The following is a 144179-nucleotide window of genomic DNA, read 5'->3' on the forward strand; positions in this document are numbered from 1 at the left end:
TGAGGCAAACACTGAGTAAACACCCTCCTCCCATCCCCTGTGTGTGTGTGTGTGTGTGTGTGTGTGTGTGTGTGTGTGTGTGTGTGTGTGTGTGTGTGTGTGTGTGTGTGTGTGTGTGTGTGTGTGTGTGTGTGTGTGTGTGTGTGCGTGCGTGCGTGCGTGCGCGTGTGTGTGTGTGTGTGTGTGTGTGTGTGTGTGTGTGTGTGTGTGTGTGTGTGTGCGTGCGTGCGTGCGTGCGCGAGTGTGTGTGTGTGTGTGTGTGTGTGTGTGTGTGTGTGTGTGTGTGTGTGTGTGTGTGCGTGCGTGCGTGCGTGCGTGCGCGAGTGTGTGTGTGTGTGTGTGTGTGTGTGTGTGTGTGTGTGTGTGTGTGTGTGTGTGTGTGTGTGTGTGCGTGCGTGCGTGCGTGTGTGTGTGTGTGTGTGTGCCAATGGGGTGGATACTGGGGTGGAAGGTTAAGACACAGAGAGGAATGCCAATTAACATTGACTTGATGCGTTCACACAGACCTGCTTTGGGTTGGTTGGGTTGGGTTGGGTGGACTTGAAGCTGGAGATTGTAAGCCATGGAAGAGCAGTCTTCTTGACAGTTTTTCACCAGACTGAAACATGTCATTTCCTATTGGCGCAGGAGACTGGTTTTGAGAAAAGCCTTAGAGCGAAATCATCTGCATTAAACAGTCTTAATTATATCCCCTCGTCCTGTTGTGCTTATAGTACATAGCCCTACAGGATATATTAACTGTGTAGCACTGGCTTTCATAATTTTACACTTCCAGTACCCTTAAAATCAGATTTGTATAACTGTAATGAAGACTACTAATTCTCAGCTCTATCTGTCACCCCACCAGCTGTCTGTCTGTCTGTCTGTCTGTCTGTCTGTCTGTCTGTCTGTCTGTCTGTCTGTCTGTCTGTCTGTCTGTCTGTCTGTCTGTCTGTCTGTCTGCCTTTACACAATATCTTATTTAAATCGGCTTCATCTGCATAGAATAGAGAGCGGAGAGGAAAGGGGATTGGGAAACTGAGACGTCTGGATTAGTGCAGTGTGATGTGTGCAGATTGTCTCCGGGGGGGTCTGGTCCCAAAGTGTAATCTCCCCTGTCTGACAAACAACGTGAAAAGTACCTCAGCCCTCCATCCTTCTTAATCAGCAATTGGACCATTAATCCCCAATTTGCTGCTGCTCCCCCTGGATTAGGCTTCACCCTGAGCCAACAGGGCCTTTCAATGCAAATGGTGCTTAAACAGATGTGATTTGAAGACTCAGGTGAGGCTGCTTTTTAAGTTATTGCAAAGGTGCAAAACACACACACACACCACTAGAGGTTGGTGGCACCTTAATTTGGGAAGGATGGGCTCGTGGTAATGGCTGGATCAGAATAGGTGGAATGGTATCAAATACATCAAACACATGTTTTCCATGTGTTCGGTGCCATTCCATTCGCTCCATTCCAGCCACTATTAAAACAAATCAAATCAAATTGTTTTACAAGCTCTTAACCAACAATGCAGATTTAAGGAAAAATAAGTGTTCAGTAAAAAATAGAGAACTAAAAAAATGTAAATGAAAATAAGAAATAACTATAAAGCAGCAGTAAAATAACAATAGCGAGGCTATATACAGGGGTACCGGTTAGTCAAGATAATTCAGGTAATATGTACATGTAGGTAGAGTTATTAAAGTGACTATGCATAGATAATAACAGAGAGTAGCAGCAGCATAAAGGGGGGGGGCGGGCAATGCAAATATTCTGGGTAGCCATTTGATTAGCTGTTCAGGAGTCTTATGGCTTCGGGGTAGAAGCTGTTAGGAAGCCTTTTGGACATAGACTTGACGCTCCGGTACCGCTTGCCGTGTGGTAGCAGAGAGAACAGTCTATGACTAGGGTGGCTGGAGTCTTTGACAATTTGTAGGTCCTTCCTCTGACACCGTCTGGAATAGAAATCCTGGATGGCAGGAAGCTTGGCCCCAGTCATCTACTGGGCTGTACGCAATCCCCTCTGTAGTGCCTTGGAGGCTGAGCAGTTGCCATACCAGGTGGTGATGTAACCCGTCAGGATGATCTCAATGGTGCAGCTGTAGCAATTTTGAGGATCTGAGGACCCATGCAAAATATTTTTTCATGACTGTCTTGATGTGCTTGGACCATGTTAGTTGATTGGTGATGTGGACACCAAGGCACTTGAAGCTCTCAACCTGCTCCGCTACAGCCCCGTCGATTAGAATGGGGACGTGCTCGGCCCTCCTTTTCCTGTAGTCCACGATTATCTACTTTGTCTTGATCACATTGAGGGAGAGGTTGCTGTCCTTGCACCACACGGTCAGGTCTCTGACCTCCTCACTATAGGCTGTTTCATTGTCGTTGGTGGTCAGGCCTACCACTGTTGTGTCATCGGCAAACTTAATGATGGTGATGGTGTCGTGCCTGGCCATGCAGTCATGAGTGAACAGGGAGTACAGGAGATGGCTGAGCACTCACCCCTGAGGTGCCCCTGTGTTGAAGATCAGTGTGGCAGATGTGTTATTACCTTCCCTTACCACCTGGGGGCGGCCCATAAGGAAGTCCAGGATCCAGTTGCAGAGGGAGGTGTTTAGTCCCAGGGTCCTTAGCTTATTGATGAGCTTTGAGAGCACTATGGTGTTGAACTCTGAGCTGTAGTCAATGAATAGCATTCTCACATAGGTGTTCCTTTTGTCCAGGTGGGAAAGGGCAGTGTGGAGTGCAATAGAGACTGCATCATCTGTGGATCTGTTGGGGCGATATGCAAATTGGAGTGGGTCTAGGGTTTCTGGGATGATGGTGTTGATGTGAGCCATGACCAGCCTTTCAAAGCACTTCATGGCTACAGACTACAATACAGTGGTGTGGCTACATGGCTACAATAGAATATAATATCACTGACTAAGCTGAACTCGGGTGTAGGTGTAACATAGTAAAGGGCACTATGGTGTTGAACGCTGAGCTGTAGTCAATGAACAGCATTCTCATGTAGGTGCTCCTTTTTTATATTCTGAGTCGTCCTCCCCTCAGCAGCCGCCACTGGCACACACACAACCCACCACGTTGCCACGTAATTGATTTGGTTACATCAGACCTGTTTTAGGCGGGGAAATAGGCAGTATTATCTGTATTTTGCTTATGGGAAAACTAGGGCATGCAGAGGTCAACCTGTGGATCATCATGCAAGAACACAGTTTGTGTCATGTTGTATAAAACTTATGAGTAGCCATCAATTTAATCAAAACGAATGCTTTTCACTAATACATCTGAACAACAGACTTGAGGAAACACTATACAACACCTACAAATTCTCTCTGAAACACCCGTTTGTTTGGCAGCAACGTAATTCTTCAGAAAATGATGACATTTAAACTACACTATCCCTTTGAAGGCACTATACACTAAACCAACACAGTTATAGCCTTGAGAATAAAATCTAATTCAATGTTTTGGCCATAACTTCAGAGACTCCTTCAATCCCAAAGCAAACCCTAAATACAAGGTTAAATCACACACAAAATAAACAAATCAAGAGTGAGATGAGCTAATAATGTATATTTTGCCGATGTTTTATACAGTAGAGAGTTGTTTTGCAGCATCTGCACCTTTAGCCAAAAGAAATGCACCATGGGACGTGCTGAGCAGAACCAAAGGTGGTTCATGAAGAATAAATCCCTCAGAGGTATGTCTGTCGTTGTCCCAAATGGCACCCTATTCCCCTTGTAGTGCACAACTTTTGACCATTCCCATTGTCTGTCAGTCCCTGAACACTGAGGTACTGAGGAACTTCACACAGGTAGGAAAGAAGACTTGCTGATGGACCTGCTTTGGTGGTTTGTACAGATGGGGATGGGATATTTAATTATTATCTCAGTTTGGAGGGTTGGGGGATTATCTCTCCATTTCTCCTCTTGCTGCCTCTTCCCCTCTGTCTTCTTCCCTTATCATTTACTTCCCATTTCTCCCCCCACTCCCTCTCCTTTCTCTCCCTCTCCTTCCCTCCACTCCCTACCTCCTACATCCTAATCTCTCCCTCTCCTGCCCTCCTCTCCCTACCTCCTACATCCAAATCTCTCCCTCTCCTTCCCTCCACTCCCTACCTCCTACATCCCAATCTCTCCCTCTCCTTCCCTCCACTCCCTACCTCCTACATCCCAATCTCTCCCTCTCCTTCCCTCCACTCCCTACCTCCTACATCGTAATCTCTCCCTCTCCTGCCCTCCACTCCCTACCTCCTACATCCAAATCTCTCCCTCTCCTTCCCTCCACTCCCTACCTCCTACATCCCAATCTCTCCCTCTCCTTCCCTCCACTCCCTACCTCCTACATCCCAATCTCTCCCTCTCCTTCCCTCCACTCCCTACCTCCTACATCCTAATATCTCCCTCTCCTGCCCTCCACTCCCTACCTCCTACATCCTAATCTCTCCCTCTCCTTCCCTCCACTCCCTACCTCCTACATCCCAATCTCTCCCTCTCCTTCCCTCCACTCCCTACCTCCTACATCCCAATCTCTCCCTCTCCTTCCCTCCACTCCCTACCTCCTACATCGTAATCTCTCCCTCTCCTGCCCTCCACTCCCTACCTCCTACATCCAAATCTCTCCCTCTCCTTCCCTCCACTCCCTACCTCCTACATCCCAATCTCTCCCTCTCCTTTCCTCCACTCCCTACCTCCTACATCCCAATCTCTCCCTCTCCTTCCCTCCACTCCCTACCTCCTACATCCCAATCTCTCCCTCTCTCTTCCCTCCACTCCTTACCTCCTACATCCCAATCTCTCACTCCCCTTCCTTTGTCCCTCCTTCTTCCTACTCCCCTACTCCCCTCACTCCCGCCTCCCTGTCTTCACCCCTCCCCCTACCCTTCCCTCTCCTTCCCTCATCATCCTCTCTCCTCCCCCTGAGAGGCTGTGCCTCTGCTTTGTGCTGCTGTTCAGGGTCAGTGGGAGCCTGCCTCAGTCTGAGAGTTTGCCTGGTGGCTCGAGATGTTATTGGTTTTCCCTGACCTTTTAAGACGTCCTGGCTTCACTCCAACTGACACCCTATACCCTAAATAGTGCACTCCATTTGACCAGGTCCTATAGTGGTCTGTTCAAACCTAGTGCACTATGTAGGGAATAGGGTGCCTTTTGGGACAGAGATATCCTCTCAGCAGCTCGGCCTTGGCTAAGTAAAACCCTGAAAAGACTCTACTCTCAGCATCTCCTCACACACTGTAATTGCATTGAGACTATAACGAGAGTCCTTAACCTCGCATCTTATTAATTAATGCTGTTAAAAAACGATGCAGTTAGGCCTACTATATGACTGGCTGACTGGCTGCTGTTATGGTTGTCTATCAACTGGGCTAGCTAACCAAATATCCAACAACAGTGGGTGGCCAGCGCTCGGTTTTGATACGGACTGAAGCAAGTTGCATTAGCCAGTAGGAATTATTTGAGCAATGTACAGACTTTGTGGCTTATGCTCTCACATAGAGTGTTTCCCATTGATGAATGTGCCCAAAGACTATTCAGGTTAGTTGTATTTCTGTAGCCTACTTGTCCCAGGCTGGGCTTGGCGCTGAGCTGGAGAGAGAGCCTGTGGGTGGGTATTAGCAGTTAGCTACTGAAACCACTAATCTCCTGTCTGCTGTTAGCAGCTCTGCTCTGCGGTGCAGACCTGAGTTCAAATACTATTTGAAATCATTTAAAATACTTTAGCTGGGCTTTATTGAGCTTGCCTGGAGCACTGAACCAATAGAAGAGTCACAAACTGCAAACCATCCAACCCGCCCATCTGGCTCTCCAGGCAGGCTAAAGCAGATGCTAAGAGCATTTGAAAGATGTCAAATAGTATTTGAACCCAGGGCTGCTGCAGTGATGATGTTGCACACACGCAAACACTATGGATGGAAACCATGTTGGATCCTGCCTCAGGTGCTTCAACAGACCCAATGACCCTGGTCACATGACCCCGCCCGTCCACGGAGCAGAGGACCACACAGTGTGCTCCCTCTCTCTCAGGCAAGCTGAACTAGAAAACGGAAAGTTCTGGCAGCGACGCTCTTTTCTCTAAACACAAGGAACATATCCTCCGGTCCAAAGAAAACTGCCTCTGAGTAACTTAGATAGAAATTCCCCCACCGTTTGCAGCAGAGCATTTGGGTTTCAGAAAAGTGCTGTAGAAGATCTATGTGTTATCATTATTAACAAAAAGTTGTGTCGTTTCAGTTTCATTCAGCTGTCTTCTAGGCAATGTACACTACATGTATTCCATGTTGACAAATTTAGTAGGAGCACATCTCAACAGCAGCTGGTTGTTCACATGTTAGGGAAGCTATGCTTTCACTTAACACTGTTTGTTTTGGTGGTCTGTGGCGCAGACACTGCCTTGACCACATGGTAATTCCAACAGGAAAGTAGATAGCCGCCCTTTGTAACATAAATTCTACTCATAACCATTAGTGCAAAGTGGATGAGATAGGAATTCATCGGGAAAGCTTTGAACTACTGTAACTTTACAGACAGTCAACCTCAACATTTAGCCTACTGTTGAAGTTATAATGCATATTTTCAGTTAAAGAAGCAATCTGGGATTCAAACTACAACAAAAGGGTACACTTTTCTGGGTAAACAGATGAGTTATAGGGCTGCATAAACGTAACCACTCAAATTTACTGTTGAAGCTATTATACGGAATATTTTCCCCTTAAAAACACAAGTAAAATATTATGTTGAAGATGGAAAGTGGTGCTAAGGTTCCACAGGTCCCCAGGTAATACTGCTATGACAGATTTATATTCCACAGATATCAGGCCAGGGAAAGGAAAGGTGCACACCATGTGCTCTCTAGCTAGCCCAGGACATCAAGAAGTTTGGGAGGAACATCACCCATAACATTAATATCTTTCTGTTTTCAAAGAACATAAAAGGACAGTCTTAAAGTTACAATGGAAGATTTTTCCGGAACATTCGAATTGAACTGCTGTTTGTTGGGGAGTATTGTGCATTTGGACTGGTAAACTACCAAGAGATAAAAACAGAAGTCAGTGCGCTCTCTTTATGACCACAACTGTAAACACTAACATGACATCTATTACTGGAATACTAAAAACAACTAAACTACACATAGAGTACTACAGTGTGTGTGTGTGTGTGTGTGTGTGTGTGTGTGTGTGTGTGTGTGTGTGTGTGTGTGTGTGTGTGTGTGTGTGTGTGTGTGTGTGTGTGTGTGTGTGTGTGTGTGTGTGTGTGTGTGTGTGTGTGTGTGTGTGTGTGTAACTTCCCACACGCATACAGTAGCGAAATTCCCCAAAACTAACCCAGACCCCAGACAAACAAATCTAGTGCCAACCTAACTAGTCTCTAACAGCAAGGATAATCAGAGGGATGTGTCATCATAACAAGATTCTCGTCTGGAGCCTAGTAAAAACGTGTTATTAAAAACCATATTCGGTCTTCATTTGCACCGTTTCATTTCACCTCCCAAACTGACACTTACAAAGCTGAATAACAGTTATTCCGTGATTAATATAGTATTATGACAAATACCATCCTGCGTCCAAAACGGAACCCTATTCCATATCTAGTGCACTACTTTTGACCAGGGCCCATAGTGCAAAATATAGGGCATAGGTTGCAACCACTTTGCTTTGAAGTTATTTAAAACGGTAAAATACACAGCCAGCTCACCTGTGTTTAGTCAGGAATTCATCCTCTGCTTTGTTTTCCCTCATGCTGGCATCTTGGCAGCAGTACCACGACAGACAGACAGACAGACAGACAGACAGACAGACAGACAGACAGACAGACAGACAGACAGACAGACAGACAGACAGACAGACAAAGAGACAGACAGACAGACAAACTGCTGCCTAGCTACAGTATAGCAGAATGTCTACTAGGATGGACCGGGATCTGCCCAGACATCTATCTAGACTATGTACTCAACTGGCACCCTATTCCATATATAGTGCACTGCTTTTGACCAGGGAGCATAGGCCTCTGGTCAAAAGAAATGCAATATATAGGGGAAAGGGGAGAGTAGTGCACTATATAGGAAGTAGGGGACCACCAGAGGTAACACTGCATAGGCAAGATGTAATAGATGGTATAAAATACAGTATATACATATGAGATGAGTGATGCAAGATATGTAAACATTATTAAAGGGGCATTATTAAAGTGAATATGGATCCATTTATTAAAATGGCCAATGATTTCAAGTCTGTATGTGGCTGCTGTCTGCATCTAACACTTTCCAACCGCTCAGGAAAGTTAAGTATATGTTGTTTCCTGGGACTAGTTTCCAGCCTGGGCAAATGTACAATGGCTGGGATTTTTTAAATAAATGTTTGTTATTATTATTATTTTTTTACCTTTATTTAATTAGGCAAGTCAGTTAAGAACAAATTCTTATTTACAATGGCGGCCTACCCCTGCCAAACTCTAACCCGGACGATGCTGGGCCAATTGTGGGATCAGTAGCAGGGCAAGCCGAGACTCAGCCCTGAGGGACCACATTACATGGTGTTCTGGCTAGCATATAAGAAGCTAAGCATTAAATTGAAGCAATTTCCCTTTTAGAGTTAACTACCCCTGCTTGAACCAAATAATCCATTGTTGATCTATGGGGGTGTGTCCCGATGCTGGTGGCCGTGCAGCCAGCAGGTTTTTTCTAAATATATCTCCTGCACAAGGCATTGAATGCACCCCAAATGGAACCCTATTCCCTATGTAGTGAACAAAAGCAGTGCACTATATAGGGAATAGTGTGCCATTTGGGATGCATACATTTATTTGTGTGGAGTGGAGCCCACTGTTTACAGACTGGATACAGATGGTGGCATCATGCCCTGAGGTGAGCTGGTTACACACACTTCACTCTCCACTGACAACAACTAAGACCATGTGGCTGCTGCCGGTAGATACCAGATGAATGGTTGTACTAGTCATGGCACGCTCCTGACAACTCTGAGGGAGGTCTATCTGTCTGCTTGTGTCTGCTTATGTCTGCTTATGTCTGCATCCAAGGAGAATGTGTGTTTTTGTATCTATGTTTGTCTCAAGGCATAACCTACTGTAGACGTGTTATGGAACCATTGGCAAGGACAAGGGAAAGGAAAGCTGAAACTGAAGTACTGTTAAGGCCCATATGGTAAGTCTGTATCGAATGTCTCTTTCTCTAAACAGTAGAGTGAGTCAGCCAGCATGTCAACGTAGGTCACACTAAAAAATAATATACTTCCAGGGACTGTCCAGTCAAGGACTGCATGGGTTATTGGGTTACTGCTCGGCAGACTAACGTGCAATATCCTCTGAGTCTGTGTCTGTGTCCAAAATGACATCCTATTCACTACATAGTGCTTTATCCTTTGACCAGCACCGGTACACTATATAGGGAATAGGTTACCATTTGGGACACAACCTGTCTATCTCATTTTCATTTCCCTGTTCACCAGCAGTGTGGTTGTGTGATTAGGGAGAGGAGGTAGGCATGTAGCCAAGGGTTACCAGTTCACAGCAGACAGACAGACAGACAGACAGACAGACAGACAGACAGACAGACAGACAGACAGACAGACAGACAGACAGACAGACAGACAGACAGAGGCTGGAATACAGCTGCTGTGCAAAAAGGTAGGTAAGTAAAGTGCCAAAGTAGCTTCACTGAGGATGTGACTCAAATGGCACACTATTCCCTATATGGCTCTGGTCAAAGGTAGTGCACTATAGGGAATAGGGTGCCATTTGAGACATTACACAAGTATTTATCCAGGGATTATTGGAGGCTGTTGAATTCAATGAAACATTGCTTTGGCAGTAAATCTATTTTACATGCAGGCAGGTGCTGCATGCACCTGGATTTTCCTAATGGCAGTGTGCTAGTAGTGTGACTCTCGTGTGGGTTTTAAGAAATCCACATAAAATGATGTGAAGATTACCTGGTTAGCTTTCATTTTTGGTGTTTTGGTTTTTACCTTGGATACTCTGTCAACGTCATTAGGCCAGCGATGGGTGGAGAGACGCATGCAGCCAGGGAAAACAGTGTGTACTTCAGCCACACTGTTTAGTTGGACACACTGGGACACAGCTTGGAATGTGATCAGGGCCTACAAACTAAGCACCACACCAACAGTTTTATATGTAGCTTTCTTATGGACTAGAGTTGTACAGTTCCGGTAACCTTCCCAAAATTCCCAGGTTTTCCAGAAATCTAAGTTGGAAGATTCCTGGAATCAGGAGGAAATTTAGCAGAAAAGATGGGAATCCTGTAAGTGGGATTTCTGAAATACCTGAGAATTTGGGGGGAAAAAAAACAGAAAGTTGCATCCTATTATGGACTGATACCCTGACAAATGCCTTCACACTACACTACATTCATTATCAATTGAGAGGGTGACTGAAGAAAATAACTGTGACAAAGATTAGAATACTATACAGGACTAACCTCATCCATTCAAATGATACTCTTTTTGTGATTCACTCAAATAGGACACACCAACTTGGTAGCATGGCAACTGAAGAAAAAAAAAAGATTGAAGGGGAGATGGACTTGAGGAACAGAGCCGAGATCATAGAAGACTTCAGCTGAACCTTATCTCCAGCAGTTCTCAGTTAACTCTCATCCCTTCTCTCTATTCAGATGCTTTTACAGTGACGCTCTGGCAAAGCAGTCTTTGAAGCCACGGTCTGCAGCATCTGAATGGAGAAAAACAAAACCCCAAGTGTACTGAGCCCCCAAAGACCAACTTGAATGAAATTCTTCCCCTGACTTCTCTGCCCAGCCACACAGTGAGAAATGTCACATTTTCTGTCAGTTTGCACTAATGGATAAGACAATATTTGCCAGAGGGATGGGGTGGTGTGGTGAACTGAGGCATGGAAAGGGAGTTTAGAATCAATTTGCATTAAGGCATTGTGAATCTCTTTTTTACCAAATACATGGTTTATATTCCATTCATCAGATTGGCAGGCTAGATGGGAAGACTTTCTGTTTTGACATTTACATTTGAGTAATTTAGCAGAGGCTCTTACTCAGAGCGACAGTCTTTATGAGTCATTTCCTTTCTTAAATCACTGTAAAATAAGTATATTCCCTACTCGGTCACTTAGGCTCAATCAGACAGAGAAAACTAGAGCTATCTGAAGAAAGTATCAGCGCCAAGCAGATGCACTCTTCAGATGGAAGCCAAATGGTGTTTTATACAGTGTTGTTTACCTTTGGAATTGTGTATATCTACCGGCTACTGATAGTATGCCGCATGGCGTACTGTGTGGCCTTCCTCCATTATATAAAAAGGAAAGGTCTCTCAAACTAAGACCCTTCACATCTGCCATGTCAAGTCCTATTTTTGTTACTTACCAAAATATTTAAACATTTTTCTACTTTCTCAAAAAGCCTCGGGCTAAAATTCCTCTTGCTCATAATTAGATGTAGCTGCAGTATTGTATAAGTAGTGTGACCTGTGTGAGTGAGAGCAATGCTCAGCTGCTTTCATACAAAGAGCTTTGGGTGAAAAGTGATCACATCATGTTTGTGGAAGCCATCCTAATACAGAGTGACAGGTGTGTAATAAACATCAAATCTAATACAGACCCGACTTTCTTTACACAATGTCCTTTTCTTAAGTTAGGTTTTACAGATTCATCATGTCACAGCTAATTATCCGTGCAAATTCACCTTGGGTGCTGAATATAAACACAGGCATGTGGATGGATTGTTGCCATAGAAATCACTTAAAATGCAAACGGTATCTGTCACGACTGAATTATTGACTTTTGTATGCCTAGTCAAGGCCTCACATTAATTAAGCATGAAAGCTGCAGATTAGGATATTAAAATGAATAGAAGCTGTTGCTAGCTGAGAATATGTTCATGTTCACTTTCTAAGTCACTTCATCCCTACCTACTGTATATGTACAGTGCATTCGGGAAGTATTCAGACCCCTTTACTTTTTCCACATTTTATTACATTGCAGCCTTATTCTAAAATATATATATATATTTTAAATTCTCATCAATACACAATACACCATAATGAGAAAGCAAAAACAATTTTTTGGCAATTTTTGCAAATGTATTACAAATTAAAAATGAAAATGTGACATTTACATAACTATTCAGACTATTTACTCAGTACTTTGTTGAAGCACCTTTGGCAGCGATTACAGCCTCGAGTCTTCTTGTGTATGACGCTACAAACTTGGCACACCTGTATTTGGGGAGTTTCTCCCATTCTTCCCTGCATATCCTCTCAACCTCTGTCAGGTTGGATGGGGAGCGTTGCTGCACAGCTATTTTCAGGTCTCTCCAGAGATTGGGTTCAAGTCCAGGCTCTGGCTGGGTCACTCAAGGACATTCAGAGACTTGTCCCAAAGCCATTCCTGCATTGTCTTGGCTGTGTGCTTATGGTTGTTGTCTTGTTGGAAGGTGAACCTTTGCCCCAGTCTGGTGTCCTGAGGGCTCTGGAGCAGGTTTCCATCAAGGTTCTCTCTGTACTTTGCTCCGTTCATCTTTCCATCGAACACATTTCTCAAGGCGTCAGCTGCTGTTTTTTTACATGGATAAAAAATGAGTCACATTCAGTATGTACCTGCTTTTAATGGAATACAGGAAGCAAGTTTCTTCATGTGTGGATATGTATGCTATGGGCATTCTTCAAGAATCTGTGTGGTTGTGTTGTGTTGTGTTGGTGTGTGTGTGTGTGTGTGTGTGTGTGTGTGTGTGTGTGTGTGTGTGTGTGTGTGTGTGTGTGTGTGTGTGTGTGTGTGTGTGTGTGTGTGTGTGTGTGTGTGTGTGTGTGTGTGTGTGTGTGTGTTGTCCATTACAGTACCTACATCTATCCCATCTGTTTTACAACTGTATTCTACATCCAGTCAGTAGCTCAACTCCTCACGTAATACTTTATCACCGGAAAATTCATAAATAAATAATTTTGCAGCTGAGCTCAAGTTCCCATTTGAAAAGAGCAACCAGTCAGCCATATATTCAAAGAGCTGAGACGAGAACATTTCTGGAAAAATGTGTCAAACCTGAGTCTTGCAATGATGGAAAACACATTCACTCACAGGGGGAAAAAACACATTTTTTAAAATCAAAATAGCTACGTCCCTGTTGCGTATCCACTCTCTTCAGTGGGAGCCTGATATAATTTCACTGTAATTGTGTTACGTTCCAGAATCTTCCAGAATATAAACTTGACTGAATGGAATGTTCTCTCAGCTTCTCTATGTTCCGAGGCCACCCAGGGGTGTCTATATGTTTCAATGCTCTGTATGTTTTTGTGTTGCCCTGTATATTTTTCCTACAGATTCTGGACTGTGAGAAGTGAAACATCATACTCATCTGTCATTTTCACAGAACAGTAACTGTCCAGTATCTCATGGGCTGAAGACCCAGATGTTATGGTTTTACTATATGTTTTAAGAGATTATTCCTACGGTGTTGGCTTTTCGTTTGTCTCTCACTGTATACCATGATAACTATCAATGTATAAAACGGAGAGCGACATTCTCGTCACTCTGGCTGTCAACTCAAGAGAAGATGATGCCTTTAAATGAATTGGGACATGTAACAAAAGACACAGACCACGTGGCATTCAATGCAACAGTCACAGAGACAGAGAACGACAGAAGCCTCGTATGCATTTAATCCATATTTGCATTTTGTTGAATGGTGTATACCATGTGTACATTTGGGATCAAATAAAACATTTGGGATAAAACTTGAAATTTGAAACACACTTCACATTTCACTCCTTTAATTCTGTAATGATTTGTTTGACTCTATAATTGAGGAGGTCTTTAGATGGTCTAGTCTGGGTGACTCCCTGCAGCATGATCATTGTGTGCGTCCCAAATTGCATCCTATTCCCTATATAGTGCACTAATTTGGACCCTGGGCCCTGGTCAAAATTAGTGCACTATGTAAGGAATAGGGTGCTATTTGGCAGGCCTACATAATCACCCAGAACAGAGACCTGGGATGTGAGTCACTCCAATTAACATTCCAACCTAAAGAGCAAGTATCTGTTCTCTGAAGAACAACCATGTAACCTGCAAAACCTCTCTCATTGTCATTGTAATTATTTTCAGGTTTTTAGACAGAATCAAGTCTTTCATTTGGAACGTCTTTATATGTATAGTATATGATTGGAGCATCCTGGTCCATTTATGGCCATCCTGGTCCATTTTATGGGCATCCTGGACCATTTTATGGCCATCCTGGTCCATTTATGGCCATCCTGGTCCATTTTATGGCCACCCTGGTCCATTTATGGCCACCCTGGTCCATTTTATGTCCATGTTATGGCCATCCTGGTCCATTTATGGCCATCCTGGTCAATTCTATGGCCATCCTGGTCCATTTTAGTGAGGTTACACACGTTACAATGACTAGTATTTGTGTTTATGTCGCGGGAGAAAGAGCTAGTGAGAGGAGGACACAGGACAATGTGGACCAAATCTTGGAGGACTGATAAACATCATTACCTGCATTTTCCCCTGATACCAAACATTTATTCAAAGTGATATGACATGGTGTCAAAACTGATTTCACCCCGGTCTATCAGATAAGCCTGCCAAATAACCAACCAGCACCTTTTCCGCTGACTCCGGATATCAAGCCACTGTCAAACTGCCCATTCCCCTCACCCCTCTTCTTGTGCGGGAGATTGAGCCAGAGAAACCAGTCACAGAGTACTAAAGTGCATCCAAAATGACACCCTATTCCATAGATTGTGCACTACTTTTGACCGGAGACCTATGGGCCCTGGACAAAAGCAGTGCACTACCAAAGGGATAGGGTGCCATTTGGGATGCAACCCTAGAGCCCTTTTCTGATGGAAACAGGTCCACTCCCCTTCCCTCGCTCCCCTGGGGCTTTAGCCTGGGGCCATATTGACTCCTGCCTGGCTGCCTTGCTTTATCGCTGAAGGCGATATCCAGTCCGGCCTGTGTGGTGCCTCATGCCTGGGCCTGCCTGTACCAAGAAAGACAGACCGACAGATACACAGAGACACAGCCTGACATCTGATTGGACGTGCACAGGCCAGATAGTCAGACTACATGCCCTGGAGGGAACTGGCAGACCATACCACTCACCACACCTCACTAGCACTCTACGCCTGAACTGAATACTGATTCATGCATACTGTAATAGGGATGATATTAGAAAGTACACATGTTCTATCCATTTTGGTCACCAAAATATGTTTCAACCACTACTTGGTTGGTTGGTACTAGTTGTTGTTTATGTTTGTTAGTTAGCAGGGGCTGCTATACATATTTTGATTCAACAGCATATCAGGACATATTTTGACTACACATAAATGGAACATTTCTGCTATTCTTCCAGCTGTTGAAAGACACGTCACATTTACCAGAGTTGTGTTTAATAGGCACCAAACAGAAGAAGACAGACTGAAAACAGGGCGGGTCTACCTGAATGTGTCTAATTAAGAAAACATGTTTTTGTATTCCATTGCAAAACATTTTGTTACGGTTTGCAGTAATAAATAAGAGTACTACATTCCCTTCTGTGTTGGTTGGAGTTGCAGCTGCTTTAGAGTGAGTGGGTGGTGGGATGGGAGGGGAGGAGGGAACGGGAGATCTGGTCTGGCTTCTGACAGAGACAGAAGACAGAGACAATGTCTGCTAAACATGCTGCTCCATGCTAAGTCCTTTGTCTGACAGGGTGGGAAGCTCCAACAAATAGCTGTTGGCAGCATGATTCATCTCTTGATCATGATGTGGAATCCGTCCTCATTTGCATTATTATTGAATGCTGAAATGCAAACAGACAGCCCACAGCACGTGAGTCAAACAGAGGCGTTATCTTAACGTAACGTGACAGTTCTTCTGACTGCCATGTGAAGAGGAAAGGTGTGATCTGGAGATATTTCTGTGTCACGTAAAGTCACAGATGAAGTGAAGAAATGTAAAGACAGATTGAAACTAAGTTGATAAGTGGTGATCTATGGTGGCCCTAAGGGGAAAAAATGTCCAAAATGAAGTGATACACACACACAAAGCAAGTGTCTGATCAAATACAGTGTGAAGTCAACGTGACATTTGCAGAGACTACAGTTAGTTAGTTAGTTAGTTAGTTAGTTAGTTAGTTAGTTAGTTAGTTAGTTAGTTAGTTAGGCAATATGTAACACACATTTAAAGAAATATGTTTTGCTCTGTTCTGTCACTTACATACACATTTTCAATAATATCATTAGGCACGATGATCTATAATGGCGCTAATAAATAAACATGTCAACAAGTGTTTGTCTTTTCTTTACCAGGCCTATAATGTACTTGAATACAGCTGTTAAGAGGATGTTTTTGGACCTTCCTAAAGTGTGTCTGTTCGTTGAGGGTTTTGGAAGAACAGTATTCAGTGTGACTGAGAAGTTTGATAGAGAAAATTTGTCTGAGTGTCTGATTACATTAGGGCCAATTAACAAGACAATGGAGAGGGATTGTAAGGAATTAAATCAGGCTATTTGTCAGCTCGCATCTGTTAATGATTTGTGCAAATTAGCTCCCAAACTCTAATTATCACCCACAATTAGTGGGAGGAAATGTTATTAAGTGTGTTTAGAGTGCTGACAAAAACAATTAGCTGCTGAATTCTCCTCCAATGCCACCCAAAGACTAACAGTTCTGTCTCAAGCAGCAAAGACCTGGCCTGTGTTCCAAATGGCACCCTATTCCCTAGGTAGTGCACTACTTTTGACTAGGGTCCTCTGGGCTCCGGTCAAAAGCAGCACACTGTATATGGAATAGGTTTCCGTCCTATTGTGGTTTAAATTGAGAGGGCAGTCCATAAGGATCTGGAAATATGAACGGAGGGATGGTCAGGAACCCTCTACATGTGTTCTCCAATCTCATAAATCATTTTAGAAAAAGGCTCAGTGCCGTTATTCTAATACTATGTTGTATTACTTGTTAAACAAAGATTCTTTCTCTGAGCAATTGTATTAGTATAAAAATAATATAATTTCAATCATTTTAGGCCTGACTGTATGGGAAGAATAGGATGTGATGTGATTGAGGAGAGGTAAAGCAAGAGCTGTCATGTAATCTCTAATAGGCTACATCATGCAATTCTGTTAAAATCCATTCATGTTTAAGAGGCGAAACAACATACGGTAATGAGAGACACTTTGCTGAAGTCATCATCGGTATACAGTATCCCATGCACATAACTCAATTCCACGTTAGCCTAACCTCTCAACTTTATGTCTGCCCTATGACAGTGGACCAAAGAAATAGTCAATGGCTCTCGGGTAAGCAATCTCTTCATCAACGTCACAAGACTACCGTCAAGGCCTCTGCTTCATGAGAGGGTCTTGGCTCTGCTCTCAGTATAAACCACTGAGGAGAGCTGGGTAGAAACATCTGTGACATGGAAATGAAATGAAAGGAGATGGATGTAAACAACCTTTCCTTGCTGATGACTGCAGATCAAAATCTTCTCCAAAATAGCAATGTGGGAAAACACACATGAAAGAGTTGGTTAGAGATGGGGATAGAAAAACTGGTCTCAGTTCACTTATCTTCCCTTTAGTTGCTCTGGTGCATCATAGCAATATTTCTCCAATTCGCAAAATAAATGTTTTTTTTTAATCTCTAAATAGCAAATATCAACCCACTCTGAATGTTGATGCTTCAACAATGGCAGAATAAACAACTAGCTCTTTAAATGAAATAGTGGAGGGTAAAAGCCTAACTAAAATGAGACGAGATGATTACCCTGTCGATAGACAGACATACATACTATATAACCTAGACAGATATCTCAATACAGTCAATTCGATTTGATTTATTTACAAATGTGGTTAATTGTGTGGATTAACATGCTACTGTAGAACAAGCATATATTTTCCCCACAAAATGTTCATTTATTCACCATCATATTTGAGTATTCATAAGTTCCGGCCACAGGCACTACACCAATTTAAACCTTTGTTACATGCATATATTTAAAGGTATTTGCATAATCCACTTCATAATCCACAGCAGCCCTTTCCCCATACAAAGATAAGGAGGGGTGGACACCGTTTCTCATGGGAATGCAATGGAGATAAAACGACACGTTCTGCTCATATTATGTGATTAAAGAGGATTTTTAAAGTTTCATGTTGCAGGGTATTTCCCTTTTAGGTTTGATGTACGGAATATCCCTGTTTGGTATTTCTGTTCATTATATACATGGGATGTGAAGGTTATGTGAAGGCTACATCACCAGAAGGCATGTTGATCAAAAACAGCCATTTACTTGTTGAGATAGGATGTTACAATGACTGAATATGCTTCTACAACAACAAATGTTGAACGAAGTCCCAAGAGTATGCCAAAGACAATCGGCCAAAAGAACAACAAATGAGCAGTAACTGACGGACTGAAAGACCCTACTGTGTAACACATTGTATTAACCAGCTACTAAGGAGGGGGTCTGTGGCTTCGTTAAAGCCACATTCAAGAGACATGGTGGTGGACGGAAATGGCAGGAAGTTTGACTAAGGCAGTGAAAAGCTCTTTAAATCCACATCTCTCCATCCAATGGCCCTTAAATGGAGGCACCCACCACCCACCCCAACTGTGTCTCTATACACATTCCTTGTGTTTTTTGGACAATGGCAACACTTCCCTTTTGGCCTAATGGGCAGGAAGCCCCAGCCTCTGTGGCCTGATTAAGTTGGCCCATTCAGGGCTCAGCCTTTCTAATTGCTGTGGTCTTGTGTGGCTCTCCTTCCACTACTGTAAGAATGAATGAGACATAATTACGCACCCTACGAGTCCCGGGCCTCAGCCAATCCCTGAGTACCTACCCCCCATGAATAGCAGAGAGTGGAGGGAGAGAGCGGAGGGGAGGAGGATAGGAGAGTAGAGAGGAGGGGAGAGAAGGAGAGAAAAGGGGAGAGGAGTGGACATAGGAGGAAAGAGGAGGGGAGGGGGAGAGGAGGAGAGAGAGGAGGGGGTGGGATGGAGGAGGGGAGAGGGGAGAGGAGGAGAGAGAAGGGAGGAGATGGGAGGTGGAGAGGAGGAGAGAGAAGAGAGGATGGGATGGGATGGAAGAGGGGAGAGATGAGGGGAGACGTTGAGTGATGTGTATTCTGAGAGAGAAAGAAAGGCTGAAGTATACAGCATGTTAAAGGGACCTTTGAGACCGGCCTGTAGTCTGACTCAAGAGGGAAACGTTCCTGTGTTCTCCAGGCATGAGCACAGTGTGGGAAGCAAGCTATGTCGGTTCTGAGGAGGTGTTGGAGCTATGAGCAATAATGAAGGGAAAGTCTCTCAGAGTACATCCCAATGGCACCCTTATTCCCTAGTTAGTGCACTACTTTTGACCAGGCCCATAGAGATATGATCAAAAGTAGTGCCCTAGGGAATAGAGTGCCATTTGGGACACACTCTCACATCTTTACACAGTAGCTCTGACTAGGACAACTCACAGAATTGTTCCCCTGGCTGGAATAGTAATGGCATTATTCTCTTTCATTCAGGACTGGTGATTTTGAACAGTTCTCATGTGAAATAAACATAGCTCTTCCTCTGTCTGGAGGCAGACAGACTTCTCCTGAGAATGACACCTGCCATTGTTAGACTTTCTGTCTATCAATTCATGGGCAAAATGTCTCTGCTTGCAAACCTATCCAGTCTCACATGCGTTCTTCATCTATGTGAACAGCAAACCAAAATAATATATAGTAGGTCTTAAGTTCTTTAGGGGTAATGATGACAAATTATTCTAGTCTATGATGGGTATCAATATCAAATCAATCCAGATTCCCTACTGTCCTTTACCTCATTATTAATTACCACAGGATATAGCTAGCTATTAGATTACAATTATTTTAGAATGACTAGAAACTTCTAATGATAACTCCAAAGCCTGAGGTGAAGAGCTGAAGATTTTCAGCATTTTTGTTTTATAGATTGGCACTTGAGTAGAGTATAGTAATTTATTATTCTCTATGTTAATCCCAAGACATTCAGGAAAGTAATTTCAGTCTTCTGGCTGTTATTTTATCTCAAACCCTCTCAGTCACTTCTCTTGCCTTTGGCAGATCGCAACAGTGAACGAGACAACGATCTCAGTGAAATTTCAGTCTGTCTGCAGCTCTCTCAAAAACACACTACTCTCACACACGCACGCACACACACACACACACACACACACACACACACACACACACACACACACACACACACACACACACACACACACACACACACACACACACACACACACACACACACACACACACACACACACACACTAGGCTGCGTCCCAAATTGCACCCTATTCTTTATATACGGAATAGGTTGCCATTTGAGATGTAGTGTCTGGCCCTATGTTCTTTTAGTGTGTGCTGCCTCTCAACTCCTGACTGAACCCCCTTTGTTTCCCCCGTGACCCTATTTAGCACAGGTTGCAGCCTGCAGCCATTCCACTTTGGATTTGGACCCTATCGTGTATCATACTGCTAAGTAGACCAGGCCTGGGCCTCACTCCATTAAGCCAGCCAGGATGGCCAGTCAGTGCTGTTAGTCTGTCCAGTCCTCCACATACCTGTCCAAAGGGAAGGGAACAATGCCTTGTACTAGCTCTCTCTCCAATCAAGGTGCATGAATTGAGGAGCAAACTGAAGTGAAGAGGAAATTCAGCAACTCTTAGAGGGCAGTGGAAGATACATTTAACAGCTTCTTTATTGTTAAAAGATTTAAACGATAAAGAAGCAGTTTTATCCACTGTTCTCCAAGAGTTGCTGAATTTCCACTCTGCATACCTGTCATCTTATTACTGCCTGCCTGCCTGCCTGCCAGCCTGCCTGCCTGCCTGCCTGCCTGCCTGCAGCAGCAGCAAATGACTCTGTGTGTCTCTCTTTCCTAGTGTAGGACCGTCAACACAGCAATCTATTCACACCGGTTCCTCCTAGTTATGTTGTTTGAGTAGTACTATTGCTTTACTATAGTTGTGTGTCTCGTTGCATTTACATGGAGGACAAAGTGTTATTTGTCACATGGTCTCCCCTGTGTTATTGGCAACTACAGTATGATACAACAGCAGTGCAGTAAATATGGCCATAGAACATCATGTATTTTCTGTGTGAAATGATTACCGTTCTATGCTGCATGATGCTGTAATCATTAACTAACATAAAAACATAATCTGGCGTTCAAGTCTATGGATAACGTCATCTGTCACTTTCCCTGGCTGACAATGATGTCCCGTTTAAAAATGTCTAAACATTTACAGTTCTGTTGTTGCTTGCTGCAAACCAGGCCTGCATCCCAAATGGCACCATACTCCCTACATACTGAAGTGCACTACTTTTGACCAGAGCCTCTAAGTCCTGGTCAAAAGTAGTGCACTAAATAGAGAATAGGTTGCCATTTGGGACGCAGGCCCAGTTGGTGATAAATAGGGTCGATTTATATTATGACGCACTTGCATCAAATTCCAGCCACTCCATTGGACAGATAAAGATTTATTTCAGTGTCTGGAATTTTTATTAAAGTATTCTTAATGGTTTTATTAGCATGTATTTCATGTCTTTATATCCTTGATGAAGTGTTGCAAAAAGCTTGAAGAGCTCGACCGGTCAATCTCTATAACAAAGCGCATTGTACAAAACCTCCCTCAAAGACGATGGTGTGAATGTGTATTTGCTTGTATGTGTGTACACACTGCATACATTATGCAGTATGGAAGCAAATATATTTGCATGTGTCCGACTGGTGGAGATGCCTATGTAGTAAATCACGAATTATCTCAGCAGTAGCATGCGTGTGACACTCAGGAGTGTGACCACAGACAATCACGTGGAGGACTTTTATGGGTGTGCCTTACAGATAGACCCAGAGGGTCCACTATGTGGCTGAAAAACATGGTCGATAAGAACGGAGAACGGAGTAGATGTAACGAAATTCGTCTTCCTCTGACGAGGAGTATGACAGATTGGACCAATGTGCAGCGTGGTAAGTGTTCGTCATTCTTAATGAAAAGTCACTGAACAGGAAAATATAAATGAACAAAGGGAAAGACAGAAACGAAAAACGCAACAGTTCTGTCTGGTGAAAACACAGACACAGAAAACAATCACCCACAACTAAAATGGGGAAAACAGGCTACCTAAGTATGATTCTCAATTAGAGACATGATCGACACCTGCCTCTGATTGAGAACCATACCAGGCCAAACACATAAATACTACATAGAAAAAAGAACATAGACTACCCACCCCAACTCACGCCCTGACCAAACTAACATAAAGACATAATAAAGGAACTAAGGTCAGAATGTGACAGTAGAGTTCTTACTGCTAGCTCTACTACTACAACTATGCCCAGGGACTACAGAAAGTAGCTACAGTATTAGCTATTGCCAAATAAACTTAATACATCAAATTAAATGATTCAGCATTTTGACATGTCCCTCTGTGACCTATAGGAAGAGTTTTACCGGCTTAACCCTAAAATGTAGTTTTCACCACCATTGTCAAGGCCTAGTCATATTGTTGCTTGACAAAGTCATTTCTGAAGATTATTCTTCATTTCATGTGATTAGTGAATCATGGACATCTGTCCCTCATTTTAAGATCAACCGTGTGACATGAACTGAACTTTCATTTTATTATGGTGAAACTATTTGTTTAGGAAAAATGTACATTGAACATCTTATTGTCAAATACCTAGTGTAAAAGCAGGTGAGCTGATTCTACTTTCTTTGGCCATTTTCTTGTGTATTGTGGGTTGAGCTTAACGGGGCTAACCAAGATGCCACCGACAGACATGGTCACCCTGTTTCTAGCTCCTTGACAACTTTGCAGTATTTAGCTTTTTTTGTCATTTCGTACATTATTTGCTCAAAACAATTCTTGTGGTATTATCTGATACAGACAAAAATAACTTTTAGGCATTAGATCGGCGTTCACTCACCAGAAATTCAACTTCCCTGATCTGGACCCATTGTTTGGTCTTCCCGAGGCAGACCAATTCATCCCTGGTGCTACACCAAAACATTGACGCCGTCTAGTCAGGCGGCGAGCAAACCAGCCACAGCTCCCAAGTATATTACTAGCTAACATTCAATCCCTGGACATTAAAGTAGACGAGCCCAGGGCGAGGATATCCTTTAAGAGAGACATAAGGGACTGTAACTCTGTTTTACGGAATCATAGCTCTCTTCATATACAGTGCCTTTGCGAAATTATTCGGCCCCCTTGGACTTTGCGACCTTTTGCCACATTTCAGGCTTCAAACATAAAGATATAAAGCTGTATTTTTTTGTGAAGAATCAACAACAAGTGGGACACAATCATGAAGTGGAACGACATTTATTGGATATTTCAAACTTTTTTAACAAATCAAAAACTGAAAAATTGGGCGTGCAAAATTATTCAGTCCCCTTAAGTTAATACTTTGTAGCGCCACCTTTTGCTGTGATTACAGCTGTAAGTCGCTTGGGGTATGTCTCTATCAGTTTTGCACATCGAGAGACTGAAATTCTTTCCCATTCCTCCTTGCAAAACAGCTCGAGCTCAGTGAGGTTGGATGGAGAGCATTTGTGAACAGCAGTTTTCAGTTCTTTCCACAGATTCTCGATTGGATTCAGGTCTGGACTTTGACTTGGCCATTCTAACACCTGGATATGTTTATTTTTTAACCATTCCATTGTAGATTTTGCTTTATGTTTTGGATCATTGTCTTGTTGGAAGACAAATCTCCGTCCCAGTCTCAGGTCTTTTGCAGACTCCATCAGGTTTTCTTCCAGAATGGTCCTGTATTTGGCTCCATCCATCTTCCCATCAATTTTAACCATCTTCCCTGTCCCTGCTGAAGAAAAGCAGGCCCAAACCATGATGCTGCCACCACCATGTTTGACAGTGGAGATGGTGTGTTCAGGGTGATGAGCTGTGTTGCTTTTACGCCAAACATAATGTTTTGCATTGTTGCCAAAAAGTTCAATTTTGGTTTCATCTGACCAGAGCACCTTCTTCCACATGTTTGGTGTGTCTCCCAGGTGGCTTGTGGCAAACTTTAAACGACACTTTTTATGTATATCTTTAAGAAATGGCTTTCTTCTTGCCACTCTTCCATAAAGGCCAGATTTGTGCAATATACGACTGATTGTTGTCCTATGGACAGAGTCTCCCACCTCAGCTGTAGATCTCTGCAGTTCATCCAGAGTGATCATGGGCCTCTTGGTTGCATCTCTGATCAGTCTTCTCCTTGTATGAGCTGAAAGTTTAGAGGGACGGCCAGGTCTTGGTAGATTTGCAGTGGTCTGATACTCCTTCCATTTCAATATTATCTCTTGCACAGTGCTCCTTGGGATGTTTAAAGCTTGGGAAATCTTTTTGTATCCAAATCCGGCTTTAAACTTCTTCACAACAGTATCTCGGACCTGCCTGGTGTGTTCCTTGTTCTTCATGATGCTCTCTGCGCTTTTAACGGACCTCTGAGTCTATCACAGTGCAGGTGCATTTATACGGAGACTTGATTACACACAGGTGGATTGTATTTATCATCATTAGTCATTTAGGTCAACATTGGATCATTCAGAGATCCTCACTGAACTTCTGGAGAGAGTTTGCTGCACTGAAAGTAAAGGGGCTGAATAATTTTGCACGCCCAATGTTTCAGTTTTTGATTTATTAAAAAAGTTTGAAATATCCAATAAATGTCGTTCCACTTCATGATTGTGTCCCACTTGTTGTTGATTCTTCACAAAAAAATACAGTTTTATATCTTTATGTTTGAAGCCTGAAATGTGGCAAAAGGTCGCAAAGTTCAATGGGGCCGAATACTTTCGCAAGGCACTGTATATTGTCCCTGTCCATACAGCCAGCAGGGTTCTTCATTCATCGCATGGACAGGAAGAAAGAACTCTCCAGGAAAAACAAAGGTGGAAGGGGCTCATGATTAACAACTCATTGTGTGATTGTGGAAACGTACATGAACTCAAGTCCTTTTGTTCTCCTGGTCTGGAATACCTCACCATCAAATGCCCACCACATCCCTTCCCGAGATAATTTTCTTTGGTTATTGTCACTGCCATGTATATTCTCCCCCAAGACGACACCGCGATGGCTCATCGGGAAGTGCATAGAGGATGCTGTTCCTACTGTGATGATCCAAACTAAAAAACGCATTTAACCATGGCAAGGTGACTGGGAACATGGACTTTTACAAACAGACCAGCTATGACCTCCATAACGCAATCAAAGAGGCAAAACAACACTACAGAGACAAAGTGGAGTCACAGTTGAATTGCTCAAAGAGGCATGTGGTAGGGACTTCAGACAATTATAAAGGGAAAGAAAGCCACGTCACTGACACCAATGCCTCACTTCCGGACAAGCTAAACACCTTCCTTGCCTGCTTCGAGAAATACAACACAAGACGCCAACGTGAGCCCCCACCGCTCACGAGGACTGTGTGCTCCCAATCTCCTTGGCCGACGTAAAACATTCAAGCATGTTAACCTTCGCAAAGCCCAGACAGCATCCCAAGCCGTGCCCTCAGAGCAAGTGCAGACCAGCTGGAGTGTTTACGGACATACTCAATCTCTCCCTATCCCAGTCTGCTGTCCCCACTTGCTTCAAGATGTCCAACATTGTTCCTGTACACAAGAAAGTGAAGGTAACTGAACTAAATGACTATCGCCCGTAACCCTCACTTCTGTCATCATGAAGTGCTTTGTGAGGCTAGTTAAGGATCATATCACCTTACCCAACAACCTAGAGCCACTACCATTTGCATACAGCCCCAACAGATCCACAGATTACACAATCGCCATTGCACTGCACACTGCCCTATCCAACCTGGTCAAGAAGAATACCTATGTGAGAATGCTGTTGATCGACTACAGCTCAGCCTTCAACGCCATAGTGCTCTCCAAGCTCATCACTAAGCTCAGGGCCCTGGGTCTGAACCCCTCCATGTGCAACTGGGTCCTGGACTTCCTTGACGGACTGACCCCAGGTCGTGAAGGTAGTTAACAACATCTCTGCTACGCTGATCCTCAACCCTTGGGACCCCACTGGGGTTGGTGCTCAGCCCCCTCCTGTACTCCCTGTTCACTCATGACTGTGTGGCTACGCACGTTTCCAACTCAATCATCAAGTTTGCTGACGACACAATAGTGGTAGGCCTGATTACCAAAAATGACGAGACAGCCTACAGGGAGGAGGAGAGAGCCCTGGCGGTATGGTGCCAGGAAAATAACCTCTCCCTCAACGTCAACTAAAGGAAAGAGCTGATCAGGGACTACAGGAGAATGAAGAAATTCGGCTTGGCCTCAAAGACCCTCACTATGCACCATCAAGAGCATTCTGTCGGGCTGCATGCACCGCCTATTAGGGCAACTGCATCTCCCACAATCGCAGGGCTCTCCAGAGAGTGGGTGATCGGGCTCACGCATCACCAAGTACACACTGCCTGCCCTCCAGGACATCTACAGCACCCGGTGTCACGGGAAGGCAAAGAAGATCATCAGGGACCTCATACACCTGAGCCACAACCTGCTTAACCTGCTACATGTGCATTAAAGTTGGTACCAAGAGACTGAAAAACAGTTTCCATCTCCAGGTCATTAGACTGTTTAACAGTCGTCATTAGCCGGGCTCCGCCCGGTACCTTACCCTGAACCTTAGACACTGTCACTAGCCGGCTACCACCAGGTTCTCTACCCTGCTCCTTAGCTACTGCTGCCCTATGTACATAGAGTACTTGTACACTGGTCATAATAATATTTACATAGTGTTTACCCACTTTATATCTATATACTTCATATTATAAAACAAATCTATTCTATTCACATAATGTCCATACTGTCTACTTCTCCTTGTTTTTTTTGTGAATACTTTCTGAATGCACTGTATAATATATATATATATATATATATATATATATATATATATATATATATATATATATATATATATATATATATATATATATATATATATATATATTTATTTCATGATGCTGTAGTCATTAATTAAGATAAAAACATCTGACATTCAAGTCTATGAATAACGTCATCTGTCACTTACTTATATTGGGGTGATTTATCATACGATGCACTCCATTGGACAGATAAAGATTTATTGCAGGGTCTGGAATTTTTATTAAAGAATGTCTTCGTGGTTTTATTAGCATGTATTTCATATCTTTATATCCTTGATGCAAGAGCTCAACAGGTCAATCTCTATAACAAAGTGCATTGTACAAAACCTCCCTAAAAGACCATGTGTTTGCATGTGTTTGTACAGTATGCCAGCTAATATATTAGCATGTGTCAGACTGCAGGAGATGCATATGTTGTAAAAGATGGAGGGAGGTATCACACTTTCTCAGCTGCACACTCAGGAGTGTGGTCACAGACAGCCGTGTGAACAACATTTATGGGTGTACCTTCCAGACACAGACCCACATGTATGGACATGGGCCAGCATGGGGGAGACAATGAGTGCAAAGTTGAGTTCTTACTACTGACTGGTTCAAAGGTCCGATCAATGTCATCAACAAAGATTACGTCCACTTCAAGACAACATGGTGGTGTTAATAAGCCCTCCAATTAAAATGCACACAAAGACAAAGACATTTTGGGAATGGTTGAATATTTGGGTGTTACAAAAAGTGTGAGTGACACTAAAAATAACTAAGATGATATCTCATAAAAGATCACATGCAGGTAGTAATTGTATAGTTACCGTCCTGTACAGTAGGTTTCAACCACAGGCAGTCCAAGTCATTAGGTGTTCCTGTCAGAGGCCTGAAAAGGTATAACTACCTACATATCTCTCTCTCTCTTTTTCTCCTCTCTCTTTTCTCCTCTCTCTCTCTCTCTCTCTCTCTCTCTCTCTCTCTCTCTCTCTCTCTCTCTCTCTCTCTCTCTCTCTCTCTGCTGGAGCTAAATCACTTGCAGGAGATAACATCACAGAAGGAAATTCCGTCTGTGTTGCCAAACTGCTCAGTTTTCTCCCTGGGGCTGACAACAATGTGTGTCGTTCATAAGCACCTCTACTTCTGCTCTCCCCTCCCTGTGGGCATCACAAATGGCACCCTACATCCAGTGGAGGCTGCTGAGGGGAGGACGACTCATAATAACGTCTGGAACGGAGCAAACGGAATGGCAACAAACACATGAAAACCTTGTGTATAATGTATTTGATACCATTCCAGCTACTGTAGGGCTCTGGTCAAAAGTAGTGCACTGTATAGGGAATAGGGTACCATCTCAGACCCAGCCACGGACTCTAAAGGAAACTCAAAGAGTCAGAGGTCTGTGCATTTAATACCCATTACAGTTGAATATATATTGTACATTTATCGGAACATATGATTTATATATAAGATAAATGGATTTCCTCCATCTTCACCGTAGTGCATTATCCTGTGTATGTTCATTATGTCCTTCATTGTTCTATGTTCTGGGATCAGGTCTTATCTGGTCTGTGGTTTGTTGTTTAGATGGGTTCTGTTGTTTTATTTATCCATATATGATGTCCATTTGGTCCAGGTCTTTACAAAGGGTTCCAGTTTCAAGCAGATTGTAGCTGATATTCTTGGATGTTGTTGGTTGTGTTGGTCCAGTCCAGGATGGTTGGTATTTGAGGTGATAGCCAGTGTCTTGTTACTGCTTTCTTACTTGCGGCTAATGTGATGTTGTATGGCATTTTTTCCCCCGTATTGTTTCATTTCATTTTCAAACTATTCGTTGATATACAGTAGTTTCATGGACATCGCATAGGCTGCTGAACATACGTGGAACCAGCAATAACATCAACATGACCAGATGGATTCTCTCTCATTCACAAAGGGCAACAAGCCTCTATATCATTTTAAGAGTGCCTGTCAAACATATATCCCTGAACAGTAAACACCACTTTGCTTCCTTATGTCAAGGCTAAATATAGCACCCACTAAAGAGTAACAGAAACAAAATATCCATGGTAACTAAACATAGCATACAGACAGGGCTTCTCAGATTAGTAGGTAGCAGTCTGGACTCAGACTGGACTGTGCATCTTTGCTATATAATAGTTGCTTGAACTGTATATAGAATTGTCTCTAAAATGAGAGTGAGCACGAACTCTGACCTTTGGAACCATGCGTTGGGAGCAGCCTCCTCATACCTTATCTCAATGCCTGCATTGTCTAACGAAGTCTAAAGCCATCTCCCTCTCTCTTGGTTATCCTTTGGCAACACTATCTCATTAATGCAGGGTCTGGCAACTGCACCCCTTATTGACACTTTAACATTAACAACGTGATGGTAAAGCACTTTCTGGGGTGAGCAGTGGTGGAAAAAGTCATCAAAAGTCATACTTTGAGTAAAGGGGGAGAAACCTTAATGTAAAATTACTCAAGTAAAGTACTACTTGTGTAAAAGTCTAAAATATTTGGTTTTAAATATCAAAAGTAAATGGAATAGCTAAAATGTAAAACATTTAAATTAATTAGTAATTAGTAATTTCAAATTCCTGATATTATGCAAATCAAACAGCACAGTTTATTTTTAATTTTTTTAAATGTACAGATAGCCAGGGTCACACTACAACACTCTGACATTATTTTACAAACAAAGCCAGATCAGAGGCAGTAGGGATGAACAAGGATGTTCTCTTGATTAGTGTGTGAATTGGACCATTTTCCTGTCAAAATGTAACAAGTACTTTTGGGTGTCAGGGCAAATGTTTGGAGTAAAAAAGTATGTTATTTTTCTTTATGAATGTAGTGATATAAAAGTAGAAGTTGTCAAAAAATATAAATAGTAAAGTAAAGTACAGACACCCAAAAAAAAACACTTAAGTAGTACTTTAAAGTATTTTTACTTAAGTACTTACACCACTGGGGATGAGATAGCCTTAATGACTGAGCGAATGAGTGCTCTCTCTCTCTCAGCTATAGCCTCAGCCATGCTATCTCAGGCTGGCTAAGCAGGTGTGCGTAACAATACATTTTCCAGTTTATACTCAAGACTATTTCATGATAGGCAGTGATAACCCCCTCTCCCTCTCTTTCTCTCTCTCCCCCAGACCTGTCTATCTCCTCCATAACTCATTCTCGTCTGGGGAGGTGGTTCTGGAGCTCTCAGTTTAATGTGAAGCTATCAGTGAAGCAGTCAGTAGTTGCGTCCTAAATAACGCCCTATTCCCATATTGTGCACTACTTTTGATCAGAGCCCCATAAGGCTCTGTCACAGTAATGAACCATAGACGGAATAGGGTGCCATTTGGGACTTAACCAGTGTGTCAGGATTATTTATCCTGTGGACCAAGGGGCTTAGCCCACAGCCGGGGTTGTCCGGTGCCGTCTGGCCTGGATGGCTTGTCACGGCTGTGTGAAATGTGTCAAGCGGGTGTACTCCATAGGTCCCTGCACCGTGTACATGCTGAAGTAGGGCTGCTGTTAGGCTGCTGTTGGAGACACTGACATGGGCAAACATAGCAGGGCATTGCTGAAGGTTAAGCTGGTCGGTCAACGCAATGGTGATTGTTTGTGTGTGAACATGTGTGATTGTGTGTGTGAGAGCATGTGTGTGAGCGTGTGTGTTCCAAGATGGGTGAAATGAGGAAACATGACTATTTAAAAGTACAAGAAAATAATTTTGCCCATAGATTTACATGATTCTTATTCTAAAGGGTCAGACACATCGAGAAATCTGACTGCCGGTACTTAGCACCTCTTCTTAGAGTGTTGGCAATTCACTTTTTATTGTTCACAGAGAACCGTTTTACCTGCGATTTGCTTCAATTAAATCCTCCAGGCCACAAGGGGACAGTAGCTTGTTTGACCTGTGCCTGCTGCAGCTTATGTAAGCTAACTAGCAAGCTGCGCAAATGTTGTTTCTAGCTAGATAGAATTTGAAGTAAGCCCAGGTGGCCACAACTAGATCACAACTTAAACTAGTAGCTTTATAAATACATGACAATGAATAGCGTAGCTAGCAACATTATAATTAAATATAATTATAATATAATAATAATGTTATAATTCAATCATAATATTTTTTAATGAAGTAGCTGCCTGTTAGCTTCCAAGAGTTGCTGAAGCAGCTAGCTAGATGTCTTTTGCAGCTTTGTTGTTTAAGATAGAAAAATTCTGATGAAAAGGGGTTGGATTACACTGGGAAAAGTGCCCTCTTTTTTCCTTTTTGTTCTCATGTCCGTCGGCTCCCCCACATGGAGGCTTGTGCTCTCTGACTGGCTCAAAGTCAAAATTCTCGGCTACTGACGAGCATTGCGATTCCACAAGTAGAAACAGTAGGTTTTCTACGTATCAGGTCGGTGCGCTGTACCATTAGTGCATGTTACATGTGATCTGATAACCATCTGCATTAGTTTTCCAACCCTGCTGCATGGAAACCAGGGTTGCATCCCAAATGACACCCTATTCCAAATATATTGCAATACTTTAGGCTCTGGTCAAAAGTAGTACACTGCACTACATGGCCAATAGTATGTGGACACCCCGTCAAATTAGTGAATTTGGATATTTCAGCCACACCTGTTGCTGACATCTCCATAGACTGAAGAGCTCAGTGACTTTCAATATGGCACCATCATAGGATGCCACCTTTCCAACGGGTCAGTTTGTCAAATTTCTGCCCTACTAGAGCTGCTCCGGTCAACTGTAAGTGCTGTTATTGTGAAGTGGAAACGTCTAGGAGCAACAATGGCTCAGCCGCAAAGTGGTAGGCCACACAAGCTCACAGAACGGGCCCGCTGAGTGCTGAAGCTGTTTTTCTTGGTTCGAGTGAAGGGAAATCTTAAAGCTACAATATACAGTGACATTCTAGATGATTCTGTGCGTCCAACGTTGTGGCAACAGTTTGGGGAAGGCCCTTTCCTGTTCCAGCATGACAACGCCCCAGTGCACAAAGCGAGGTCCATACAGAAATGGTTAGTTGAGATCGGTGTGGAAGAACTTGACTGGCCTGGACAGAGCCCTGACCTCAACCCCATTGAACACCTTTGGGATTAATATTGAACGCCGACTGCGAGCCAGGCCTAATCGCCCAATATCAGTACCCAACCTCAATAACCTCATGGCTGGAAGCAAGTCCCTGCAACAATGTTCCAACATCTAGTGGAAAGCCTTCCCAGAAGAGTGGAGGCTGTTATAGCAGCAAAGGGGGGACCAACTCCATATTAATACCCATGATTTTGCAATGAGATGTTTGACAAGCAGGTGTTCACATACTTTTGGCCATGTAGCATGTATAAGGAATAGGGTTTTATTTGGGATGCAGACCAGAGGTAGAAGGGTCAACAGCTTCACTAGTGGTAAACCAAAGTCTGGCGTGTACACAGAGGGCACAATGCCAACTCCACACTCCCCTAAGAGGATGAGTACTAAAGTGTTGGAATGCTACAGATCTCAGAAGGTTTGTGTGACCACTACGCTCAGAACAGGTGTGTCGACCAAAATGCAATAGAATTCCAAAATTGTGTAGCTGATCCTCACTCAAAGGAGATTCAAGATTCATTTTTAGTATTTGTTTTATTCACGTGTAGGTAGACAAATAAACATTTCAAATTAATTAAATACTAAAAAGAAACCTTGAATCTCATTTTTGATTGCGGACCAGCAACCTGGGGTGGCAGGTAGCCTAGTGGTTAGAACGTTGGACTAGTAATCAGAAGGTTGCAAGCTTGAATCCCCGAGCTGAAAAGGTACAAATCTATTCTTCTGCCCCTGAATAAGGCGGTTAACCCACTGTTCCTAGGCTGTCTTTGAAAATAAGAATTTGTTCTTAACTGACTCGTCTAGTTATTTTTTTTTTTAAATATACACAATCTTGTGACGCTACAGAGCTGCTCTTCAAACATAAAACAAAATGGCATCTGGAGTATAAAGGTCTAAGGATTTTTCAATTGCAGTATTTACTGGTAACTAGATATGTCAGAAATCCACTTTAATACTTGAAATAAATCTGATGGGGAACATTATCTACGAGGTCACTACTGTTAAATCAGGACAAGATATAGCGGAGGACAGAAGCCCTCTATTACGGAACTGCTAGTCTCGCTTGGCCATCCTTCCAAATCTCGTCTCGTTGACCTAACTATTGGACTATTGGACAATTTCAAACAGAACGTGAGAAGTCTGGACTTTCCGAGGCTTTTATTTTTATTTTTTATTTAACCTTTATGTAACTAGGCAAGTCAGTTAAGAACAAATTCTTATTTACAATGACAGCCTAACAAAAGGCCTCCTGCGGGAACGGGGGCCTGGAATTAAATAAAATAATTGAATATAATATAAATATAGGGCAAAACACACATCACAACAAGAGAGACCTAAGACAACAACATAGCAAGGCAGCAACACATGACAACTCAGCATGGTAGCAAAAAAACATGGTAGCAGCACAAAACATGGTACAAACATTATTGGGCACAGTCAACAGCACAAAGGTCAAGAAGGTAGAGACAGCAATACATCACACAAAACAGCCACAACTGTCAGTAAGAGTGTCCATGATTGAGTCTTTGAATGAAGACATTGAGATAAAACTGTCCAGTTTGAGTGTTTGTTGCAACTCGTTCTAGTCGCGAGCTGCAGCGAACTGAAAAGAGGAGCTTTGGGGACTACTGAAATGCAAACATGTATAGACATTGTGTGACATAACTTTATTACTTTCCGAACATTTTTAATTCCATTCCAAGGTGGTTGAAGTGTGGTATTTCTGCCAGGCAGGTAAAGAGGAAAAACATCTTCACGGTACATTACAACATTTCCTCCTTTTCCACAGGGGCTTTGCCTAATTACTCAGAGAAATGATCTCTGTGAGCAGTCTGACTGCCTCCCAAATGTCACCCTATTCCCTATATAGTACACTACCTTTGACCAGGGTCTGGCCAAAAGCAGTGCACTATATAGTGAAATAGGGTGCCATTTGGGACTCATCCACTGATTAGCCTCGCCCCGGCGTTCCCTCAGATGAGAGGTTAGTAAGTGCGCTAGCTAGTTTCCAGCTTGTCATTACGGTTCTAATTAATCCGTGTTTGTGTGAAGCCGATACGGCCATGTTTCTCTTACTGAGGATGTAATAGCAGCAGAAGAAAGAACACAATTATAAAAATGCCATGAATCTTTCCAGTTGTTCCCTTTAAAATAGCCTCATCCTTCAGGGACTGATGACGTGAAGAGAACAAGTTGCAAGTTAGAAGGGAAAACATAGCACCATAGATGTGGGGCTCACATGGTACTAAATTAACTATGAATATAGAAACATATAAAATATGTATTTTGCAGAATCATGAATGTATGAAGATGATTTTAACAGCTTCAACTCTGTTCTAAAAAAACACAACCCCTTGAGTTACCTTAGCTTTCTTGAGAACAGGAACAATGGTGCCCCTCTTGAAGCATGTGGGAACATGGGATTGATTGAATATGTCCGTAAACACACCAGTCAGCTGGTCTGCACATGCTCTGAGGACACGGCTAGGGATGCCGTCTGGGCCGGCAGCCGTGAGAGGATTAACACGTTTAAATGTTTTACTCATGTTGGCTGCGGTGAAGAAGAGGTTTTGGTAGCGGTGGCACTGTATTGTCCTCAAAGCGAGCAAAGAAGTAGTTTAGTTTGTCTGGGAGCAAGACGTCGGTGTCCGCGATGGGGCTGGTATTCTTTTTGTAATCCGTGATTGACTGTAGACCCTGCCACATACCCAACATAGCCTGGAGGTGTGTTGGGTCATTGTCCTGTTGAAAAAAATATATGGTAGTCCCACTAAGCACAAACCAGATGGGATGGGGTATCACTGAAGAATTCTGTAGTAGCCATGCTGGTGCCTTGAATTCTAAATAAAATCACCAACAGTGTCACTATCAAAGCATCCCCACACCACCACACCTCCACCTCCATGCTTCACGGTGGGAAACAAACATGAGGAGATCATCCGTTCACCTACTCCGTGTCTCACAAAGACACCCCCGGTTGGAACCAAAAATCTCTCATTTGTACTCATCAGACCAAAGGACAGATTTACACCGGTCTAATGTCCATTGCTCGGGGCTCTTGACCCAAGCAAGTCTCTTCTTCTTATTGATGTCCTTTAGTAATGTTTTCTTTGCAGCAATTCGACCATGAAGGCCTGATTCACGCAGTCTCCTCTGAACAGTTGATGTTGAGATGTGTCTGTTACTTGAACTCGGTGAAGCATTTCTTTGGGCTGCAATTTCTGAGACTGGTAACTCTAATGAACTTATCCTCTGCAGCAGAGGTAATTCTGGGTCTTCCTTTCCTGTGGCGGTCCATATGAGAGCCAGTTTTATCATAGCGCTTAATGATTTTTGCAACTGCACTTGAAGAAACTTTCAAAGTTCTTGAAACTTTCCGGATTGACTGACCTTTATGTCTTAAAGTAGTTACGGACTGTTGTTTTTCTTTGCTTATTTGAGCAGTTCTTGCCATAATATGGACTTGGTCTTTTACAAAATAGGGCTATCTTCTGTATACCACCCCTACCTTATCACAATACAACTGATTGACTCAAATGATTGGCACGCCTGTTAATTGAAATGCATTCCAGGTGACTACATCGTGAAGCTGGTTGAGAGAATTCCAAGAGTGTGCAAAGCTGTAATCAAGGCAAAGGATGGCTACTTTGAAGAATATAAAATACTTTGAAATATATAAAATATATCTTGATTTGTTTCACACTTTATAGGTTACTACCTTATTCCATATGTGTTATTTCATAGTTTATGTTTTCACTATTATTCTACAATGTAGAAAACAGTAAAAATAAAGAAAAACCCTCCAAGCTTTTGACTGGTACTGTATCTGTTACATTGTGTTTTTCATTATTTTCTTCATTGTTGTACTTATCACCAAGGTGTTTGTGTGTGTGAGAGGTGTTGGGAATTTGGGGAGGGGTTGGGGGCAGACACACCTGAAACTGTTTAGCAGCAAATCTCTGGCTAAACAAAACAGACAGGGGAGTCTGCTACAACTACAGACTGGGGAGTGAATCACACTTGGAGAGTGTTGGTGCTGGGGGTGTAAGGTGAAGTTAACCCTAGACGCTGATCTTGGGTCAGTTTTCCATTTTCCCCACTAATGGTTAGGTTTTGGGGGAAGGAAAGCTGATCCTAGATCGGTACCTAGGGAGAATTCCCCCTGAAGCGTGATGGGCAGTACTGACAGATATAGCTAGGCTATATTTGTATATTGGATATTCATAGGATGCTTAGAACTCAGCAACAGGACCATATTCCTTCAGAGACTAAAGGTGGCATCCTAAAGACTGTCTTCAAACTCTAAAGTAAACATCATTTGGAGAGAGAGGGGGCCCAATCTCTTTCCTGGAGTCATAAATGAGACCTAATTACCCTCAGCCCCATCTCCTAATCACATACAGTATATACGGTTTCAAATCAAATAAATTATTCCTTTTTACCTTGGGACTAAAATTAAATGTTAATTTACTTTTCAGACATTCTGAAACCTGATTTAGTTAGACAAATAGGTCTGTATGCCCAGTTGAAATATCCCGAGAAAAGGTCAGACTGACTGCTAAAGAAATCAATCATAAGTTGTTAATGAGGGCGCCGGAGGGTAAGGCTGCCATCTTATTGGCTCTCAACAAACCATGCTATTTTGATAGTTTTTTTTAGCTTTTTTGTAACTTGTTTTGTACATCACGTTGCTGCAACCATCTGTTATGACTGAAAAGAGCTTCTGGACATCAGAACTGGGATTATTCACCTCAAACTGGACAAGGAGTTCGTCTTCAATGAGTCGGATGCGAGGGATATACTGCAGACACCCAACCATGCCCCAATCCCGTGATTCGCTGGAGATGGAAACTGAGATTTCGAGGCAAAAGATCAGGATGCCTTGCGAGGATCAGGCGACGAGTGGCTAATCTTCCCTTGCCTTCAATTCTGCTAGTTCAATCACTGGAAAATAAATGGGACGAACTGAAAGCACGTATATCCTACAGCTGGCGGGTTATACACTCTATCGGCAAGACAGAACAGCAGCCTCTGGTAAGACACGGGGCAGGGGCCTATGCATTTATGTAAACAACAGCTGGTGCATGATATCTAAGGAAGCCTCAAAGTTTTGCTTGCCTGAGGTAGGGTATCTCATGATAAGCTGTAGACCACACTATCTACCAAGAGAGGTTTCATCTGTATTTTTCGTACCTGTCTACATACCACCACAGAGTGAGGTTGGCACTCAAACTGCACTCAATTCCACCATAAGCAAACAGGGAAACACTCATCCAGAGGCGACCCTCCTAGTGGCCGGTGACTTTAATGCAGGGAAACTTAAATCAGTTTTACCACATTTCTATCAGCGTGTTAAATGTGCAACCAGAATGAAATTCTAGACCACCTTTACTCCACACACAGAGACGCGTATAAAGATCTCCCTCGCCCTCTATTTGGCAAATCTGACCATAGCTCTATCCTCCTGATTCCTACTTACAAGCAAACATTTAAGCAGGAAGCATCAGTGACTCGGTATATAAAAAGGTGGTCAGATGAAGCAGATACTAAACTAGAGGACTGTTTTGCTAGCACAGACTGGAATATGTTTTGGGATTCTTCCAATGGCATCGAGGAGTACACCACATCAATCACTGGCTTCATCAATAAGTGCATTGAGGACGTCGTCCACACAGTGACTGTACGTACATACCCCAACCAGAAGCCATGGATTACAGGTAACATTCGCACTAAGCTAAAGGGTAGAGCTGCCCGCTTTCAAGGAACGGGACTCTAATCCGGAGGCTTATAAGAAATCCCGCTATGCCCTCCGACGAACCATCAAACAGGCAAAACGCCAATACAGGATTAAGATCGAATCATACTGCACTTGAAAGCTATTACAGACTACAAAGGAAAGCACAGGCGAGACCTGCCCAGTGACACAAGCCTACCAGATGAGGTAAATAACTTCTACGCTCGTTCCGAGGCAAGTAACACTGAAACATGCATCAGCTGTCCCAGATGACTGTGTGATCACGCTCTCCTCAGCCGACGTGAGAAAGACCTTTAAACAGGTCAATATTCACATGGCCGCTGGGCCAGACGGATTACCAGGACGTGTACTCCGAGCATGCGCTGACCAACTGGCAAGTGTCTTCACTGACATTTTCAACCTCTCCCTGTCTGAGTCTGTAATACCAACATGTTTTAAGCAGACCACCATAGTCCCTGCGCCCAAGGTTCTAAATGACTACTGACCCGTAGCACTCACATCTGTAGCCATGAAACAATTTGAAAGGCTGGTCATGGCTCACATCAACACCATCATCCCAGACACCCTAGACCCACTCCAATTTGCATACCGCACCAACAGATCCACAGATGATGCAATCTCCATTGCACTCCACACTGCGCTTTCCCACCTGGACAAAAGGAACACCTATGTGAGAATGCCATTCATTGACTACAGCTCAGCGTTCAACACCATAGTGCCCTCACTAAGTTAAGGACCCTGAGAGTAAACAACTCCCTCTGAAACTGGATCCTAGACTTCCTGACGGCCCACAGGTGGTAAGGGTAGGTAACAACACATCCTCCAAATATGATCCTCAACACGGGGGCCCCTCAGGGGTGCGTGCTCAGTCCCCTCCTGTACAACTCATGACTGCACGGCAAGGCACAACTCCAACACCTTCATTAAGTTTGCCGATGACACAACAGTGGTAGGCCTGATCACCGACAACGATGAGATAGCCTATAGGGAGGAGGTCAGAGACCTGACTGTGTGGTGCAAGGACAACAACCTCTCCCTCAACGTGATCAAGACAAAGGACATGATTGTGGACAACAGGAAATGGAGGCCCAGGCACGCCACCATTCTCATTGACGGGGCTGGAGAGGAGCAGGTTGAGAACTTCAAGTTCCTTGGCGTCCACATCACCAACAAACTAACATGGTCCAAGCACACAAGGACAGTCGTGAAGAGGGATTGACAAAACCTATTCCACCTCAGGAAACTGAAAAGATTTGGCAGGGGTCCTCAGATCCTCAAAGGTTTTAACAGCTGCACCATCGAGAGCATCCTGATGGGTTGCATCACTGCCTGGTATGGCAACTGCTCGGCCTCCGAGCGCAAGGCACTACAGAGGGTGGTGCATACAGTTCAGTACATCACCGGGGCCAAGCTTCCTGCCATCCATGACCTCTATACTAGGCAGTGTCAGAGTAAGGCCCTAAAAATTGTCAAAGACTCCAGCCACCCTAGTCATAGACTGTTCTCTCTGCTACCGCACGGCAAGCAGTACTGGAGCACCAAGTCTAGGTCCAAGAGGCCTCTAAACAAATTCTACCCCCAAGCCATAAGACTCTTGAACAGCTAATGAAATGGCTACCCAGACTATTTGCACCTCACCACACTGCTGCTACTCTCTGTCATTATCTATGCATAGCCACTTTAATAACCCTACCTGCATGTACATAATTACCTCAATTACCTCGAAACCTGTTCCCCCGCAAATCAAATCAAATCAAATGTATTTATATAGCCCTTTGTACATCAGCTGATATCTCAAAGTGCTGTACAGAAACCCAGCCTAAAACCCCAAACAGCAAGCAATGCAGGTGTAGAAGCACGGCGGCTAGGAAAAACTCCCTAGAAAGGCCAAACCCTAGGAAGAAACCTAGAGAGGGACCAGGCTATGTGGGGTGGCCAGTCCTCTTCTGGCTGTGCCGGGTGGAGACACATTGACACATTGACTCTGAACTGGTACCCCTGTGTATAGCTCCACTATTGTTATTTACTGCTGCTCTTTATGTATTTGTTTTTCTTATCTCTTACTTTTTGAAAAAAAAATAATGTTATTTTCTTTAAACTGCATTGTTGGTTAAGGGCTTATAAGTAAGCATTTCACTGTAAGGTCATATACAATTGATTTGTATTTATAAATCTTTCGTAACATAACAATCGTAAACAAGTATCATTCTTTTAAGTTGTTGAAATGGTTCACAATATGTTTCAAATAACTGTGTTGTTGACTTTAATGATAAACTCAATAAGCTCAGAAAGAAACTCAAAATCGACCATCACTTAGACGAGGCAGAACCACTCAATTCTGCCGTTAATACCTATCATTTGACTGATTCAATTGGGGTCAACTTTGCCACAAGGGAATTACATGGCTGCCATGTTTCATGTGGTGGAAGCGTGGAGAAAAGACATGAGAGTTGGTCCTCAGCAATGAGTCTTTACAAATCTACACGTGTGTCTCAAATGAGTCTCTCTCCCTCCCTCTTTCTCCTTCCCCTTTCTCACTTTCTCTCTCTCTTAGTTCTTTCTTTCTGTGTCTCTCCCTCTCTCTCTCCCGCTCTCTCTCCCGCTCTCCCCCTGGCATCATGAACTGTGAGAGCCCTGGGAGCATAACGAGAGAGAAGGGGGGCAGGGGGTAGGTCCCACTCTGACCAGAGAATGTGGGCCTAGAAATGTAGTTTTAAACAGATGCAGTAATTCCATTTCCACCCTTTTAAATTTGGAAAGCAGGGGGCCCATACGTAATCCAACACCTGCTATCACAGTTACACACAGGGGGCGTTTCAACAGTTGGTTGCTGGACTGCTGCTCTATCTGTCTGTTAATCAATACGGGTCCCTATAGATTCTGATAGACACACCCCATTTCCAGGGCCCGCAGTGCACTGTTATAGGGAATAGGGTGCCATTTGAGACGCACACACAATCAGGGTAACTGATGCGGCTCCTCATCTGCTGGTCTCCATTATATTGGCCTATGACCCTGAGACTGGACACCTGTTCTTTTCTGCAACTTTCACCTGCAGTTCAAAGCTTGTGTGCATTCTAAATGGCACCCTCTTTCCTGTATAGTGCACTACTTTTGAATAAGGCACGTAAGGCTCTGGTTAAAATTAGTGCACTATGTAGGGAATAGAGTGCTACTTGGGCACAAACCCCTCTGATGGGGGCAGGGAGACGAGAGGGGAGGGGAAGCACTCACGGAAATCTATTTAAAATGTCAATGCAGTAGACACAGGCTGGCTTTGGAAGCACGGCTCTGCCAGATTTGCTCGAAACAAAATGCAAAGAAAATGACAGACCACATAAGCAGTATACCTCAATATTTGTAATTATGTGCATGTCACACTGAAAAAAAACATCCACAGATCTAGTTGTTTCAATTAATTGATATTAAATAACTGGTTCCAAGCCTTTTTTTTGTTTACTCAACTTTTCAGTCTAAGTATTACCTGAACTTGACATTTTTAGTTGACTCAAACTTAGCTCCAACATGAGAAAACATAGGCAAAATTCAGTCAACTTAAACATTTTCTCATATGTTCATTCAACTAGAAATTATTATTTTGGCATCTTACCTATAAAAAAAAGGCTGTGGAACTATTTGAGACTTGGTTTATTGAGGTTTTTCCTGAAATTGCAGTAACAGCCTGAAACTGTCGCAGTCGGACCAGAGTTCCCCCTTATCTCGTAGTAGGCTAACCTAACTAACTCAGGACCCTAGTTGTAGCATATGGGATAGTAATAAATCAGCTGTAAAAAGTGGTTTTATATGGGCTGTGATGGGACCAGATCATTTTTCTAATCAGGTCATAATTATGGCCCTAGGGAGGATGAAAACATTAAAACCCCTTACACAGACAAAGAGACAACTGCGATTGGACAAAAACGAACAGGGCTGAGCTCGCTGTTTGCTGGCTTGCATTGTGTAGGCCCTTCAAACTCAACTCTGGACCTCGAAGCCAGTTCCACTGGATTTTTTTCATTGTTACCCTCTAAGCAGGGACTGATTTAGATCTGGGACACCAGGTGTGTGCAATTAATTATCAGGTAGAACAGAAAACCAGCAGGCTCTGGACCTCGTAGGGTAAGAGTTGAATACCCCTGGTGTAGGCCTTTGCATCTGTCATTAAAAATATACTCAAGTAGTGTGTCAATACTATTGTGTGTCAATCATTTTGGATTTAAAAGGCCTAGGTAGCCTTACCACCTGAGGTGTAAATATAAATCAAATGTAGCTTATGATATAAAAACTTGACCAGGCCCAGATGGGACAGAGCGCAATGGCTTCTCAAGACTACCTGCAGCTGTGGTTGTTATCAGTAGGCTACAGTTGATCAGACTGAAGCACTGACTAATTCTGCAGCTTAACAAACCATTAAGCATTTTATTGAATTTATGGGGTGGTGGGTATGGGCTTCTATATACAGTGCCTTCAGAAATTACTCATACCTCTTGACTTATTCCACATTGTGTTGTTTTGTTACAGCCTGAATCCAAAGTGGATTAAACAAAACAAAGTGTCTGCCTCATCTACACACAAAACCCCATAAAGACAAAATTAAAACATGTTTTTAGAAATGTTTGCTAATTTATTTCAAATGAAATACATAAATATCTCATTTACATAAGTATTCACACCACTGAGTTAATACTTTGTAGAAGCATATTTGGCGACGATTACAACTTTGAGTCGTCTTGGGTATGGCTGTATAAGCTTTGCTCATTTAGATTTGGGTATTTTCTCCCATTCTTCCTTGCAGATTTTCTCAAGCTCTGTTAAGTTAGATGGGGAGTGGTGGTGAACAGCAATCTTCAAGTCTTTCCACAGACTTTCAATGGGATTCAAGTCTGGACTTTGGCTGGGCCACTCAAGGGCTTTCACATTCTTGTTCTGAAGCCATTCCAGCATTGCTTTGGCTGCATGCTTCGGGTCATTGTCCTTTTGGATTGTAAATCTTCACCCCGAGTCTAAGGTCATTTGCACTCTGAAGATGGTTCTCAGTAAGGATTTGCCTGTATTTGGCTTCTTTCATTGTTATCTCTAACCAGTCTCCCAGTCTCTGCCGCTGAAAAGTATCCCCATAGCATGATGCTGCCACCACCATGCTTCACGGTAGAGATGGTGTTAAATAGGTAATGAGCTATGCCTGGTTTTCTCCAGACATAGAGCTTTGCATTCAGGCCAAAGAGTAAAATTTGTGTCTCATCAGACCACAGAATATTTTGCCTTATGCTCTCATAGTCTTTCATGTGGCTTTTCTCAAACAGCAGGCATGCTGTCATGTGCCTTTTTCTCAGGTGTGGCTTCCCTTTGGCCACTCTCCCATTAAGTCCAGATTGGTGAAGTGCTGTAGAGACTGTTGTCCTTCTGGCAGGTTCTCCCATCTCAGCCAAGGAACTCTGTAGTTCTGTCAGAGTGGTCATTGGGTTCTTGGTCTCCTGCCTGATCAAGGTCCTTCTTGCCCGGTTGCTCAGTTTGGTCGAATGGCCAGCTCTAGACAGAGTCTGGGTAGTTCCACATTTGTTTAATTTCCCAATGATGGAGACCACTTTGCTCATCAAAACTTTAATCACTCTAGCAATTGTGTTATACCCTTCCTCGATGTATCACAATTTAATCTCAGAGATCTGTGGACAGTTCATTGGACTTCAGGGAATAGTTTCTGCTCTGACATGCAATGTCAACTGTTATATAGACAGGTGTGTTTCTTTATAAATCATGTCCAAACAATTGAATAGGCCACAGGTGGACTCCAATCAAGTTGTAGTGAAATCTCAAGGATGATCAAAGGAAATTCAGTGCACCTGAACTCGATTTGGAGTGTCTTAGCTAAGGGGTTTGAATACTTATGTAAATGAGATATTTCTGCATTTTATTTTCAACAAATGTGCAAAAATGTCTAAAAACATGTTGTCACTTTGTCATTATGGGATATTGTGTGTATAGTGGTGAGAATATATATATATATTTCATCTGTTTTGAATTCAGGCTATAACACAAGAAAATGTGGAATATGTCAAAGGTTATTAATGCTTTCTGATGGCACTGTAAAACCACACTTATTGGTGAATTCCCTTATACCCACGTTTTCAGTCACAATTTGCTTTTACCACATGTAATGATTTGCATGATATTGATCAAAATGAAGCCTGGTTTGTTGTAATGTAATTTAGGCCTACTGTATTTTATATTCTATGAAGAGGGTTAATCATTCATAACCTGATGATGACATGCTGCTACAGCAACTCTGTGCTTCTGTCTTGAAGCTAAAATGTAATGAGTGTAGCCTACAGATGAGAAAATAACCACTTTAATTGTCTGCACATGCTTGTGAATTGTTGCATTACTCAAGAGTGTTATTTGGTTTGGTTGCATTGTTGAATAGTTTGTGCTTACTGGCTACTGTGATCTTTACGGTCAATTCTCTCTCTCTCTCTCTCTCTCTCTGGCATGATGACTCCTTGTTGTCCCCAGTCCACCTGGCCGTGCTGCTGCTCCAGTTTCAACTGTTCTGCCTGCGGCTATGGAACCCTGACCTGTTCACTGTGATTACTATTATTTGACCATGCTGGTCATTTATGAACATTTGAACAACTTGGCCATGTTTTGCTGGCCACCCCTCATAGCCTGGTTGCTTCCTAGGTTTTGGCCTTTCTAGGGAGTTTTTCCTAGCCACCGTGCTTCTACACCTGCATTGCTTGCTGTTTGGGGTTTTAGGCTGGGTTTCTGTACAGCACCTTGATATATCAGCTGATGTAAGAAGGGCTATATATATATATATCCCATTTAGCAGACGCTTTTGTCCAAAGCGACTTACAAGTCGGCTGGGGCCACTACTTTTACATATGGGTGGTCCCAGCGGGAATCGAACCCACGACGCTTGGCGTTGCAAGCGCCATGCTCTACCGACTGAGCCACACAGGACAATATATAAATACATTTGAACATTTGATCTGAATTTGGGCTGCGGACCAAGAATGTCGCATTGCCAACCTCAACGAAAGGTAAGGCAAGGGTGTAGTGTGAATTAAAAAGTAGAATTCTCTTTTGCCACCCCACTCAGCAGAATCTCCTTCATTTCTCGTAGTGGGAATAGGGCCTTAGACTATTGACACACATCCACAGCATGTTTGTTAGCCATTGGCAGACATTTCACTAATCACCTCCTCAGCATGGGGCTTATACAAGCCCTAAATCAAACAATGGCACCTCAATTAAGACAAACACATTTTTTTTAGTTTAGGACAACCCCCTGGTGTCTCCTAACTATCTCACATTAACCTCCAGGGTCTCCACCCTCCCCTAAAGTTTGAATATTTATCTTGGGTCTATGCCTACTACAGTGTTAAAGGTTTACAATGAACGTGTCCCTTTAAAATCACAGATAAACCTTCCAATCACAGATAAACCGGTCTTTCTCAAATAACTGTATCCATGATTGACTGAAATGTAAATATCATGTTGAACGTGAAAATGCATACACTGTAGTCTAATAAGGCCTAACGTTACCCAAGGAGTGCAATGCAACGAATCAAATGGCAACAATGTTATCGGAAGCGTGTTTGTTAATTTAGCCAAAATTTTATGTAAAAGTCCAATTCAATTCACTCAATAAACTCCTCCCCCTCGTTTAATAACTCGTTATGCATCACTTTGTAAGGGGGGGGGGGGGAATAAACCAAGACCAAGCAATTACAAAATATTCTATAAAGGGGATAAGGTAAACAAACACCTTTGAAAAACACTTGATTGACTTCCCTATTTCCCCGCCCCTGTCGCTCTGTGATTAGACGCTCCGATAGGGGGAGTGACTTCGCTGCGCCTCCCTCCAGATATATTCCATTAAATGCGTTCGCCAACGACTGTTAACATGCAGAGCGAGCGATTAACGGTGGTGCCAAATGGAGATATCGGTGCGTAAATTATATTGTGTCAGTCAACAGTCCACAGCAGACGGAGAAGAGTGGTAGTTTTTTACAAAATAAAGTAAACAGAATAAACGATGTGATGTGTGGATTCCCTAACATTATACCAGCCAGAAGACACCCGAAGGCTTGCTTATCCCCAAAAACACCGTCTGCGCCAAGGATGAGTTTACCCGCATCTCTGGAATAATCGGACTCTACAGCCTACTTGCAAGCGCAAGTTCGCTGGCACTTTGAAGCAGACGAATTCAACAGTGAATGAGGATGGAGTGCCAGCTGCCCTGGTGGTGCATGCTTTTTGCACTCGTTCTACACAGGTCGAGCTGCGCCGCGGCGAAGGAGCTACAATGCCAGGAGATATCCGTGCCTCTATGCAAAGGAATCGGCTACAACTACACCTACATGCCCAACCAGTTCAATCACGACACACAGGACGAGGCAGGGCTGGAGGTGCACCAGTTTTGGCCCCTGGTGGAAATCAAGTGTTCTCCGGACCTGAAGTTCTTTCTCTGTAGCATGTACACTCCTATTTGCCTGGAGGACTACAAGAAGCCCCTGCCGCCGTGTCGGAGTGTCTGTGAGAGAGCCAAGGCAGGCTGCGCGCCTCTGATGAGGCAGTACGGATTCCCATGGCCAGACAGAATGAGATGCGATGTATTACCAGTGCAGGGTAACCAAGATACATTGTGCATGGACTATAACAGAAGCGAGACAACGACTGTTTCTCCAGTTGTTGCAAAGCCCACAAACCGCCCCGTTAAACCAATAAACCCACGAAAGAAGAATGGACACGGGCGTTCGAATGTTCCTAGTAAACACAAACCTCAGAGTTCTCCTTGCGAACCCCGGTGTCACTGCCGCGCGCCCATGGTTCAAGTCAACAGTGACAGTCATCCTCTATACAACAGAGTTAAAACGGGACAGACTCTGAACTGTGCCATACCCTGTCACAATCCTTACTTCTCCCAAGACGAAAGGACATTTACTGCATTTTGGATAGGACTATGGTCCGTGTTATGTTTTATCTCCACTTTTGCAACAGTGGCAACTTTCTTAATCGACATGGAGCGGTTCAAATATCCGGAGAGACCCATTATTTTCCTCTCTGCTTGTTACATGTTTGTCTCCGTCGGTTACATTGTGAGACTAATTGCTGGACATGAACAAGTGGCTTGTAACATGGAGCATGATACCGAACACATCCACTACGAGACCACCGGCCCTGCGCTTTGTACCATTGTATTTCTACTCATCTACTTCTTCGGCATGGCAAGTTCTATTTGGTGGGTTATTCTGTCTCTTACCTGGTTTCTGGCTGCGGGGATGAAGTGGGGGAATGAGGCCATAGCCAGTTACTCCCAGTATTTTCATTTAGCTGCCTGGCTGATACCCAGCATGAAATCAATAGCTGTGTTGGCGTTGAGTTCAGTGGACGGGGACCCCGTGGCTGGAATATGCTACGTTGGCAATCAGAACTTGGATAACCTCAGGGGCTTTGTTTTGGCGCCGTTGGTTATCTATCTGTTCATTGGGACTATGTTTCTCTTGGCTGGATTTGTGTCACTGTTCCGGATCCGGAGTGTTATAAAGCAAGGAGGGACGAAAACAGACAAGTTGGAGAGACTGATGATCAGAATAGGTATTTTTACAGTGCTTTACACTGTTCCAGCCACGATTATAGTAGCCTGTTACTTCTATGAGCAGCACAACAGACAAACTTGGGAAATAACCAATAACTGTTCCTGCTTGTCGGAGCATGAAATGCAAAAGCCAGACTACGCTGTGTTCATGCTCAAATATTTCATGTGCCTTTTGGTTGGCATCACGTCCGGCGCGTGGGTCTGGTCGGGGAAAACTTTAGAATCCTGGAGGAAATTCTGCACCCGCTGCTGTTGGGCCAGCAAGACCACGAGCGGGTCAATGTACAGTGACGTTAGCACGGGACTGACGTGGAGGTCTGGCACTGCGAGCTCTGTCTCTTGTCCCAAACAGATGCCATTGTCTCGGGTTTGAAAAGGAAGAATAGACGTCTAATTATGTTGGGATTGTCCATCAGCGTGTTCAAATTAACACATTAACGAGCACGTAATGATTTCTCTTCTTACTCAATGAGACCCGCAGCCAGTTTAGAACCATATAAATATAATGAGATATGATTCTATGCTTACTGTTGAGGACCAGTTCAATGACATACACAATACAGTGATATTTTTCGATTTTCGATTTTTCGGAAATTCAAGGTTATATCTACTGTTCTATTCCTTATTACAAATAACCATATTGTCTTAAACACACCATTTATTAATTCGAAAGAGAGATTTGGCTTTGTCTCATTTTAACTTGTACAATTTGCTTAGCAAAGATGGTTTGAAGTATGCTGTCTCATACGGGTTTCGTTGGTGTTTAATGTATTTATATAATTATTCATGTAAAAACATTGTACATTTGTATATAAAATGTAGGCCTATACGAGATTGTAAATGTGTATAATTAACTTTGATAGAAGATCTTTATTTTGAGAATAAAACCATTTTTATAAAAATGTTACCTGTGCGTCTTGGTAGTCATTCTGTGCCAAAGCTGTAGGCTACATTTAGCAAATTTGCTTTTGTTGTCTTCCTGCCATGAGAATATATTTTTGGATAAGTTAGAAAGCCTATTCATAAATTGTCAAACAGTTATAATTCATAGAAACGTATCCCTACTTATGTATGGCTATTGGGTTCCTTTTGGGTAGCATTGGTGAAAACAGTACACTTTTACGTATTGTAGATGCGACCGCGGGAAGGATTCGGAATAACATTGAAATGGCAATGGAAGCCTTACAGGTGGTCTGTTTGAGTAATCCTCTCTCGACGGAACCCCTCTGTGCGACAATTATGTTACAAGTCTTGCGTCTTCTGCCCCCAATTAATACTGCCGACCAAATGAAACGTCAAATACTGCCTAGGTCTCGCTTGAATAAAGTGTAGGCAGGCTATCAGACTCTGCATGGACGTGGCACTGACCTCATATGATTATGAAATTATAAAGATTCTACTACTATTCTTATTGAAGTTTGTGTGGAGCAGAGTTCAGAACACCCACTGGTGTGCATAATTGGTTGGGTGCCCCATCTTACTGTCAATATGCCCTAGGCCTGATAATTAAGATGTCAGACAGTGATGGAGTGGGACAGTAGAACTGAGTCCCAAAGGGCAACCTATTCCCTATAGTGCACTACTTTTGACCAGAGCCATATGGGCCCTGGTCAAAGTAGTGCACTATATGGGGAATAGGGTGCTATTTGGGACGTAATACAAACAAACAAGCTAGGCCGAACCTCTCCCGTCCCGGTTAGAAGGTAATTACGTCCCAGTGTGTGGTCGGTTTACTCTGAAAGCGCTTAAACAGATTGCTTATCTTCTTAACAAGCATAGAGACACTGTTGCATGTGAAAACTGCAAATAGGACCCCTGCTTGTGGCGAAAACAGTCGTTTAAGAGCGAGACCTGGGTGTAAAGAATCTAAAACCTTATAAAATGAAGCCTGTGTTTACTTTTATGCAGAGGGGCATGTTTCTGTTGATCCAATATCCATATATATATAATAATACAAAAGAAAAAATATTTTTGCAAATACATACAACTGTTTTTGTTAATTTGGACATTCAGGAGATGTAGTGTTCATCACAAAAAATGTACTTATCTATTTTTAAAAACTGTCCAACCAAATAGGGATTTTACAGCATGATGTTATTGGGACCCAGTGATCATGCCTCTCATTCTACTTGATAAACTGCATCCTGACTTTAGTTCAAGTTGTATCTGCAACTTCATTAAGCCAAGGCAGCTTCATGAGAGCAGGAGCAACGCTTCAGGTAGGCTACTGCAGTTCAATAATATCATACCGCCACCTTGTGGAAAAATAATTAAAATAAAATTGTATTTGTCTCGTGCGCCAAATACAACAGGTGTAGTATGCTTACTTACAAACCATAACCAACAATGCAGTTGAAAAAATAAGAGTTATGAAAATATTTACAAAATAAAATAAAGTAAATAAAAAAACAAAAAAAGTAACAATAAAATAACTAGGCTTTCTACAGGGGGGTACCGGTACTGAGTCAATGTGCGGTGGTACGGGTTAGTCGAGTCCGGGTAGCTATTTGATTAATTGTTCAGCAGTCTTATGGCTTGGGGGTTAAAGCTTTTGGACCTAGAATTGGCGCTCCGGTCCCGCTTGCGGTGTGGTAGCAGAGAGAACAGTCAATGACTTGGGTGACTGGAGTCTTTGAATTTTTTGGGGGGCCCTTCCTGTGTTACAAGCTTTTTGGGGGACCTTCCTCTGTGTTGCAAGCTTTCAACAAGCACTCAATAAATGTTAATGTTAATAAATAACACGTTTTTTCCCAATGCCAATTATAAGTGAATTGATATTCCAATAAAATGTTAAACAGTTGGTAGGCCTATAGCCTATTCAGAACAATAGAATATATGGTTGACAAACATGTGGCCACAACTAGGATTCAGCTCAGAGACAAAGTTAGAGGTTGGTAGGGTGCCATCATCCCAAATGGCACCCTATTATACTGCAGCCCCCAGTAAAAATCAACAGAGGAAATGAGGTCATGGAGGTTACACCGGATCCACCTCCTGCCAAGATAAACAGGAGGCCGTCCATAGAAGGCGACCCAAATGGCACCCTATTCCCTATAGTTCACTACTTTTGACCAGAGCCCAATGGCCTTGGTCAAAAGTAGAGCAATACATAGGGAATAAGGTGCCATTTAGGATGAAAACATGGTATCCCATTTAACCCCCCATCCCCCCGAACTGCTAAAGCACATTGAATGGTGTCTTTGTCTACTGATTCAATTGGTTTTCTGTCATTGATTGAGATACATCTGTTTTAAATTGGATACAGAAGTAAGATGACGCCCACAGTTAAACACGCAGTGGCAGAAAATCCAAACGTATACAGAGCATTGTATATACAGTAGATTTGCCAATATCGATACAATTCCCTAAGGATGCTGTAACAAAAACATTAAAGCAAGTGTTTTATTCAGTTCTCACCTATTCATTAGCCAGCTGGTCACCCTGTGTTGTTTTGTAATCAACCAGCAGAAAAGCAGGCTCTCTAACTCCTTCCCCACTATATTTTCAAACAGAGTCGTACATCATTCATGCTGCCTCTGCTCTGATAAAGTGTTACTAGCTCAATGTACAATTCCTCAATACAGTCTCCACTTATTTCCCTTACACAACAGTCATATTCACTAGGCCCTAAACTGAAGAAAACGTACTGAAACATGGAGGGACCACCTGACTTTGTCCTTTACGAATTGCTTGTTATCATTTTCTTCTGGAAAATGGTTTGTCATGTTTTGATATGTTGTGCACTAATGACTACTACCCAGTAGGCTTGCTGGGAATGGTTCATTGTATGTCGTGATATCTTTTTAATGTACATTTAGTCTGACAACATCAAAGGAATGAGGAATGGATTTTTTCTGTCACCAAGGACAACAAGCATATAATCTTACTGATCTGTCGAAAGGCGAAAAGTAAGCTTGGCAATATTTTTTTTATAGATTTTTGATGTTCTATTATGTTAATGTCTATCACCAGTTACATTTACCCATGACATCAGAGTGCTCGAGGTACAGCATGTAGGGCCATTGATGGGTTGCGAATTTTTACATTAGTAATTCTTCCAAAATGGCACCCTGTTCCATGTATAGTGCACTTTTGACCAATGCCCATAGTGGACTATATGGAATTGGGTTCCATTTGGGATGCAAATTAACAGTAGATCAATCAGGGGAATAGGAGCCAATGACTGGAAGGAGCTGATTTGTTATTTTCACTGTTCTCCCTTTCCCCTGGACACTGAACATTATGTTTGCAAAACAAATTCATAGAAAATTGAATGATTTAACGTATTGTAAGAATAATGTTATAATTTACTATTTTACTATTCAACTAAGGAAAAGTATGTACATGTACACATATAGAAATGTCCATAGATTTCGCCTTGCTCATCTCTGGCAAGGTGGTTCTTCTTTTCATACTTTCATACTTCTACCAGAGGAGGTCAGTATGGCTTACACTTACTTATTCCGACGTTATTCAAATCAAATCAAATTTTATTTGTCACATACACATGGTTAGCAGATGTTAATGCGAGTGTAGCAAAATGCTTGTGCTTCTAGTTCCGACAATGCAGTAATAACCAACAAGTAATCTAACTAACAATTCCTAAACTACTGTCTTATACACACAAGTGTAAGGGGATAAAGAATATGTACATAAAGATATATGAATGAGTGATGGTACAGAGCAGCATAGGCAAGATACAGTAGATGGTATCGAGTACAGTATATACATATGAGATAAGTATGTAAACAAAGTGGCATAGTTAAAGTGGCTAGTGATACATGTATTACATAAAGATGCAGTAGATGATATAGAGTACAGTATATACGTATACATATGAGATGAATAATGTAGGGTATGTAAACATTATATTAGGTAGCATCGTTTAAAGTGGCTAGTGATATATTTTACATAATTTCCCATCAATTCCCATTATTAAAGTGGCTGGAGTTGAGTCAGTGTGTTGGCAGCAGCCACTCAATGTTAGTGGTGGCTGTTTAACTGTCTGATGGCCTTGAGATAGAAGCTGTTTTTCAGTCTCTCGGTCCCAGCTTTGATGCACCTGTACTGACCTCGCCTTCTGGATGATAGCGGGGTGAACAGGCAGTGGCTCGGGTGGTTGTTGTCCTTGATGATCTTTATGGCCTTCCTGTAAAATCGGGTGGTGTAGGTGTCCTGGAGGGCAGGTAGTTTGCATTGTGCAGACAAGCCAAATTTCTTCAGCCTCCTGAGGTTGAAGAGGCGCTGCTGCGCCTTCTTCACGATACTGTCTGTGTGGGTGGACCAATTCAGTTTGTCTGTGATGTGTATGCCGAGGAACTTAAAACTTGCTACTCTCTCCACTACTGTTCCATCGATGTGGATAGGGGGGTGTTCCCTCTGCTGTTTCCTGAAGTCCACAATCATCTCCTTAGTTTTGTTGACGTTGAGTGTGAGGTTATTTTCCTGATACCACACTCCGAGGGCCCTCACCTCCTCCCTGTTAGACCCTCAGTTGTTTAAATGGATTTACAACATGGCTGTAACTATTACGTGTGAGGACACCGAGTTCCATATATATGTATGTATATATGTTTATATATTGTACACATATTGTACAAATTGGATGCAGTCTATCACAGTGCCATCCGTTTTGTCACCAAAGCCCCATATACTACCCACCACTGCAACCAGGTCATCTATAAGTCTTTGCTAGGTAAAGCCCTGCCTTATCTCAGCTGCATGGTCACTTTAGCTGCACCCACCCGTAGCACGCGCTCCAGCAGGTATATTTCACTGGTCACCCCCAAAGCCAATTCCTACTTCGGCCGCCTTTCCATCCAGTTCTCTGCTGCCAATGACTGGAACGAACTGTAAAAATCACTGAAGCTGGAGACCCATATCTCCCTCACTAGCTTTATAAGCACCAGCTGTCAGAGCAGCTCACAGATCACTGCACCTGTATATAGCTCATCTGTAAATAGCCCATCCAATTACCTCATCCCCATACTGTTATTTATTTTGCTCCTTTGCACCCCCGTATCTCTACTTGCAAACTCATCTTCTGCACATCTATCACTCCAGTGTTTAATTGCTATATTTGTAATTATTTCACCACTATGGCCTATTTATTGCCTTACCTCCCTTATCCTACCTCATTTGCACACATCGTACATAGACTTTTTCTATTGTATTATTGACTCTGTTTATTCCATGTGTAACTCTGTGTTGTTTGTGTCGCACTGCTTTGCTTTATCTTGGCCAGGTCGCAGTTGTAAATGAGAACGGCGCAGGTCCTAATCCAGGCACTTGTCATCTCCCGTCTGGATTACTGCAACTCGCTGTTGGCTGGGCTCCCTGCCTGTGCCATTAAACCCCTACAACTCATCCAGAACGCCGCAGCCCGTCTGGTGTTCAACCTTCCCAAGTTCTCTCACGTCACCCCGCTCCTCCGCTCTCTCCACTGGCTTCCAGTTGAAGCTCGCATCCGCTACAAGACCATGGTGCTTGCCTACGGAGCTGTGAGGGGAACGGCACCGCAGTACCTCCAGGCTCTGATCAGGCCCTACACCCAAACAAGGACACTGCGTTCATCCACCTCTGGCCTGCTCGCCTCCCTACCACTGAGGAAGTACAGTTCCCGCTAAGCCCAGTCAAAACTGTTCGCTGCTCTGGCCCCCCAATGGTGGAACAAACTCCCTCACGACGCCAGGACAGCGGAGTCAATCACCACCTTCCGGAGACACCTGAAACCCCACCTCTTTAAGGAATACCTAGGATAGGATAAAGTAATCCTTCTCACCCCCCCTTAAATGATTTAGATGCACTATTGTAAAGTGGCTGTTCCACTGGATGTCATAAGGTGAATTCACCAATTTGTAAGTCGCTCTGGATAAGAGCGTCTGCCAAATGACTTAAATGTAATGTAAATGTAACTTGCTCTCAACGAGCCTACCTGGTTAAATAAAGGTGAAATAAAATAAATAAAAACAATAAAATCCATTACGGTTCAACATCTAAATATTGCTCCCAGCGTTGATAACTCAGAATGCTTATATTCTTGATCTGACTGATTCATAATGGCGCCTGCCTTTGTTCGCTATGTTCGCCTTCTCCACCGGATTTGCCTTTTTGTGCATCAAATTCCCACTCTCTCAAAACGGCGGTAACTCCGCCCTCTCGAGGCCCTGAGATATGAAACAAACTACCCCAGCTCACAGTCAGATCAATAGGTAACTACTGCTGACAGTGTATTTGGGAGATGCAGGACAAAAAGCTATTTAAAAAATATAAATACACCATATACAAAAGTATATGGACACCCCTTCAAATGAGTGAATTTGGCTATTTCAGCCACACCAGTTGCATAAAATAGAGCACACACAGCCATGGCCTTACTAAAAAGCTCAGTGACTTTCAAAGTGGCACCGTCACCTTTCCAACAAGTCCGTTTGTCAGATTCAAATTTTTGCCCTGCTAGAGCTGCCCTCATCAACTGTAAAAGCTGTTACTGCGAAGTGGGAACTTCTTGGTAGGCCACAAAAGTGGTAGGCCACAAAAGTGGTAGGCCACACAAGCTCACAGAATGGGACTGCCGAGTGGCCGAGCAGCCGCACACAAGCCTAAGATCACCATGCGTAATGTCACTCGGCTGCAGTGGTGCAAAGTTCGCCGCCATTGGATTCTGAAGCAATGGAAATGCATATTTCTAGAGTAATGAATCACGCTCACCATCTGGCAGTCCCACGGATGAATTCCAGCTACCTGCCCCAATGCATAACGCCAAATGTAATTTTTGGTGGAGGAGGAATAACGGTCTGGGGCTTTGTTCATGGTTCGGGCTATGCCCCTTAGTTCCAGTAAAGGGAAATCTTAACGCTACAGCATACAATGATATTCTAGAAGATTCTGTGCTTCCAACTTTGTGTCAACAGTTTGGGGAAGGCCCTTTCCTGTTCCAGCATGACAACGCCCCAGTGCACAAAGCGAGGTCCATACAGAAATGGTTTGTCGAGATTGGTGTGGAAGAACTTGACTGGCGTGCACAGAGCCCTGACCTCAACTACATTGAGCACCTTTGGGATGAATTGGAACGCCGACTGCGAGCCAGGCCTAATCGCCCAACATCAGTGCCCGACCTCACTTATGCTCGTGGCTGAATGGAAGCAAAACCACGCAGCAATGTTCCAACATCTAGTGGAAAGCTTTCCCAGAAGAGAAGAGGCTGTTATATCAGCATAGGGGGGAACCAACTCCATATTAATGCCCATGATTTTGAATGACATTTTCAATGAGCAGGTGTCCACATACTTTTGGGCATGTAGTGCATGTCAGTCAGTCAAGTGGCTAGCTGCTGGCAGAGACTTATATTGTATTGATGTTGAAGGGCTTTGGTAGGTCTGTTACTTAATCCTTCTAGCTGGTTAACGCTAAACAGAGTACCTCAGCAGGAGCAAAAAACTGCTCATAATAACTTTGTTTTACAGAGAGTTAGCCAATGAGACAGCCAGTGACGTGGCGCTCAATGGTGAGACTGACGCAGGCTGCAATGCATGGTGGGAGAAGTAGAGACAGTGGTTCGTACAATAATTCCCAAACTTGGGGTCAGGGCCCCATGTGTGGTCTCCTGAGAAAATATGAACTAATCTTATCAAAGTTAGTACCTTAAAAAAAACAAGATATGTTTCAATATGAACATCTCCACACGACGGATCCTCCAAATAGGCCAACATTACAATGCAAACAGTTCTACAAGTGTAATACGTGTTTGTTTTGTCGCTGATGCGACGTGTCAGTGTGAATCATTTCCTCATATTTCCTCCCTTTCAGGGGTATAATATTACGATTGTATAGCTAATAGGCTATGTGTCTGTAGATCGCCTGACGTGAATGAACCTACATCAGCCCAAGTGATAATGACTGGGATCATTTTTACTATTCTCCAAATAGCATTTAAAAAACATTTAATTCCAAACCTCACTAAAACTCACCCTGGTTACAGCCCTGATTTCAAAGAAGGTAATAATTATGGCAGTCCCATGTGTACTAAAATGTTTAATATAGTCTGTACATTCACTTAAAAAACAGAACACAAATCCCTATGGTAGTTGAAATGATTTATTTATTTTTTTAAAGAAAAAAAAAAGTATAAAAAAAAAATCAAGATTGTTTGAAATCCTACTATACTGGATGAAGGCTTTGGACAGGATTCAATCCAAAGCGCATTGCAGAGAAGCGCATTGTGCTTGACTTTTAATTGAAGGTAATCTACAATTGAGCTGTCATCCACGGTATTTACTGTGAACTTGATCTCCGAAAAGGTCGGGAACATCGTTGACAGTACAGTGCAGTTCACTGTAACACACCTTGGATTGAGTCTCTGCCCTTGTGTATGTGTCTAAGAGTCAGGTGCTCTTCCATTCACCTCAAACCTAAGTCTTCCATCACTGGCCTCCTTTAAGGCCAATGACCTCTCCCGAGGTCTCTTCTGGGTCTACGGTTTCCTTGGATGCCACAGCAGAGTAATGTTCCTTTGTGACCCTCAGTTCTCCAAGTGACATTGGCTTCGGTGGGGCCGGAGCATGTCAGTCTTGTCTGACTGTTGTTGGTGGTGAAGCCAATGAAAAAACATTTGAGCTGAACAACAGCTGTGTGCTGCCACCATTGTCCTTGAAGGTCAACTGGCATTGTTTGAGTCACTCATTCTAATTCTGTAAGCCAACACAAACAGCTCTATAGACAGAATGTGGTCACTAAGTATAAAGTCAGCAAAATGTAATGTATAGCCCATTATTACATTCAGGAGGAAAATTCATTCTAGTGTAAGTGATGAGTAAATCAACAATGTTTAACTAAAAAAAAAAAAGTCGCATTGTTGTGTTTCGCCCTTGCACAGAATTACGTACATTTAAACAATTAAAATACAAACTTTATTGCGCATCTGACGAGGAAGAAGAACCACTGGAGGAGCTTGAGGTGCCCCTTACCCCCACTTCCTGCAGGATGACTTCCTCCTGGAGTCTGTCACGGGACTCTGCACTATCAGAATGCTGCTCCAGGAGTGTTGCGTCTACCACGTTGTAGCAGCCGTGCCGCCGGCCACTGTTCATTGGCGAGGGGGTAGACTGGCGTGAGACTACCACTGGGTTTCTCTCTAACCCCCGGGAGAGGGGGACTGGAGATGAATGGGAGATGTGGTTTGGATGAACAAAGTGACCGTTCAATGGCGGCGGAGGCTCCATCCTTGCAGCTCTCCGTGGTGGCCTTCTCCCCTGCAGGGGTGGGGCAGCCACCCTTACCTGGGTCTCATTGTTTATTCTCACTCGTCCGTGTGAAAGGTCACTGTTTGGAATACACCTCGAGGTCGGTTTGTCAATGTGACTTTGTCCTCTCTTTAGGACAGTTTTGAGAGCGTTCTGGGTGTACAGGACTTCAATATCCTCCCCAACTCCTTCATTCATGAACAGTCCGCCTTCCTTCAGCTCCTCCTCTCTCCTCCCCTGTGTCACCATGCGCTGCACTGAGCACATCAAGTCCGCCAGACTCAGTAGCAGAGACAGGAAGGCAGCCCCCAGCATGAAGTTGAGCATGATGGTCTTCTCTGTGGGGCTGGATATGTAGCACTCCACCATGGACGTACAGGGGGACTCGTAGCACTGGAAGCGCCTGGGGACAGAGAAGCCATAGAGGTAGTACTGTCCGGTACTGAACGCTACCTCCAGTAAGATACGTAGTAGCAGGTCCAGGAGGTAGGCCCTTAGAAAGTTAGGCGTCCCTTTTGGTAGGGAATGTTGATGGGTACACAGAGCCCCTGCTGGACTTCTGCTGCCGGGGAAATAGTTCCCTCCGATACGAAGAGCTGACGATACTTTGTGGACGATATACAAAATGAACATCATGTGAGGGAGACAGAGCATGATCAGTTGGAACAGCCAGAAGCGGAAGAGGGAGAGGGGAGCAAAGCCGTCGAAGCAGACGTTGGTGCAGCCCGGCTGGATGGTGTTGCACACAAAGTGCTCCTGCTCGTCCCGGAAGAGGGGATAGCCAGAGAACAGGAGGATGAGTAGTCTCAGGACCACCATTAAGATCAACCACGTCTTCCCTGCATAAAGAGCCTATCAATTAAATATTCCCTTACACACACACACACTATTTTAACGTTAGACACCAATATTAAAAACAAAGCTATTTGCTAGTAACATTAACTATCAAAAGAAGACCATCACGCTCTCCCCTAAACATTTTGTTGGTGAGGAAAACCTGTGAATCGAAATAAGCAATTTAATGGTCGGACTGCACCCAAAAATATGTTGCATAAAGGCCTGAGAAACATCAACTATCCCATACATATACCATGCACATTATGTTTGCCTACCCAGGAAAGTGACGTTGTGATTGAAAGTAATAAAGAGCATTTCCATTAGGCGCGTCTTCTCCATGGTGTAAACAAGCAGCTCATCCCACGGTCTGTATACCTTCCTCCAATCCAGGTTACTCAGCGAGGGTCTATTTCAGTCTGATCAATCCAATTCACTTCAGTCCAATTCAAATCCAACGGTCTCATTGAGTCGTAGACAAGTGGCTCCAGGGTAAGTTCCCTAGCTGTTCCCCAGTGTGTGTGTGTGTGTGTCCACTATAGATCTCTCTCAAGTGTTATAAACAGCTTAGTGACAAGACACCAAGGACCTCTCTGCGCTATTATTATCATCATCACACCAAAATCATGTTACCCTCAAAGCATTGCTAGGATATTTCAACAAATTACACTGAGCTCAGACAACTGGTTGGGTCTACATGAACTCAGAGTAGCATAGTGACTATAATGGTACTCAGATTGAAGGTTACCAGGTTAAAGATTATTGAACAATGAGAACGTAGCTCTGTCCCCAAATGGTGATGGTCTTAGCCATGAGCCTCAAATTCCATGAACCTCCTGACCGTGAACGTCAAGTTTCGTGTGTAAATAGCTGAGTGATTAATGACAATTGTTGTGCTTCCCAAATGGCACCCCCATTCCTTGTACAGTGCACTACTGTTGACCAGAGCCTATGGTCCCTGGTCAAAAGTAGTGCACTATATAGGGATTAGGGTGCCATTTGGGACACAAGCCTGCTACTCCATGCTGGATATGTAACAGTATAGCTTCTGTCCCTCTACTAGCACAGGGCTAACTAGCTAGCATTTCCACTGGCTACGGATACACTGGTAATAGGGTGGTTAGCATACAGTCTTTAACAAGTTCTCCACATATAAAAATAAATGAATACAACTGTCAGACAACCAGACTGGAAATAAGTGTTTAACACTAATGTGTTATCCTCTGAGATTTATTTGTAGCCTGTTTAACTGTACAAAAAAAACAAGGGAATTTTCTTTTAGTATAAACATGGATCAACACCTCAATATAAATATTTAACAATTAAGTTAATGATCTTATCATCACTTTAATACTTGTTTACACACTGTAGAAAGTTGATTAGCAAAATAATAAAATTCTAGTGCTTCAGTTGTCAGGGGTCTTCTTGACAAATGATAAAACACAAATAAAAGTTGATCATCATGAATTTAACAATAATATTTGAATCAAAAATAATTGCTTAAAAGACAAAATCAATCTGTATAAAGTTTGAAGGTTGTTATGTTATATATAAGTTGGCTCAGGGTTCAGGTTTTTGTTCTTAAAAAACATTGCAGCTTAAAACATCCAGAGTTCTGAGACAAAAAACACAAGTAATGCTCTACAGTGTATCAAGTATGACAACCCATTTCTATCCTTTCATTGGTTGCTTTCTTGTCAACATAACCTACTTTGAATCCTGTGGATGACATTCACAGTAGCTAAAAATCACTCACATATCTCCAAAAGCTTTCAATTAGGATTTTAGCTGCAGATTTGAATACAACATTCTAGGTATTGGGAGGCACAGTAACTGTACACTAGTGGAAATGTTTTAATTATGGCCAACTTGTTTGAACATTAACAAAATAATTGTGTTCATTAAGAACTAAATGATTCTGGAATGTGTATGTAGATCAAGTAGAAACGCCTGCACAACTAGAAGGCTATTTTATCTGATCAAATATTGTACCTGGATTTGGTTGGCTGTAGCACTTAGTAGTAAAAACAACTATGAATACAAAATAAATAAAAACCTGTTCACCAAAAGCCACAGAACCGTCTTTAAAGGCAAGCATCTGTCCTGTCATGCCAGGTTGGATAGTCCAGACCCATGGTCGTATTCATTAGTGGACACTGTAGCAAAGCGTTTTGCAACAGCAACAAAAACACATGTTTCTTATTGGACAATTTCAGGTCGTCCCTCCTCGTTTCAGTCCCTTTTCGTTTGGCATGATCCAGGGTAAGAGGTCAAATGACATTGACATTTTGTTTTCTAACCACTTCTATCTTGGTTTGCTGCTTCAATGCATAAAGCTCATGTTGCCGTGGTGATCATCTGGCTACTTCTGTCAACAGGAAGCTATGATGTCATGAGCTCTCCAAACAGTCAAATCTTTATGTTATATCACAAAGAAGCTTTCTTTTTCTTAACAGTTAGTGAAGTACCAGTCCTGTAGAGAGTTCTTCCTTCTGTGTTACAGGAGCAGCGGCACTGCAAAGGCATCTATCTGTGATGAGGACAAAGTCTGTCTAAGTTAGGGGAGCAGAATTACGATAACTTTCCTCAAATTCTCAGGTTTTCCAGAAACCCAGATTGGAGGATTCTAGAGTTCCTGCTGATTCCGGGAATCTTCCAAGCAGGATTTCTAGAAAATCTGTGATTTTTCAGAAAGTTACTAGAATTTTGCTAGGTAAAAGACTGGATGTCCCCATGCTGGCCTGAGGCCCAGTCTCAGGTCTGGTCCATGTTCCTGGTTGTTAGGAGAGGATGGCAGGGACCCATCGCACTCCGACCAGGTTGTCCACGCTCGCAGAGCGCTTCTTGCCAGCTCTCCTGGCATCCTTGTACTTATCGTCACACAACCTCGAGATCGCCTGCAGGAACAAAAAAAACCCAACATGAATCGCTAAACAAACTCAGATGTATCGCTTGAACTGAATTGTTATTGACCTTCTGGCATGGACTACATCGTCAGCTCCAAGTGTTAAACCATTGCTATTAAGTGGACCAGCTGCCATCAATTCATCTATCAAATGTATTTCTAAAGCCATTTTCTCAGAACAGCAGTTGTCAGAAAGTGCTCTACTATAAAATCCCTTTGTGACAGCTGCTGACGTAAAAAGGGCTTTAGAAATAAATGTGATCATTGATAAACAGTGAAATTGAGTGGTGGCTCACCTCAAGTCGCTGGGCTTTGTCCTGGCTCAGGGGCTCCAGAGGGAAGCTCAGGTTGTTGGTCTCTGACAGTGAGCGCAGGTCAAAGTAGTACTTGGCATAAACACTAGACGGAACGTTGATGTTGAACTGAAGAAGCTCCAGAAACTGACGCTCCAGCTCGTTCCTAATCAGAAGAAAAGTGAGAAAATATGTTTATTTTCACAACAATTGGTAGCACTGTTACGTAGACAGCTCACTGTCCTAGAGATCAAAACCAACATATTAGGGGCATGTATCCAAAACGTTGGTGTAAAAACATGAATGTACAGTACCAGTCAAAAGTTTTAGAACAACTACTCATTGTATTATGTGTTAACCAAAACAAAGTGATGACAACTTTGCACACTTGGCATTCCCTCAACCAGCTTAATCTGGAATGCTTTTCCAAATCAAATCAAATTTATTTATATAGCCCTTCGTACATCAGCTGATATCTCAAAGTGCTGTACAGAAACCCAGCCTAAAACCCCAAACAGCAAGCAATGCAGGTGTAGATGCACGGTGGTTAGGAAAAACTCCCTAGAAAGGCCAAAACCTAGGAAGAAACCTAAAGAGGAACCAGGCTATGTGGGGTGGCCAGTCCTCTTCTGGCTGTGCCGGGTAGAGATTATAACAGAACATGGCCAAGATGTTCAAATGTTCATAAATGACCAGCATGGTCGAATAATAATAAGGCAGAACAGTTGAAACTGGAGCAGCAGCACGGCCAGGTGGACTGGGGACAGCAAGGAGTCATCATGTCAAGTAGTCCTGGGGCATGGTCCTAGGGCTCAGGTCTGGAGCAGCAGCACGGCCAGGTGGACTGGGGACAGCAAGGAGTCATCATGTCAGGTAGTCCTGGGGCATGGTCCTAGGGCTCAGGTCCTCCGAGAGAGAGAAGGAGAGAATTAGAGAACGCACACTTAGATTCACACAGGACACCGAATTGGACAGGAGAAGTACTCCAGATATAACAAACTGACCCCAGCCCCCCGACACATAAACTACTGCAGCATAAATACTGGAGGCTGAGACAGGAGGGGTCAGGAGACACTGTGGCCCCACCCGAGGACACCCCCGGACAGGGCCAAACAGGAAGGATATAACCCCACCCACTTTGCCAAAGCACAGCCCCCACACACAACAGTCTAGAAGGAGTTCCCACAAATGCTGAGCACTTGTTGCCTGCTTTTCCTTCACTCTGCAGTCCAACTCATCCCAAACTATCTCAATTTGGTTGTGGTCGGGGGATTGTGGAGGCCAGGTCATCTGATGCAGCACTCCACTCTCCTTGGTCAAATAGCTCTTACACAGCCTGGAGGTTTGTTGAGGCATTGTCTTGTTGAAAAACAAATGACAGTCCCACTAAGCGCAAACCAGATGGGATAGTGTATCATGGCAGAATGCTGTGGTAGCCAAGCTGGTTAAGTGCGTCGTGCGTCGTGTGTAAGTGTGCATTGAATTGAAAATAAATCACAGAGTGTCACCAGCAAAAGCACCCCCACTCCATAACACATCCTCCTCCATGCTTTACAGTGGGAAATACACATGCAGTAATCGGTTCCGGGTTGGAGCGAGCGGTCGCATCTACACTTCGGTCCGCAGGTAGTATAACTTTTTCATTACATTTCATTATAGTACAACGGTTTGATTTGTCTAATCTTAGCAATTTCTTCTTAGCTAGCTACATAGCCGTCTTTGTATCAAAGATAATTGCGTAATTATCGTATTTCGTCGTCCTAACGTAGTCTACACTGCTATCTGCCTAGCAGCTAGCTAACGTCCACCGTCTACTAGCACTGTAGAAACTATTACACTCAACTGAACGACTCGAATAGTGTAGTGTTAGCTAGCTACATAGTTGTCTTTGCTGTCTTCGTATCCAAGATAATTGTGTAGTTTAGAGTGTGTAGACTTAGAGTGATTATCTTTATTTACCGAGGTTAGCTAGCCAGCTATTTGTCATCCTTAACGTAGGAGATACTGCTAGCTAGCTAGCCAACAGCTAGCCAACGTCTACCGAATTGAACTTCAACTACCCGGTCAACATTCCGCTTCGCTCCACAGGTAGTATCACATTTTCATTTCACTTCATTACAGTACAACGGTTTGATTTGTTTGATCGTAGCTAGCTAGCTAGCTACATAGCCGTCTTTGTATCTAAGACAATTGTGTAGTCTAGAGCGATTTTCTAGGTTAGCTAGCCAGCTATTGTCGTTCTTTTAACGTAACGTAACGTAATCAACACTGCTAGCTAGCCAGCTAGCCCCCGAATAGCAGCACTGTAGAAACTATTACACTCGACGAAACGACTTGATTAGTGTAGTGTCAACAACGCAGCCACTGCCAGCTAGCCTACAAAGTCAACAACGCAGCCACTGCCAGCTAGCCTACTCCAGCAGTACTGTATCATTTCAATCATTTTAGTCAATAAGATTCTTGCTACGTAAGCTTAACTTTCTGAACATTCGAGACGTGTAGTCCACTTGTCATTCCAATCTCCTTTGCATTAGCGTAGCCTCTTCTGTAGCCTGTCAACTATGTGTCTATCTATCCCTGTTCTCTCCTCTCTGCACAGACCATACAAACGCTCCACACCGCGTGGCCGCGGCCACCCTAATCTGGTGGTCCCAGCGCGCACGACCCACGTGGAGTTCCAGGTCTCCGGTAGCCTCTGGAACTGCCGATCTGCGGCCAACAAGGCAGAGTTCATCTCAGCCTATGCCTCCCTCCAGTCCCTCGACTTCTTGGCACTGACGGAAACATGGATCACCACAGATAACACTGCTACTCTACTGCTCTCTCTTCGTCCGCCCACGTGTTCTCGCACACCCCGAGAGCTTCTGGTCAGCGGGGTGGTGGCACCGGGATCCTCATCTCTCCCAAGTGGTCATTCTCTCTTTCTCCCCTTAACCATCTGTCTATCGCCTCCTTTGAATTCCATGCTGTCACAGTTACCAGCCCTTTCAAGCTTAACATCCTTATCATTTATCGCCCTCCAGGTTCCTCGGAGAGTTCATCAATGAGCTTGATGCCTTGATAAGCTCCTTTCCTGAGGACGGCTCACCTCTCACAGTCCTGGGCGACTTTAACCTCCCCACGTCTACCTTTGACTCATTCCTCTCTGCCTCCTTCTTTCCACTCCTCTCCTCTTTTGACCTCACCCTCTCACCTTCCCCCTACTCACAAGGCAGGCAATACGCTCGACCTCATCTTTACTAGATGCTGTTCTTCCACTAACCTCATTGCAACTCCCCTCCAAGTCTCCGACCACTACCTTGTATCCTTTTCCCTCTCGCTCTCATCCAACACTTCCCACACTGCCCCTACTCGGATGGTATCGCGCCGTCCCAACCTTCGCTCTCTCTCCCCCGCTACTCTCTCCTCTTCCATCCTATCATCTCTTCCCTCTGCTCATACCTTCTCCAACTTCTCTCCTTATTCTGCCTCCTCAACCCTCCTCTCTTCCCTTTCTGCATCCTTTGACTCTCTATGTCCCCTATCCTCCAGGCCGGCTCGGTCCTCCCCTCCCGCTCCGTGGCTCGACGACTCATTGCGAGCTCACAGAACAGTGCTCCGGGCAGCCGAGCGGAAATGGAGGAAAACTCGCCTCCCTGCGGACCTGGCATCCTTTCACTCCCTCCTCTCTACATTTTCCTCCTCTGTCTCTGCTGCTAAAGCCACTTTCTTCCACTCTAAATTCCAAGCATCTGCCTCTAACCCTAGGAAGCTCTTTGCCACCTTCTCCTCCCTCCTGAATCCTCCTCCCCCTCCCCCTTCCTCCCTCTCTGCAGATGACTTCGTCAACCATTTTGAAAAGAAGGTCGACGACATCCGATCCTCGTTTGCTAAGTCAAACGAAACCGCTGGTTCTGCTCACACTGCCCTACCCTGTGCTCTGACCTCTTTCTCCCCTCTCTCTCCAGATGAAATCTCGCTTCTTGTGACGGCCGGCCGCCCAACAACCTGCCCACTTGACCCTATCCCCTCCTCTCTTCTCCAGACTATTTCCGGAGACCTTCTCCCTTACCTCACCTCGCTCATCAACTCATCCCTGACCGCTGGCTACGTCCCTTCCGTCTTCAAGAGAGCGAGAGTTGCACCCCTTCTGAAAAAACCTACACTCGATCCCTCCGATGTCAACAACTACAGACCAGTATCCCTTCTTTCTTTTCTCTCCAAAACTCTTGAACGTGCCGTCCTTGGCCAGCTCTCCCGCTATCTCTCTCAGAATGACCTTCTTGATCCAAATCAGTCAGGTTTCAAGACTAATCATTCAACTGAGACTGCTCTTCTCTGTACCACGGAGGCGCTCCGCACTGCTAAAGCTAACTCTCTCTCCTCTGCTCTCATCCTTCTAGACCTATCGGCTGCCTTCGATACTGTGAACCATCAGATCCTCCTCTCCACCCTCTCCGAGTTGGGCATCTCCGGCGCGGCCCACGCTTGGATTGCGTCCTACCTGACAGGTCGCTCCTACCAGGTGGCGTGGCGAGAATCCGTCTCCTCGCCACGCGCTCTCACCACTGGTGTCCCCCAGGGCTCTGTTCTAGGCCCTCTCCTATTCTCGCTATACACCAAGTCACTTGGCTCTGTCATAACCTCACATGGTCTCTCCTATCATTGCTATGCAGACGACACACAATTAATCTTCTCCTTTCCCCCTTCTGATGACCAGGTGGCGAATCGCATCTCTGCATGTCTGGCAGACATATCAGTGTGGATGACGGATCACCACCTCAAGCTGAACCTCGGCAAGACGGAGCTGCTCTTCCTCCCGGGGAAGGACTGCCCGTTCCATGATCTCGCCATCACGGTTGACAACTCCATTGTGTCCTCCTCCCAGAGCGCTAAGAACCTTGGCGTGATCCTGGACAACACCCTGTCGTTCTCAACTAACATCAAGGCGGTGGCACATTCCTGTAGGTTCATGCTCTACAACATCCGCAGAGTACGACCCTGCCTCACACAGGAAGCGGCGCAGGTCCTAATCCAGGCACTTGTCATCTCCCGTCTGGATTACTGCAACTCGCTGTTGGCTGGGCTCCCTGCCTGTGCCATTAAACCCCTACAACTCATCCAGAACGCCGCAGCCCGTCTGGTGTTCAACCTTCCCAAGTTCTCTCACGTCACCCCGCTCCTCCGCTCTCTCCACTGGCTTCCAGTTGAAGCTCGCATCCGCTACAAGACCATGGTGCTTGCCTACGGAGCTGTGAGGGGAACGGCACCGCAGTACCTCCAGGCTCTGATCAGGCCCTACACCCAAACAAGGGCACTGCGTTCATCCACCTCTGGCCTGCTCGCCTCCCTACCACTGAGGAAGTACAGTTCCCGCTCAGCCCAGTCAAAACTGTTCGCTGCTCTGGCCCCCAATGGTGGAACAAACTCCCTCACGACGCCAGGACAGCGGAGTCAATCACCACCTTCCGGAGACACCTGAAACCCCACCTCTTCAAGGAATACCTAGGATAGGATAAAGTAATCCTTCTCACCCCCCCTTAAATGATTTAGATGCACTATTGTAAAGTGGCTGTTCCACTGGATGTCAGAAGGTGAATTCACCAATTTGTAAGTCGCTCTGGATAAGAGCGTCTGCTAAATGACTTAAATGTAAATGCAGAGATCATCCATTCACCCACACCGCGTCTCACAAAGACACAGCGGTTGGAACCAAAGGACACATTTCCACCGGTATAAATGTCCATCACTCGTGTTTCTTGGCCCAAGCAAGAAACTCTTCTTCTTATTGGTGTCCTTCAGTAGTGATTTCTTTGCAGCAATTCCACAAATAAGGCCTGATTCACACAGCCTCCTCTGAACAGTCGATGCTGAGATGTGAATTTTACTTTAACTCTATGAAGCATTTCTTTGGGCTGCAATTTCTGAGACTGGTAACTCAAATTAACTTATCTTCTGCAGCAGAGGTAATTCTGGTTATTCCTTTCCTGTGGCGGTCCTCATGAGAGCCAGTTTCATCATAGCGCTTGATGATTTTTGCAATTCCACTTGAATACATTTTCTAAATGTTCCTTATTGACTGACCTTCATATCTTAAAGTAACGGACTGTCATTTCTCTTTGGTTATTTGAGCCGTTCTTGCCATAATATAGACATTGTCTTTTACCAAATATGGCCATCTTCTGTATACCACCCCTACCTTGTACCAATTCATTAAGGAGGAAATAAAATGTCACATTAACTTTTAAGAAGCCACACCTGTTAATTTAAATGCATTCCAGGGGACTACCTCATAAAGCTGGTTGAGAGAAAGCCGAAGAGTGTGCAAAGCTGTCAAGGCAAAAGGCTGTCTACATTGAAGAATATCAACTATATTTTGATTTGTTTAACACTACCTTGGTTACTACAGTCTTAGCCAAATGTTTTGAGAATGAGACAAAGTCTGCTGCCTCAGTTTGTTTGATGGCAATTTGCATATACTCCAGAATGTTATGAAGAGTGATGAGATGAACTGCAATTAATTGCAAAGTCCCTCTTTGCCATGCAAATGAACTGAATCCCCCAAAATAATTTCCACTGCATTTCAGCCCTGCCACAAAAGGACCAGCTGACATCATGTCAGTGATTCTCTCGTTAACACAGGTGTGAGTGTTGACGAGGACAAGGCTGGAGAGCACTATCATGCTGATTGAGTTCGAATAACAGACTGGAAGCTTCAAAAGGGTGGTGCTAGGAATCATTGTTCTTCCTCTGTCAACCATGGTTACCTGCAAGGAAACGCGTGCAGTCATCATTGCTTTGCACTAAAGGGCTTCACAGGCAAGGATATTGCTGCCAGTAAGATTGCACCTAAATCAACCATTTATTGGATCATCAAGAACTTCAAGGAGAGCGGTTCAATTGTTATGAAGAAGGCTTCAGGGCGCCCAAGAAATTCCAGCAAGCGCCAGGACCATCTCCTAAAGTTGATTCAGCTGCGGGATCGGGGCACCACCAGTACAGAGCTTGCTCAGGAATGGCAGCTGGCAGGTGTGAGTGCATCTGCACGCACAGTGAGGCGAAGACTTTTGGAGGAAGGCCTGGTGTCAAGAAGGGCAGCAAAGAAGCCACTTCTCTACAGGAAAAGCATCAGGGGGACAGATTGATATTCTGCAAAATGTACAGGGATTGGACTGCAGAGGACAGGGGTAAAGTCATTTTCTCTGATGAATCCCCTTTCCGATTGTTTGGGGCATCCGGAAAAAAGCTTGTCCGGAGAAGACAAGGTGAGAGCTACCATCAGTCCTGTGTCATGCCAACAGTAAAGCATCCTGAGACAATTCATGTGTGGGGTTGCTTCTCAGCCAAGGGAGTGGGTTCACTCACAATTTTGCCTAAGAACACAGCCATGAATAAAGAAATGGTACCAACACATCCTGAGAGCAACTTCTCCCAACCATCCAGGAACTTGACTCTTTGCATCAACTTCATGCAATTGCCAATAAAAGCCTTTGACACGTATGAAATGCTTGTAATTATACTTCAGTATTCCATAGTAACATCTGACAAAAATATCTAAAGACACTGAAGCAGCAAACGTTGTGGAAATTAATATTTATGTCATTCTCAAAACTTTTGGCCACGACTGTACATGATTCCATGTGTTATTTCATAGTTTTGATGTCTTCACTATTATTCTACAATGTAGAAAATAGTAAAACAAATAATGAAAAACCCTTGAATGAGTAGGTGTTCTAAAACTTTTGACTGGCAGTGTATATGCTTTTGATTTCAAAATGTGGTCCAATGTCAGCCATAAGTCAGTAAAGCTTTAAGTTTGAGCATTTACTCAGAAAAAGTGTGTACTTTAAAATGCAAGCAGCAAAACAGGTCAGCTACAATTAGCCGGCAGAAGAGAAGAGTCCCTGTTGAAAATAACATCCTGAAAATAAAATGTATCATGTTCCCATTCCAGTCATGGACATACACTCTAGACATGTGACAAACATGTGAGACACTGAAGTATATAATCTCACACACACACACACACACACACACACGTCTGAGGACCTGACAGTAGTCCATGTTCCATATATTGATTGATTAACTCACATGTCCTCCACAGTGATGTCTTTGAGGATCTGGCAGTAGTCTACGTTCCACACAGCCTGATCGTCCCAGACTTTAGATGCCAGCAGGATGGCTCCCAGCAACATACGCTTCCAGTTCCCTGGGTCAATGTCTATGTCTGCATACGTCAGCAGCCTCTCAACGTACACCTAAAAAACACAATGGGAAAATGAATACTAAAGTCATGAGGTAATTGAGGCCACTACCTTTGTGATATTGTCTGTATCCCAAATGGCACCCTATTCCCTAAATAGTATGTTCATCTCCTGATAGCGCACACACAGAGCCATGTTCAAAACCTGACCCGTATCTCAAGCTTGAATCATAGTGACCTCCCCTCAACCTCACTGATCCTCACCCGAGGCACACAACACACCCCTATCCCTACTTCCTCTCTCACAGCTTCCTTCAGCACCCAGGGCACTCTCAGGATGATCTCAGGAGAGCCAAGGACGTGTGTAAATTGAAGACAAGGCCACAACATTGGTGCATCGAAATGTCACGTGGTGTGTGGAAAATGCATTTCTCTGATCCTAATATTAGCCCTTCTCTGCTCTGGCAGCAGACCGACTGTGTATTCCACAGGCACTAGAGTAGTTTCTCTGCTCTGGCAGCAGACCGACTGTGTATTCCACAGGCAGTAGAGTAGTTTCTCTGCTCTGGCAGCAGACCGACTGTGTATTCCACAGGCAGTAGAGTAGTTTCTCTGCTCTGGCAGCAGACCGACTGTGTATTCCACAGGCAGTAGAGTAGTTTCTCTGCTCTGGCAGCAGACCGACTATGTATTCCACAGGCAGTAGAGTAGTTTCTCTGCTCTGGCAGCAGACCGACTGTGTATTCCACAGGCAGTAGAGTAGTTTCTCTGCTCTGGCAGCAGACCGACTGTGTATTCCACAGGCACTAGAGTAGTTTCTCTGCTCTGGCAGCAGACCGAATGTGTATTCCACAGGCAGTAGAGTATTAGCCGCAGGCCTTGTACTGGTACATTGATGACTCAGTGGCTTTGGCCACTGGCGGTTGGCCTAGTTTGCCTCCACTGCTGCTCTTGACAGTCTCTGAATCTGTCTGCCAGCAGCCTACAGACACAGGTTAGTTAGGAGGCTTCTTCTGGCAACCGATTCCCTATATTGACCTATGGGCCCCGGTCAAAAGTAGTGCACTAAATAGGGTGCATTTTGGGATACACACAGGCTAGTTAGGCAGCTTCTGGCAGACTGACTCACATGGTGATCAGCCTGAGACTGGAGCACTCCAACCATGTGTCTGTCTGGGGAAAGACATACTGAAACAGTGACCAACAGGACACCAGATGATCAAACATGGCGCTAAAGGGGATAAAATAACTTGGCGGAGAGGATTTCTGTCTGCCCAGTCTGAGAAGGTATCTGATGAGCAGTGGTGTAAAGTACTTAAGTAAAAAATATTTTAAAGTACTACTTAAGTCGTTTTTTTTTTTTTTTTGGGGGGGGGGGGTCTGTACATTACTTTTCACTCTATACATTTTCCCTGACAATCAAAAGTACTCATTACATTTCGAATGCTTGGCAGCACAGGAAAATAGTCAAATTCATGCACTTATCAAGAGAACACGTGGTCACCCCTAATGCCTCTGGTCATGGTAACAAACGCATCTTTTGTAAATAATGTTTGAGTGCTGGTGTGCCCCTGGCCATCTGTAAATAAAGAAGACAATAAAATTGTGCCATATGCTTTGCTAAATAATTGGAATTTTACATGTTTTATACTTATTTTTATTTTTCTCTCCAATTTTATGGTAACCAACCAATTGGTAGTTACGGTCTCGTCTCACCGCTGCAACTCCTGTAAGGACTCGGGAGAGGCTCATGTCGAGAACCATGCGTCCTCCGAAACACAACACAACCAAGTTTGCTTCTTGACACAATGTCCACTTAACCTGGAAGCCAGCCGCACCAATGTGTCTGAGGAAACACCGTACACCTGGCGACCGTTTCAGCGTGCAGTGCGCCCCGGCCCGCCACAGGAGTCACTAGTGCACGACGGGACAATTGTGCACCGCACCACGGGTCTCCCGGTCGCGGCCAGCTGCAACAGAGCCTGGACTCGAACACAGAATCTTTAACGGCACTGCGATTAGTGCACTATATCCGTTATAAGGTGCCATTTGGGACACAAACAAGGGAGTCAACCATCCCCCTCCTTTACCAGTGTAACAATGGCACATTCTGCAGTGAGCTGAGCAGCGCTGAACAACATCCGGATGAAGCGGTAGATCTGCTTCTGCTCTGGGTTGTGTTTGTCATAGTCAGAAGGCACTTCTGATTTCTGTGGGAGTAGAAGAACGTGAAGGCTTTATGAACAGAGTATAAATATAGAGTATAAAAACTACATTTTATAGAGTCATACACGCATAAACACAGTGGGTCAATATGAACACCTGCACGGATTGCGTCGGCTATTACCGAGAGAGGGTGAAGCTTCTCGTCAAAAATGTCTTGCTGCATTCCTCCATCTGTGTCCCTGAAACAGGCCATTCAGGAAAGGTAAAATGTTTTACTGAACTGTTACACTAGCTAGACAAACTCTCCATTCAAGGCATTGCTTGCTCAAAGTGATAGGGTATTCTTACCTGTTCTTTATATGGTAATATATTGCAAGGGATACACTGTAGAGAAGGAAAAACAGGTCGTGGTTGAGGCATTTGTCATAACAAGGACTTTCTGTACTGTCCCATAGGTCAACTCATGAAAATGTAACTGGGACATATACTCACCATTTGATGGTGAATTTAAGGTTGGGCTGACTGACAGTGTTGTCATCTAGGAAGATGGTGGAACAGGAGCTGTGTTTTCGTCGCCTTGATCCATGCTACGATAATGAAATAGAATTACAGATACACATATGGCTACAAATATAAAAGCTGACTGTTAGAGGGCATATTGATACATGAAGTAAGGTTTCTACAGTAGGCTACTTCGTCAAACGGAGCACGCGATGGACATGCATGACAAATGAAGACATGAAATGCAATAATGTATCGGCTAGCTAAGGACTGTTAATCTTTTACAATAATTCAGAGATTCCTTCACTCCTAACACGTTACCATGAATGATGCAAGCCGGCACTAACTATATTAATTTAACAGTATGTCACACGAGTTGCAACTGAATGGATCCATGGGAGGACATAATGTTGTACATTACCTTTGACTCGTCAATGTGTGTTAACTTGTAAAACAACATAAGGAATTATCATTAACATTATGAATCAGCTACAAAGACTAACTTTCCAACATCATGAAATAATATAGATGCCTATATTTAATAAGCCTTTAATACTCACATGATTGATGAAGAGGCTCTTTCTTTTTTCACGCACTTAACAGAGATAAAAAGAGAAAGAGCGAGAAAGGCTTTGATCCTTGGTTATCAGCATTGCCCTAGAAATTACGCAAGGCAATAGAAGAAAAAAAAAAGCATCATGGTAGATTTGCCAGCATGATCAGCAAGACATGCTGCACTGAAACAGCAAGGCTTCTATGGGATCCTACCTGGAATATTTGCGACAAACTGGTACAGAGAGAAGCATTTCAAAGTGTGCACAGAGGACAACGCGGTTATTATTACATTATCAGAGCTGGTTAATCATAAAGGCAAGTCTTAACTTCCACATACACATTCATGTCAAGTTACATTTTGACCTCACTATTACAGTAAAGCATTGACTTAAGTGGAAGCTAGGATTCACCCCTAATGCTGGTTAGACACTGAGAACATGATAGACAGACTCCACTCTGCAGCTAGGGGGAAGCAGAAGCATTCCGTGACAGAGAGTAGCCTAAGCTTATACTCACCATTCTTGCTAGGCAACTCCACTGAAAGAGAACCAAAATCCATCTACTTCATTTACCTGTCCAACTCAAAAACACACAACTATCATTGGCTCTCACTTTAACACATGGGTATGTATCAAATGTCACCTTTTCTTTGATGCAGCTTCTGGACAATGGTGTATCTTAACCTGCTCTGCTGCCAGTACTGTCTTGTTACAGTATAACACAACTAAGCATGACTGAAAAGTTCTTCAAATCAGTCATAAGCAGGCGTTGTTCCTAGAAAAATGCTCATATTTATCAGAGAAAAAAACCCACAGTAATACTGTGATAGTATGAGAATCCAGAGGCTGCTGGTACTGCTCGTGAAACACCCCAGGGCAAGGCATATAGTACCACAGAGATCAAAGCTGACTGTGTTCAATGGAAGCTGTGTGATCTGGGATTGTAATAGCATATTTTGTAATGTATTGTGTTAGAGGTTATGCTGTACTGCAGTTTGTATCAAGCGTCTCAGAGTAGGTGTGCTGATCTAGGATCAGGTCCCCGTCCATGTAATTGTATTCATTATGATCAAAAAGGCAAAACAGATCCCTACACCGAGATGCTTTAAGAATACGGGGCCAGGAGTTTTCACTAATAAACCTGGGTTTATTTCTTGATCAGGTCACATGATCAGAAAATCCATTGGTCTTCCCTAAAGGCCTTAGGTAAAGTCCATGTTAAACGCACCTGTTAAGTGATTCCAAAGAGTCTGAGATTCATTGATTCATTGAGACCAACTCACCATCTGGCTGAGATTTACTGAGGAATATAGTGCTGGCCCGAGGATGGTCAGAGGGGTTGTACTCCATGTTCAACTCTGTGAAAATAAAAAATCACTGTCAGTTACTGGGATGTCATTGTAAGCAATATCAACTATGGTATAAGTCCCAAATGGCACCCAATTCCCTTCATAGTGCACTGCACTTCAGGATCCTGGTCAAAAGGAGTGCAATAAATACATTTGTAAACAACAGGAGTAGCCTAACAATGAAATGCTTACTTATGGGTAATTTTCCAAAAATGCAGAGTTCAAATAAAAAGTGACATGAGGAGCAACTACACAGTGAATAACAAATAACAAGCGAGCTAGCTTGCTTTTTATGGCATTTTTTAAAAACCAGCACTGTAGGTGCACGAGACAACTTTACCAGCATCATAGCATACGTATCGATGAATTGTTGTGACATATGAAATACGTGGGAGTGTAATCGATGTGTAATAACTAAGTAAAAAATTAAGGAACGTGTTAAATGTGACGTGCAATCATATTCAGGTCCTGATTTCACGTGTACCTTATTCGACGTGTACCTTATTCGACGTGTACCTTTGACACGCAAAGACCCAAAACGGCTATCCATAGATATCCTAGTTGAGAATGAAACACCTGAACAAATTAAATGAACAATGAAACAGCACAGCAAGTAAGTGAAAAAAATAGGTTTTGATTATGATAATGGGGACATACGTAAATGGCAACAAAATAACTTTTTGGTCAGTGTGGTGTGTGTGTGTAACCTTTATTTAACTAGGCAAGTCAGTTAGGCCGTCACCTACCCCGGCAAAACCCGGACGACGCTGGGCCAATTGTGTGCCACCCTACGGGACCTCAATCATGGCCGGATGTGACACAGCCTCGATTTGAACCAGGAACTGCAGTAATGCCTCTAACACTGAGATGCAGTGTCTTAGACCACTGTGCCACTCAGGAGCCCAGACAAACACACGTAACTGCCAACTGACCCCCAAAATGTAGGGCCGAGTTGACATTTCAAAAAGGTTACATTTATACCCTACGTTTTTCTCTCATCCATGCATTGGCCTCATTCAACCACAAGGACAGAGCATAAACATGCCCGATTCAATATCAGGGTCAACCCAAGCCAAGCTGTACTGGCCTGGCCTGATTATACACCCACGATAGTTCCTGAAAGCGTGCTGGAAAAGACAATGTGAAAAGGAAATATCCAAGCCAGCACAGTACGGTTCGGCTCTATAGACAGGAGGCCATACGTGTTGTACACACAGTGTGAAGGCAGAGGGCAGCAGCGCACATGCTAGTGCTGAAAAGTGGCAGTGATGAAAATGCTAATTCATAGATTTCCTAGAAAACACAGGGGACAGTCACACAAGCAGCCTTAACAGTGAAGGACCACAGGTTGCAGCCTGTCCTACATAGTGCTCTGGTTAAAGTAATGCACTGTGTTTGTTGTATGCTGTTCTCCCTCGTCCTCTCATCCATTTGTGTTTCTTTACCTCAGAGACATTGGAGCATGATTCATGCTTTGTGATTCAGAGCAAATCTTCATCACAGCCTAGGGATATGAGCTACGGATTGGCGTGCACATGTACATCAAATAGATTGTTACGCTCATATGCTATACAAATGCTATGGTATCAAATCAAAAGTTTATTGGTCACGTACACAGATCTGTAGAGGTTATTGCAGGTGCACCAAAATACTTAGCAAAATACTGCAAAGTTGTCTAGGAGATAGAAACAGGGCGACTGCTTGTCAGCGCCATCTTTTTGTACATTGTCCTGACTGAGAAAAAGGTACTGAAGGATTGTAATTTAAAAGATATTGGTAGCTACCATTCACTTGGACTCTGCATCGTAAAGAAAGAAAGAAGTCTTCAGGATAAAGTGTGCAATGTGTCAAAAATATGCATTTTATACCATTGAACATGGACTCAGGTCCTCACAGAGTCACCATTCCAGAGGCAAAAACACCTCAACACACCTGCTGAACTAGGAAAAGGAGACTTTGTGCTCAAACAACTGGACTAAAGATGCTACCTTAAATAACAGAATCCAATCAAACCACAAAGTTAGGCCAACTTCTTACTCAAGAGTGGGAAAAATCCTTCAAAGATGCTTACGTTTCTTCTTGGTTGAGAATTCATATCAATGAATAAGACATGAGGAATCCAAAGGAATGCCCAAAAGTTATCCACAGACACCAAGTCATTTCCACACCAACAATGAGAATATAGTATCAGTTCTCTATGTCGGTCAAGTAGTATGGAGCTATTGTTTCTTCATCCGATGTCATCTATTCCTTGTGAATTTTACCCTGTTCAGAGATAGTAGCCACTGAATTTGTTAGGTTTTTGTAACATCCTACATCATGAAAGTGTTAGGTTCTAACCACTGCTGTTCCTGCTATTAGGTGAAAAAAGTATGAAGACACCCCCACCACCCAAATGTTAACCCTTTTACATGTGATTTCCAAATATCTCTAACGGTCACCCTAGGACAGTTAACCCGTGCTGCCCTCAAACCAAGGCACACAGCCTATAGATAATTAGCAGGCAATGTTTCAACTTAAAATAATGGACTGTCATTTCTCTTTGCTTATTTGAGCTTTTCTTGGCATAATATGGACTTGGTCTTTTACCAAATAGTGCCATCTTCTGTATACCACCCATACCTTGTCACAGCAAGACAGATTGGCTCAAACAAATTAAGAATAAGGAAAGAAATTCCACTAATTAAAAAATGGCACACCTGTTAAATAAAATGCATTCCAGGTGACTACCTCGTGAAGCTGGTTGAGAATGCCAAAAGTGTGCAAAGCTGTCAAGGCAAAGGGTGGCAACTTTGAAGAATCTCAAATCTAAAATTTGTTGAAGACTTTTTTTGGTTACTACATGATTCAATGTGTTATTTCAAAGTTTTGATGTCACTATTCTACAATGTAGAAAATAGTAAAAATAAAGAAAATCCCTGGAATGAGTAGGTGTGTCCAAACTTGACTGGTACTGTATGTGAGTGCCAATCAAAGTGCCTTATTTTCTTTATATCGTGTTGTCGTTTCTACTGTAGCATACTGTATTTGTACAGTTGAAGTTAGAAGTTTACATACACCTTAGCCAAATAGATTTAAACTCAGTTTTTCACAATTCCTGACATTTAATTCCATGTTATTGTCGGTGAGAAGCAACAGCGCATTACAATACTTCTGGCTGGAAACCAACCTGGGCCAACTAAAAATGGACTGACAGTGTAGATTAGTCTTGCATAAAAACACGGCCATTTCGTAGATTTCGAACACTTATGCAACATAAACCCAGATTGTCTGAAAATGGCATTCTATTCAATGTACAGTGCACTACTTTTGACCAGGGCCAATAGGGCTAAGGTCAACAATAGCACACCAAATAGGGAACAGGGTCTCATTTCGGACAGCCTCAGTATCACACTGCGCGGGGATTCCACAAATTCAGAAATTAGGACCAGGAGGTATTTAGAGGGTGAGGTCACTTGAACACAATTAGCCTTTCGTGGGGGGGTCAGGCATTCCACAACAAATACACTGCAGTTCTGAAGCATGGACAAGGTACCAACAGAGGTCTATTTTCTGTACAGCAAAGCTGATAATACACAATCAATTTGCCTAGATACTGTAAGATTCTATACGTAATGCATGAACGATCATTCACGCCTAATTTCCCCCTATCAAACATGAACTCACTTTGCAGTACAGTGGGTTCCATCCCAAATGGAAGTAGTGCACTACTTTTAACCAGTGCCCTAGGTGCCATTTGGGACACAAAGCAATGTAGATTAACTGGCATCATCCCTGACAGCATGCAGACAGGAAGGATATGAGAGTGCAGCCTTTTAATCCATGCTTGCAGGGATGCCCTGCCCACTCATCCTGCAGGAGGAACTACCACAGAGCACACTACCAGAGGAAGGGGGGAAATTCCACAGGAACAGAATGATGCGGAGACTCAGATGTGTGTATGTCAAACAAAAACCGATGATTACAAAGTTAAAACAAACAACTATGTACAAGGACAACGTTTAACAATTTCCACATTTAATAATTAGATTTTTATAGTGCTTTCTAATTAACTTAAGGCACATCAGTTAATTGAAATACATTCCGGGTTACTACCTCATGATGCTGGTTGAGAGAATGCCAAGAGTGAGCAAAGCGGATTCCTGCAGCATGCATGCATGCCTGCCTGTGAGTGAGTGTTCAATGTAAGGACTAATGAGAAAGATGTATACACACAATGACTGACAGGGGGTGCTGTTTTGAAGCCACCACGCCTCCATCTTGGAAGCTGTAGAAAAGGCATTTATTAACGTCTTCATTTTTTTGACACGTTTATTTTATTACAGACCCAATGCAGGGATGGGCATCTGGCGGCCCCCTCTTCTATAGGCCAGCGGATGTATGTTTCAGTCGGGGTCGGTCCCTCAACTTACTGTTAAAAAGTTAGAATAGTAGAATACATAAAAGGTGCAATTTCGAAATTTGGTTGTGCATCAGATGTTTCTCTTGTGATGTCAGTCAATGAGTCACTCCATTAGCTCATGTCAGATTATTATTATTATTATTTTTTTTAATTGTTAAATTAGTCTAGCCAGCTTTCTAAACTTGTCGTAACCGTGGTCAAATTAACAACCGATGGGGGGGGGGGTCCCCATTTCACATGACTGGGCAGGGGCACAGCCACGAGTGGACCTGGGAGGGCATAGACTCACTTGGGAGACTGGCCCACCCACTGGGGAGCAAGGCCCAGCCAATCAGAATGAGTTTTTCCCCATAAAAAGGGCTTTATTGGAAAGAAATACTCCTCAGTTTCATCAGCTGTCTGGGTGGATTATCTCAGACGATCCCGCAGGTGAAGAAGGCGGATGTGGAGGTCTTGGGCTGGCGTGTGGTCTGTGGTTGTGAGGCCGGTTGGACGTACTGCAAATTCTCTAAAATGAAAATGTTCTGAATTCTGTTGGCCCCTACCCCATCAAAGCTGCCCATTCCAGTATTAAATCATACTTAAACATATATATGTAAATCCTTAAACTATAATTTTAAAAAAATGTAATGCATGTAAATTTTGTCCTTGAAATATTTAATTGAAATAGTGTATTCCATTAATTCCAATGGAGGACCGCTTCTCCTGAGCAGTGCCAATCGAGTGGTGAGAAGGAGCGCCATGGACCCTTCGTGTCCAGTAGTCATTTATTGTAGTCATTGTGCTCTTTAGAGTTTTTTCAAGTTTTGAGTCAATTAACTCATGATATTCCTGGATTACTCATTATATTAATAAAGTCCTATTTAACAAATACAAGTCAGTTTGAAAAAGCTTACGGGTACAAAACAGTACATATCTGGCTGTGTTGGCATAATCACTACATATCCAATCAATTATTGACTGTACAAAATAAACATTTCTCACAAAAGTTGTGCACCGGGCCTTTACAACCCCGGTATTAGCGGATGGATAGAAGCCGCCTGCAGCGCCAAAATTACACTTTTTTTCACAAAAGTAGTGCACTGGACCTTTACAACCCATATTAGTGGATCGATACAGCTGTCTGCAGCACAGGGGGAATATATTTGACCCCCAAAAAATGTTGTACTAAGTGCCAGGGCGAACCACTGTAAAAGCATCATTCATTTCTTTAATTGCTTTCATGGTGAAATACAGTGAGTGTACAAAACATTAAGGACACCTGCTCTTTCCATGACATAAACCGACCAGGTGAATCCAGGTGAAAGCTACGATCCCTTATTGAGGTCACTTGTTAAATCCACTTCAAATCAATCAGTGTCGAAGAAGGGGAGGAGACGGGTTAAAGAAGGATTGTTAAGCCTTGAGAAATGGATTGTCTACGTGTGCCATTCAGAGGCTGAATGAGCAAGACAAAAGATTGAATGCCTATGAACAGGGTATGGTAGTAGGTGCCAGGCACAGCGGTTTATGTCAAGAACTGCAACGCTGATGGGTTTTTCACGCTCAACAGTTTCCCGTGTGTATCAAGAATGGTCCACCACCAAAAAGACATCCACCACAACTTACTTGTGTTGGAATTGTTTATTTTTTTAATTGGCCCTGATAGTGTTAACAAATTAGCCCATGTTAATCCTGAGAACAAGTATTGTGACATATTGAAATGGGTTGGCTTGAACAGTATGTTTCAACTTGTTTCAGTAATCCGTTTTCTTTCTGTGCAATATCTAGGATAAACATGGGAGAGGTGGGCTTGAAAGGGAAGTGCTTTAAGTGAGTCATTTACCCGGTGTTCTCTTTGATGTTCCAAGCATTCATAGAAACACATGTACAGTGACCACAAGCTTACAGCTTACTGTAAACCTGGTTTACAGGGATTTTTCGGTCATTGAAATCCCTGGGCGGGCAGCCTAAGCATTTCTTCTGGTTGCATTCCATCTCCTGCCATTGTGCCCTTGATCAAGGCACTTGACCCCATACAAAGTAGATTAACTGCACTGTTAAGCTACTGTATGTGGTCAATCCTCCATCTGCAGAGCTGCTGGCGTGCAGGCTTTTGATGCAACCTGGAAACACACCCAAGCTTGCTTATCAAGGTCCTGTTGAGCAGCTGATGTTTAGGGTACAATGTGGTGCATTAGAACGGGGCTCAGACAAAAGCCTGCACACCTAGTAACTCTCCTGGAGGATGGTTAACCACGCTTGATAAAAATATTGCAACCAAAATAGGTCTACTTTTATGTCTTTATACAATTATTCCCTCATTCAATGAATCAGGGATAAAATGGATATGGTAGGCTATTTCAAAGCAAGGTAGCTAACGAAGACATGTTTATCTCTTAATCTTAAGGCTAAAATGATAATGTTTCAGGGGAGGTCTAGGCACAGCATGGAAGTCATTTGTTAATTTGTCAATTCTTCGAAGATTTTTAACGTTGGTCGGAATTACATGGCTAGCCTAGTGTTTAAAGTGCGAATGCCTTTAAAAAGCAGCGAATCCCTTTGAAAAATGGCCTAGGTGGCATCGATATTAGTCAAAACCCATTATTCTAGTGTCAAAATTGAATACAAAGTATAAATAGGAGAACTATGGTCAAAGTCAGTCATGTCTAAAACAGGGTAAATGCAGGTTTGGATTTGCCCATTTTTTTTACTTGAGAAATACAGCACCAAACACAATAGTTCAATGTAAAATTGCACAACTAAAAACTTCCTCTGCAAAAACATCAAAACTCAAGAAATCTGTAATTAGTTATCTTAGATTCATTGTGAGGATTTTGAGAAAGCGAAATTTGCTTCCGTGTCTACAGTGTCTAATGGTGACAAACATCATTAACCAAATGCGGAATCGGTCAGGAAACACTTCAAGACTGAAATCAAATGCTTATCTTATGAGCAACAGAAAAACATGTGCCAACTGGCGCTTTTTAATAGAGGGGAATCCCAGCTTTCCAATAATGGTGTCAGATTTATTTCTCAACAGTGCCGGTGGAAAGGCGACAGCGAGTCAACACCATTAATGCTTAGAGCTAATTTGTTAACTAGTGAGGTAGTATGGCTATATAGTTAGTCTATAATTATTTTATAGGCTACCTGCTGCTGAAATGTCCCCCTACCCTCAGGCAACACCACTGGCACACACGCAGATGATGCACATACAGAGAGGCCTAATTCTGATCATGGTTGATAGACATTTTTAAGGTCATTGATAATATATTTAAAAAGGAAAACAATATTAAAATTCCATGCCTTTTCCAGGATTTTCATGACCATAAGAACACTCATTTGACAACTTCAGGCTGGCGCACTATCAATCTGCACACAACGTTTTCACAGACTAGTGAAAAATCCCACTCTCCATTGCTAGTCAATGCAGATCCCACCTTGATTCCTATTTGATCAATCGTTTTACGCTGTGTGTGAATCCGGGACAGTGATAGACCACTTTGTTTGTTTAGAGGAGCTGGTACGCAATTTCCCAAAAATTGTAGGTGCCAGTACAGCGCTCAGGACAGCTCTGGCCCAAGTCAAGCACGGCCTGTAGGTCCAACAATGGAAAAAAACAAAAACAAAAAAAAAATATATAAAAATTGCTCAGAAACCTTAGGGGGCCAAATAAAATCAACAAGGGCCAAATTCGTTCCGCAAGCCACCAGTTGCGAAACCCTGTTATAGAACATGTATTTGAGACTGAACTTCAGCACACTTATCAGCAGTCAACTGATAAGAATGGAATAGTAAAATGGAATAGTGCCAAAGCCAGCAATGCTGATACTGAATATCTAGCTCAGCAGGTAAACTTTAGCAAAGATTCAGAGGCGGCGTCCCAATTGGCACACCATTCCTTCATTTTCAAAAGTAGTGCACTAAGGCCCATAGTGCTCTGGTCAAAAGTCTGCGGTTAAAAGTAGTGCACTGTGGAGGAAATAGGGTACCATTTGAGGATGCAGCCTGTGCAAGAGGAGATGGCTATTGGCTAGCAGCCTGTAGTGCTGTTTTCTGATCGGCTTCATGAATTGACAATAGGACTCTTAAAAAAACACACAGAGACCGACAGACAGAGCACATAAATCACAGTCACATAGTTGTTCGGAAACCCTGGAGGCCGGTGGGTGACTGGGCAGGCAAGGAGGGAGGGTGGTCACAGTAGCAAACTTATTTTTTCACCAGCTCTTGTCTGTTGACATATGGAATTTTGATGTTACGTATCTTCGGACTTACCAATAGGGATTGAATGGATTTAATGAGTCATTACAGCAACACATTTTGATTTGAGCCATTGCCAAAACAAAATGTTGTCAGTGTGATAATATTTCCATTACGATAAATGGGAGGTTGATAGAGCAGTCAATTCTAAAATAAATAGCTGCCATTTAATGCATGTAAAGCTTTAACATCTGATCTGCATGTCTTAAGTGTGAGGCAATGATAGAAAATCCCTCAAGAAATAACACATTTGCTTCCACTACCCTCTGTCTGTATGAACTGTTCCCTTTCAAATCACATTACAAGGGAAGTCCTAAGAATGGTATAGTATGGTGATGTCAGCATGAGTATTTAGTTACTGCCATTATTGTCTGTGGATCTCACTATATATTTCTGACTCTTACTTGCTGTAAACTACTTTGCACATTAATGCATCTTTGTGTCAACTGTCAACAGAATCACACTTTATAAACTCCCAACCCAAAGCAAGACACACAAATGTCAGAAGAGAGAAATAACAAAAACATCTACCACTCCCAAACTCCCGTCTGTAGCATCCATCCTGTCACTTAGAAAACACCCCTGCACCTCAAATGGCACCCTATACAGTGCACTACTTTTAAACAGGGCCCATAGGATTTTGGTCAAAAGTAGTGCACTATATAAGAGTAGGGTACCATTTGGGATGTTTACCCCATCATCCAATCCCCTAGTACCATTTCAACAGACACAGTCAGCATTTGTAGTCGAACAATGGTGTAAGAGTGTGGTGGATGGGTCCAGTTAAAGCCCTGAGCTACTGAGCTCTGTCTGGTAAAGAAAGGGTCCCAAATGGCACCCCATTCAATATAGTGCACTGTATAGGGAATAGGGTGCCTTTCGGACACAAACTGCTCAGCTGTGGCATAATTTGAGGAATCCTCTGTCCAGAAGAATTACAGCAGAAACACCATGAGCTCAACAAATCAACAAGAGGTGAGACAACTTGAGCTGACGGGGCTGGACTGAGGCCAAAGCAACCTCAGTCAGTCTGATATCGGACAGGGGCGCCCAAGGCGTCAGATTCACACACAAGCGCACATAAAATGTCAGAGGGGGAACACCAGTGTGTGTTCTCAGGCAAAGCCACGGTGCATATGAAGAGGCATTAATTCCTAGCCACCACATTAAATTCTCATATGGTATATTCTGTGTTCCAAAATTGCAAAGCCCTCATCCACTTGAGTGCCTGTGTATATCAAGACAAAGTAAATGAAAACATCTGTACTATAGACCAGACCTAGCCACATCATATTTAGCTTATGTTGATTGACAATAAAATATACCAAAAACTATTTAGTCCACTGTATTAGCCTAAGCAGAGGTGTTTTGATGATGTTGAAGTTGAAAGAGTGCAGGCAGCTCCTATTCTCTTTCGACCTGCTCTCCGTCGTTCAAAATTAAGTTGTCGGAAACATTAACTTGCTTGACCATGCTGTAGGTCATGTAAAGGTTTGTTACATGCAGTATGCTTTGGCGGCTTCACCAGACAAGAGGTTGCTCTCTGGTATTGTGATGAAACAAGTGGGGTTGAATTTAATCTGCCACTGTCTTCTTATGGTCTCTGCCTTTAGGTCTATATATCAAGGTGGCAAGGCATATGAACTAGCAGGTTATAGAGCAGGGGTATTCAACTCTTACCCTACGAGGTCTGGAGCCTGCTGGTTTTCTGTTCTACCTGATCATTGCACCAACCTGGTGTGGCAGGTCTAAATCAATCCCTGCTGAGAGGAGGAACAATGAAACAAAGCAGTAGAACTGGCTGAGGTTCAGAGTGGAGTTTGTGGGTTATCGAGCAAATACTATTATCACAACAAAAAGGTTCTCATTAGGGTTGCACATTTTGGGGAATATTCAGGAGGTGGAAACTTTCCGTGGGAAATAACAGGAATATATGGGAATTCATATTAATACCATTTAAATGTAATAGTTTTTTGCATTGGACATATTTACCATATGGAGAAAAACAACCCTTTTACCTTATCATAAGTAGACAATTGCATATGATTAAACCCCCCAATAGAAAAAACTAAACTATTTATTTACGAATTGAACTTTAATTAAATGAGTTGACTCTTCACATGGGATGATTTCACTGAACAACAAAATGGAATATTGAATGATCCCCAATGATCCATCGCATCTCCCAAAAATGGTTTCAACATACATCTGTAAAATGATTGTCTAGAAACAAAAGCTTTGGTTGTCTTCCACTTAGGCTTCCATGTCTTCTCCCTGGACCTCCTCAATGTCAACCCCTTGTACATCAGACTGAGGCCTCATCTTCACAGTCACTTTCCAACCTTTTTGAGCCTGACAACGAGCCATCTTCAACAAGCCTCAAATTTGCCCGGATGGCCACCAATTTCTCAACCGTTGTATTGGTCAGCCTGTTGCGTGCTTTGGTGTGTGTGTTCCCAAACAAGGACCAGTTGCGCTCTGAGGCGGCTGATGTGTCTGGGATTTGGAGGATGATCCTCCGGGGAAAGAGCCTCAGATCTACAAAGTCCCTTCCATCAGGTGGCTGATGAAATATGTTGGCATGACTGCCATATTGCATCTCCATCCTAAAGCCCTTGCTTGGAAGTATACTTCGCCAGACTGCCAAGAACCTTGCCCTCATCCAGGTTAAGGTGGCGAGACACAGTAGTGATGACACCATAGGCCTTGTTGATCTCTGCACCAGACAGGATGCTCTTGCCAGCATACTTGGGGTCCAACATGTACGCTGCAGCGTGTATGGGCCTCAGGCAGAAGTCTTCATGCTTTTTGATGCATTTCCGAACAGCTGTTTACTCTGCTTGGAACAATGGTGAAGTGGGCATGGCAGTACAAATTTCTTCTCTTACATCTGCAAGCAGAGTCTGAACAGCCGACAAGATGGTATTGTCTCCCTCAATCCATGTCATGGCTACTGCAGTAGGGTTCAAGAATTTGACTGCTTACCACTCTCTCCCAAAATACATAATGCAGGAGGATCTTCTTGATGGGGCTGTCCATAACAACAGACTGATATGGCCATTTCTTGGAGAGACACCTCCTCCTCCAGGAGACTGTCAAACATGATGAGAACACCACTCCAATGGGTGTTGCTGGGCAGCTTCAATGTGGTGCTCTTATTTTTCTCACTTTGCTTGGTGAGGTAGATTGCTGCTATAATTTGACAACCCTTCACATACCTAACCATTTCCTTGTCTCTCCTGTAGAGTGTATCCATTGTGTTCAGTGCCATGATGTCCTTGAGGAACAGATTCAATAAATGAGCAGCACAGCCAATGGTGTGATGTGAGGGTAGGACTCTTCCACTTTAGACCAAACAGCCGTCATGTTCGCAGTATTGTCTGTCACCAGTGCAAATACCTTCTGTGGTCCAAGGTCATTGATGACTGCCTTCAGCTCATCTGCAATGTAGAGACCGTAGTGTCTGTTGTCCCTTGTGTCTGTGCTCTTGTAGAATACTGGTTGAGGGGTGGAGATGTAGTTAATTATTCCTTGCCCACGAACATTCAACCACCCATCAGAGATGATTGCAATACAGTCTGCTTTGCTTGACCTTCACTTGAACTCTGTTGAACTCTGCATCCAGCAAATGAGTAGATAAAGCATGTCTGGTTGGAGGGGTGTATGCTGGGCAAAGAACATTCAGAAATCTCTTCCAATACACATTGCCTGTGTGCATCAGAGGTGAACCCAGTTTCACACTAAGCTCGAGCAAGACATTCATCAGCATTTCTCTGACTACGTTCCTCTATTGAGTCAAGAAAAAAAACTTCTGATTCCAGGAGGACCATGAGCTGTTACTATCGATAAGGTGTCTGGTTCATCATTTTCACCTCGAATAGAAGTAGAGGGACTTTTGTCAGAGGTTGGTTGTTGTGTAGAGGGACTTTTATGCACTGGTCAGATGATTCTGCATCTTTGTTGCATTCTTCACATATGATTTGGCACAGTATTTGCAAATGTACACAGATTTCCCTTCTATATTAGCTACTGTGAAATGTTTCCACACATCAGATAGTGCCAGTGGCATATTCCTGTAAAGATTAGAAAAATAGTTTTTTTTTAAACCAAAACAATTCCATGTACAGATAAATAGTTAAGCAATTAGATTAAACAACTCCTTGGTAAGATAAATGTTTTAAAATGAAACATGTATGGAAACGTGAATTAACACTCAGGCTCAAGCAAGCTAAAATCCACATGGTAGCAAAAACTAATGAGCAGAAATTTTTAACAAGTTAGATATGATTTAAAAACACACTTTGCTGTTGGCTACAAGTTAACGAAAAAATCATGCATGTCAAAATATATTCACCCCACCCAGTATTGTAATCAAAACTTACCAGAAAGTATGTAGTCCTTGGCTCAGACAGTGTAGTAGTGTGGGCTCAATAGCATCTCATTAGTGTGCAAGATCTTGAGAATCAGCTGTACATGTGACTGAAGAGTGCATTGTACATGTGATGGAAGAATGCACTGTGCATGCAGAGGGTTGCAATTCCATTGAATTGGGGATAGTTTAACCAAAATATGCCACAAGCCTAGAATTGCCTTATTTGTATCCCACACAAAAAAAAATCCCACAAATTCCAGGGCTTAACTTCCCATGTAACATTTTCGGAAAAATTCCAGAAAGTTTCTGACCCTTTGCAAACCTAGTTATAATATGGCATTTTTTTCACTGGCTTGGCTTCCAAAGCATAGACCAAATGGCACAGTTCTCAGCAATCTTGTATCTATTCCATCTCAAGCAAACCACATGGCTATAGCATATACAGGGTTACCTACATATCATGGCATGTTTGTGTTAGACTCCATCTGATCTGAGATCCTGCAGCTGTGGCCTTGGAATGATTCATGTAAAATGTCACAAGTTTTATTTTGCAAAGTCAACATAACTTTTGAATTGTGCATCTGAGTGGTGGAAATCCAGCTAAATTCTGGAAAGTGATCAAATCTTGGATGTACATCAACCTATGTTGATCTTGCAAAAATATTATAAAATCACTGGCAAACTCTCAGCTAAGAACTTTAACTTCAAATTATACCAGTCTGGTTTATGAACTGGACATAGCATCATTTCAGCAGCTACGCTAGTCTTAAATGATATATTAAACTGCTTCAATCACAGGAAACACTGTGCTGCCGTATTTACAGACCTATCCAAGGCCTCGGATACTGTCGACCATCCCCTAAGGTTGTCTGAAATGGGACTCGACCAGGCATCTTGCAAGTGGTTTCGGAACTACAGTATCTGTCCGGCTGGACACAATGTGTGCTTTCTGATGGTGTCAAGTCAAGTTACCGTGATCTTTCTAAAGGTGTCCCACAGGGGTCAATTTTGGGGCCTGTCCTCTTTAAATAAATAATATTGTTTTATCTGCAAAAATCTGTAGCAGTCAAATAAAGATGACACTTACAGTGTACAGTATGTATGCCATTGCCCCTATAGCTGACCAGGCTATTTTGTCACCTTGCAGAAAGTCCTTGTTGATTTCAAATTGGTACTTAATGCTGGAAAAAGTCAATGTATACGGTTTTCTAATTCTCAAAAAATATTATTATTATTTCAGCTGGCTTACACATTTGTGCATTGGATGGTTCTTTCATCGAGCAGGTTTCCACCTATAAATATCTGGACTTTTGAATTGGAAAGTATTTAAAAAAAAACAACATACAGATGAGCTAGTTAAGCTGATATTTAAATTAGTCGTATTTTATAGAAATAGATCATGCCTCTCCCTAAACAGCAGGATGCAGATTGTACAGTCAACTTTACTGCCAGTTCTTGACTCTGGTGACACAATTTAATCAGAATGCGGCAGCCACTATTCTTAAACCTTTTCATGAAGTGTACCATAGCACCCTTCACTTTATCGCAGGTGGCCGTTTTAATACAACACTGTACCCTGTATCAAAAGGTTGGCTTGACCTCTTTAAAGTCCCGTAGATCACTTCATCAACCCTTTGTTACTGTACACCCTTTCTACTAAACAAGCTTCTGATCTACCTCACGTCACTGTTAAAATATGAGATACCAAACCCATTCACAGAGATGGTTAACTGCCTTTAGGGCAGTTTAGGACTTTAATGTTGAATGAATTTAAATGAGAATTGCAACTGTTTGGATTAAATGTGAATAATTGTATTTGTGGTGTTTGAAGCTTTAGTGATGATTCTGTAATTTGTATTTTATTTTTATTGAACATTAAAATTTGTTGCATTGTTGTCCTCAGGGTACCATTGTAAATGAGACACTGGTCTCAATGGGTTCCCCTGAATAAAGAAAAAGTTAAATAAAATGACTTGAGAATGGCGTGGGGCCACCTCCCAAATAGCACCCTATTCTCTATATAGTGCACTACTTTAGACTAGAGCCCTATTGGCCCTAGCCAAAAGTAGTGTGCTATATTAGGGAATAATGTGCCATTTGGGACAAACACCTAGTTCAACCCAGGGGACCTGGAGCAAATTCCCATGCAGAAGGGAAGCATAATCAATGTCCCAATCAATGTCTCTCAGATCAATGTGGGCTCTTCTTGAAGAGGTACAGTATCAATGAAATCCCCTAAATGAAAAGGATAAATCAGGGAAATGCTGGGACTCAAGACTACTTCATGTGTAATCTGGCGGTGCTTTTGTACATTACCTCAGTATAATACTATGGGTGTATATGAACAGATACAGTGAGTTCGGAAAGTATTCAGACCCTTTGACTTTTACCACAATTTGTTACGTTACAGCCGTATTCTAAAGTGGATAAATAAATAATCAAGAATCTACACATAATACCCCATAAATCCAAAGTGGAAACAGGTTATTCTTAATTTTGCAAAATTATTAAAAAATAAAAACCTTCCTTACATAAGTATTCAGACCCTTTGCTATGAGACTTGAAATTGAGCTCAGGTGCATCTTGTTTCCATTGATCATCCTTGAGATGTTTCCACAACTTGGAGTCCACCTGTGGTCAATTAAATTGATTAGACATGATTTGGAAAGGCATACACACATCTATATAAAACGGTCCCACAGTAGACAGCACGTCAGAGCAAAAACCAAAGCCATGAGGTCGAAGGAATTGTCCGGAAAGCTCCAAGACAGGATTGTGTCGAGGCACAGATCTTGGCAAGGGTACAAAAAAAAGCATTGAAGGTTCCCAAGAACACAATGGCCTCCAGTCTTAAATGGAAGAAGTTTGAAACCACCAAGACTCTTCCTAGAGCTAGCCAACCGGCCAAACCGAGCAATCGGGGAAGAAGGGCCTTGGTCAGGAAGGTGACCAAGAACCCGGGGATCACTCCGAAAGAGCTCCAGAGTTCCTCTGTGGAGATGGGTGAACCTTCCAGAAGGACAACCATCTCTGCAGCACTCCACCAATATTGTAGAGATGTTTTTCAGCGGCAGGGACTGGGAGATTAGTCAGGATCAAGGGAAAGACGAACAGAGAAAAGTACAGCGAGATCCTTGATGAAGTCCTGAGCGCTCTGAAGCAGGTTATCAGACTGGGGTGAAGGTTCATATTCCAACAGGACAACAACCCGAAGCACACAGCCAACGCAGGAGTGTCTTCGGGACAAGTCTCTGAATATCCTTGAGTGGCCCAGCCAGAGCCCGGACTTGAACCCGATAGAAAATCTCTGGAGAGACCTGAAAATATCTGTGCAGCAACGCACCCCGTCCAACCTGACAGAGGCTGAGAGAATCTGCAGAGAAAAATGTAAGAAGCTCAAATACAGGTGTGCCAAGTTTGTAGCGTCATGCCCAAAAAGACTGCCAATAGGTGCTTTAACAAAGTACTGGAGTAAAGGGTCTGAATACTTATATAAATGTGATGTTTTTTTGTTTGTTGCTTTGTCATTATAGGGTATTGTGTGAGGGAAACAAACTATTTAATACATTTTAGAATAAGGCTGTAACATAACAAAATGTGGAAAAAGTCAAGGAGTCTGAACACTTTCCCGAATGCACTGTATGTAACTGATTGCTTCAGAGTTGCCCTGAGAAGACCATTTCTCGGAATAAAGATTCCAAGAATCTTACCCAACATCACACAGGTATGTCAACTCAGATTTGTATGATAGCACTTGACTACAAATCAATGTGCAGTGAAAATCAGTAATCAGTCAATGATTTCCTCCGAGCACATTATATAAGACCAATGAGACTGATGCTTCTAAAAAAGGGGTTATTAAAGTGATGAGATGCTCAAAGATGGGAGTAAATAACAGTCAATTACTCAATCACACACCTCTAGTATGCCTGCAAAGGCTCAATCTGCTTGAAATTATTCATTAGCAGTAAAGGGAGAGACCATAACAGTGGGAATTTAACTGCTCTCCATTCCACAAAATTTCGTCATTTATTATTTTTTTTAGACAGATCTCCTCAATGGGTAAGGACTAGAGGTTGACCGATTATGATTTTCCAACACCGATACCAATTATTGGAGGACCAAAAAAAAAGCCAATACCAATAAAACACATGCCCATTTAAGTCCAACTCGCATTTTAAGTACAACTCGGGGTATTAAAATAAAATAAGTGTTCATTCCGTATTGTTAACTTAATACATAAATAAAATCTATTGTGTCTCATATATAATGAAACATGTTCAATTTGGTTTAAATAATGCAAAAACACCAGTGATGGAGAACATTTATTCTTTCAGTGAAATACAGACCGTTCTGTATTTTATCGAACGGGTGGCAACCCTAAGTCTAAATATTGCCGTTACATTGCACAACCTTCAAAGTTACATCATAATTTTGTAAAATTAATTACAGTCTTTGTTAGGAAGAAATGGTCTTCACACCAACGAGCCATGTGGCCCAAACTGTTGTATATACAGCCCAAACTGTTGCATATACCCTGACTCTGCTTGCAATGAACGCAAGAGAAGTGACAATTTCCCTCGTTAATATTGCCTGCTAACATGAATTTCTTGTAACTAAATATGCAGGTTTAAAAAAAATACACTTGTGTATTGATTTTAAGAAAGGCATTGATGTTTATGGTTAGGTACATTTGTACAAAGATTGTGCTTTTGTTAAAACATCAGAGATCGGGCTACTTTTTTCAACATTCTGTTAAAAATCGCGCAACATTTCAACGTCCTGCTACTCATGCCAGGAATATAGTATATGCATATTATTAGTATGTGTGCATAGAAAACACTCTGAAGTTTCTAGAACTGGTTCAATGGTGTCTGTGACTATAACAGAACGAGTTCCGTGGTCAAAATCGCAAGGAAACCTGATCACAAAATCGACAGAGAAAAATAAAATCAATCCGCCAGTCTGTATTGTCTATGTCAAATCACCCTTTTGGCGAAGTAGGCTGTTATTCGATTATAAATTAACAGGCACAGCATTGATTATATGCAATGCAGGTCAAGCTAGTTGTGTAGTTAATGAGTGATTATGTGAAGATTGAGTGTTTTTATAAGATAAGTTTAATGCTAGTTAGCAACTTACCATGGCTCCTTGCTGCACTCACGTAACAGGTGGTCAAGCCTGCCACTTAGTTTCCTTGTGAAATGCAATGTAATCGGCCATAGTTGGCGTCCAAAAAGGCTGATTTGTCAAGTTAACATCGGCCCCAATTAAAAATCGGCCAATGCCGATTAATCGGTCGACCTCTAGTAAGGACAAACTAATTCCAGGTATATCAATGAGAGATGATTGGTTTATAAAAAAGGTTTTACAAAAGGTTTACCCCCCCCCCCTCATCAAAATCACAATTTTGTTTGAGCTTTCACATATTTTCCCAAAACCACAGGAGGACATGTGACCTTCAAAGACCTGTGTTTATTGGTTATTATTATGCATCCCCCTGGTGTGACTCATGGAGATTGAAAAGGATGATGGGGACAATCTAACCAGCCAGAGGATCTATTTGTACATGCTGTTTATAATTCTGTTTATTATGCCAGGATGCTTTGAGCAGCTGATGAAAGGGGGCCGGGGGGGTCATTGTGTGGAGTGAATGGAACTGAAGACTGAAGCGACAGTTGTAGGGGTGAGGACGGGAGGGTAATATTAGAGTAGAGGTGAAGGAGCACCATAGGGGATAAACGTGCCCATTTAAGTCCAACTCGCATTTAAGTACAACTTGGGGTATTAAAAGGAAATATGACAGCGTCTGAGCTTATTTCAACCTCTCTCATTTGCATAATTACAGACGAGACCAGTGTGTGCAGACAGAAAAGGAGGGAGGGAATAGAAATGGAGTTCAAAGTGGTGGAAAAGAACAGAGTGTCATACAGTTGAAGGAACAGGGGGTTTTCAGACTAGTTTAACAGCTTCACATCAGTCTAAATATAAACTTCTCAATAGGCCTGACGCACACATAGCTTGTGATGTGTCTACCTTGTCTCAGACCACAAGACATTTGCCTCAAGGCATGAGCAGTAAGCACCATCTTATATCTGATAATTAAAAACTGTATTTGAGATGGGCAGTGATGTACATGTACAGTGCCTTCAGAAAAGTACTCACACCCCTTGACTTTGTCCACATTTGTTGTGTTACAGCCCAGACTTAGAATGGATTAAATTGAGTCACTGCGTCACTGGCCTACACACACAAAATGACAAGTTAATACAAAATTAAAAGCTTAAATGTCTTGAATCAATAAGTATTCAACCCCTTAGTAATGGCAAGCCTAAATAAGTTAAGGAGTAAACATTTGCTTAACAGGTCTCATAATAAGTTGCATGGAGTCACTGTGCGCAATAGTAGTGTTTAACAGGATTTGTGAATGACTACCTCATTGCTGTACCCCACATGGAATTAATTACCTGTAAGGTCCTTCAGTCGAGCACTGAATTTCAAAACAGATTCAACCACAAAGACCAGGGAGGTTTTCCAATGCCTTACAAAAAAAGTGCCTTACAAAGTTTAATGGCTGTGATAGAAGTAAACAACTGAAGATGACCTAACACTGTACTGACTCCACAATACTAACTTAAAATGGCAGTGAAAATTAGGAAGCCTGTAGAGAATAAAAATATTCCAAAACATGCATACTGTTTGCAACAAGGGACTAAAGTAAATTAGCAAAAAATGTGCAAAGAAATTAACTTTGACCTGAATACAAAGTGTTATGTTTGGGGCAAATCCAACAACACATCACCGAGTACCACTCTTCATATTTTCAAGCATGGTGGTGACAGCATCGTGTTATTGGTATGCTTGTCTTCGGCAAAGGACTAGAGAGTTTTTCCTTCTATAAAGAAACTGAATAGAGCTAAGCGCAGAAACCCTAGAGGAAAACCTGGTTCAGCCTGCTTTCCAACAGACACTGGGAGAAAAATTCCCCTTTCAGCAGCATAATCACCTAAAACACAAGGCCAAATATCCACTGGAGTTGCTTACCAAGATGACATTGAAACTAGGCCACTCAGAAAAATTCATTTTTGACATAAATTTGCTTGAAAATCTATGGCATGAATTGAAAATGGCTGTATAGCAATCAACCATTTTGACAGTGCTTGAAGAATATTAAAAATATTGTGAAAATGGTTTTACAATCCTGGTATGTAAAGCTCTTAGAGACTTACCCAGAAAGAGTAATAGCTTTAAATCACTGCCAAAGGTGATCCTAACATGTGAATACTTATGTAAATTAGATATTTCATTTAAGAAATTTCAACAATTTCTAAACACACGTGGGGTATTGTCTGTTTACACTGAACAAAAAAATATAAAAACGCAACATATAAAAAAAGTGTTGGTCCCATGTTTCATGAGCTGAAAGATTCCAGAAATGTTCCATACAAACAAAAAAAGCATCTCTCAAATATTGTGCACAAATTGGTTTACTACCCGGTTAGCTAGCATTTCTCCTTTGCCAAGGTATTCCATCCACCTGACAGAAGCTGAATAAACATCACAATTACACAGGTGCACCTTGTGCTGGGGACAAAAAAGGACATCAAAATGTGCCATTTTGTTTACAACACAATGCCAAAGATGTCTTAAGTTGAGGGTGTGCAATTGGAATGCTGACTGCAGGAATGTCCACCAGAGCTGTTGCCAGACAATTTAATGTCTACCATAAGCCACCTCCAACATCATAAGATAATTTGGCAGTACGTCCAACCAGCCTCACAACCGTAGACCACATGTAACCACGCCAGTCCAGGACCTCCACATCCAGCTTCTTCCCCTGTGGGATTGTCTCAGACCAGCCACCTAGACAGCTGATGAAACTGTCAGAAACCGTCTCAGGGAAGCTCATCTGTGTGCTCATCATCCTCACCAGGCTCTTGACCTGACTGCAGTTCGGCGTCGTAACTGACTTCAGTGGGCAAAGGCTCAACTTCGATGGCCACTGGCATGCTGGAGAAGTGTGCTCTTCACAGCTGACTCCTGGTTTCAACTGCACTATCCTCGGTAACAACTTATAATCCAAGATGGCAGCATGTCAAGTCGTTTGTCTGTGACTAGTACATTTTAACCTACTAATAACCTATTTATTTATGGTTGCGTAACTTCGTTGTTGTGTTCTCATTTTGTCTGTCATAGTTGAAGTGTACCTATGATGAAAATTACAGGCCTCATCTTTTTAAGTGGGAGAACTTGCACAATTGGTGGCTGACTAAATACTTTTTTGCCCCACTGTATGTAAACTAAATTCCCTGTAAGTGTGGCAAAGTCTGAAACTATTTGTAAACAGTTGGAATTTCTTGCTTTGAATATTGAGGTTTCAAAGGGCCTCTCCGTAACTGTGATTGGCTGTTACAGACCCCCCTCTGCTCTCGGTGATGCATTTTCTTCTTTGACGCACCTTATGTCTATACTTCTTTACAGTGAAATTATCTTGATTGGTGATCTCAACTGGTGTTGGTTAAAGCTGGTGTCTGATGATTTAAAAATGTTTTGTTATTTTTTGAATCTTACCCAGTTGATTAACTCACCCACTCACCCAAATCTTAAATGCCCAGATAAATCTACCCTGATTGATTTGATATTGACAAATGTTCCACAAATATTCTGCGGTTGGTGTTTTTTGTAATGATTTAAGTGACCATCGTGCTGTTAGAAATACTAAGGTTCCAAAGACAAACCCACATTTTATTCGTAAGAGAAATTTGAAGTATTTTAATGATCAGGCTTTCTTTCATGATTTGTTTTATTTTGACTGGAGCAAGATTGAGCTTATCCCTGATGTGGAAACTGCCTGGAAATTATTTCATGATGGTTTTTGCCAAATAGTAAACAAACATGCCCCATTCCGCAGGTTCAGGGTTAAAGGGCGGGATAATCCATCGTTTTCTTCTGAGCTGTCTTGTATTATTAACGACTGTAATCTAGCCTGGGCTAAAGCAAGGAAATCATGTTCTGATGCTGATTGGCTTATTTTTAGGCAGTTACGAAACAAGTGTTCTTTTCTTCTCAGGAAGGGCAAGTCTGAATATTTTATGTCAGTTACCACTGATAACCTGAATGACCCTAGAAAGTTTTGGAAGGCTATTAAGTCTGTCTGGTAACAGTAATGTTAATGAATTACCGTCATGTGTTTTGAAGGACTGTTGCTGTATATGACAAAACTGAAATGCTGAATGGTTTCAATGAGTACTTTGTATCATCTAGTATGCTGTTTGATTGTGTCCTCCGTCTCTGTACAACCCTGTGTGGATGAACCAGTGAGAACTGGTCAAACTTTGAGCTTTTTGCCATTCTCAGTGCAGGTGGTACATAAAGCCCTGCAATCCTTAGATCAGAGAAAGCCTACAGGTCCTGATCTTTTGGATCTGTGCTTTTTAAATCTGGCAGCTGATTTCATAGCTGAACCACTTACAGCTCTGTTCAATCTAACCCTGGAATGTAATGAAATTCCAAAAATCTGGAAATCAGCATTTGTCCTACCACTTTTAAAAAGGGGGAGAGCTAACTCTTAAATAATTATAGCCCAATCTCAAAGCTGTCACCCCTGGCGAAAATACTGTAAACTCTTGTAAGTGAACAGCTAAAATAGTAAATAGAAACTCTTATTTTATCAATGTACCAATCGGGCTTCAGGAAGAAGCATAGCTCAATTACAGCAGCCATGAAGTTTTTAAATGATATCACGGAAGACATTGACAAAATACAGCACGGTGTCTCAATTTTCATTGATCTCTTAGGCTTTTGATACAGTTGATCATGCTATACTAAGGCAGAGATTGTCGAGTGTAGGTCTTTTGGAGCATGCAGTTGCATCGTTTGCTAACTATCTGTCTGATAGAACTCAGTGCACTCAATTTGAAGGGCTTATGTCTGTTAAATTTTCTGTCTTGAATGGTGTGCCCCAAGGCTCTGTACTTGGTCCTCTCTTAATCATTTATATAAAAAAAATAGTGAAGACAAAAATGTTGAAAATTCACAACTTCATTTTTATGCTGATGATACTATTATTTACTGTTGTGCCTCATCTCTTACAAAAGCTTTCCAGAACATGCAAACTGCTTTTTATACTGTTCAACATACCTTGTGTCAATTGAAGCTTATCCTCAATACTGACAAAACTAATGGTGTTTACTAATGCAAGAAATAGACATCTGCACCTTTCACCCATTACTACCTGTAAGGGCAAGGAGATTGAAGTTGTAACCTCATAAATATCTTGGAATTTACAAAAAAATTAAGCTGAAATTGAGATTTTAGGAATAAGGCCGGTTTTCTTTTGAAGCCAGGAGGAGGCTAGTATCAGCTACATTTATGCCTTTACTAGGCTATGGGGAAATTATATATATATATATGAATGCTTCCGCTCAATGTTTGAGATCAATTGACACTTTTTACCATGGCACTTTGAGATTTATTTTAAACTGCAAAACCCTTACGCACCACTACACTTTGTATACCAGGGTTGGCTGGCCTTCTCTAGTCACTCGTAGGCTCAGTCACTGGTATGCTTTTATTTACAAAGCCATTTTGGGTTTACTACCTTTTTATTTGTGCATTTTTAATTGTTCAGAAATGTGGTGGGTACTCTCTTTATTCGCTGGACGTTATCCTGCTAACTGTTCCAAATGTCGGAACTGAATTGGGTAAAAGGGCTTTTATGTACTCTGCGCCATCGTCTTGGAACACCTTACAAAATACTTTTAAACTGGAAGAATTTGTCCCGATTGGTGTTTTGAAATCACTGATGAAGGATTTTGAGGCTGATTCCCTGACCTGTTAATGTTTTTAATTTGCTGTTTTATACTCTTGTGAATTCAATGGTTTTTACTAGATTACTTGTAGTTGTTCATGTTGTCTGTCTGTAATTTTTTTGTAATGACTTGGTGCTGCCCATCTCAGCCAGGGCGCTCTTGAAAAAGAGATTTTAATCTCAATGAGCCCTTCCTGGTTAAATAAATAAAAAATAAACTGGGCAGATAGCGTGTATGGCGTTGAGTGGTTGAGCGGTTTGCTGATGTCAAAGTTGTGAACAGAGTGCCCCATGGTGGCAGAGTGGTTATGTTATGGGCAGGCATAAGCTGCAGACAATGAACACAATTGCATTTTATCAATTGCAATTTAAATGCAAAGAGATACCGTGACGAGATCCTGAGGCCCATTGTCCTGCCATTAATCCGCCGCCATCACCTCATGTTTCAGAATGATAGTAGAGGCCCCATGTCGCAAGGATCTGTACACAATTCCTGGAAGCTAAAAAATGTCTGTTCTTCTATGGCCTGCATACTCACCAATTGAACATGTTTGGGATGCACTGGATCGTCGTGTACAAAAGCGTGTTCCAGTTCCCGCCAATATCCAGCAATTTCTGGATCGGTTCTCTTTTTAAGGCATCTGTATTCCAAGTCATGTAAAATCCATAGATTAGGGCCTAATTCATTCATTTCAATTGACTGATTTCCTTATATGAACTGTAACTCAGTAAAATTATTGTGTGTTTATATTTTTGCTCAGTGTAATTTAATTCAGGCTGTAACACAAAATGTGGAATAAGTCAAATGGGTATGAATTACTTCTGAAGATACTAAAAAAACGGTGCGCCAACCGGAGAACAGACAGTTGAGGAGAACGTTATTGCTAATAAATGCTGCATCTTACTTCCAGTTGACTACTGCATGTACAAATGAACAGACTACTCACATGGGGGAGAACAATATGGCAATGAACTCGTGCAGATTCATAACCTCTTCTTTAGAGCGACAGTTTCTGACCATATAATCAATGCAGTGTTCCTTCTGCCCCAAATAATTAGTGTCGTGAATGGGATCTAGCCACTGCAGTCACAAATATGAAAAAGGGGAGGACTTGAGCTATAGATCGCCAACAAAAGGCTACAGAAGTTATTTTCCCCATTCAAGATGATATTACATCCACGTAATGAGCACCCAGCATGTTTGGTCAGTGAGTCAGAGAGGATAGACTCCCTACATCCATAAACTGAAATAAGAGCATCAGTGGATGCTGCCTTGCACCCTAGTCTGCAGAATGAACTAAGGGAAGATTCAGGAACACAGTAAGCTTTGTGTGAGACCTCTCCCGCCCTCTCAATTTTAACTACAGAAAGACATTTAATTTAGTCAAGGATGTTTCCTGGAATATAGGACAGACACTTGGTATTCTTCTTTACTCAGGGAATGAGGAGACATGTACTGCGATTATCACGATGTCATATGTATTGCGATTTGATGTTCCAAATATATTGCTCACCATGTCTGCTGCAGAGGAACAAGATTTTGATCAGTAAAAAGCTGAAAACAAAATTGGCTCCCTATTAAAATATGCGATACGCAGAAATCGCTCCACCATTTCCTGTTGTTTTCTAAAGGCTTGACTAATTTCTGGTTGTGACAAAACAAGAAATGTATTGTGTCGTGAATCATTGTACCATATAGACAACCAATGACATTGCATTTTCAGCTGGTGTACAAAACCGAAAGTAAAATAGGCACCAACTTAATGGGATGCATAGAAATAGTGCACAGAGAACATATCTACAGCTCCTTAGAAATGTTAGATGTCATGAATTTGGTTGGGTCGCCCAAAAAGTTACATATTGCAGCTTTAAAAAGGAGAACAAGCTGTGAAGGAAAAATACTGGAGTTTTGGTGCAGGTACAGTCAAATAATATTGTGATAGTCAAAACAATACGTTATACAGTGCCTTCAAAAAGTATTCATACCCCTCGTGTTACAGCCTGAATTCAAAATGGATTAAACATGTCTCACCCACCGGTGCCGGTTTTAAATTGTTGTACACTGAACAAAAAATGTAAAACGCAACAATTTCCTTAAAAGGAAATAAGTAAATTGAAATAAAATTTAATAGGCACTACTCTATGGATTTCACATGACTGGGTATGCAGATATGCATCGGTTGGTCACAGATACCTTTAAAAAAAGTAGGGGGGGTGGAACAGAAGATCAGTCAGTATCTGGAATGACCACCATTTGCCTAGTGCATTATGCTGAAACATGAAGTGATTGCAGTGGATGAAAGTCACAACAATGGGCCTCAGGATCTCGTCACAGGATCTCTGTGCATTCAAAATGGACATCAATAAATAGCAATTGTGTTCATTGTGTGTAGCTTATACATGCCCATACCATAACCCAACCATGGGGCACTCTGTTCAGAAAACCACCTGCCCACACGATGTCATGCATGATGTCTGCAATCTGCCCGGTACAGCTGAAACCGGGATTCAACCATAAAGGGCAAACTTCTCCAGCGTCCCAGTGCCATCGAAAGTGTGCATTTGCCCACTGAAGTAGATTGACACCGAACTGAAGTCACGTCAAGACCCTGGTAAGGACGATGAGCACACAGATAAGCTTCCCTGAGATGGTTTCTGACAGTTTGTGCAGAATTTCTTTGGTTGTGCAATCCCAGTTTCATCATCTGTCCAGGTGGCTGGTCTCAGATGATCCAACAGTAAAAAAACAAAATGGAGGTCCTGGGCTGGCGTGGTTACACGTGGTCTGCGGTTGAGGCCGTTTGGACGTACTGCCAAATTCTCTAAACTGACATTGGAGGTGGCTTATGGTAGAGAAATTAAGATTCAATTTTCCAGCAACAGCTCTGGTGGACTTCCCTGCAGTCAGCATGCCAATTGCACACTCCCTCAAAACATGACATGTGTGGCATTGTGTTGTGACAAAACTGCACATTTTAGAGTGGCCTTTTGTGGTCCCCAGCACAGGGTTCACCCATTAAATGATCATGCTGTTTAAATCTGCTTCTTGATACATCTCACCTGTCAGGTGGATGGATTATCTTGACAAAAGGAGAAATGTTCACTAATAGGGGATGTAAACATGTGTGTGCAATATTTTAGAGAAATAAGCTGTGTGTGTATGGAACACTTCTGGGATCTTCTATTTCAGCTCATGAAACATGGGACCAACACTTTACATGTTGTGTTTATATTTGTGTACGGTCCTCATCTATTAATGTTCTTTAATATGTCATGTTTCATGTTGTGTGGACCACAGGAAGAGTAGCTGATGCTTTCCCAAAAGCTAATTGGGGATCCTAATAAAATACCCAAATTACACACAATAGCACATAATGACAAAGTTAAAACATGTTTAGGAATTTATTGAAAATGAAATACACCCTGAATCAAAACATGTTATAGTCACTGCTGTGAGTGATTAACAGCTTTGCACACCTGGAATGGACAATATTTGCCCATTATTCTTTTCAGATTTCTTCAACCTCTGGCAAATTGGTTGTTGATCATTGCTAGACAAACATTTAAGTCTTGCCATAGAGATTCAAGCAGATTTAACTAAAAACTAACTAGGCCACTCAGGAACATTCACAGTTATCTTGGTAAGCAAATCCAGTGTAGATTTGGCCTTGTGTTTTAGGTTATTGTTCTGCTGAAAGGTGAATTAATCTCTCAGTGTGGGTTGGAAAGCAGGTGTTCCTCTAGGATTTTTTCTGTGCTTTGCTCCATTCAGTTTCTTTTTCAATCCTGAAAAACTCCACAGTCCTTAAAGAATACAAGCATACCCATAACATGATGCAGCCACCACTACGCTTAAAAATGTGTCCCAAACTTCACACGGTGTTCAGGACAGAAGGTGAATTGCTTTGCCACATTTTTTGCAGTATTATTTCAGTGCCTTGTTGCAAACAGGATGTGTGTTCTGGAATATATTGTTTACAGGCTTCATTTTCACGCTGTCAAATTAGGTTAGTATTGTGGAGTAACTACAATGTACTCGATCCATCCTCAGTTCTCTTATCAAAGTCATTAAAATCTAACAGATTTAAAGTCACCATTAGTATAAAAATAAACAAAATTCCACTTTGACATTATGGAGTATTCTGTGTAGGCCAGTGACAAAATATATATTTTTTTTAATGTAGGCTGTAAAACATGTGGAAAAAGTCAGAACTAATATCCCGATATGCAACTATCGGTCCCCCCCACCATATCACTACTGTAAAGGGAATAAGGTGCCATTTGGGTCTCAAACCTGTGAGAGGCAGAACTACCTAGGAGCCATCTCTGCCCAAAGTAAGCCTTGCTCTAAATTTCTTCAAAAGCAGCCTGCCTGGCATGTCCAACCTGAAGTCGACTGAGCATCAGCCAAGGGGCGGCAGGTAGCCTGGCTGGGTAGGTGCGTTGGGTCAGCAACCGTCAGATCACTGGATCTAATCCCCATGCTGACAAGGTAAAAATCTGTCGTTCTTCCCCTGAGCAAGGCAGTTACCCACTGTTCCCCGATCGCCGAAGACGTGGATGTTGATTAAGGCAGCCCTCCGCACCTCTCTGATTCATAGTGGCCAGGTTAAAATGTGGAAAACATTTCAGGTGAATGCATTCAGTTGTACAACTGACTAGGTATTTTCCTTTCCCCAAGACATCAGTTCATACAGAGTAAGTAAGAGACTTGATCTTATGCTTACGAACACAAGATGGAGAATAACGTTAGGACAGGGCCACAAAGCCCTAAATGGATTGTAAAATAACATAACTCAGGCTGGCTGGCTCAGACGCGAGGCTTCTCAAACAGAACTAGATCCCACTTTAAATAAACTGCAACTTTCAATGCTTAGTGAAGCCTTCTAAACAATTTATACTGCTTATATAGATGGTTCTAAAGTTGTAGTTTGTTTATGTGATTCAGAACTATTTTGACATGAGTATCGTAATGGTGATAGACTTATATTTCTCATAAGAGTCAACATAGAGGCATCAGTTTCTCTCTCTCAGCAGTGATTTGTCATTACCCATCTACCTCTTCAGGCCTGCTGCTGTGGTAGGACAGCGACAAACAGCCCGCTGAGAAGTTTAACATTCAGCAGCCCATCTTCATACTGTCTGACCTCACATCCTCTGTCCCAAATGGATCCATATTCCGTTCATAGTGCACTACTTTTGACCAGGGTCTTACGGCCGGCATTTGAACAACACCCAACTCATCCACCTACACGCTCCTTTCCAATCACACTATGAGCAGTCCCCAGTACTCTCACTCTTCTTTAACCTCCCTCCCTATACATACAGTACCAGTCAAAAGTTTGAACATACCTACTCATTCAAGGGTTTTTCTTTATTTTTTACTATTTTCTACATTGTAAAATAGTGAAGAGGTCAAAACTATGAAATAACATGTATGGAATCATGTAAGCAAAAAAGTGTTAAACAAATCAAAATATATTTGAAATTCGTCAAGGTAGCCACCCTTTGCCTTGATGACAGCTTTGCACACTTGGCATTCTCTCAACCAGCTTCATGTGGTAGTCACCTGGAATGCATTTCAATTAACAGGTGTGCCTTGCTAAAAAGTTAATTTGTGGAATTTCTTTCCATCTAAATGTGTTTGAGCCAATCAGTTGTGCTGTGACACAGCAGGGGTGGTATACAGAATATGGCCCTATTTGGTAAAATACCAAGTCCATATTATGGCAAGAACAGCTCAAATAAGCAAAGAGAAATGACAGTCGATCATTACTTTAAGACATGAAGGTCAGTCAATGCAGACAATCTCAAGAACTTTGATAGTTTCTTCAAGTGCAGTCGCAAAAACCCATCAAGCGCTATGATGAAACTGTCTCTCCTGAGGACAGCCACAGGAAAGGAAGACCCAGACCCTGCTGCAGAGGATAAGCCCATTAGAGTTACCAGCATCAGAAATCGCAGCCCAAATAAACACGTCACAGAGCTCAAGTAAGATATCTCAACATCAACTGTTCAGAAGAGACAGTGAATCAGGCCTTCATGTAGAATTGCTACAAAGAAATCACTACTAAAAGGACACCAATAAGAAGAGACTTGCTTGGGCCAAGAAACACGAGCAATGGACATTAGACTGGTGGAAATCTGTCCTTTGGTCTGATGAGTCCAAATTTGAGATTTTTGGTTCCAACCGCTGTGTCTTTGTGAGACGCAGAGTAGGTGAACATATGATCTCCGCGTGTGCGGTTTCCACCGTGAAGCATGGAGGAGGTGGTGTAATGGTGCTTCGCTGGTGACGCTGTCGGTAATCCATTTAGAATTCAAGGCAGAGTTAAGCAGCATGGCTACCACAGCATTCTGCAGCGATACACCAACCCATCTGGTGGGACTATCATTTGTTTTTCAACAGGACAACGACCCAACCTACCTCCAGGCTGTGTAAGAGTTCTTTGACCGAGAAGGAGAGTGATGGAGTGCTGCGTCAGATGACCTGGCCTCCACAATCACCAAACCACAACCCAAAAGAGATGGTTTGGGAGAAGTTGGACTGCAGAGTGAAGGAAAAGCAGTCAACAAGTGCGCCACAAATGGGGGAACTCCTTCAAGACTGTTGGGAAAGCATTCCAGGTGAAGCTGGTAGAGAGAATGCCAAGAGGGTGCAAAGCGGTCAAGGCAAAGGGTGTCTACTTTGAAGAATCTCCAATATATTTGGGGGGTTTTTTTTAAACACTTTTTATGCTTACATGATTCCATATGTGTTATTTCATAGTTGATGACTTCCCTATTATTCTATAATGTAGAAAACAGTAAAAAAAAATAAAGAAAAACCCTTGAATGAGTAGGTGTGTCCAAACCTTGACTGGTACTGTACTTGTAGGAGAGATATGCGCCAGTCTTCCAGCTAAATGTCAAATGCAGAGGGGTTATTGGTAGAGGTCGACCAATTAATCGGAATGACCAATTAATTAGGGACGATTTCAAGTTTTCATAACAATCGGTAATCTGTATTTTTGGATAGATTATGGCCGATTACATTGCACTCCACGAGGAGACTGCGTGGCAGGCTTACTACCTGTTATGCGAGTGCAGCAAGGAGCCAAGGTAAGGTGCTAGCTAGCATTAAACGTATTTTATTTTAAAAAAACAATCTTAACATAATCATTAGTTAAACTAGTATTATCATCAACCATGTGTAGTTATCTAGCTTGTCCTGCGTTGCATATAATCGATGCGGAGCCTGTTAAATTCACATTCGCAAAAAAAAAAGCACTGTCGTTGCACCAATGCGTACATAACCATAAACATCAATGCCTTTCTTAAAACCAATACACAAGTATATTTTTTAAAACCTGCATATTTAGTTAATATTGCCTGCGAACATGAATTTCTTTTAACTAGGGAAATTGTGTCACTTCCCTTGCGTTCTATGCAAACAGAGTCAGGGTATATGCAGCAGTTTTGGCCACCTGGCTCATTGCGGACTGTGTGAAGACCATTTCTTCCTAACAAAGAGCGTAAATAATTTGACAGAACTGTACATAATTATGACATAACATTGATGGTTGTGCAATGTAACAGCAATATTTAGACTTAGGGATGCCACCCATGAGATAAAATACGGAATGGTTCCGTATTTCACTGAAAGAATGAACGTTTTGTTTTTGAAATGATAAAATTTCCAGATTTGACCATATTAATGGCCTAAGGCTCATATTTCTGTGTGTTTATTATAATTAAGTTTATGATTTGATAGAGCAGACTGCCTACCACTGCTCAGTCAGCAGCAGGCTCGTAAGCATTCATTCAAACAGCACTTTCCTGTATTTGCCAGCAGCTCTTTGCTGTGCTTCAAGCATTGAGCTGTTTATGACATCAAGCCTATCAACTCCTGAGATTAGGCTGGCAATACTAAAGTACCTATTAGAACATCCAATAGACAAAGGTATATGAAATACAAATGTTAAATAGAGAAATAGTCCTATAATAACTACAACCTAAATCTTCTTTACCTGGGAATATTGAAAACTCATGTTAAAAAGGAACCACCAGCTTTCATATGTTCTGAGCAAGGAACTTAAACGTTAGCTTTTTTTACATGGCACATATTGCGCTTTTACCTTCTTCTCCAACACTTTGTTTTTGCATTATTTAAACCAAATTGAACATTTAATTATTTATTTGAGACTAAATTGATTTTATTGATGTTTTATATTAAGTTAAAATAAGTGTTCATTCAAGCTAACTCTCTCTCCTCTGCTCTCATCCTTCTAGACCTATCGGCTGCCTTCGATACTGTGAACCATCAGATCCTCCTCTCCACCCTCTCCGAGTTGGGCATCTCCGGCGCGGCCCACGCTTGGATTGCGTCCTACCTGACAGGTCGCTCCTACCAGGTGGCGTGGCGAGAATCTGTCTCCTCGCCACGCGCTCTCACCACTGGTGTCCCCCAGGGCTCTGTTCTAGGCCCTCTCCTATTCTCGCTATACACCAAGTCACTTGGCTCTGTCATAACCTCACATGGTCTCTCCTATCATTGCTATGCAGACGACACACAATTAATCTTCTCCTTTCCCCCTTCTGATGACCAGGTGGCGAATCGCATCTCTGCATGTCTGGCAGACATATCAGTGTGGATGACGGATCACCACCTCAAGCTGAACCTCGGCAAGACGGAGCTGCTCTTCCTCCCGGGGAAGGACTGCCCGTTCCATGATCTCGCCATCACGGTTGACAACTCCATTGTGTCCTCCTCCCAGAGCGCTAAGAACCTTGGCGTGATCCTGGACAACACCCTGTCGTTCTCAACCAACATCATGGCGGTGGCCCGTTCCTGTAGGTTCATGCTCTACAACATCCGCAGAGTACGACCCTGCCTCACACAGGAAGCGGCGCAGGTCCTAATCCAGGCACTTGTCATCTCCCGTCTGGATTACTGCAACTCGCTGTTGGCTGGGCTCCCTGCCTGTGCCATTAAACCCCTACAACTCATCCAGAACGCCGCAGCCCGTCTGGTGTTCAACCTTCCCAAGTTCTCTCACGTCACCCCGCTCCTCCTCTCTCTCCACTGGCTTCCAGTTGAAGCTCGCATCCGCTACAAGACCATGGTGCTTGCCTACGGAGCTGTGAGGGGAACGGCACCGCAGTACCTCCAGGCTCTGATCAGGCCCTACACCCAAACAAGGGCACTGCGTTCATCCACCTCTGGCCTGCTCGCCTCCCTACCACTGAGGAAGTACAGTTCCCGCTCAGCCCAGTCAAAACTGTTCGCTGCTCTGGCCCCCCAATGGTGCAACAAACTCCCTCACGACGCCAGGACAGCAGAATCAATCACCACCTTCCGGAGACACCTGAAACCCCACCTCTTCAAGGAATACCTAGGATAGGATAAGTAATCCTTCTCCCCCCTCCCCTTAAATGATTTAGATGCACTATTGTAAGTGGCTGTTCCACTGGATGTCAGAAGGTGAATTCACCAATTTGTAAGTCGCTCTGGATAAGAGCATCTGCTAAATGACTTAAATGTTAAATGTAAATGTAAAGTATTGTTGTAATTGTCATTATTACAAATATATATAAATAAAAAAATCTGCATTTTTTTAGTCCTCCAATATTCGATATCGGTGTTGAAAAATCATAAATCGGTCGACCTCTAGTTATTGGTAATGTTTCCAGAGACATGCAAGGCTGCCTGAGAAAAACATGCTGTGCATATTGAACCCACACTACCTGATTATGTTGTCCCATTCCAGCACTCAGAAGTAACAAGAAGAGGAGAGCCAAGGTAGAATGAGACACTGAGCCTGTATTGTATTGTACTGAGCCTGTATTGACAGTCACAGCCTCCATCAACCACTGTAGGTTCTAGTGGCTTGGACATACCCAGTGTTTGAATAAGGCTGGTACACACCGGTACCAGCACCTGAAATGTTCTACTGCTTTAGAACTAGCAACACATAGAATATTGGCTTTAACATATTGTGGAATAATGTCACCTAAATATATACAGTACCGGGCAACCAAAATGGGTACCAGACCCCTTTTCAGTCAACGGACATATCCACAAGAAATACTGATGAGAAATGGGGGAAAACACCAAAAGTGGTTTATGTGAAATGTACAGACTTTGCCAATCATGGATATTCAGAAATGCATGTTGCAAAGCAGACCACTCAATATCAGAGAGTTGCATCTCTGCATGAGACATTCAGCTTGAATAGGCTATACCCATTTAGTAGACACTTTGAATGGATCAATTGTAATGCATGTTAGCATGTGTGGCAGAGTGCTATACCATGTCACCATTGGTGTCTTTCATGCTGAAATTGAAAACAAAGAGAAGCACAAAGGCGTCTTTCTTTATGAAGAGGATGCGGTCTACTCTGTTGCACCATGGTGGCGTCCCAAATGGCACCCTATTCCTTATATGTTGCACTACTTTTGACCAGGACCAATAAGGCTCTGGTTAAAAGCAGTGATCTTTATTGGGAATAGGGTGCTATTTGGGACACAATCCCATATTGCAACATGTCACATGGGACTGAGAGGCAGACTGGATTGCCATGTTGCCTAACCCCATGTACAGTAATAACAGCACACATTCAGATAAACAGTCATATTAGAAGCATTATAAGTCAATAACAGATCCACTGCCATGGAGGGAGGACAGAAACCATAGCTAAGTGGAATATGCTTATTAATAATGATTTCTGCATGACATTTGGATAGTCTCAAAGGAAATAAAGAATACTTAAAATAAATCCAATGTCGGCCTATAATAGTTAAAAGCAAATTAAGCAATGTTGCCAATAAATGTTACCGCTATAGGTTACTTGGCAAACCAATGCAATACAATTCAGTGTGAACTTCAAAATGGTAAAGTCGTGTTATTTATCAAAACACTCACCACCAGCACACAGGCACATTTAACTTTAGGCTAATATTATTATACATTAGGCTATTATTAAGATATGGGCTGCCTAAAATACTTCACCGTCGACATTCTCTCGGTCGCTGATATGCTGCAGGTTGCAGCCCGTATCCTCCCTACTCAACTCCGGCTCCGGGTTGTGCGACTCCAGCCTCGAATGGGCATTTCTCCGGAGCTTCGGGCTCGAAGACACACAGCAAGAGCTCGTGCTTCCCATTTTTCCAATATTGCTCTCTTCGAAGAATGATATTAGTCGGTTCAAATTGATACTGAAGAGGGGAGGAGGATCAGAGCACCAAGGGTGAGACCAGCACGTAAATGCGCTGTCATTGATAAATCCTCGCACAGTCAACGAGATAATGACTAGACTCAACAGAGAAAAAATGACAGATTTTACACTGTAAACCGTTGCAGCCAGCCTTCCTCTTCGTTTCCACAGTCTGCCAAGCTCAAGCATTAACCACGCTATTGACTGTTATTTAAATCAGACGTGCCAGGGGTGTAATCATTAGTCCAAACAGTTGCAAAACGATTTGCAACAGAATCGGCATAATAAACAGCTTGCCAGGGCCGTATTCATTACACTAATTCTGTTGCAAAACGTTTCTTAAACGGAAGCAAATGAAATGAAATGGGGAGTTAGCTACCTGAATCTGTCCGATAGAAACTTTAGTTTTTCTCTGTGTGCTTCCGTTTAGTTGTAAAAACGGTAAACGGTTTCCGTAATGAATACTCCCCTTGACGTCCGAGACGTCGTCGTTTTAACAAAGGGGAAGAAGTGAAGCGAGAGGTTTTACTATTCTCAAAATCTGCCCACGAAAATAAGCGTTTTTGAATCGAGGTCAATGAGGGAGTGTAGCATTTGGCAAACAAAACATTTGAATTGCTAATTTGCTACTTGAGGTTTATTTGATCTAATCTAATTTTCATAATGGTTAGGTTTTCACGAATGCACTGATATAAGTGGACGCACGTGACATTTCGACAACTTTGAAAATATTGGAGTTGTGCTGGATTTTATAGAGAAAAAGGACTCCTCATGGCTAAAACCTGTTGTAACATAGATATTGCCATTGAGGACTTCCACCAAGTAGTCAACTGGGTATGGTTTCCTATGAGTTGGGAGCAGGGTTGGGTAAGTTACTTACTTTCTAAATGTAATCCATTACAGTTGTTAGTTACATGTCCAAAATTGTAATCAGTAATGTAACTTTTTGATTACCCAAACTCAGTAACATAATCTGATTACATTGTTACTTTTAGATTACTGTCCCCTTAAAAGGCATTAGAAGAAGGCAAAAATGAATGTTACCAATTGAATGACATCAACTGCAGGAGTAATCCATGTTATTATGAAGGCTTCTTCTAACCCATCGCTTTCTACTACTTATAATAATATGATTAAATTATATCTTTACATTAAAAACCAAAGTTTATCAGAATTCCAGTCATTCCAATCAATGTAATATCCCTTAATCTTCAAGAATAGGACTTGTAAATATGGAAGTATAGATTAGCCAAATCAAATGTTATTGGTCATATACACGTTTAGCAGGGGTGTAACAAAATGGGGTGTAGGGGGTGTAACGAAATGCTTGTGCTTCTAACTCTGACAGTGCAGTAAAATCTAACAAGTAATATCTAACAATTTCACAACACATACCCAATACACCCAAATCTAAGTAAAGGAATGATGAATTAAGAATATATAAATATATGGACGAGCAATGTCAGAGCGGCATAGACTAAGATAAAATAGTATAGAATACAGTATATACATGAGATGAGTAATGCAAGCTATGTAAACATTATTAAAATGAATAGTGTTCCATTTTCAAAGTGCCCAGTGATTTCAAGTCTATGTATATAGGCAACAGCCTCTATGTGCCAGTGATGGCTATTTAACAGTCTGTTGGCCTTGAGATAGAAGCTGTTTTTCAGTCTCTCAGTCACAGCTTTGATACCCCTGTACTGTCCTCGCCTTCAAGATGATAGCGGGGTGAACAGGCAGTGGCTCTGGTGGTTGTTGTCCTTGATTATCTTTTTGGCCTTCCTGTGACATCGGGGGCTGTAGGTGTCGTGGAGGGCAGGTAGTTTGCCCCCGGTGATGCGTTGTGCAGACTGCACCACCATCTGGAGAGCCCTGCGGTTGCGGGCAGAGCAGTTGCCGTACCAGGCGGTGATACTGCCAAGCCAAATTTCTTCAGCCTCCTGAGGTTGAAGAGGCACTATTGCGCCTTCTTCATCACTCTGTCTGAGTGCTGTGTGGGTGGACCATTTCAGTTTGTCAGTGGTGTGTACGCTGAGGAACTTGAAGAAATGCCACAAGCATTTCGCTACATTCGCATTAACATCTGCTAAACATGTGTATGTGACAAATACATTTGATTTGATTTGGAGGCGTGCTTGGCCGCGCAGTCATGGGTGAACAGGGAGTAAAGGAGGGAGCTGAGCACGCACCCTTGTGGGGCCCCAGTGATGAGGATCAGCTGAGTGGAGGTGTTGTTTTACCTGAACATGATTTTGTTGTCATGGAGGACTGATTGGGCTCATTAATTAGAGTTCAAAAATAAATGCTGCGCTCAATGAAAGGCATGCTTTGAGCACTACTGAAAAATAAATGCCAAATGCTGTATTTTCTATAGGCCTATTGTTTACATTTTTGTTGGTGACACTTTGATATATTGATAATATGCATCTGTTTAAAGGGCAAATCTACAGATGAAACAATAACAAAACGGTTGCCCTGCCTCTGTTTTGGTAAAAAAAAAAGCTGAGGGTTGGGCCTTGAGAAATTTTTCCACTCTCAGATTAATCGGCAGAGCTAAGGATGCAAGCACTGACCATCCATGACATAAAACATATTGTTTTAACCATGATATGAGGCTATACAGCGTTTGTTTACATTTACAATGTTTACAAATATTGGAGTAAAACAAGCTTATATTGTGGGTTCTCGTAGAGTGCGACAGTTGAACTAACCTCATGAAGCATTCATAAGTTATATTCTTCAAGAATCAATATATTATTTATAAGTCCAGAAAAGAATGTATAAACTACAGATTAAAAGTGGCAATCGGTAGTTTTATTTAATTTGATTTAAGTCTATCAAAAGTGTGCAAGTTTGAGCATGTGTCCATTAGGCCTATTAGTTTTTTTTATTTTAATGAATTAGATAGAGCAATAAAAGCCCCACTTCCATAGCCTTGAATCCGCACTATGCAGCTGTTGCAAGGGTGCATTTTTCACTGGCTGTCCACTGGTTTCAAAAACAATGATTTATATGCAGCTTAAACGTCTTGAATTCAACCATTATTGGGTTCAAAAACACATTTAGGTTTGTGCACAGCCATCCACAACAACCACAAGCCGTAAGGCGCAAAAAAACTAAATGAGAGAGCAGCAGTGCGATTCACATCCATGTGCTATGTAGATATCAATAATAAGTGCTATCCGCATCGCCGTAGACTACACCATACACCACTGCTGTCGTCCTTACCTCCAGGCGTTTATTCCAGTTGGATAATCTTTGAATGCCGACAGTAGTCGCACCATTGAATGATATATGTTGGACTGTAGCCTACAAAAGCCTAATTCTGCTCTTTTCCCGCGATCCATCAAACACATTTGGTGTGGCATCATAGTGGTCTCTGACTTGTGGTCAGACTCGCTCAGGCGGAACAAACTTAAATTGACGTCTTTTTTCAATGCTGATTTGAATGTCATTAAGAAAACAGAGAACTGTCAAATATTTATCGTACACATCCTTTCTTATTTTTGCTGGTAACATAACGGATTACATAAGATACAAAGATGAGTCCTATATCGATCACTATGGCCTGTTATTCACACACATATCTGCCCTCTCATTGACTACAATGGTCCCACCTGATCTCGCCTCCTCCTGCCTGCATTCCATCTTTGAGAGTATGTATTTTCATTGTTACAATGGTCACTTGACCATCTTGTCAATATAATAAACAATCTTTGTTTTTATCAGTTATAACAAAAATGTAAATGACGCTCTACTATGGCAAATATGATGGCACATAAAATGGGTGCTCCTGCTGTCACAATGACAGAGGCAGCACAGTTGTAGCTTGAAAAGGTTCCAGATCAAGTTAGTGGTTACAAATTAGCTCAGCGCAAGACAGCGAGAGTGTGTGTGTACAGTGGTGTAATGAGTTCAGACAGGCAGTTATCAAGATCAATGTGACATGGCTAGACATGGCTTTGACTGTGCAATGGGCTCGAGAGAGAAAGAGACTGTGACGAATGGGATCTGTCATACTGTAAGCCACAAAACACACACCTATGGTGCTTTTCCATCTAGACTTACCCCCACACCAGGGTGTCACCAGTGTTTCATGTTAATGTACACTAGTGTTATTGTGTTTCCATCAGGAGTGTAACACTAAAGACTTGTGGCGAGCAAAATCAACAACCTTTGTATCATTCAAGACTGTTGCTTTGTGAGGTGTTAAAGTTCACAGTTAGCCATTGTTATGTAAAGGCTAGCGTAAAAGTACCCAGCGCCTTGGCAAGTCAGGGCAGGTCTGCCGGAGCCATGGCACAGTGAGACACGGGTAGATGGAAACAGAAAATCCTTAGCCTTTTGGGTAAACGCTGGGGTAAATCCTTAGTGGAAATGAACCACTAGCCTACTGTAAGAGGCCTGCTGCCAGGCTGGAGGCCTATGATATGACCTTATCTGTTAATGCCAGACAGACGTACGGACAGGACAGACATGTTAACGCCATTCCAAACAAAGACATGTCAAATTCTCACAAAAGGTTTACAGATTCCTGGGGTTAATTGACAGATCAGATTTGGCTTTACATCAGATATACTTTAGAATATGACCGCAGTAGCAGGAGTATGGAGACTAAACTCGAAGCCAACACCCATGAGGACTCTCTTTCTCCCCTCCTCTACCACACCTGCTGTCTCATCCTCTGCATACTCGGCTATGAAGAGCCAACTGACATTTACTCCAGAGGTGCTAACCCATTGCACCCTCTACAACCACTGTGATTATTATTATTATTTGACCCTGCTGTTTTATTTAATAAGGCAAATCAGTTAAGAACAAATTCTTATTCACAATGACGGTCCTACCCCAGCTAAACCAAAACCCGGACGACGCTGGGACGTCCTATGGGACTCCAAATCACAGCCGGTTGTGATACAGCCTGGAATCAAACCAGGGTCTGTAGTGAAGCCTCGAGCACTGAGATGCAGTGCCTTAGACCGCTGCGCCACCTGGGAGCCCATGGCACCTCCCTGGGTTTCTTCATAGGGACCTACCTTTCTAGTGAGTTTTACCAAGCCACCGTGCTTCTACATCTGCATTGCTTGCTGTTTTCGGCATGGTTTCTGTGTAAGCACTTTGTGACATCTGCGGATGTAAAAAGTACTTCTACAGATGCACAATCGAGAGCATCCTGGCGGGCTGTATCACCGCCTGGTACGGCAACTGCTCCGCCCTCAACCGTAAGGCTCTCCAGAGGGTAGTGAGGTCTGCACAACGCATCACCGGGGGCAAACTACCTGCCCTCCAGGACACCTACACCACCCGATGTTACAGGAAGGCCATAAAGATCATCAAGGACACCAACCACCCGAGCCACTGCCTGTTCACCCCGCTATCATCCAGAAGGCGAGGTCAGTACAGGTGCATCAAAGCTGGGACCGAGAGACTGAAAAACAGCTTCTATCTCAAGGCCATCAGACTGTTAAACAGCCACCACTAACATTGAGTGGCTGCTGCCAACACGCTGACACTGACTCAACTCCAGCCACTTTAATAATGGGAATTGATGGGAAATGATGTAAATATATCACTAGCCACTTTAAACAATGCTACCTTATATAATGTTACTTACCCTACATTATTCATCTCATATGCATATGTATATACTGTACTCTATATCATCGACTGCATCCTTATGTAATACATGTATCACTAGCCACTTTAACTATGCCACTTTGTTTACATACTCATCTCATATGTATATACTGTACTCGATACCATCTACTGTATCTTGCCTATGCTGCTCTGTACCATCACTCATTCATATATCCTTATGTACATATTCTTTATCCCCTTACACTGTGTATAAGACAGTAGTTTAGGAATTGTTAGTTAGATTACTTGTTGGTTATTACTGCATTGTCGGAACTAGAAGCACAAGCATTTCGCTACACTTGCATTAACATCTGCTAACCATGTGTATGTGACAAATAAAATTTGATTTGATTTGATATATGTTGAGTTTTCCAAATGTAGTAATACCCTCTGTACACAAGATGTCAGTGTTGAACTATTCGCGAAGGGAGAGGCTTCAGGATTAGACCAGTGTATTACTTCATTACCCGATGGCGCCTTGTCCTGAGGTGGAAATTTCCACTTCAACCAAACAGAATGAACTTCAGGAGATGTTGCAATGCTGCTAATAAAATATTAAATATACACCCACCTCCAGTTGTTCAACTTCTAAGTTTTGATAGGTCCTATCTGACGGGTGCAATCTTCATGTACTAAGCATTTTAGGCAAACTCCTAAATGTACAGTACCAGTAAAATCATTTGCCAAAAAACGTGAAACCCTCATCTATGCGTTGGACATACACTCTGAGAGAAGCGAACACGTAGGAGATGTTCACAGATTGGCTTTACAAAAACACAATAGTAAAGGAAAACACCATTGTTTCAAAGGTTTCATTCCAAGTCCTCTGTTTACAGTACCAACCCATCCACTTTGCAGTGTCCTGAAACAGAGAGAGAATGGTGTACTGCACTCTTTCAGAGAAATGCAAAAATACTTTAATAAGAGAAATGAGAAATTCAAGGATTAAAAATAACAAATGAAACTTGAGGGCAGTTTGTAGAGCAGAAACCAGTTATTAATAAACAGCATTGCTGCTCTATGAAAGCACTACACCGTTATTGTCATTTAGATCATATACGGTAGAGACAGTGAAATAATTCTATAAGTGACTGATATTCCTTGGGACGTCAAGGGTAGTAAATCGTTCTCTTATATGGAGTCCCGCTAATTATGGGGCGGCAGGGTAGCCTAGTGGTTGGACTGGTAACCGAAAGGTTGCAAGTTCAAATCCCCGAGCTGACAAGGTACAAATCTGTCGTTCTGCCCCTGAACAGGCAGTTAACCCACTGTTCCTAGGCCGACATTGAAAATAAGAATTTGTTCTTAACTGACTTGCCTAGTAAAATAAAGGTAAAAAAATAAAATAATTATAGATCACAATCTGATGCCTGGGCAAACATAATGAATTTGTCTCAGCATGACTCTCTGTCCAAATAGTTTAAATAAAAAATTTAATGTTGGAACGAGGTTTTTAAGGTTATTTGCTCTAGGCAACAGTTAAGTTTTGTGTAACAGTTTTCTGTTGTACAATGTTGTGATGACAGAGTTAAGGTGAAGATAAATTAGATGTGGGTTAGTATTTGTATTCATTATTGTGCTCGTTTTTTCTGCAACCTAGACTCAGGATAGACATAACATAGTACATGTATATATGTCTCCCTCCATTTGGTATGATACGTTACTTTGTGTGGTTTGTGGATGTCCACCATCCATTTCGTATGATACGCTATAAATTGCAATTTGTACAATAGGTTATGAATTTGCAATACATATAAACTCTGTCTTTCAAAGGTAATTTGTAAAAATCCAAATAACTTCAACAGATCTTCATTGTAAAGGGTTTAAACACTGTTTCCCATGCTTGTTCAATGAACCACAGACAATCAATGAACATGCACCTGTAGAACGGTCGTGAAGACACTAACAGCTTACAGACAGTAGTCAATTAATGTCACAGTTATGATAACTAAGAGGCCTTTCTACTGACTGAAAAACACCAAAAGAAAGATGCCCAGGGTCCCTGCTCATCTGCGTGAACGTGCCTTAGACATGCTGCAAGGAGGCATGAGGACTGCAGATGTGGCCAGAGCAATGAATTGTGATGTACGTACCGAGAGACGCCTAAGACAGCGCTACAGGGAGACAGGACAGACAGCTGATTGTCCTCGCAGGGGCAGACCACGTGTAACAACATCTGCACAAGATCGGTACATCCGAACATCACACCTGCGGGACAGGTACAGGATGGCAACAACAACTGACTGAGTTACAGGAACACACAATCCCTCCCTCAGTGCTCAGACTGTCCGGAATAGGCCGAGAGAGGCTGGTCTGAGGGCTTGTTGTAAGGCAGACTCCTCACCGGCAACAACGTTACCTATGGGCACAAAACCATTGTCACTGGACCAGACAAGACTGGCAAAAAGTGCTCTTCACTGACAAGTTGCGGTTTGTCTCATCAAGGGTGATGGTCAGATTCGCGTTTATCGTCAAAGGAATGAGCGTTACACCGAGGCCTGTACTCTGAAGCGGGATCGATTTGGAGATGGATGGTCCATCATGGTCTGGGGCGGTGTGTCACAGCATCATCGGACTGAGCTTGTTGTCATTGCAGGCAATCTCAACACTGCATGTGGTACCCTTCCTGCAGGCTCGTCCTGACATGACCCTCCAGCCTGACAATGCCACCAGACATACTGCTCGTTCTGTGCGTTATTTCCTGCAGGACAGGAACATCAGTGTTCTGCCATGGCCAGCGAAGAGCCCGGATTTAAATCCCATTGAGCACATCTGGGACCTGTTGAATCGGAGGATGAGGGCTAGGGCCATCCCCCCCCCCAGAAATGTCCAAGAACTTGCAGCTGCCTTGGTGGAAGAATGGGGTAACATCTCACAGCAAAAACAGGCAAATCTGGTGCAGTCCATGAGGAGGAGATTCACTGCAGTACTTAATGCAGCTGGTGGCGACACCAAGATACTGACTGTTACCTTTGATTTTGACCCTCCCCCTTTGTTCAAGAACACATTATTCAATTTGTTAGTCACATGTCTGTGGAACTTGTTCAGTTTATGTCTGTTGTTGAATCTTATGTTCATACAAATATTTACACATTAAGTTTGCTGAAAATAAATGCAGTTGACAGTGAGGACATTTCTTTTTTTGCCGAGTTTAATTTTGGTCATGTAGTGTATGATAATAATTTGAGTCTCCAATTTACTATGTTACGTCTTTGAGACCAGGCTGATTTCAGTGGTAAGCCCAAAGGCATTGTGTTGAACAGACTTCAGTCCATATAGTGTATAGTTTTCTGACTATGAATCTTACAAACATTTTCACTGCAAATTCCTATTCTGGTATGAACTTTTGGAAATTTTATTAGAAATAGTATTTTTTTAAACAATTTACAAACATAGCAGGGATCAATGCACGCTGTACAGCTGGTTAAGAGCTAAACTGTTTGACATGCTCTTCAAATCTATCCAACAACATTTACTGAGATCAATTTTCTTTTTCATCTGATTTGACATCTCACCTGAAATGTATAACCACTGGCATGACAACATACAAAGGACATATACATGTAAACGGAAAGAAAGGTTACCACAAAATTCAAAGCAAGTGGGAGGGTGCAAAACCACGCAAGCAGAACTGGTGTGAGAAAATAAAATGAAGCGGCCTCATCAGTCAAGTCTGTACTCTCATGGACATTCATTAGCAATACCCTTTAAACAGAGCAGTCATGAACTCTATGCATGTCCCAAATGGCACACTATTCCTTATTTAGTGCACTACTTTTGACCAGGGACCATAAGACTGGTTAAAATAGTGCTCTATAAAAGGGAACAGGGGGCTATTTGGGACACATCCTACCTGTTATTAGAAAGTAATTCACATACATTCTTTTACAAAGACAGTCAAAATACCCAAGCATTAGTTCATCAGTACTTTCCGTGGTTGTATTTTTTTTTTTTTTTTTACATGTGTACAGTATACTGGCACAGCACAGTAATGTTCCAAGACAGACAAAGTGGAGAACGATTGGTGAGCCATTCAGTAAATGGAAAATGTAGCCATTTTGAAAGAGTAGCATAGCAGTAGTCATGTCAACATGGTCTTGGTGAGATAAGATTCATCAGATGGCTATAAATATATAATTATTTAATTTAAATTCCTCTGAGGGGCATGTCATGTTTATTTTTTTAATTGAACTGTGCCATTTGAAAAGAGCACATCAAGTAAAAAGACATTCAATCATTGCGCGCATTAGCGAGCAACTGCGTAGCCGGGCGCTAAAATAGAACTTGGTTCTATTTGTGACGCTCAACGCGCTGCAAGTCCTGCCTCTCAAATCTCCTCATTGGATTTTAGGAGCGTATACCCATGTGGGTGATTGAAAGATGAACTGAGGTCCACACTCCGGTCGGTTGTAGTAATGTTGGTTTCCAACCTCCATATGAAGTCTCAAGAAGAAAAAAGAAGCCTGAAGGAAGGAGGAGAGATGAGGAGAAACAAATTTGGTAGAGGACCTTTCAGGTAAAGAGGACCATTCAGCATTTCAGGTAAAATATTAACCTAATGTTTATATCCCAGGACAAATAAGCTAGCAGCAGCAAGTTAGCTAGCTAAATTGCCATAAAATGTTTAATGCTTTTTGACAGCACAAGCGAGGTTTGGTCAGCATGTTAGATACTTGACACTGGGTCTTACACATTAATTCAAGTAACACATTAAAAGGCCCAGTGCGGTCAAAAACTAGATTTGCCTGTGTTTTAAAATCATTTCAAAACTATGAGGTTGGAATAATACTGTGAATTCTTTTTTTTTTTTTTTAAATGACAATAAATGCCCTTTTAGTGGAAGAGCTGTTTGAAAAAAACATCTGAAATTTCAGCCTGTTTTTGTGAGATGGTGTTTTGGTCTTCCTGGTGGTAAATTAGTTAATAGACCTGTAAGAAAGAGCGTTCCAAACCTCTCTGCCAATAACAGCTCATACCACTCCCAGACAGCCCAAGCTAAATTCTTGCTTGAGAAATAGCTCTTTGCTAAGAAGCAAATGTTGGTTTATTTTTGACCACTTTAATTGAAAACAATCACAGTAAGGTACTTTATTGTAGCCCAGGAATTAGTTGCTATGGAGATAAAGGTCCAATGCAACCGTTTTTAAGTCAAAAACATTTTTGAATGGACTCAAATGGCCAAATACAGCATTCCAAAACTTCAATATGTAGAAAGTGTATTTACTCGTCACACTTCGTCCTGAAAGAAGAGGTTCATCTCATTTCACAAAGGAATGTTGACAACAGCCAAGATGAGAATAGAAATATAGTAATATAAGAACAACTCGAGCTAGCAATGAAAAGTAAAGATGGGTAGGTTTAGCCTGGTCCTAGATCTATTGGTGCTCTTGCCAACTTGATTGGTTTCATTGTCAAGCCAAACATGACAATAAGGAACAAGGAGTTGGCATGATAGCATAAACAGACTGGCACTTAGGCTAAGGTAGGTTGGCTTGCTGGTGAGTCTGCTTGCACAAACTTGCTGGCTGATAATGAGGCTCTAACGCAGGTCATTAGCTTTTGGTTCTCCACTGTGGTGAGTCAGTGGTGGTGAGCGGTGTGCCTTCAGGAAGCACATGTACTTCCTTTTCCTCTGCAGGCTGGCTTCTCATTGGTTGCCTCACTGAAAATAGCAAAAGCAAAACGCGTCTGGGCGACACTTGTATATTCACTTGCAAGCGCATGAGTGAGGACAGACAGGGGCCCTGGGCCAGACCAAGACTTGACTTGTGCCTGGAGAGCACAAGCCTATGGCCGCCTGACAACCTCTGATGCAGTATCAAAGTGACTGGGCCTGAAAAAGCGGAGGAGACAGTGAAAGTAGTTTTTGTTCCAGTCTTTTAGAGCATTCAGTCTGTAAACGGAACTATATGAGCCATTTTAGTAGGATCTCTCTCTCCTGGCACAAGGCTGAGTACAGCTACTGAGCTACTCGTTCTTGTGGCAGTAAATGTCCTTTAATGCTCGGAGTTCCTCGATGAGGGTCTTGTTTTGGTTTTCCAGCACGCCCACGCGGTTCTCCAGACACCGGACATACTCTTTCTTTTTCCTGCGGCACTCCCGTGCAGCCTCCCTAGAGAAGACAGGGGAAAAGAGATGGTCAGTGGGAGAAATTCCAGCACTCAGCACCAATCAAAAGTGAACAAATACACCTCAGACGATTCACATAACATCCACCCAACCTTTAGTGCTAACCAATTAAAAGGGTGCTTTAAAAATCTACAGGAAAGGGAGGAAACCGAAAGATGAGTATGAATGATTTTGAAATCTATTCCCTCTTTCTCAGTTGTTAGCCAAATTCAGAGCAATTCAAGTAAAATGCGTCTGTGTCCCAAAAGGCACCCTACTCTCGTGTACTACTTTTGATCAGGGCCTCTGGTCAAATGTAAAGGGAATAGGGTGCCATTTGGGACGCCAACTGCGTCCATCTCACCTGTTCTTCATGAGGCGGACCTCTCTCTTGCGTGTGACCTCCTCAGTGTGCACCGGGGGGCTGTGCATGGACAGGGAGCCTGGGGACGCAGCCATCACCAGGCCCTGGGGTAGGCCCGATGTGGGCGAACGCAGCTGGTATGCTGGCATATCTCCAGTGGCAGCTAGAAAACACAGACAGAACATCAGGGTTAGTTTTGATAGTCATTTACTTAAATCAAGTTCATCACTTGCAGAGAGACAGACAGGACATCGGAATACAAACTCTCACTTGTAATGACCACCTGTACTTAGCTTGCTGGGTGAAAATCAATACTGTATTTTTTAACTCAATCCTTCAAATCACAAAGATTACTTATCTATCTATTTACAGGATAAGCAACTGTAAATTAGACAAACACAAAATACAAATAAAGTAGATGGGAATCCTTTTAACGGCAAAAAAAAAAAACTGACCACTCTTTCTATTAAAATGACCAGATAATCCAAGATTCCAACAGACACAAATGAACTAAGCAAAACAAACCTAATTTAAAATGGTCATTTTTCTACAGACATATTTAAGATCACAGCACAGCTGTGTTAGGGAGTAGTTCTGAGTAGTTCTGTCAAATCTGTATTGGGAGAGTGTGAGAATTCATCCCAAATGGCACCCTATTTCCTCTGGGCCCTGGTCAAAAGTAGTGCACTATAAAGGGAATATGGTGCCATTTGGGATGCATTCAGAGCGTCATCAATGACGAACCCTCACCTTTGACCCCTCTGTAAAAAGATTAACCAATGGCCTGTGATTTAACACCAACAACCAGGATTGAGAGACAATCACCTTGCCCAACACAGTAGGCCTAACTCAATTAAAAACCATTTCACTGATTGGTTGTCATAAGCTGCTTGTTCAGAGGTTTTTTATGTAACCAGTGTTCTTGTCTTTATCAGACTATCAACGTGCACATTGCCATTAAAGAATAGAGAGGATATTAGCTTTATAGGCGATGGCGGGAGGGATTAATTACTACAATTATGTGAAGACAATTGTCATTATCTGGTTACTGGGTGGATAACTGCCATCAAAAGTGAAAGAAGAGACAGCCTCACTGATAGCAGCCTACATTATTTGGTGATGAGTAATGTAAAAACAATTTCAAATTACAAAGAAATCCCTGAGTTGCCAGGGGTAGTCTAGTGGTAGTGCTGCCGCCCCTGAACCACATTTGCCCCAAGAGAGCGGTTTGATCCCCCATTCCGACTCACTTTCTATACTGTATACCTCTAATCTATTTCCCAATATACCGTACCACTCAAAAGTCATCAAGGCAAAGGGTGGCTACTTTGAAGAATCTCAAATATAAAATATAATTTGATTTGTTATACACTTTTTTGGGTACTACATCATTCCATATGTGTTATTTCATAGTTTTGATGTCTTCACTATTATTCTACAATGTAGAAAATAAAGAAAAACCCTGGAATCTGTAGGTGTGTCTTGACTGGTACTGTACATTTCAGACACATTTTTTAAAATACATACAAAATACATATATATTTTAAATCTGAGGATAACACATAAAAGCGTAAAATACACTTATTTCCAATGTGCTCCTTGGTTTAGAAATTGAGATTCTCATCTGATCGCTGGTATTTTGATAAATACCATTCTAATCTCCTCTAATAGTAACTGCAACGTAACTACAGGAGAGAACTAAAGATGTGTCAAACTATCATCATGCTTACAGTGCCTTCAGAAAGTATTCACAACCCTTGACTTTTTCCACATTTTGTGTTAAAGCCCGATTTAAAATGGATTAAATTTAGATTGTGTCACTAGCCTACACATAATACCCCATAATGTCAAAGTGTAATTATGTTTTCATATTTACAAATGCGTCGCAGTGCTTGAGGTGTCACTACAGACCCGGGTTTGATCCCAGGCTGTGCCACAGCCTGCCGTGACTAGGAGATCCATGAGGCGGTGCACAATTGGCCCAGTGTTGTCTGGGTAAGGGGAATGTTTTGCCTGCCAGGATTTCCTTGTCCCATCGTGCTCTAGCGACTCCCTGTGGCGGGCTGGGCACCTGCAAGCTGACTTCGGTAGGTGTTTCCTCCGACACATTGGTGTGGCTGTTTTCCGAGTTAAGCGAGCAGTGTTTCAAGAAGCTGTGCGGCTTGGCAGGGTCGTGTTTCTGAGGACGCATGGCTCGGAGGACAACCTTTGCTCCTCCCAAGTCCGTAGGGGTTGCAGCGAAGGGACAAGACTAACTACCAATTGGGTATCACGAAATTGGGGAGAAAAAGGGCAAGATTTTTTTTATTTTTATAATTTCTTAAAACTAAACAAAGCTGAAATGTCTTGAGTCAATAAGTATTCAACCCCTTTGTTATGGCAAAATGAAATAAGTTCAGGCGTAAAAATGTTCTTAACAAGTCACATAAGTTGCATGGACTCACTTTGTGTGCAATAATAGTGTTTAACATGATTTTTGAATGACTACCTCATCTCTGTACTCCACATACAGATAATTGTAAGGTCCCTCAGTCGTGCAGTGAATTTCAAACAGATTCAACCACAAAGACCAGGGAGGTTTTTCCAATGCCTCGCAAAGAACGGCATCTATTGGGAGATGGGTAAAAATAGCAAAAAGCAGACATCGAATATCCCTTTGAGCATGGTGAAGTTATTAATTACACTTTGGATGGTGTATCCATACACCCAGTCACTACAAAGAGACAGGTGTCCTTTCTAATTCAGTTGCAGGAGAGGAAGGAAACCACTCAGGGATTTCACCATGAGGCCTATGGTGACTTTAAAAACAGTTACACAGTTTACTGGCTGATATGTGAAAACTGAGGATTGATTAACAACATTCTAGTTGTTAATCCACAATACTAACCTAAATGACAGAGTGAAGAATGAAAAGAAGGAAGCCTGTACAGAATAAAAATATTCCAAAACAATAATCCTGTTTGCAAGGCACTAAAGTAAAACTGCAAAAAATGTGGCAAAGAAATTAACTTTGACCTGAATACAAAGTGTTATGTTTGGGGCAAATCCAACACAACACACTCAGAGTACCACTCTTCATATTTTCAAGCATGGAGGTGGCTGCATCATATTATGGGTGCTGTCATAGACTAGGGATTTTTGGAGGATAAAGAGACACAGAATTGAGCTAAGCACAGCAAAAATCCTAGAGGAAAACCTTGTTCAGTTTGCTTTCCAACAGACACTGGGAGACAAATTAACCTTTCAGCAGGACAATAACCTAAAACAACAGAGATGCTTACCAAGACTACATTGAATGTTCCTGATATGCCTAATTACAGTTTTAAATTTTGATTATCATCTGCAAAAAAAAAATCAACAAACAACTTGACAGAGCTTGAAGAATTGTTTAAAGAATAAGGTGATTCTAACATGTACTGACTCAGGCGTGTGAATACTTATGTAAATGAGACATTTCAGTATTTCATTTTCAATACATTTGTAAAAATGTCTAAACATCTTTTCACTTTGTCATTGGATAGTGTGTGTAGATTGGTAAGACAATTTTTTTAATCAATTTTGAATTCAGGCTGTATAACGTGGAATAAATCAAGGGGTAAGAATACTTTCTGAAGGCACCTATATGGCAAGAACAAACACTTATACCAAACAACTATGCTTTCACAAAAAAACAAAATTGGTAACATTTATGACTTGATAATAGCCCAAATGCTACCACTGCACTAGTGTTTTAACACATGAGTGAGCAAGCATCAGCCTGCAGATGTGAGGGGCTACACCAGGCTGAGCTCTTCGCTCTCTGTCATCATCTGAGTGGATTACTAAAACTGACATCGCCTACGCTGTGCTCACTGCTCTCAGAGGGCTCTGTTCTGTCTGTAGCCTAATCACAGCATGACTCCCTGCTGACGTCAATCTGGGTCTCACTCGACACATTTTCATTTCCCTGCCCAGATCTGCTTCCAGGAAACCGGATTGACGTCAACACACATCCACCACCCCTCACCCTCGCTGATCCAGAGAAGCATTCTGTTTGAGCATTTCAGGGGGCAGGCAGACCGGTACCGGTGGATTGAGCAAGCTAACCAAACACTTACCGCCTTGTTCGGTCAACAGTTATGTCTAGCTTTTCACTACAGGAATGTTGAATGGTAATTATACAGTCCTCTTGCAAGGTGTTAAAGTCTCAGAAAGAACTGTGGGCAATGTGCCTCTGTGGTAGCTAGCTATTAACCCTCAGTCAGTGCACGTCTCAGTTTGCTATTGGTTTCCTCTGTTCCCTTAAAAACACTCAGTATCTTGAGAAAATACTCTGAAGACTCCAAGCGAACCTTTGGTAGACTACATACACGTTTTTATCAATGCTTAAAAGTTCTGTAAAGACATTTAACCAACCCAACTTTAAAGTCATTCCTCCCAAAAACAAAACGTATAAAAATTATGTATTTAGCCGTCAAAATATAGACGATGCAGATAGATATCTGAATTGTACAACAACGCAGCTATACATTTTCAATTACTGCCAGCATGCAACATTTCATTTTCTATGAAAGTCTGAGAAACACTTAGAAAGGAAAACTTAAAAATGACAGTTCCATACCTGATTCAGTCTCATCTCCAGTAACAGCCATATATTCTACTCTAACACAGGCTCCACAGAACCAGACACTTTCTCTGTCTTTATTAGACTGTGTCTTTCTATCTGCCTGTGTGTGTCTCGCTCTGCCTGCTCTCTACATGGAGGGGTCACCCATCAACTTTGCACAAAATTACAATTAGGGACATTGACATCACAATGACATCACTGGCCCTGCTAAAGTCAATAAGACATTCTGCCTCTAGGCCCCTCCCCCCGCTCTTCTCCTGGATCAAATGCTAAAGTGGAGCAACACAATGCAGCGAGGCAGGGGGGAGGGAGGGAAAGACGCAGGGAGGGCTAGCTGGATATTTTTAGACCCTATGACGCAACTAGGCAACGGAGATCAAACAGGAGGTTAGTGTGCCCAAATAACAGCAGTCGTAGTACTAATGTGAGCACCCTGATTGAAGCAGTCCCTGGGGATTGGCTTTTACTACTTGTTAGGATTATATGATTTAAGGTCTTTCATCCGTTTCTCTGGAAAATAAGTCCAGCTGTAAAGAAGTACCATTGAAATACAGGGAAACTGACATTTAAGGGAAACCATTACAATGCTATGATGAACTAAAACCAGTAATATACACCACCATTCAAAGGTTTGGGCCCACTTAGAAAATGTCCTAGTTTTTGAAAGAAAAGCACATTTTTCATCCAATAATATAATATCAAATTGATCAGAAATACAGTGCAGACATTGTTAATGTTGTAAATGACTATTGTAGCTGGAAACGAATAATTTTTTATGTTATATCTACATAGGCGTACAGAGGCCCATTATCAACAAACATCACTCCTGTGTTCCAATGGCACGTTGTGTTAGCTAATCCAAGTTTATAATTTTAAAAAGCTAATTGATCATTAGAAAACCCTTTTGCAATGATGTTAGCACAGCTGAAAACTGTACTTTTTAGACTAACAGAGTATATAGAGCATCAGCATTTGTAGGTTCGATTACAGGCTCAAAATGGCCAGAAACAAATAACTTCAAAAACGTGTCAGTCTATTCTTGTTCTGAGAAATGAAGGCTTTTCCATGCGAGAAATTGCCAAGACACTGAAGATCTCGTACAACGGTGTGTACTACTCCCTTCACAGAACAGCGCAAAATGTATCTAACCAGAATAGAAAGAGGAATGGGAGGCCCTGGTGCACAACTGAGCAAGAGGACAAGTACATTAGAGTATCTAGTTTGAGAAACAGACGCCTGACAAGTCCTCAACTGGCAGCTTCATTAAATAGTATCCGCAGTGTCAAAAGTGAAGAGGCGACTCCGGGATGCTGGCCTTTTAAATGGACAGAAATTTTAGCTTTTCTTTCAAAAACAAGGACATTTCTAAGTGACCCCAAACTTTTGAACGGTAGTGTATACTCTATTGTTAAATTATGACACTGGTTGCATGGTACTGTAAGTAACATTACAGGGTCAACCAACCATGCTTGACATTTCTTTGAGAAAAACTGGTCATGCTCCAGCCACTTAGAGAGCCTTCTTCTGTTCTTCTGCTAAATGAATGCAAACCCATGACTTAATGAATCACACTATTTCAATGCAATCTAATGAAATAACTAGGAAGCCTAAGGACAGAAAGACCAGATGGTTATAAAGTTCAGACTGCGTCCACAAAATGTGAACCCTATTACCCATGGGTCCTGGTCAAAAGTATTGCATTATATAGGGCAGCGCTCCCAAACTGGGGGCCCGCAGGCCAAATTTGGCTTTCAGGTGATTTTATTTGGCCACCTAAGTTCCAAGCTTTTTTTGTTGTTTTTTTTGTTTGTTGATATTTTATTAAAAAAAAACATTTAATTGCTAGACATAAAAGACTGAAAACACCAGCAAAGCAAATGGGCTAGTCGGTCCGAGTCACGGGTGGGCTAGTCGGCCCGAGTCACGGGTGGGCTAGTCGGTCCGAGTCACGGGTGGGCTAGTCGGTCCTTGCCACGGGTGGGCTAGTCGGTCCTTGCCACGGGTGGGCTAGTCGGTCCTTGCCACGGGTGGGCTAGTCGGTCCTTGCCACGGGTGGGCTAGTCGGTCCTTGCCACGGGTGGGCTAGTCGGTCCTTGCCACGGGTGGGCTAGTCGGTCCGAGTCACGGGTGGGCTAGTCGGTCCTTGCCACGGGTGGGCTAGTCGGTCCTTGCCACGGATGGGCTAGTCGGTCCTTGCCACGGATGGGCTAGTCGGTCCTTGTCACGGATGGGCTATTGCAGCAGACGACCACACTGGGTTCCACTCCTATTAGCTAAAAACAAGAAGAAGCGGCTCCAGTGGGCACGTGATCGCCAACACTGGACAATAAAATAAAAACATCCTGATTTAGGGAACAGCATGCCATTTGGGACATAAAGAGTTTGGAGTTCATGTAGCCCTTTACACTCATACCCGTCCGTGTTCAGGTTGAAAAAGGCACATTTGGGCACTGATTAGTAACTAAATTGAAACGCAGTGGCTGTACAGTAACATACTATGCATGACATCAGAGCTCAGGCTCTGTGCTTCACAGTGCTGTATGGGTTTTGACTGACAAGCCGTTCTGAACTTGAGCACCGCACACAACAAGAAGTTGCCCCCATCCCTCCTGCTAATTGGGCAACTTTTGCAGATTTTGGGTTGTCTGAGTGAGGGAAATCCTGTAAATGAAAAGGGCTCTATGTATTTTGGAGACATTGAGGATTATAATAAATACCACTTTGATGTCATACAAGCAGGCCAAACACTGATTCCAAATGTGCATTTCACATTTCCATATCATAAAACTCATGTCATGATTTTATTTGACCTTTATTTAACTAGGAAAGTCAGTTAAGAACAAATTATTATTTTCAATGACGCCCTAGGAACAGTGGGTTAACTGCCTGTTCAGGGGCAGAACAACAGATTTGTACCTTGTCAGCTCGGGGATTTGAACTTGCAACCTTTCGGTTACGAGACCAACACTCTATCCACGAGGCTACCCTAGTGGTTAGAGGGCTACCCTGATCACTATGTTTGATGTACAGTTACAAGATGACATGGCGTCAAACCCTGGGTTGTTCTGAACAGAATGAGCCTGTTTGCCTGTTGTGAAGAGAATTCACTGCGGAACGCACACCTGAAGGCACTCATGACTCCTTTCTATGCACACCAAAATAACGATCCGTTTCTCTGAATTGCCTTGTAAAAGCCTAACACTAAGATTTATTTGATAATTTAGATAGCCATGTTGGCAATAGAACAATTTTAAATAATTCCTACCTGACCCAGATTGTGTTTTTGGATTGAGTAAACAACGACAGTAATTGTGTGATAGTAGGGATGCAGGGTTGTGTTCCAAACAAAAAAACTACAAGTGTGCTTGCTCTAGTCCCTCAACGGCACAGCTAAAAGAGCTCCAAAAAGTACCTTAGTGTTGAAGACTTCTTTGAGTCATAAAAGTGCATTGAAATTACTTAGGAACTGTGTACTTTGGAGAGATGTGTGTCCACTTGGAGACACCAGTTAATCCTCTCACTCAAATCCTTATGTTGCACCTACCCCACATGTTCCAGGAATATTCTTATCATGTTACTGAATGTATCCACAGTATTTTCAGATTTCGTTATCAACAAATATGGTGAAAAGTACAGTAAACGTAAAATGCACATAAAATCAACATTGTAGTGTTTGGATTCAGTCTTGTGAACTGTTGTGTCCTCAACTTTGGTCTCATCATTTTCCCATAATCTCCAAACTGTTCCCTTTCAATTGCGACCATGTGTATGTATATGCTTTTCATATTTCCTCTGTAAGAAACTGTTTAATTTAGACGTATCCACATAAGCCAATTCCCACGAGTGTAAAGGGTTCAGTCGAGTTCTTACCTTGTATCACCATCTGGCCACCTTGCACAGAGAATAACTGCTGGCCAGAGTCCCCTGCCTGGGCTGCGTACTGCAGGATCTGGGTACCAGAGTTGGACATGGCCAGCGACTGTACACCCTGGAGGCCCTCACTGCCTGGGCTGGCTATCTTGATGGCTCCCCCCTGGGTGATGGCAACTGAGGAGGGACACACTTTTTTAGAAGGGTTACTCAGAGGTATATGTGGATGTTAGTGTGAATCTAAAGAGGGTACCAAAACATGAATAATCAATGTGCAGAAGTAAAAGGGTGTGGGAGTTTATTTGTCAACGAGGGACAAAAGTCACATGCAGTTCTGCATTTTTGACCACTGCGACAAATAGCTCATTACTGTTATCAGCCGTTTCTAAGCAGCACCTTTCGATCTATTAGATTAGATGTTTTCTTCAAATATAAAAAAGTACTGTACTTTATGGATGGTAAGGTTGGGTGACTGGCTTATTGATGCATGAATTTAGCCTCCACAATGAATCCTTAGTTTAAGATCTCTTACACAATAACACAAAGTGGATATAGAACTTAATGTCACAATAGTGAGTGCACGTCAACAGTTACACCATAGTTGCGTACCAACTATGGCAACCTATTCCTTGTATAGTGCACCACTTTTGACCAGAGCCTAATGAAACTCACTGTATTGGCCACAGCTGGTCTGATAGATTGAAGTTGGAACTTGAACTGAAGAGACACTGGAGGGTGGAACCTCATCTTCAGCTTTCTCCTCCTCAATTCTTGGAATTGAAGAGGAATCCGTTGATAGTTCATTGAGGATTTTTCTGAAGGTAAGAGGAAAGCATGTAATAAACTACTCTGCTTGGATTGCTTTGAAATGTCAATGGTTATACAGTGCCTTTGGAAAGTATTCAGACCCCTAGACTTTCTCCACATTTTGTTACATTACAGCCTTATTCTGAAATTGATTCCTTTAAAAAAAAATCCTCAGCAATATACACACAATACCCCATAATGAAAGTGAAAACACACCTTTAGAAATGTTTACAAAAGTATTCAAAATAAAAACAGAAATACCTTATTTACATAATTATTCAGACCCTTTGCTATTGAACTCAGGTGCATCCTGTTTCCATTGATCATCCTTGAGATATTTCTGCAACTTGGATTCCACCTGTGGCTCCCGAATGGTGCAGCGGTCTAAGGCACTGCATCTAAGTTCAAGAGGAGTCACTACAGTCCCTGGTTCGAATCCAGGTTGTATCACATCCGGCCGTGATTGGGAGTCCCATAGTGCGGTGCGCAATTGGCCCATCGTCGTCTGGGTTTGGCCGGGGTAGGCCATCATTGTAAATAAGAATTTGTTCTTAACTGACTAGTTAAAAAAAAATGCAATTGTTTGGACATGATTAAGAAAGGCACACATCTGTCTATATAAGGTCCCACAGTTGACAGTGCATGTCAGAGCAAAAACCAAGCTCAGAGACAGGATTGTGTTGAGGCTTGGGAAGGGTACCAAAACATTTCTGCAGCATTGAAGGTCCCCAAGAGCACAGTGGCCTCCAACATTCTTAACATCAAAGAAGTCTGGAACCACAAAGACTGGCCGCCCGGGCAAACTGAGCAATCGGGGGAGAACGGCCTTGGTCAGGGACGTGTCCAAGAATCTGATGGTCACTCTGACAGCGCTCTAGAGTTCCTTTGTGGAGACAGGAGAACCTTTCCAGAAGGACAACAATCTCTGCAGCACTCCACCAATCAGTCCTTTTTGGTAGAGTGACCAGACGGAAGCCACTCCTCAGTAAAAGGCACATGACAGCCTGCTTGGAGTTTGCCAAACGGCACCTAAAGTCTCTCAGACCATGAGAAACAAGATTCTCTGGTCTGATGAAACCAAAATTCAACACTTTGGCATGAATGACGAGTGTCACGTCTGGAGGAAACCTAGCACCATCCACACGGTGAAGAATGGTGGTGGCAGCATCACACTGTGGGGATTTCTTTCATCGGCATGGACTGGGAGACTAGTCAGGATCGAGGCAAAGATGAACGGAGCAAAGTACAGAGAGATCCTCCTCCAGAGCGCTCAGGACTTCAAAATGGGGCGAAGGTTCACCTTCCAACAGGACAACAACAATAAGCACGCAGCCAAGACAACGCAGGAGTGGCTTCCTTGAGTGGCCCAGCCAGAGCCGAGACTTGAACCCAATCAAACATCTCTGGAGAGACCTGAAAATAGCTGTGCAGCGATGCTCCTCATCCAACCTGACAGAGCTTGAGAGGATCTGCAGAGAGGAATGGGAGAAACCCCAAATACAGGTGTACCAAGCTTATAGTGTCATACCCAAGAAGACTCGAGGCTGTAATCGCTGCCAAAGGTGCTTCATCAAAGTACTAGGTTCTGAATACTTATTTAAATGTAATATTATATTTTTTCATTTTTTTCAAATATGTTTTTACTTTGTCATTATGGGGTATTGTGAGTAGATTGAGGATATTTTGTTTTTAATTAATTTTATAATAAGGCTGTAACATATCAAAATGTGGAAAAGGTCAAGCAGTCTGAATACTTTCCGATTGAACTGCATATCAAAATGTTATCATTTAGCAGACGCTCTTATCCAGAGCGACTTACAGGAGCAATTAGGGTTAAGTGCCTTGTTCAAGAGCACAGACATATTTTTTACCTAGTCGGATCGGGTATTCAAACCAGTGACCCTTTGGCCTAACACTCCTAACCGCTACACTACGTGCTGCCCCAAATATATAAACTTACACCCTGTTCCATTTATAGTGCACCACTTTTAACCAGGGCCCATAGATGTCTGGTCAAAAGTAATACACTATATTGGGAATAAGGTGTCCTTTGGGACACATACAATTTTTATATTTGCAATGTTTTCATGTCTTCCTACCGATAAGATGGGCGTCTTGAGAGAATCTCTCTTCTTTTCTGTGTGTCTGTGACTGCCGACTCCCCACCTTCAAGCCCAGCTATAGAGGTGATCTGGAGCAAAAAAAAGTCTGAAAGTAATGCATAGACACTGTGTAGGGCCACCTCCCTCCATTTTAAAATACCTGACTGAATACTGAAACATAAAAGTCATTCCAAAACAGTATAAATCTCAGGTTTTGTCCCAAATAACACCCTATTCACATGGCTCTAGTCAAAGGTAGTGCACTATAGGGAATAGAGTGCCATTTGTGACTCATTCTTTGTTGGGGAGTGTGATTTAGAGAAAAAAAGGAAAATGAGCGTGTCGTGCTGATTTGTCGAATGCAAGCAGACAGCGTGTTTTCTAAGAGACTGCCAGACACAATACAACATCCGGTGCATGAAGGTCAAACTGATTAGCTTAAATCACAGATTCCATTTCTCAGACAAGGCCAATTAAGAGAGATTGCTGCATTAGAGCCAGAACACCCACACCTGTAGATGTGAAGATACCCTTTGTTACATCCTTGGGATCACTGATACACAACATCAGAAACTACTAGCCTGGCCCTAGATATGTCTGTGCTCTTCCTAACTCCATTGCTGTCATTATCAACGACATGACAAAGAGAGACAAGAATTTGGCATGATGGGACAGACTGGCACTCAGGTTAACAAACTACAGCTACAAGTTCCTAAAACCATTCTGGAATTGTTCTATGGGGAAAAAACTAACTACTGAATTACTGTATTGAGCCAAGACGAGTGACCCTTGAGGCTGCATCCCCAATGACAAAAGTAGTGAACTATAGGGAAGGAGATGCAAGTTGGGACCCAACCTGAGGGTATAAGGAAGGGATGGAGCTCTAGTAGCTACCTGTACAGTCTGCATCTGTGGTGACTGGATGACAGAGGCCTGAGGAGCCTGGATGACAGCCTGGACCTGAACTGTCTGCTCAACAGGTAACTGCACCACTGTCATGCCAGCGGAGTCTCCTGTTCCGGAAACCTGGAGAAAAACAAGAGACGTTCAATTGTTTTACTACCTATTAACAATATTTGAGAAAAGGATACTCCAGCATCAGTGTGTCTAAATTAGCTTGTTTGTGCCATCATGCCAACTCCTTGTCATTTATTGTTGTGTTTGACTTGACAATGAGAAATGGAGTTAGCAAGAGCACCATCATAACTGGGACCAGGCTTTAGACCCTGATGCATCTCTGAATATAAGAGTGATGAGTGATGATGGCCACAACACACACTACACAAAAGGTGCTACCTGAGTAAGTACAGCAGTCGGTGAGTTGGATTCGCTCTGACTTGGTTCTTCATCAGACAGAGAGTAATCAACACTTCCATCCTGCTGTGATGACGCAACCGCTGTGTCCATGGTCATCGGACTGGATATGTCAGGAAATTGAGCACAATTGAAGGGGAAGTTCACAATTTTTTCATGTATCCTTATTTTCACTCTTCCTGTAGCTTGTAGTTGATTAATTTATATTTTTTATGTTTTGTATCATTACAAAGGAAATTGGTTGTCACATTTTTCTGAGTGATCACTTGCAATTGACTATAAAGCAATAAAGCATATAAGAAAACACTCCACACCAACTCATATTACATCAAAATCTCATTCTAAATTGTGTCTGCACTCAATAAAAAATTCCACTGTGCCATGAATCCATATTTCAATGAAAGAAATGAATTAAACTACAACAAAAATGTGTAGGGTATTACTGAGCAATTAACCAAAATGTTGGTTATTTTTCTGTTTTTAAACAACTAATTGACCAACGTAGGTTCAATTACTTTAATTCCATAAAAAAAGAATCTGTGCTCTCGGTGCAGTTTCTTTAGAGATAATCAGATCAAGCCTGAACTGTGCGATGTAGTACAGAGTTGCAGTTTCCAACAGGCCAATATTCTAAATAGTTGAGCGCAGAAAACGTGGTAATTAACTACATTGACCATAATCTATTGTTCCCCCACCTACTTGTCCAGTTGGTGGAGCAGACAGGGAGAGAGAATGTGCGATCGAGAGGGATAGAAATAAGTTGCTTCGCGAGGTATCTTTACCTTAAAAATACATGATCTAAGTGATTGATAGTTGGTATTCAGCAGTCATAAAAGTATGCCTCATTTACTTTGAAGAACTACTAAAACGGTGATTTTGTCAAACATCATAGGCAGCAGCTCTATAGAGATGATGACTTGGAATGAAATAAAACAAATGTGATACACACAACTGAAACATTTTATTAAAGTAAAGTGATTAAAATGGTTAATAAGTGATCTACAGTAATGGACAGTCACTACAAAGGTCGTTGGATCGAATCCCCGAGCTGACAAGGTAAAAATCTGTCGTTCTGCCCCTTAGCAACTCAGTTACCCCCTGTTCCCCGGGCGCCAAAGAAGTGGATGTTGATGAAGGCAGCCCCCCGCGCCTCTCTGATTCAGAGGGATCGGGTTAAATACGGAAGACACATTTCAGTTGGACAACTGACTAGGTATCCCCCTTTCCCATCATGGGACTTTTATTTATGTTTTATTCAGCATTCAATCCACATAAAAAAATCAAAAATCAAAACCGAAAACCATGATGATTTTTTTGTAATCGAATCAACCCAAAAAAGCACTAATCACTTTTCACTTGTGCAGTGACATTAAGAATGGAATTCTGTAATGAGTTGGTTTGGAACATTGCCAAAACATGTAGCACCCACCTGGGTGATGCCATGGCTGCTGAAAAGTGCACAAAAAGCCACCCTAATAGATGATTATATAAGAACAAATGATGCTCCCTTTGGGAAATGCAAGTCTAAGACTATTTCAATATTATATCATTAGATTAAAGCAATTCATGTTGTCATTTGTACAGAACAACTGCCTGATTACTCAAAAACAGTGCTGGTTGATTGGGCTGCCATCAAAATCAAATCAAATTTTATTACATACACATGGTTAGCAGATGTTAATGCGAGTGTAAGAAAATGCTTGTGCTTCTAGTTCCGACCATGCAGTAATATCTAACAAGTAATCCAACAATTTCACAACAACTACCTTATACACACACAAGTGTAAAGGAATGCATAAGAATATGTAACAGAACCGTTAGCACATTTGTTTTACTCAACTAGGCAAATCAGTTAAGAACAAATTTTTATTTACAATGACTGCCTACCCCGGTCAAAACCTAACCCAGACGACGCTGGGTCAATTGCGCACCGCCCTATGGGACTCCCAATCACAGCCAGTTGTGATACAGCCTGGAATCGAACAAGGGTCTGTAGTGACGCCTCTTGCACTGAGATGCAGTACATTAGATCACAATGCCACTTGGGAGACCATTAGTTAATGTATTGTGTTTAGGGTCCTCCTGTGCTGTAAACATATTGATTAAACTGGGATACACACTTTAAAGAAATGCAAGGAATGCCTAGTGTCTTTGCATGTTGGAGAACAAATGCCATCAATTCGAGGGCTTTTGATTAAGTTACAAGTGGCCGACTGTCACTACAGAACAAAACCCTTCAGTGACAATGCATTACATGAAACACATAAACGTTTGATTTAATTCAAATTAATATATTCAATTAAACATTGTGTGAAACGTGATTGTTGCGTTTGCTTGGTTCATGTTTTCGATTTTTTTTATGGTGCTTTCAAGTCAACTGGGACCTCCGGGGGGGGAAAAAACGAGTTCTAAAACATGAAGTCGGTGATCTTCAGGTCGGAGCGCTATAAAGAAACCAGGGTTTCTGAGTTGGAATTCCGAGTTGGATAACCGTTCCAAAAGATTTTCCCCAGTCAGAGCTGTGCCCCCCGGAAAAACTCCCATGTAGCATAGACAGCCGCATGCCTGTCTGAATACAAAAGGGGGGGGTCCAGAGTTTAGAAGCTGTCACTCTGAAATTGTTCATTTGTAGCGAGCTAGCTTATAACATCTGTAGCCATATTCAGCACCTAAAACAGATATACTTTGGGTACATTTATTAACAGGGTATTTTTTTCGTAAGCTGGCTGACAAACGTTACCTTTCCAAAAAATTGAACGCGAATGGAGTAGCGTAATTTATGCAGCTGAAGACAAACGCTCGAGAGAAACTGCGATGTAACACCGAAAAGCATGAAAGGTGGATAGCAAACGTTATTTCTCACGTAACTAACGTTAGCTAGTAGCAGACAGCTTCTAGTTTTTTTGGAAGTAATACGGACGCTGGCTGGCAAGCCAATTCACTCGGTCTATGCCAGTTTAACGTTAGTTAGCAAGCGAGCCAACTGTTCCATTCGTGTCAATGCATAAAGTAGTTCAGCTGGCTAACACACAGGAAGGAGATTGTCCACGTAACCAGAGCTAGCAACTAGCTTTAGCTAACATTGTCATTAGCCTGTAGATTCGACTGACAAATTGGAAGTTTGTCCATGCGTCATTGTAAACGGTGATCTTTCTGTTTTGTTGGCTCTACTTTTTTTTCTTCAGAACGAGTCCCACGACTAGTCTACCGTGTAATAACTTACCAAAGTTTTACGTAGTCAGACTCGTCACTAATTATGGTAGGAGTGGATGGCTCGACCCTCTGCCCACGTATTCCCCACGTCAGTCTTGATGATGCAGTGCTAAAATGTCAACCAAGCGCTCGTCCTCTCCAACTGAACAGCACAGGGGGAAAAAACTACACATGGGAGGAGCTTTACACATTACTGTAGATTGAGGACAACAAATATAATTTCTCTACAATTGTATGACTCTAGACAGCAATGTACTGCACAAAACGACTCGTAAAAACATGTTATAATTAACTTATATTTAACTTTTTTGATACCGTATATCAAAATCAATGGGTTACTGACAAAGTGAAAAATACGTTTAAAGAGTAGACCAAGCATTCTGTAATTATCTCATCCATCCCATATGCACAGTAACGTTACACACTAAATAGTTTGACATGTATATTTTGTTCATATTTTGGAGGCCTAACCTGTTACGTACAGTATTTAAATATTACCCAAATGTGCCATCTAGTGGTTGTAAAGGAGAAGAAAACACTGCATTGGAAATGTAAGCTACTATTTATATAGCGAATTGGTAATGGCGTCTTTTTACAGGCACGAACTCCGCCATTCGTTGGACAAAGCCTATGGGGAAATTAATGGCGTTTTTGTATGGTATTGGGATAAACGCCGAAAATAAGGTTTGTGAACACAGGCTTATGTTTCGTATTATGAGAATCTTCATCGGCTAACGTCACTTTTTGTGAATTTTTAAGAATTTAATGTGTAACCTTTAATTAACTAGGCGAGCCAGTTAAGAACACATTTGTATTTACAATGGACGGCCAAGCCTGGACGACACTGGGCCAATTGTGGGACTCCAAATCACGGCCGATTGTGAAACAGCCTGGACACGAACTAGGTTGTCTGTTGTGACGCCACAATAGACAATGGACCTGACCGGACAGCTCAGAACTTCTGCTCTTTTCTGTCCATAAAAAAAAACAAATGGATTGGTGGAAGAGGCATGCAAGGAAGGAGGGAGTGGTCGAGCAAGGCATCCCCCAAGGCTATATGCCCTAAGGTTTTCATCAGAACTGGTGTAGATTAGTCTCACCTTTTTCCTTTCCCGACATAAGTTTATGTAAAAATAAATATATATACATATAGCTCACAACTGTGTGGGGGGAGAGGGGTGGGGACACTAAGGATGCAGTGCCTTATGTACCGCTGCGCTACTCGGGAGTCCAAAAACCACATACAGGATTCATAAGGATCATGTTAACTGACTGCTATTATCTTAAAGAACAAAACTTATTTCCGGGTTTTAGGACTACACGCTGGCGAGCTCTATGGAAATATTTTACAGAAAACTAAATAGAACATTTGGATACATCTGAATTTGACCTCCAAAGTAGGCCCAGAGTTCATTGACTAACAGCTATTATTTACCTGACTGGCTCTGGATTGAACGTTTTCATTGGTAGCACTGGTGCTCCCAACTTTTAAAAGTTCGCACCACCAAACGGAATAGGAGCACCAGAAAATGTGATTAGCCTTTAATGAATGCTACCTTAGTTTGAAAATACCTCTCCAGCCTCTTTCCTTTCTTCCAGTGCCAACTTAAACCATATGGGTAAGGTACCAGTTTCAGTGGTGTAGCCAGAAATGTGTTGGTGGGTGGGCTTGCAGACATTTGGGTGGATGGACACTAAACAAAAATATAAATGCAACAATTTCAAAGATTTTACTGGGTTACAGTTCATATAATGAAATTAGGCTCTAAATCTATGGATTTCATATGACTGAGAATACAGATACCTTTTTTTTAAAGTAGCGGCGTCAATCAGAAAACCAGTTAGTATCTGGTGTGACCACCATTTTCCACATGCAGCGCAACACATTTCCTTCACAGAGAGTTGATCAGGCTTTTAATTGTGGCCTGTGGAATGTTGTCCCACTCCTCTTCAATGGCTGTGCGAAGTTGCTGGATATTGGCGGGAACTGGAACACGCTGTTGTACACGTCTACCCAGAGCATCCCGAACATGCTCAATGAGCGGTACATGCAGCGCTTGACTTGGACAGAAATAGGTGGCTGTACTCATTTAGGGTGCTATTAATGTTTATACTAAGGTGTAGGAGCTCCACAATACTTTTGAGCTAATATTCTATAAGAGCTCAAGCAGTAGAACATTTTAAGGTGCCGCGTCTCAGATCCAGTGAGCTACTCCCCAAGACAATGTTACCCTTCCAATGACCTTATCATATAAACTACAATGCGAAAAGTAAGGTTTACTTCACTTTTAATCATGTCAGCACAAGTAACAGCCGTTTACAGTCTTTGTTTACTTTTTCATTCTTACTCTTCCCAATTCACCTACACAATATTTCTTTATTTCCCATGGGCTTCACCAGAGTACCCCCTAGTGGCTGGAATACAACTGTATTAAGCCCCTTACAACAAGCACTGGTGACATGTTTGGTTGTATGCAAGCCATTGAAGAACTCAAGACATTTTCAGCTTCCAAGAATTGTGTACAGATCCTTGCAACATTGGGCCGTACATTATCATGCCGAAACATGAGGTGATGGCGGCAGATGAATGGCATGACAATTTTTTTATTTCACCTTTATATAACCAGATAGTTGCAAATGAGAACTTGTTCTCAATTAGCCTGCGACCTGGCCAAGATAAAGCAAAGCAGTTTGACACATACAACAGTTACACATGGAATAAACAAACATACAGCATGTGCAAATGAGGTAGGATAAGGGAATAAATAGGCCATGGTGGCAAAGTAATTACAATATAGCAATTAAACACTGGAATGGTAAAGTGTGCAGAAGATGAATGTGCAAATTGAGATACTGGGGTGCAAAGGAGCAAGATAACAGTATGGGGATGAGGTAGATTGGATGGGCTATGTGCAGTGATCTGTGAGCTGCTCTGACGGCTGGTGCTTAAAGCTTGTGAGGGAGGTAAGAGGCGGCCAAAGGAAGAATTGACTTTGGGGGTGACCAGTGAGATATACAGTGCCTTGCAAAAGTATTCGGCCCCCTTGAACTTTGCGACCTTTCGCCACATTTCAGGCTTCAAACATAAAGATATAAAACTATTTTTTTGTGAAGAATCAACAACAAGTGGGACACAATCATGAAGTGGAACGACATTTATTGGATATTTCAAACGTTTTTAACAAATCAAAAACTGAAAAATTGGGCGTGCAAAATTATTCAGCCCCTTTACTTTAAGTGCAGCAAACTCTCTCCAGAAGTTCAGTGAGGATCTCTGAATGATCCAATGTTGACCTAAATGACTAATGATGATAAATACAATCCACCTGTGTGTAATCAAGTCTCTGTATAAATGCACCTGCACTGTGATAGTTTCAGAGGTCCGTTAAAAGCGCAGAGAGCATCATGAAGAAATAGGAACACACCAGGCAGGTCCGAGATACTGTTGTGAAGAAGTTTAAAGCCGGATTTGGATACAAAACGATTTCCCAAGCTTTAAACATCCCAAGGAGCACTGTGCAAGCGATAATATTGAAATGGAAGGAGTATCAGACCACTGCAAATCTACCAAGACCTGGCCGTCCCTCTAAACTTTCAGCTCATACAAGTAGAAGACTGATCAGAGATGCAGCCAAGAGGCCCATGATCACTCTGGATGAACTGCAGAGATCTACAGCTGAGGTGAGAGACTCTGTCCATAGGACAACAATCAGTCGTATATTGCACAAATCTGGCCTTTATGGAAGAGTGGCAAGAAGAAAGCCATTTCTTAAAGATATACATAAAAAGTGTCGTTTAAAGTTTGCCACAAGCCACCTGGGAGACACACCAAACATGTGGAAGAAGGTGCTCTGGTCAGATGAAACCAAAATTGAACTTTTTGGCAACAATGCAAAACATTATGTTTGGCGTAAAAGCAACACAGCTCATCACCCTGAACACACCATCTCCACTGTCAAACATGGTGGTGGCAGCATCATGGTTTGGGCCTGCTTTTCTTCAGCAGGGACAGGGAAGATGGTTAAAATTGATGGGAAGATGGATGGAGCCAAATACAGGACCATTCTGGAAGAAAACCTGATGGAGTCTGCAAAAGACCTGAGACTGGGACGGAGATTTGTCTTCCAACAAGACAATGATCCAAAGCATAAAGCAAAATCTACAATGGAATGGTTCAAAAATAAACATATCCAGATGTTAGAATGGCCAAGTCAAAGTCCAGACCTGAATCCAATCGAGAATCTGTGGAAAGAACTGAAAACTGCTGTTCACAAATGCTCTCCATCCAACCTCACTGAGCTCGAGCTGTTTTGCAAGGAGGAATGGGAAAAAAATTCAGTCTCTCGATGTGCAAAACTGATAGAGACATACCCCAAGCGACTTACAGCTGTAATCGCAGCAAAAGGTGGCGCTACAAAGTATTAACTTAAGGGGGCTGAATAATTTTGCACGCCCAATTTTTCAGTTTTTGATTTGTTAAAAAAGTTTGAAATATCCAAAAAATGTCGTTCCACTTCATGATTGTGTCCCACTTGTTGTTGATTCTTCACAAAAAAAATACAGCTTTATATATTTATGTTTGAAGCCTGAGATGTGGCAAAAGGTTGCAAAGTTCAAGGGGGCCGAATACTTTCGCAAGGCACTGTACCTGCTGGAGCACATGCTGTGGGTGGGTGCAGCTATGGTGACCAGTGAGCTGAGATAAAGCGGGGCTTTACCTAGCAGAGACTTGTAGATGACCTGGAGCTAGTGGGTTTGGCGACGAATATGAAGTGAGGGCCAGCCAACGAGAGCGTACAGGTCGCAGTAGTGGGTAGTAAATGGGGCGTCGGTGACAAAATGGATGGCACTGTGATAGATTACTCAACAAATTGGATGCAGAGTGTTGGAGGCAATTTTGTAAATGACACTGCCGAAGTCGAGGATTGGTAGGATGGTCAGTTTTACGAGGGTATGTTTGGCAGCGTGAGTGAAGGATGCTTTTGTTGCGAAATAAGAAGCAGATTCTAGATTTAATTTTGGATTGGAGATGTTTAATATGAGTCTGGAAGGAGAGTTTACAGTCTAATCAGACACCTAGGTTTTTGTAGTTGTCCACATATTCTAAGTCAGAACCGTCCAGAGGAGAGTTCGACCGATTATGATTTTTCAACCAAAAAGCCGATACCGATTAATCGGACGATTTAAAAATTAATTTAAAAAAAATTGTATTTGTAATAATGACAATTACAACAATACTGAATTAACACTTTTAACTTAATATTATACATCAATAAAATCAATTTAGCCTCAAGTAGATAATGAAACATGTTCAATTTGGTTTAAATAATGCAAAACAAAGTGTTGGAGAAGAACGTAAAAGTGCAATATGTGCTATGTAAGAAAGCTAACGTTTCAGTTCCTTGCTCAGAACATATGAAAGCTGGTGGTTCCTTTTAACATGAGTCTTCAATATTCCCAGGTAAGAAGTTTTAGGTTGTAGTTATTATAGGACTATTTCCCTCTATACCATTTCTATTTCATTAACTTTTTACTATTGAATGTTCTTATAGGCACTTTAGTATTGCCAGTGTAACAGTATAGCTTCCGTCCCTCTCCCCGATCCTCCCTGGGCTCGAACCAGCAACACAACGACAACAGCCACCACAGCGAAGCAGCGTTACCCATGCAGAGCAAGGGAAACAACCACCCCAAAGCTCAGAGTGAGTGAAGATTGAAACGCTATTAGTGCCGCTAACTAGCCAGCCATTTCACTTCGGTTACACCAGCCTCATCTCGGGAGTTGATAGGTTTGAAGTCATAAACAGCACAATGCTTGACGCACAAGGAAGAGCTGCTGGCAAAACGCACTAAAGTGCTGTTTGAATGAATGTTTACTCGCCTGCTTCTGCCTACCACCGCTCAGTCAGATACTTGTATGCTCAGTCAGATTATATGAAACACAGGACACGCTAGATAATATCTAGTAATATCAACCATGTGTAGTTAACTAGTGATTATGATTGATTGTTTTTTATAAGATAAGTTTAATGCCAGCTAGCAACTTACCTTGGCTTACTGCATTCGCGTAACACTCCTTGTGGAGTGCAACGAGAGAGAGAGAGACAGGTCGTTATTGTGTTGGACTAGTTAACTGTAAGGTTGCAAGTTTGGATCACCCGAGCTGACAAGGTGAAAATCTGTGTTTCTGCCCCTGAACGAAATCAAATCAAATTTGATTTGTCACATACACATGGTTAGCAGATGTTAATGCGAGTGTAGCGAAATGCTTGTGCTTCTAGTTCCGACAATGCAGTAATAACCAAGAAGTAATCTAACTAACAATTCCTAAACTACTGTCTTATACACAGTGTAAGGGGATAAAGAATATGTACATAAGGATATATGAATGAGTGATGGTACAGAGCAGCATAGGCAAGATACAGTAGATGGTATCGAGTACAGTTAACCCACCATTAACCCACTGTTCCTAGGCCGTCATTGAAAATAAGAACGTGTTGTAAACTGACTTGCCTAGTTAAATAAAGATTAAATAAAGGTGCAAAAAAAACAACTTGAAATCGGCCTTAATTAAGCGGCCATTCCGATTAATCGGTCGACCTCTAGTCCAGAGTAGTGATGCTGGACGGGCGGGCAGGTGCGGTCAGCGATCGGTTGAAGAGCATGCAGTTAGTTTTACTTGCATTTAAGAGCAGTTGGATGCCACAGAAGGAGAGTTGTATAGCGTTGAAGCTCGCCTGGAGATTAGTTAACACAGTGTCCAAAGAAGGGCCAGAGGTATACAGAAT

At 42.4% G+C, this 144179-nt stretch overlaps 4 protein-coding genes and 1 pseudogene across 10 annotated transcripts; 2 read left to right on the forward strand and 3 right to left on the reverse strand.

Annotated features, from left to right (window-relative positions):
- The first annotated feature begins 40097 nt into the window (after positions 1-40097).
- LOC135519065 (small nucleolar RNA SNORA17) lies at positions 40098-40195 on the forward strand (annotated as a pseudogene).
- Positions 40196-45628: 5433 nt separating this feature from the next.
- LOC135514787 (frizzled-8-like) lies at positions 45629-48225 on the forward strand. The gene has a single exon (XM_064938395.1). It carries the CDS (start codon positions 45937-45939, stop codon positions 47689-47691), a length of 1755 nt encoding a protein of 584 aa, XP_064794467.1. The 5' UTR covers positions 45629-45936; the 3' UTR covers positions 47692-48225.
- A 9001-nt stretch (positions 48226-57226) lies between these two features.
- Positions 57227-58735, reverse strand: LOC135508072 (gap junction delta-4 protein-like). Its single transcript, XM_064927997.1, has 2 exons — positions 58672-58735; positions 57227-58398 (listed from the first exon to the last, which is right to left on the reverse strand). The coding sequence occupies exons 1-2, from the start codon at positions 58733-58735 to the stop codon at positions 57227-57229; spliced, it is 1236 nt and encodes a 411-aa protein (XP_064784069.1).
- An 844-nt stretch (positions 58736-59579) lies between these two features.
- LOC135514792 (cyclin-Y-like) lies at positions 59580-109827 on the reverse strand. Of its 5 annotated transcripts, none has more exons than XM_064938441.1 (12): positions 109747-109827; positions 74278-74352; positions 73512-73532; positions 73001-73035; positions 72862-72885; positions 72432-72526; positions 72288-72323; positions 72121-72178; positions 71864-71983; positions 69662-69828; positions 61595-61757; positions 59580-61290 (listed from the first exon to the last, which is right to left on the reverse strand). In XM_064938441.1, the coding sequence occupies exons 2-12, from the start codon at positions 74342-74344 to the stop codon at positions 61174-61176; spliced, it is 903 nt and encodes a 300-aa protein (XP_064794513.1). In that variant the 5' UTR covers positions 74345-74352; positions 109747-109827; the 3' UTR covers positions 59580-61173. The 5 variants fall into 5 exon arrangements, with proteins under 5 accessions (XP_064794513.1, XP_064794481.1, XP_064794489.1 ...); XM_064938409.1 differs by lacking the exon at positions 109747-109827 and adding an exon at positions 109163-109713; XM_064938417.1 differs by lacking the exons at positions 73512-73532; positions 109747-109827 and adding an exon at positions 109163-109713.
- An 8511-nt stretch (positions 109828-118338) lies between these two features.
- On the reverse strand, positions 118339-137527 carry LOC135514820 (cAMP-responsive element modulator-like). 3 transcript variants are annotated; one of them, XM_064938453.1, is made up of 8 exons: positions 137402-137527; positions 134161-134281; positions 133759-133890; positions 132862-132953; positions 130628-130770; positions 129956-130132; positions 121480-121642; positions 118339-121119 (listed from the first exon to the last, which is right to left on the reverse strand). In XM_064938453.1, exons 2-8 carry the CDS (start codon positions 134275-134277, stop codon positions 120975-120977), a joined length of 969 nt encoding a protein of 322 aa, XP_064794525.1. In that variant the 5' UTR covers positions 134278-134281; positions 137402-137527; the 3' UTR covers positions 118339-120974. The 3 variants fall into 3 exon arrangements, with proteins under 3 accessions (XP_064794525.1, XP_064794534.1, XP_064794544.1); XM_064938462.1 differs by lacking the exon at positions 134161-134281; XM_064938472.1 differs by lacking the exons at positions 129956-130132; positions 130628-130770; positions 132862-132953; ... (1 more) ...; positions 134161-134281; positions 137402-137527 and adding an exon at positions 126080-126328.
- Between the last annotated feature and the right edge of the window lie 6652 nt (positions 137528-144179).

This window comes from Oncorhynchus masou, chromosome 3 (assembly GCF_036934945.1).
Source record: "Oncorhynchus masou masou isolate Uvic2021 chromosome 3, UVic_Omas_1.1, whole genome shotgun sequence".
NCBI lineage: Eukaryota > Metazoa > Chordata > Actinopteri > Salmoniformes > Salmonidae > Oncorhynchus > Oncorhynchus masou.

Coding starts and splice junctions, on each gene's coding strand:
- LOC135514820 (XM_064938453.1), bottom strand. CDS start 134,277: ATGACCATGGACACAGCGGTTGCGTCATCACAGCAGGATGGAAGTGTT. Junction 133,891..134,160: donor CGACTGCTGTACTTACTCAG/GTAGCACCTTTT, acceptor GTTTTTCTCCAG/GTTTCCGGAACAGGAGACTC. Junction 121,643..129,955: donor TGGCCAGATGGTGATACAAG/GTAAGAACTCGA, acceptor TGTGTTTTCTAG/CTGCCACTGGAGATATGCCA.
- LOC135514787 (XM_064938395.1), top strand. CDS start 45,937: ATGAGGATGGAGTGCCAGCTGCCCTGGTGGTGCATGCTTTTTGCACTC.
- LOC135508072 (XM_064927997.1), bottom strand. CDS start 58,735: ATGGAGAAGACGCGCCTAATGGAAATGCTCTTTATTACTTTCAATCAC. Junction 58,399..58,671: donor TCACAACGTCACTTTCCTGG/GTAGGCAAACAT, acceptor CTCTTTATGCAG/GGAAGACGTGGTTGATCTTA.
- LOC135514792 (XM_064938409.1), bottom strand. CDS start 109,556: ATGCTTGAGCTTGGCAGACTGTGGAAACGAAGAGGAAGGCTGGCTGCA. Junction 61,758..69,661: donor GACATCACTGTGGAGGACAT/GTGAGTTAATCA, acceptor TCTTCTGATTAG/GAACGAGCTGGAGCGTCAGT. Junction 61,291..61,594: donor ACAAAGCCCAGCGACTTGAG/GTGAGCCACCAC, acceptor TTGTTCCTGCAG/GCGATCTCGAGGTTGTGTGA.